The sequence below is a fragment of the Rhea pennata genome, chromosome 22 (genome assembly GCF_028389875.1).
Source record: "Rhea pennata isolate bPtePen1 chromosome 22, bPtePen1.pri, whole genome shotgun sequence".
Lineage (NCBI taxonomy): Eukaryota > Metazoa > Chordata > Aves > Rheiformes > Rheidae > Rhea > Rhea pennata.
The window spans coordinates 2,325,431-2,463,335 of NC_084684.1; the positions used below are offsets into that span (position 1 = coordinate 2,325,431).

At 50.5% G+C, this 137,905-nt stretch overlaps 7 protein-coding genes across 15 annotated transcripts in view; 3 read left to right on the forward strand and 4 right to left on the reverse strand.

The window, feature by feature from the left end:
• The first annotated feature begins 13,325 nt into the window (after positions 1 to 13,325).
• Positions 13,326 to 37,079, forward strand: SLC2A1 (solute carrier family 2 member 1). 2 transcript variants are annotated; one of them, XM_062593701.1, is made up of 10 exons: positions 13,326 to 13,381; positions 23,900 to 23,992; positions 31,252 to 31,412; positions 32,440 to 32,680; positions 33,215 to 33,377; positions 33,462 to 33,649; positions 33,802 to 33,906; positions 34,383 to 34,484; positions 34,814 to 35,017; positions 35,444 to 37,079. In XM_062593701.1, the coding sequence occupies exons 1-10, from the start codon at positions 13,364 to 13,366 to the stop codon at positions 35,639 to 35,641; spliced, it is 1,473 nt and encodes a 490-aa protein (XP_062449685.1). In that variant the 5' UTR covers positions 13,326 to 13,363; the 3' UTR covers positions 35,642 to 37,079. The 2 variants fall into 2 exon arrangements, with proteins under 2 accessions (XP_062449685.1, XP_062449686.1); XM_062593702.1 differs by lacking the exon at positions 13,326 to 13,381 and adding an exon at positions 13,503 to 13,552.
• Positions 37,080 to 39,373: 2,294 nt separating this feature from the next.
• Positions 39,374 to 53,565, reverse strand: ZMYND12 (zinc finger MYND-type containing 12). The gene is made up of 8 exons (XM_062593717.1): positions 53,465 to 53,565; positions 50,990 to 51,131; positions 45,915 to 46,086; positions 44,781 to 44,950; positions 43,275 to 43,397; positions 42,285 to 42,405; positions 41,136 to 41,281; positions 39,374 to 39,792 (listed from the first exon to the last, which is right to left on the reverse strand). Exons 1-8 carry the CDS (start codon positions 53,563 to 53,565, stop codon positions 39,673 to 39,675), a joined length of 1,095 nt encoding a protein of 364 aa, XP_062449701.1. The 3' UTR covers positions 39,374 to 39,672.
• Positions 53,566 to 53,641: 76 nt separating this feature from the next.
• Positions 53,642 to 56,059, forward strand: PPCS (phosphopantothenoylcysteine synthetase). Its single transcript, XM_062593416.1, has 3 exons — positions 53,642 to 54,131; positions 55,105 to 55,208; positions 55,527 to 56,059. The coding sequence occupies exons 1-3, from the start codon at positions 53,642 to 53,644 to the stop codon at positions 55,848 to 55,850; spliced, it is 918 nt and encodes a 305-aa protein (XP_062449400.1). The 3' UTR covers positions 55,851 to 56,059.
• Positions 56,060 to 57,216: 1,157 nt separating this feature from the next.
• Positions 57,217 to 96,615, forward strand: CCDC30 (coiled-coil domain containing 30). Of its 8 annotated transcripts, none has more exons than XM_062593407.1 (26): positions 57,217 to 57,385; positions 58,915 to 59,074; positions 65,381 to 65,571; positions 67,534 to 67,735; positions 70,276 to 70,366; positions 71,264 to 71,417; positions 72,737 to 72,808; positions 73,563 to 73,678; positions 75,080 to 75,187; positions 75,599 to 75,705; positions 76,603 to 76,795; positions 81,430 to 81,531; positions 82,164 to 82,289; positions 84,495 to 84,632; positions 85,817 to 85,968; positions 86,972 to 87,218; positions 88,792 to 88,965; positions 89,354 to 89,563; positions 90,216 to 90,373; positions 91,036 to 91,183; positions 91,780 to 91,901; positions 93,519 to 93,660; positions 93,833 to 93,969; positions 94,294 to 94,408; positions 95,372 to 95,439; positions 96,056 to 96,615. In XM_062593407.1, the coding sequence occupies exons 5-26, from the start codon at positions 70,337 to 70,339 to the stop codon at positions 96,267 to 96,269; spliced, it is 3,033 nt and encodes a 1,010-aa protein (XP_062449391.1). In that variant the 5' UTR covers positions 57,217 to 57,385; positions 58,915 to 59,074; positions 65,381 to 65,571; positions 67,534 to 67,735; positions 70,276 to 70,336; the 3' UTR covers positions 96,270 to 96,615. The 8 variants fall into 8 exon arrangements, with proteins under 8 accessions (XP_062449391.1, XP_062449393.1, XP_062449394.1 ...); XM_062593409.1 differs by having other exon boundaries at positions 57,217 to 57,381; XM_062593410.1 differs by lacking the exon at positions 67,534 to 67,735.
• A 3,324-nt stretch (positions 96,616 to 99,939) lies between these two features.
• Positions 99,940 to 102,840, reverse strand: EFHD2 (EF-hand domain family member D2). The gene is made up of 4 exons (XM_062593417.1): positions 102,620 to 102,840; positions 100,568 to 100,715; positions 100,325 to 100,459; positions 99,940 to 100,238 (listed from the first exon to the last, which is right to left on the reverse strand). Exons 1-4 carry the CDS (start codon positions 102,838 to 102,840, stop codon positions 100,104 to 100,106), a joined length of 639 nt encoding a protein of 212 aa, XP_062449401.1. The 3' UTR covers positions 99,940 to 100,103.
• Positions 102,841 to 103,864: 1,024 nt separating this feature from the next.
• FHAD1 (forkhead associated phosphopeptide binding domain 1) lies at positions 103,865 to 136,070 on the reverse strand. The gene is made up of 29 exons (XM_062593383.1): positions 135,975 to 136,070; positions 135,463 to 135,678; positions 131,637 to 131,907; positions 130,203 to 130,294; positions 129,535 to 129,765; positions 127,637 to 127,760; positions 126,648 to 126,778; positions 125,069 to 125,134; positions 124,462 to 124,566; positions 122,921 to 123,028; positions 120,202 to 120,285; positions 119,141 to 119,293; positions 118,420 to 118,615; positions 116,728 to 116,798; positions 116,269 to 116,406; positions 115,252 to 115,359; positions 114,955 to 115,044; positions 114,498 to 114,723; positions 113,755 to 113,827; positions 112,917 to 113,035; positions 111,935 to 112,094; positions 111,489 to 111,612; positions 109,697 to 109,832; positions 109,325 to 109,452; positions 108,883 to 108,978; positions 107,854 to 108,074; positions 106,400 to 106,565; positions 106,062 to 106,142; positions 103,865 to 104,178 (listed from the first exon to the last, which is right to left on the reverse strand). Exons 1-29 carry the CDS (start codon positions 136,068 to 136,070, stop codon positions 104,095 to 104,097), a joined length of 3,894 nt encoding a protein of 1,297 aa, XP_062449367.1. The 3' UTR covers positions 103,865 to 104,094.
• Positions 136,071 to 137,680: 1,610 nt separating this feature from the next.
• The window catches only part of TMEM51 (transmembrane protein 51), a 2,445-nt gene continuing 2,220 nt past the window's right edge, over positions 137,681 to 137,905 (reverse strand). Inside the window, exon 2 of the mRNA XM_062593523.1 lies at positions 137,681 to 137,905. This exon is cut by the window's right edge and continues 832 nt beyond it. The gene's annotated coding sequence lies outside the window, so the exon portion shown is untranslated.

Consider the following 137,905-nt stretch of genomic DNA (forward strand, 5'->3'; position numbering starts at 1 on the left):
AGCCCCCGTGTCCCCGCTGCCGCCCCACGGTGCCCCCCGGCTCCCCCACGCTCCAGCACTGCTCAGGCGCCGCACGGCAGGGACAGTGCCACCAGCCCCCGTGTCCCCGCTGCCGCCCCACGGTGCCCCCCGGCTCCCCCACGCTCCAGCACTGCTCAGGCGCCGCACGGCAGGGACAGTGCCACCAGCCCCCGTGTCCCCGCTGCCGCCCCGCGCTGGTGGCTGCGCGCCCGTGGGGCCCTCGGCGCGGCGGCCGCGAGGGGGCATCGCCCGCCCGCCGCTGCCGAGCGCGGCCCCTCCCGTCGGGGCCCGGAGCCTTTAACGCCGCTTTCCCCCGTCCCCCCCCCCTTCTTCCCCCCCGCCCCCGGCCCGACTCGCTCCCTCCCACCCGCCTCTTGCCCCCACCGAGGGGGCGGCCCCGGGCGCGGCTGCTCGCCCCAGTTTGAAAACTCCCCGTTCGGGGGGGGGGGGGGGGGACGGCAGGGAAGAGGCGCCGACGGGAGCGGGCGCCGAGGGCGGGCGCTGCCCCTCACCGCGGCGTCGCGCCGGCACCCCAAAATGCCCCCGGCCACCCCAAAACGCGCCGCTGGCTCCGCACGACGGCTCACGCGCGGGGCCGGCTGCGGGCCGAAGCCTCCGCGGCCGCGGGGCCGAAAGCGGGGAGAAACAACCCCAAAATAATAATAATAATAAAATAAACCCCCAAATCGCCCCGCGGGCGGCGAGGCCCCGGCGGGGCCTTCGCGGCGGCCGGGCCGCCGGGGCGTGCGAGCGCCGCGCGCCCCGGGGAGCCGGGCGGGAAGCGCTTTCAAGCCCCGAAGCTCATTGTTCGGCCGCAGCGGGGTTGCCATTGAGCGTCGCAGCACGCCGAGGGCCGGGTTTCCAGCCGGAAATTTCCCGGCCAGACGAAAAAAGGGGAAAAAGCCGGGCTTTCGCACGGATAAGACGGGGCGCCCGTTCCCAGCGAGACAAAGCACGGACGCGGGAACAATGGGGCCGGACGGCTCCCGCCGCGAGCCGGCCGGGAAGGAGGGGGCTCGCGTCCGCCGGCCGAGCCGGGGGGCTCCGGGCGGCCCGCGGCTTTTCCCAGCGTTGCCCCTTTCCCCCCCCCCCCCCGCCAACGGGGGCAAATTCAGCCCCATTCGACGTGGCTCCGACCTCCCCGGCCACCGGCGGTGAGAGCGGATCCTCGTGCAAGCGCATCGCGCTCGGCGTCGCTTTTTCTTATTTCTTTTCTTTTTTCTTTTTTTTTCTGGAGGGGTCTGGATTCGGGTAGTTTTCCAAAGGAAAACACGTGGCCCCCTTCGCCGCGCTTACGCCCGCCTCCCAAATTTGCTCTTCCCGCGTGGGTACCTGGGAAAGAACGGGGCCGCCCGAGGCCCGGCACCCAAAAAGGCCCTTTTTCTGGGGCACCCGAGGCCCGAAACGCTGCGGGGAACCGGGGACACCCTGCAGCATTAAGGAACGCGCCGAATGCTTGAAACTTTGCACCAAAAAGCGCAGCGGCGAGGAAGCCGCGCGGCGCCGCGCCGGGGGCCCCGCGAGCCGCATCGCTCCGGCAATCTCCCCAAATTCGCCATCCCGCCTCCGCTCGCCTCTTCCCCAGCGGAAATTTCAAGTTTCATCCACTTGGTGTCAGCTCTATCTCCCTCTCCGGCTCCGCGGCTTGGCGGCCGCCTGCGACGGGTTGCTTTGGGGCGGGGGGGGACATTAAATTCCTTGCAATTAATTTACCCTTGCCGAGCCGGCGGTAGGCACCTGAAGAGCGATATTCCGGGCTCCCCTCGCACCAGGCCACAAAGCCGCCGTGGGGCAGTGGCGCCTTTGGGGGCCTTGCGGGCGCCGGTTTAGCGCTCACCCCGTCAGGTTGTCTCGATGCGAATAAGCCCTCCCCGGGGGGGTCTGGGGCACACACGGGCCACTTTGTCCTGCGAGGAGGAGTGGAAAGACCGACAGCCCCCGGCGCGCTAACGAGCAGGAGCGCTCCCCTAAATGCAACACGGGGAGCTGCAACGCCAGAATCGCAATGCTGGGAATCGCAATGCTGGGAATCGCACCGCTGGGAATTGCAGCCCTTGGAATGACAACGTTGGAACTGCCACGCTGGAGTTTGCGCTGCTGAGAAACGCAGCGCTGGAAATCGCAACGCTGGGGAACGCAACGCTGGGAGCTGCGACCCTGGGAGCTGCAGCGCTCCAAATCGCAGCGCTGGGAGAGGCGATGCGGGAATTCGCAGGGCTGGGAAATAGCTGCCCTGAGAGTGGCAATGCTGGAAATCGCAGCAGCAGAATGGCAACATCTGGAACTGCAACGCTGGGAATTGCAACGCTGGGAATTGCACCCCTGGGCGTTGCAACCCTGGAACTGCAGAGCCGGGAACTGCAAGCCTGGAAATTGCAACGGTGGAACTGCGGTGCCAGAAATCGCAACACTGGGATTGCAGCGCTGGAACAGCAGCGCTGGCAGCTGCAGTGCCGGGAGCTGCAGTGCCGGGAATTGCGACGCCGGCACTCAGGAGACTTGGGGCAGGGCCACGGGATTCCCTCCACCCCGGGGAGGGGGGGTGGGGGGCGAATTTGGCTCGCGTGTCTTTGCGAGGCCGGGGCGCAGCCTCCGGACCCCGCGTCCTCGTCCCACGCCGGCGGGCGGCCCAGGCCTCCCCCTGCGGCAGCCCCCTACCCCCCCCCGTGGAGACCCTGCAGGGAACGTCGAGTTAATCGGATGCAATCGCAGCGCCGCGATTTCCCGCGCCGGAGGCGGAAGCGGCGACAGCGGAGGGGCCGGGCTGCTCTCCCAGCACCGTTGCGCCCAGCAGCCCTTGCAGTTTTTTTTTTTTCCCCCAAAAAAAGTGAGATTTTTGCAGCCTCGCAGGTGCCGGGCGCGCAGGGCCAGAGGCTACGGAGGCGCCGCGGCCCGCGCCACGAGTTTCGCCGGCCTCTGCAAGCGCAGCGGGGCCCCGCGGCCCCTCGATCACCGCGGCCGGAGGCGCCGCGCGGGGCCCCGCGGCAGCGATCGCCCGACGCCGCGCGAGGGGGGTGGGTTTATTTATTTATTTATTTTTTTTGCACGACCCGGGCGCTGCCGGCCCCTCGCATCCGGCCTCTCTCGATTAAATTATTCTGCCCCGCTGGAGCCGGCCGCGACGGGGCCTTTGATGCCCAAAGCCCGGGGCCGTTCCCAGCACGCCGGCTCCTAATGGGCACTGACAGCTCGGCCGGGCCCGCGGCGGCACCGGCAACCCGCCGGCGCGCCGAGACGGACGCTAATGAGCGCTAACGAGGGCCGCGCTGGGGGCTTCCCCCCCGCCCCACCGTGGGTCTCTGCAGCCCTCGGGGCCGTGCCCCCCGGGAAACAGCCTTTCCGCCCCCCGAAAAAGCCCGGGGAGTAAATCAAAGCTGCTTTTTTAATTGCGGGAGGAGATTCCGGGAGGGAAGGTGGCGCGGCTGGCAGCCCCGGGGCCGAGCGGCGCATTAGGGTTAGGGATGCGTTGGGGATGCATTGGGGATGCACTGGGAATGCATTGGGAATGCGTTGGGGACGCATTGGGAACGCAGTGGGAATGCATTGGAAATGCCTTGGGGATACAATGCATATGCAATGGGAAGGCAATGGGGATGCCTTGGGAATACATCGGGGATGCAATGGGAACGCCTTGGGAATGCATTAGAGATGCAACAAGGAGGCCTTGGGAATGTCTTGGGAATGCATTTGGGATGCAATAAGGATCCATGGAGGATGCATTGGGAATGCTATGAAGATGCAATGGGAATGCATCGGAAATGCACTGGGGATGCAAGGCAGACGCAATGGGAAGGCAGTGGGGATGCCTTGGGAATGCATTGCGGATACAGTGAGGATGCCTTGGGAATGCATTGGGAAGGCAATGGGGATGCAACGAGGATCCACGGAGGATGCTCCTCTTGCGCTGGCCCAGTCCTGCTTCTCTTGGGGCTCTCCCACCCTCCCCTGGGCCCGGCCCGTATTTCGGCCTTGCACTGGGAGACGTAACGCGCCGACCCCCGTCAAAGCCAAACCCGCCTCCCCACGCACCAGGCTGCGGCCCGAGGGGGGGTCCTGTTCGCCCAGTGAGAAATTACGGGGCCTTGCCCCGTGCTGCTTTCCACCCCGACGGAGACCCTCGGCCCTGGAAACCCGGCTCCGGCTGCAGACCCTTGCCTGCTTCCCCGCGGCGGGAAGGGGAAATAGGAAAAACCTTTCCCAGGCTAGAAACTCCCCCAAACTTCCCATCTTTTATTACAACTTGAGCGTGAAAAGAGATCGAGTTTAGTTACACGACGCTTTTCCCTCCTCTTTAACAAGCCAGAGCGGTCCTTGAGGCTGCTTTTGCCGGCAGCTGCAGCTTTTGCAGCCGAGCAGCAAATATCCACGGCGGGATATTTGGGCCGACTCCGCCGGGATGCTTCAAAAGTGCCGAAAAGCGGCCCGGAGAAAGGAAAACGAGCCGCAAGCGCTCCCGGCTCGCGTCTCCGAACGGCGCTGCTCCGTGACCGGGGTTTGCAGCCGCGGGGCCCCGGGGCAGGACGGCGAGGAGCGGAGCCGCCGCTGCCGCCGCCGCCGCCGCCGCCGCCCGGGTTCGTCGCCCCGGCCAGAAACGCGGGCCAAACCAAGCAGCGGAGGGCAGGAAAAATGGACCCCCCGCAGCAAGGTAGTCCGCGATTTATTTACACTGCCGATAAACGAGCAAAATAAACCTCGAGGGGCCGCGGTGAGTCCGAGCGGGGCCGCGCAGCGCCGGGCGCCGCCGCGATTTTCGCTTGGCTGCAAAGGTGCTAAACCCCCCCTCCCAAAAAAAAAAAAAACTCGCCGGGAAGAGCCCGAAAGCGCCGGCCGAAAGCGCCGCGGGTTGTTTCGCCGCGGCGGGCCGGGAGGAGGCCTCGGCGCGGGCTGTCGCTTCGCGTTTTCCGGCCCCGTGAGCCGGCTCGCCTAGCTGAGAGTTTATTATTTTATTTTATTCTTTTCCCCCACCGCCTCCTAAAAGCGATCTCCCCCCCCCCCTCCCCACACCGGTCCGGCCCTGCAAAGGCCTTAAAAAAAAAACAACAAAAAAAAGGATGCGGAGAGCGGACGCCGCCGCCGTTTTCAACCCGGCTCGGGAATCGAACCGGGAAAAAGGGCGAAACCGCGAGCGGGGAACGCGGGAGCGGCGGCGGCGCGGGGCGAAGAGCGGACTCTCTCGCGCCTCGGCCTCGCCGCGAAACGCCCCGACGGGCCCCGCGGGGCGGGTTTTCCCGCTCGGACGTGCCGGCGCGGCGCTTTGAACGCCAATTCAATGGCAGGAAAAGCGGGTTTTTGTCTCGGCGCGGCCTGCGCCCCGCGCCGCGTCCCGTAACCGCCGCCGGCAGGTAGCGGGCCAGAAAAATTGTCAAAATAAACAGGCAGCCGCGAGCACAGGAAACATCTTCCAGGCCTTTTTTTTAAAAAAAAAATATTTTTTTTGCAGGGGGAGCCCGGGAAAGAGCTTGGGGGCTCGGTGCGGCGCCCGGCGCGCTCGGCGCGGGTGCAGCGCCCGGCGCGGCCCGACCCGCGGCCGGCGGGAGCGTCGCCGCCGCCTTCCTCGAGCCTTCGGCTTCCTCTTTCGGTGCCCGAGTTCACGCCAGCCTGGGGGGATCTGGTCGAGGCCTGTAAGTGCCTGAAGCGAGGGCGTCAAGGGGCCGGGGACAAACTCCGGGCGGTTGCTCCATGCGACAGCGCAAGAGCTGCCCGAAGAAACCGGGACACTAACCGGGGCGATGCACTGCCGGGGCAGAGGTGTGCAGTGCCGGGGCAGAGGTGTGCAGTGCGGGGGCAGAGGTGTGCAGTGCGGGGGCAGAGGTGTGCAGTGCCAGGATAGAGGTGTGCAGTGCGGGGGCGGAGGTGTGCAGTGCGGGGACAGAGGTGTGCAGTGCCAGGATAGAGGTGTGCAGTGCGGGGGCAGAGGTGTGCAGTGCCAGGATAGAGGTGTGCAGTGCCGGGGCGGAGGTGTGCAGTGCCAGGATAGAGGTGTGCAGTGCGGGGGCAGAGGTGTGCAGTGCGGGGACAGAGGTGTGCAGTGCCGGGGCGGAGGTGTGCAGTGCCAGGATAGAGATGAGCGACGCCGGGGCAGAGCAGCGCGATGCCGGGGCAGAGATGAGCAACGCCGGGACAGAGATGAGCGACGCCGGGGCAGAGATGAGCGACGCCGGGACAGAGATGAGCGACGCCGGGACAGAGATGAGCGACGCCGGGACAGAGCAGCGCGATGCCGGGACAGAGATGAGCGATGCCGGGACAGAGATGAGCGACGCCGGGACAGAGCAGCGCGATGCCGGGACAGAGATGAGCGATGCCGGGACAGAGATGAGCGACGCCGGGGCAGAGATGAGCGACGCCGGGGCAGAGATGAGCGACGCCGGGACAGAGATGAGCGACGCCGGGACAGAGATGAGCGATGCCGGGACAGAGATGAGCGACGCCGGGGCAGAGATGAGCGATGCCAGGACAGAGCAGCGCGATGCCGGGACAGAGATGAGCGACGCCGGGGCAGAGCAGCGCGATGCTGGGACAGAGCAGCGCGATGCCGGGGCAGAGATGAGCGATGCCGGGGCAGAGCAGCGCGACGCCGGGGCAGAGCAGCGCGATGCCGGGACAGAGATGAGCGATGCCGGGGCAGAGCAGCGCGACGCCGGGGCAGAGCAGCGCGATGCTGGGACAGAGCAGCGCGACGCCGGGACAGAGCAGCGCGACGCCGGGGCAGAGCAGCGCGATGCCGGGGCAGAGATGAGCGACGCCGGGACAGAGATGAGCGACGCCGGGACAGAGCAGCGCGATGCCGGGGCAGAGATGAGCGACGCCGGGACAGAGATGAGCGACGCCGGGACAGAGCAGCGCGATGCCGGGGCAGAGATGAGCGACGCCGGGACAGAGATGAGCGACGCCGGGACAGAGATGAGCGATGCCGGGACAGAGATGAGCGACGCCGGGGCAGAGATGAGCGATGCCAGGACAGAGCAGCGCGATGCCGGGACAGAGATGAGCGACGCCGGGGCAGAGCAGCGCGATGCTGGGACAGAGCAGCGCGATGCCGGGGCAGAGATGAGCGATGCCGGGGCAGAGCAGCGCGACGCCGGGGCAGAGCAGCGCGATGCCGGGACAGAGATGAGCGATGCCGGGGCAGAGCAGCGCGACGCCGGGGCAGAGCAGCGCGATGCTGGGACAGAGCAGCGCGACGCCGGGACAGAGCAGCGCGACGCCGGGGCAGAGCAGCGCGATGCCGGGGCAGAGATGAGCGACGCCGGGACAGAGATGAGCGACGCCGGGACAGAGCAGCGCGATGCCGGGGCAGAGATGAGCGACGCCGGGACAGAGATGAGCGACGCCGGGACAGAGCAGCGCGATGCCGGGGCAGAGATGAGCGACGCCGGGACAGAGATGAGCGACGCCGGGACAGAGCAGCGCGATGCCGGGACAGAGATGAGCGACGCCGGGACAGAGATGAGCGACGCCGGGACAGAGCAGCGCGATGCCGGGACAGAGATGAGCGACGCCGGGACAGAGCAGCGCGACGCCGGGGCAGAGCAGCGCGATGCCGGGGCAGAGATGAGCGATGCCGGGACAGAGCAGCGCGATGCCGGGGCAGAGATGAGCGATGCCGGGACAGAGCAGCGCGACGCCGGGGCAGAGATGAGCGACGCCGGGACAGAGATGAGCGACGCCGGGGCAGAGCAGCGCGATGCTGGGACAGAGATGAGCGATGCCGGGGCAGAGCAGCGCGATGCCGGGACAGAGATGAGCGACGCCGGGGCAGAGATGAGCGACGCCGGGGCAGAGATGAGCGATGCCAGGACAGAGATGAGCGACACCGGGACAGAGCAGCGCGATGCCGGGACAGAGATGAGCGATGCCGGGGCAGAGATGAGCGATGCCGGGACAGAAATGAGCGACGCCGGGACAGAGCAGCGCGACGCCGGGGCAGAGATGAGCGATGCCGGGGCAGAGATGAGCGACGCCGGGACAGAGCAGCGCGATGCCGGGGCAGAGATGAGCGACGCCGGGACAGAGATGAGCGATGCCGGGACAGAGCAGCGTGACGCCGGGGCAGAGATGAGCGACGCCGGGACAGAGCAGCGCGATGCCGGGGCAGAGATGAGCGATGCCGGGACAGAGCAGCGCGATGCCGGGACAGAGATGAGCGACGCCGGGACAGAGATGAGCGATGCCGGGGCAGAGATGAGCGATGCCGGGACAGAGCAGCGCGATGCCGGGGCAGAGATGAGCGACGCCGGGACAGAGCAGCGCGATGCCGCGCCGTGTTTTTCGGAGAAGCGGGCCGAGAAGGGGGCCGACGGAGCGTGCTGGCGGGTCGGCCCCGGCCCCGGCCCCGGCGCCGCGGGGGGCACCGGCCGCTTTGTTCTCGCCGCGCCGGCCCGCAGCGCCCGGGGCGGGAGCCCGGCGGCGGAGCCCTCGGCACAATGCGCATCCCGGCGGCGAGGGCGCGGGAGCCTCCGGCGGCGCTTCCTGCGGGACCGCGCGGAACAAACAGTCGGCGCCCGCGCCGGCCCCGCCGCCTCTCCGGCCGCGGCCTGGAATTTTACTGACCCCGCGGACGCCCCGCGCTGTAATTTTCCGGCCGCTCCGGGGTTTTGCTCGTGGCGGGAAGAGTGGAAAAAAATATTTCAAAAATGCAAGCATCCGAAAAAAAAAAAAAAAGGAAAAAAAGAAACCCCCCCCTTGGAAAGTCTCGCCGAGTCCCGTGATGGCCGGGAATAACATCCGAAAAATGTTAATGCCTGCAGCGAGGGGCCAAAGCCTGCTCAGATTAGAGCGCCTTAGGAAAGGCCTTTCCCGGCGAGGCCGGGCTGTGCCGGCCGCGGATTTCGGGGAAAGGCCTCTGTGCCGCTGCTGCCTCGCGGCCCACGGGTGCATATATACATGTATATACGTATGCAATAATACATGCACGTATATACGTGCCCTCAGCGACGCTCCGGCCCCGATCGGAAACCCTGCCGGGAAGGGGCCGCGGGAAGCATCCTCGTTTTGGGGGAGACCCAGCTTATCCCTGCGTCTTTGGTGTGTTTTTTATTCTCTTTTCCAGGACTTTTTTCCCGAGCCTGATGCGTACAAACCTCAGGCATACAATATGATAGGATTTTGGGGGTGAAAATATGATTTTTTCCCCCCTTTTTTTCCAGCAAAAGAAAATACGCGGTAACTTCCGCAGCCCTAATGCAGCAGAGCCGGTGCAAAACCCTCGCCGGCGCCGCGGCGGGACGACCGCGTTGGGACGCGGTGGAAAATTACCACGGGGCCGAACAAAGAAATCCGGGATCGGCAGCGGGAAGGGAATAAACAGCCGGAGCAGGAAGCCGGGCGAAGGTGGAGGAAGTCTCAGGCTCGGCGAAGGGAAGAGACGGACAAACCTTCGCCGCGGGGGGCTGTGAAAATAGGCGAGCGCGGAGTCCGGCCGCGGCGCCTCCTCTGCCCGGCGCCCGAAGCGCTGCAAAAATTCCCTTTTCTCCGTAAAAAAAAAAAAAAAAAAAAAAAAACGGAGGGCGGCGGGAGGCGACGCGTCCCGGTAGGGAACGGGCACGCTCCCCTTCCCCGCGCCGCCGGAGCGGCTCCCGCCAGCGCTTTCGGGGTGACTTCCGATTTTCCTCTCGGTTTTCCGCCTCGAAAACAGCTCGCCGCATTTTGGAGAAACGCTTGAAAGCGGCACGCGGCCGCGGCGCCCGGCTCCCCGGCACCGCCGGCGCGGCACGAGCAGCGCGAGCGCCGGCCTGCAGCTCCCGCGGGCTTTGCTGACCGGTTTTTCCTTTTGGAAAACGCTTCGTTTTTGCAAAAAGCAAAACGAAGGGAAGGTGAAAAAAAATATATATGTTTTACTTTTTTTTGCAAGCCGGGCAGCTCCCACTCCCGGCCCCTGCTCCTAATAAGCAGCGAATCTCCCTCTGTCTTTGCAATTAATCAGGGCCTCGTTAAAGCTTTTGCTTTAATTGCTCCAGCTCAGCGCCCCGGCAATTTCCCGTGGGTAATTGCTTTAATTGGGAGGCGCAGTGGGCAGAGGCAGCCCTGCTTTGCTGACCGCTCGCCTCCCCGACGGCGCTAATAGCGATATCTGCTATTTCTGGGGAGCCTCTGGCCCAGCCGCCCGTGCAAACCGCAAATAAAGCCTTTAAATCCCCGGGGCCGGCGGGCAGCCTTTAAATCCCCGGTTTTCGACGTCTCGCGCCGCAACGTCGCAGCTCGGCCTCGCGGCCGGCCCTCGCGCCGCAGCAAAACGGGGCAAAACGGGGCTTAACCCGGCTTTTTTTTTTTTTTTTTTTTTTTTTTTTTTTTGGCTTATTTCTGGTCGCTGCGGTGCCAGGGCTCCTCCGGGGCGGCCCCGCGCCGAGCCCCTATCAGCGCGGCCTTCGGCCAAGGCTCAGCGGCCTCGGGCCAGAAAAGCAGCAAAAAAAAAAAAAAAAATAATAATAATAAAAAAAAAGGGGGGGGGGGAAAGGGGAGGCGAACACGGCCGGCGGGTGAGATTTTTTTTCCGCCGCGGCTGATCCGCGCTTGCCGGGTCGCAGCCCCGACTCGAACCCGCCGGCGGGCGGCTCGGAGCCGGGCCGGGTCGGGACGAGCCAGCGAGCTGCCGAGATTGCGGGAGCCGGGCCCAGAGCCGCGCGTCCCCCCCTCTTCCAGCCCGCTGAGTCAGCGCTGCCTGGCACTTTCTTTCTTTCTTTCTTTTTTTTTTTTTTTTTGAGTTTTAAGCAGCTAAATTAGTAGCTCGACCCTTACAACATTTTTTTTTTTTTTACTTTCGGAGGGGCCAAAGTTGGCTTTGCAGAGCGATATTCCCGCCTCTCTCCGCCGCCGCCTGAGCGCGAGAAAATCCCGCCGGCTCCCCAAACACCTGCGCGGGCAACGTGCAAAAAACCCGGCCCTGGGCGATATTATTTTTACCACGCCAGCCCCCAGACCCCAAAGGAATGGCCTAGCAAAATACGCCCTAAATCCCGCCGTAAGCCCGGAGGCGGCGGCTTATCAGCACAAGCGGAGATTATTGCCGCTGCGTGGACAAGCCGCCGCGTTTCCCTGCCATCAGCACTTGCCCATTGTGGCGCGGCCGCCCCGGCGTCTCCAGCCAAACCGCCTTTTATTTGATTTTTTTAATTTATTTATTTTTTTTTTCCCCAGCCCCAAACGCCGATTCATCAGAAGCCGGGTCTTGTCGGCACCCGTTTTTCGAAATTTCCCGCTGCAAAAATGCCAAAAAAGGGCGAGGGAAAAGGGAGGGAGAAAAAAAAAAAAAAAAAAAAGGAAAAAAAAAAAGGAGGTGAAGTTTCCAAGCTGTCCGAGAACCTGCGAACTCTCCCCGTACCTTGTCACCCCCCCCCCCGAACGCGGCTGGACCGCGGCGGGAGTGAGGTGCTCGGATTTATTAAAACACGCAGCTTTGCTCAATTCCCCCCCCCCCGAAATTGCAACTTTAGCAGTGATTTTTTTTTCCCCTTTTTTCTCTCTCTCTCTCTCTCTCTTTCTTTTTTTATTTTTTTTTTTTAGGGAAGGAGCGCGGGATTCCTCCGGGAGCGGGCCGCGGAAAGCCCTTCCCCGCTCTCGGCCTCACCTTCGGCGGCCCGGCGGGAGGCAGGTCGGGGGGCTGGGAGGAGCCGGCGGACGTGCGCGCTCTCACGTCCAGCCCCGCGAAACCCCCCTCGGCGGCCCCTCGCCAGCCACCGCGCGGCCGCTTCGTCCCACTCCTCAAAAGCCAAAAAAAAAAAAAAAAAAAAAAAAAAAAAAAGGGATGTTTCGCCCCGGCTTTGCCCTTTTTCCCGCGCTCTCCGGGCGGGCGCCGCGCGTGCAAGGGCTCAGCGGCCGGCGGGCTTTGCACGGTTGCAAAGTCGCACCGCGCACGCTTTTTGGGGGAAGATTAAAGCCTGGCGCATCAGCGCCGGCCGCGGAGTTTTTTTTTTATTTTATTTTATTTTTTTATTATTCCCCTTGAGTCAGGTAATTTGCCCGGCTGGGCCCGGAGCCGCGCTTTGAAGCTGCTGGCGCCGAGCTCGTCCGCCGGTTGCTGGGACTTTTCTCCTCTCTTCCCCCTGCTTTTTTTGCAGCGCTCTGAGGTTTGCAATAGCTCCCGCCGCCCAAAATTAACATTCAGCTCCGCCGGTTTCGGCTCTGGCCCCTGCAGCGCCCGGGAGCAGCACGCAAGCGCCGTCCCCGGTGCTCCCCGGCGCGCTCCCCCTTTTTTTCGGGAGACGATCCCAGCGCGGCGGGCTGGGGGGGGGGGAGCGGCGGAGACCCCGCCGAGCTGCCGCCCTCCCGCGTGCCAACAGCCCCGGCGGCAGCGCGCAGGCAAGGCACGTGCGCGCACAGGGGCACACGCGCGTGCACACGGGCACACGCAGCGCTGGTAAGCGGCCTGGCAGGATGCTCTCGCACACACGCGTGCGCGTGCATTTGCGTGCAGGGCCCTCTCCCCTCGAAGCAGCCTGGCAGCGAAGCTCCCGCACGCATGCACACGCGCGTGCGTGCACAAGCAGCCCTCACCGCGCCCTTGCAGGGCCTGCACGGACACACACGTGCGCATAGGCACGCACAAGCACACGCAGAGGCTCGAACGCACGCAAACACCCCTTGCCACCGCCATGCAGGGCAGCCCTTGTGCACACGTATGCACACGCCCACACGCACCATGCCACAGCCACACAGGGAAGCTCTTGCATGCATGTACACACACGCACCCACCCACAAACGCCCTTGCTGCAGCCACACGGGGAAGCTCCTGCATGCACACACATGCTGGCACACCCACACCCTTGCCATGCAGGGGAGCTCTCCTTTGCACACACACGCACATGTGCCTCGCCACAGCCACACCAGGGGGCCCTTGCACGCACCCACGCCCGCGAACACCCCTGGCTGCAGCCAAACGCGGGAGTCCGTCCGTGCGTGCACACACACGTGCGCACGCCCCTCGCCGCAGCCCCGCGCCCACACACGCGTGCACACACGCACGCGTGCGCCCGCACCCACGCCCAGGCGTGCCCCCCGCGCACGTGCGCACGCATGCACGCGTGAACACGCGCGCGCGCGCGAAGCCAGGCGCGCGCGAAGCCAGACGCGCGCGCGAAGCCAGACACGCGCGCGAACACACACACACGCACGCGCGCACGCGCTTGCACGCCCGCCCCCCCCCCCCCCCGCTCACCCCGCGGCGGCGCTAGCCCCGCCCCCTCCGCCTCCAGACCCCGCCCCCCGCCGCCGCCGCCGCCCAATGGGCGCCGCCGCCGCCGGCCGCCGCGGCGCAGGCCCCGCCCGCCCGCGCTCATAAGCCCCCTCGTGGGCCGGCGGCGGGCGCCGCGCGCCAGGGCTCCGCTCCGCGCCGCCACGCAGCGCCATGGAGACCGGCAGCAAGGTGAGCGCCGCCGCCGGCCCTGCCCCTGCCGCGCGCCCCGGGCGGCCCCGCGCCGCGCCGCCGCCGCGCGCGCCGCCCTTCCCGCCTCAGCTTCGCCTCAGCGGCGGCGCGGCCGTTAACGGGTGCGGCGGGAGCCGCTCGGCGGCGGAGCCGCTGCCGCGAGGCCCTCGGGTGCGCGGAGCCGAGCGGCCGCGCCCGCGGAGCGGGGGGCGCGGAGCGCGGCGCGGCCCCCGAGCCGGGCGGAGGGCTCGCCTCGCGGCCCGCCGAGAGCTGCCCCTCCCTGGCCGTGGGGAGCGGGGAGGGGGGTCGCTCGGCTCTGCGGCCTCCCCCGGGGAGGGAGGCAGAAAAATCACTTCCCTGCGGAGCCCAGCGCCGGGCGGCGCGTTGTCCCCGCGTAGCTGAAGAATCGCACCGCGGTTGAGCTCGTTGTGGGAGCCCGGGCAACTTCTGGGCTCCGTCGGTGACGGCTCGAAACAAACGTGGGTCCTGCGCGGTGCCCTGGCTGTGGGCAGCGAGAGCCGGGCTGGCTCCCAGCCTGGCTGTGCCGAGCTGCTTTCTGGGTCAACCCCTCTGCTAAGTCGCACTCAGAAATGTTGCTTCAGATTTCTTCCCTTTTTTTCCTGGGTTTGGAATGTGTTTTGGGAGCAGCAGGCTTTTTTTATATTTAATTATATCTATATATCTCCTTTTATATATATATGTCTATATTTAGCTTATTGTAGGCTTGCCATGAGCAGGGTTTTGGGGGTTGCTGGGGGGAAGAGGGGGCTGGCATGTGGGGTAGAGCGCTTGTAAGGTGCGGGATGGGAACGGGAGCCTGGATACGTGACAGCCAGGAGCATGTCAGAGCCGGCGCTGCGGAGAGAGGAATTAGTGAAACTTGCTCTTTTCCTCAACAAAGAAGTCTGGTGCACCGCAGGCCAAACTCAAATCTTGGCTAGGCAAATGGAGGCTTGCAGCGGCCGGCGTTGGAGCTGCGCTGGTTTCCATCTTTAACTGCCCTGTTACATAAATTCAGGTTAGAAATCATTTTGGGGGGGTTTGTTGAAGTGAGTAATTAGTCACTGGAACAGTCTGCCGCTCTGTCATGGGTAATGCTTAATCCAGACTGGATGTTTCCAAAAAGAGCCCTTTTGGTTGGAGCAAGGCATCTGACGGCCCGTGTTACGCGGGAGGTCAGGCTGGACGACCGCAGAGCTCTTTAGGCTGTAAAGTTCAGGAAAAGACCCCTGAGTTGTCTGGGAATGTGGCGGATCAGGGCCCTGAAAGCCGGGACGCGGGCTGGAAGGAGATGGGGGGGTGGGGAGAGGTTTGCTCTCCTGCCCTGCGCAGCTCTGGAGTTAATGGCGAAGCGGCAGCTGCCTGGGTCTCGCTGCCCGGCTTGTCCCAGCTCTTTGCATAAGAAAGTGTTTGAGAGGCTTGCTGGGAAGACTTGTTGTTTAACCGCAGTTGTGAAGCGGAGCTCTTGTCTGTGTCCTCGGTTCACCTCTTTAAAAAATTGTGTGGAAGCCTCATTCTGCCTTGGTGAGTTTCATTTTGCATTGAGGTGCTTCGGTGATGATAATGCCAACACTCGTGGCCCCAAAGCTCGATGTAAGCACTGGCTAATCCTGGCAGTGCTTTTACGAGGCAGGTAGCAACGTATTATCCTCTCCTGCCTAATCTCGGCTGCAAAAAAAGCTCTCCTGCTTCCCCATCTATAAATGTCAGTGGTGTGGCACATGTCATCTGCCCTGCTCAGTGTGCTGGCCAGTCAGAAGTGACTGGCATGTGGCTTTTTAACGGGTACTACTGAGTGATAGTTTACAGAGTAAGTTTTTCCTGGGCTGGGAGCCAGTGCAGACCCTGCGTTAGCTCTGAGCGCTGGCCTGCTCCGCGCTCTCCTTGCCTCCTACGGAGCTGCAGCATTAATTTCTTTGTGTCCCATGTTAGCAGTGAAGCAGGGGACAAACGGACGCACGCGTGACCCGGCTCAACCGCGGCCCGTGCGACACGGGGAACGTGATGCAGCATCTTTCCCGGCAGGACTACATCTCCATTAGGAGGAAGGCTGTCTGCATGTCCTCAGCGTGCCGCCAGCCCCTCCCCGTGCGCGCGTGAGTGTGAGTGACGCTGGGCTGGCGAGTGCCAGCAGGCATGGGATGCCGCGAGGCGGGCGGTGGGGGGCTGCCAGCCTGTGTTTGTCCCCGCGCGGGGCTCTGGCTCCCCGGAATAAGGTGAAAAAGGAAGGATTTGAGCATCTCAAAGCGGGATGGGACCTCCTACGAATGTGCTTTCCTCCATTGGCTGCGGAGGACGAGCCTCCTTGTAGCCGAGACACAAAGAGGGAGCTTGTGCGCTGCCAAGGCCCTGCTTTGCACCAGATGCTTGTTTAAGCTTATCAGGAAGTTGCCCGCTGCCCTATGGCTCATGCAAAGCATTTGGGTTTGAATAGGGAAAAGGATCTGCTTACACCGTGGCTGGCTGCTGGGGAGGATATTGTGCTTATAGAACTGTTTTGTGTTGGAGAGTGGGATTTTTTTTCCCTCCCTTTTCTTGTCCAGCAAAAGGCTCTTGTTTTGCTGGTTTCTCTACCCAGGCAGTGGTTAGCAGTGGTTTCGTCACACAGAACCTTCACGGGAGCCGTCCCACAGCGTGAGCCGGCTGTGAACTCGTGCTGAGGCTGACCTTGCTTGCAGCTCTGGGGTGGGGAGGATTACTCGCATGAGTAAGGATTTGCTCCCTCAGACTTTATTTGCAAAACACCGAGCACGTGTTAGGGTTGAATTCAGCTGAGCCGGCCGGTGCCCCAGCTGCCTACAGAGCCTCGCTGTCTGAAGGCGAGTGGGGCTTGCAGGAAACCTCTGGGGCTGCTGGCAGACCTCATTCCCCACCAGGCAGCTCGCAGACAGAGCCCTGCCGCTTTTAGTGCGTATCCAAGCAAGGCGTGCCACACTCAACAGCAGGTTGTATGCCTTATCTTTATGGCCTGTTCTAATTGTGGATCTTCCTGAAATTCCCTTCTGGGACTTCTAATGAATTACTCACTTCCTTATTCCATGAGGCAGACAACATCCTTAGGAATCCTGTGACACTGGAGGGAAGAAAATGGTTTAAAATGCCCTGATAAGGGCAAACAAAGCGAAGGCATCATAACACAGTCTGTGCTCGGTTGGGGGAATCGGGCTAAACTCGGGTTCCTGAACGTGCTGTTGTGCTGCTGCCTGTGCAACCTAGGCTGAGTCTAGCGTGAGTCAGGCAGGTCCCAGAGGATGCTCTTCGGTATGAGTGGCCATCCTTGTGCATTCGACAGAGGAAGCCGGAAATGGCAAACTGAACTAATCCCTAATGCTAAACTCTCACCCTCGCTTAGAAACTTAACTTTTACTGCGCGTCTAACCAAAGTTACCAAAAGGATGCGGGTCAGATTTGGGCACAGTCACAAGTTCAAAGGTTATCTTGCTACCATGCCTAATACTTTCCTGTAGTGGCAGGGACAGGGGAAAAGGAGGGGGGGGGAAATGCTAGATATTTCTAAATAGGCTATATAGAAGCTCATTTGAAAAAGTAGCTGCTTAAAAGTGAGAAAGGAAAGTGCTTTTTCTAAACTCCAAGGAAAGCTGCTGTTTTCTGTTAAGCTCCGAATGAGGGGTTAAAAAAAACCACAGCTTGCTGCATGGCTTTACAGGGCTTTCCCATGAAAATCAGCCAATGGGATTTGGCTTTTTCCAGCTCACCAGCCTGAGTTCCTTTTTTTTTTTTTTTTTTTTTTTTTCTTTTTTTTTTTTATGGAGTAGTTAAAGCCAAAATACTCCTGGCCTAACTGCAGATCAGGCTCTGCAGTGCACTTGGTGCTTGAAAACAAGAGAGTGGAAGTGAGCGGTAGGAGCTGACTCGCAGAGTGACCCTGGCTGGGCTACTTTTTGTCTAAGGAGACGCTTTCCAAAAGTACGAAGCGAAAGGTTTCTTGTGCTAGTAACTTTGTGTTGCTTTGTCTTTAGCTGGCAGTGTTTCTTAACCTGTGTCTAAAAGTATCTGCCAAAGATTAAGCACATGAATAGGGCTTTTTCTTTATACGTAGACAGCTTGAAGCATGTGAAATATGGAGGCTCAAGTGCTTTTTATGTGGACTTCTAGTAAAATAACTCTTGCAAGATGTTGGAAGTGTATTCCTAGAGCTTAAGGCTTTTACTCCTTGAATTCTTTGGTTAGAGCTTAGTGATGGCTAAATGTCCCCTTTTTTCCTCCCACTCTACCTGGACATCCCAGTGCAAATGCTTAGTCCTCAGCTGTGTCAGTGTTAGCAAGCAAATAACAAACTTGCGTTGGTGAAAACCCCTTGTAAGGAGATGTTACCTCTTGTGATCTTTCTGGAGTAAAGTTCACATTGGGGCGCCAGCCTGAATAATGCATCCGCATCACGGACCGTCGCTGTTCCCTTTCATTAAAAACTCACTGGGCAAACAAGCGGTGTTGTAACGGAGTGTGACTCATACCCACAATATGCTGCTGGTTTGCTCATTGTTTCCTGCGTATTCAAAATGTGTGATAGTTGGGGATCAATTATTAGCATTCCTAAATGTTTCGAACTGGTGTTAACCACTCTGCTCCTGTGTGGCGGTGGTGGAAACGGCAGGGGAGGGGAATGTTCTTAAACAGGGCTAAAATTGCCGGGGTGGGTGGGGTGGGGAACTTTTCTAACACTGCTTTTTCTGGGAGGCTTTCAAACACTGGTTGCTCTTTACATTTCTGGTGTTTTGTGTTTTGGGGGAGCAAAAAAGAGCTATCTTGGGCTCTTTGCAGATTTGTGCAGAATGCCTTGAGAGCCGGAAGAGATTAGAGCCCTGCCAAACAGAGCTCTGTCTCGTGGGTCAGGGGCCTTGGAGGCAGAGTTCTGGAGTATGGGGAATGCGTCTTTGTCTGCCACTTGCTTTTTTTGGAAACTCAAAATTTCTCAGCCTGCTCTTGCTCTGCGTCGCAGGTCTGGGCTGCGAAGCTGGCGGTGCTGATCTTTGTCAGGAGGGCTGAAACTTTAAATGGTGAAGAGGATTTTGGCTGGTTGGAGGGGAGGAGGAAAGCGGAGTCACCATGAGAACAGAAAGTGGCTGGGCACACAGCGGCCTTCCCAGCAGCTTTGAGGCCGAGTTCAAGTCCCCGCAGCCTGTTTGAGGACTGTGGCTCTGAGCGGGTGCTTGTTCTAAGTGGGCATTTTCTTTTCAAGGGCTTCAGATTTGTCAGATGAGCTCAACAAAGCCAAGTGCCAAAACCACCCTGATTTCTTGTGAAGTTGAATTGTTGTGCTTGGGCCAATCCTAATTAATGTCCTTAATTAACAGGGTTGGCTTTATTTCCTGAAGCAGTTCAGGGTCTTGTTGCTGCTCTTCCCTGTGAACTTCCTAATTCCACGGTAATACAGAGGCAGGTGGTTTCTCAGGAGGATTGAGTTCAGCAAGCAGCAGTTATTGCTAGTGAATGTTTCATACTTAAGAATATATCCGTGTGTGTGTATATATATATAAATATATGTCCCTTATATAGTGTCTGTCAGCTCTTGGCTTGGGGTAAGGATCTGCCTCTTCACCTCACTGTGTAGTCAGTCTTCATAACTAATGAGTATTGAATTTAGGTGGGTCTGACACCAGGCCACCAACATGTTTGTCTAAGATGCCTGGGAAGTGAAGTGGGGTTGGAGGTAGCTAGAGAAGCTGTGTCTGTGCGATTTCATCACACTTCCCTCTTTCAGTCCTGTTTTTGGTGATCTAGCTAAAAATAACTGCTAGGGAACCATTAAATGCGTAGTGAAAACAGTGGCGTGGTCCTCACTGCCCATGAGATCGGCCTTGCTTGAGGGAATGATATGTTTGGTTGCTAAACTATGGCTGAATTTCTTACCTGAAATCTTACCCTGTTCGCTGGATTTCTGCCTTGCAGGAGGGATGGCATGCTCTGACGAGAAATATTTGGGTGTGCCAGCCTCCATCTGAAAACAATACTAGGGCCCAGCTGCACTGACTGTACTGTCAGCATTTAATGTTGCGGGGTGGCAGGGAGCTTACGGAGCCCTTTGAAATGACCCATAAAAGGGCTGGGAGCCAGACACAACCTTCACTGCAAAGGGCTGGATTCGTCTGGTTGGGCTGGATTCAGCTCAGCTGAAATTGCCCTCGAGTCCCTGTGACTAGTGTTTCCTTTTGGCTGGTTGCCTCCAAGGGCCTGAAGCCGGCACCAGGAAATACTAAGCCCAGGGGTTTGGATGAGTATTAGATTGCCTGGATCTGGGCTTTACTTTTCACCCAGGACTGAGTCCTGCCTAGCAGCTTGTAGCAGTCCTAGAAGTAGTGGTGTTAGTGGACTGAGAGGCAGGGGGGTGCCTGGTACATGGATTGCTCAGGTGGTACCTGCTGTATTTCAGGATTGGGGTGATGGTGCATGAAGAGGGATGAGGGTACTGAGTCTTGACTCCTTTAAAATGGCCTATCTGCTGCATCAGGGAGCAAATGCAGCCAGCACAGGCAGCTGGGAGGCAGTTGTGAAGGTAGCAGTGCTCGGGTTACATGTCATCCATGTCCTTAAAGTGATACTCTTCCAGGGAACAGCATGTCACAGCTTACCTGCCTGTGGTGTGACCTGGGGGAGCCACGGTGGGAGCTGATGTCTCTGCAGAGGAGGGTGCCTTGAGAAGTCCTGGGGTAGACAGTGCCCAGATCAGCCAGCTCTGACCCTATTCCTGGTGAAGTACGTACCTGGGATGATTATGTAGGATCTGGAGAGCCCTTATTGCAAGAGTGGCTGTGTCAGAATCAAGCTTTCTGCTTTGTAATCCAATGGAGGAATTCCTATTATCAGGAGTTTGAGCTGGACAGCCAGGGCTGGACTTGCCTCCTCTGAGCAGTGGGGAATGTGGCCACAGGGCAGCTGTTCAGGGCTGGGAGGACATGGAGGAGCTGGAGGTCTTTCCCCCCTCTGTAAAGTCAGGATGACTGTTAGGTTACCTCCACATGCTTTAGGAACTTGCCTTCAGTGCACTTTCTAGTGACTGTGCCTCTTTTCCAGCTTTGAGCTTTATTCAACTCGGTCTGTTTCCAAAGGCTCAGATCTGACAGCTTGAAGGCTCTGATCAGGCATTTCACGTCCTACGTAACCCATGCTGGAGAGCTTCACCCTGGGATGCATCTGTGGTCAACTCTTCCTCTTGTGCATTAGGGTGCTGCTGCAGCCCATGGATGGGAAAGGCAGCAAGGATAGATGGTGGAGACATAAAAGAATTTGGCAAGTATCTTACATGTGTGTGTGTTGAATAGTGTGGTTGCCAAAGAAGTGTGGTGTCTCCCTTTGGCTGAGAGGTGAGACCTGGGAGTCCTTCTGCTTGCTGAAGGCTGTTGGGACATGGGGTGTGCTGGGTTCTCATTGTGATATGGGGGAAGCCAGCAGATGCTCTGCTCCAATACTGCTGTATGCTGTGGGAGGCAGACCTCACTAAGGCGTCAAAGTAACTGTTGCTGGTAACATGAGTGTTAGTGGGCATCATGGACAGGGTTTCAAAGCCAGTGAAATCCAGACATCTGGATTTGGCATCTGGCAGTTAAATCATGATTTTTTTTTCCTTCTCTAGGAGGACAGAAGGTAAAGGAAATGAGGGGCCACAGCAAGGGAAGAAAGGTGCTCCTAAGCAAGGAGGCAGAGAAAGTGAGGCAAGAACTGCAGGGAAGGCAGCTGTGGGCAGACAAGGCTGAGATGTGAATGGAAAGAGATGTGCAGCTGGCAAAGGTAGTCATAGGGTCATAGGATTAACATGAATGTGAGTAAAGGACTGCCAGGGTGGTTTTGGGATGGAGAGGAGATGCTTGTACCAGCAAGCAGGAAGCAGTTTGCTCCATGCACAGTGCCTGGAGATAGCCTAGAAGAAAGTGCAGCGGCCAAGGTGAAAGAGGAAGCAAGTCTCTGCAGCACATGGCTTGCGGGTGCTTCCTGGCACCTTGTTGTGGCAAGGAACAGCCGTTCCCAAAAATGAAACGGTGCAGCCAGACTTCTGGTGTTGAGCAGGGTGGGAGAGAGCAGGGCCCTTGCACCAGATCAGGTGCCCATGGCCCCAGAGAAGGCTTTGGCCCCATAACAAGGGAACGCTGTCTAGGCTTTGGCAAAGTGCTTGTGCCGCTTCAGCGAAGTCTCCCTTCCACCAAAACAAGCCTCACTTCCAAGAAAGAGCATCGAGCCCTCAAAGAAGGGGCTTTAATTTCACGTGAATATCCCAAAGCTGATTAACCAAACTTGGGAACATCAAATCCTGGTTCTCAGGGCACCACGGCCAGGCTGAGCAATGGGAAAATCTCCTGCCTGGGATAATTGGGCCATTGACGAAGGTGGCCCAAGTGCTGGCCTGCCCTGACCTTGCTCCGAAACAAGCCTCCAATTGTTGCTTTAGCTTAAGCAGGAGAAAGAGGAGGTGGGCGAGGGCTTGCCAAATAGCCAGAGGCACTGAGGCGTTGTATAAACACGGGGATTTTTGCTTAGTAACTGTGAATTAGGCTCTGACACAAACCTTTGTTGGTGATGACTGAACCATGCTGTCTGGGGCATCTCCACCTTGATGATCGGCAGTGCTGCTAAGCGTGGGCATGCTGGGCTGTGAGGACCCTGAGCTGATGTGCAGTATCCAGCTGGTCCTTCTTGGGATTAATCAGGGAGTTCAGTGCCACAGTGAGGTTCAGCTCCCCTAATGTTCCTGGGGAACACCTTTCCTCTCTCCTTGGTCAACAGGTGGAGTGTTTCCTGTCCAAAGGACAAGGAGGCCAACAAGTGTCTGCAGAAGAGCCTCAGTGTGGCCTGGCAGGAGCACAGAGCCTCCACTGTCCCTGGGGACTCCAGAGAAAGATCAAAGAAGGCAGCACCATGTAAAGTCTCAAACAGCCCCGAGGGCTAGGTGCTGTGTACTGAACAGCCAAATCAAGCAGCCTGAGCGTGGTGGGCTCATGGGGCTGACAGGGCGAGCCGGGGGTATCGCTGGCTCTCTTATCTGCACAACTATCTTGCGTGTAGCCCCCATGATATTCTGGGTCGGTCTGCATGTCACGTGGGGTGCCTTGGGGTTGTTGGATGGGCCGCAGCAGGCCCAGATAAGACTTTGGGCTTGAGTCTGGAGGCAGAAAATTCCTGGAATCTCAAAACAGTTTTATTATACAGGCAGGCTAAATCATGAAAGAAGTGAGTTGTCTTTTTATTTAGCATTCTGCCTATTTGTGCTTGTCTAGCTTGCAGTGTGGCCAGGCCCTGCTCTGACTGGACTGGCACGTTGCAGGTGCTGGCATGATTTTTGGTAAGAAATGTCTTTACCTTTCTGAGTCAGCAGGCAGCCCAGAGCTGCTCCGAGGTTGCTCTTGCTGTTTCCAAATACCTTGGACTTGGGAAGAGGTTGTGTGCCTGTGTGCACAGGTTAAGCCCTTTCATTTAGAAAGGGCACCCTCTAGGCTTCTCTGGGAAGCTGCTTTTCCCAGTGTGACCTTATAGATCACAGCCACCTGTTTTCTAGAGTAGAGTATGCAGCTAAAACATAGGCCAGAGTATTTCTAATCTAGTTTGGAAGAGTCATCTGGTTGTTGTTTGGACCCATTCCTTGCTTGACAAGGCCAACTTTAAAGTTTGGTCAGGTTGCTCAGGGCTCATTGTCCAGTGGTGAAATGGGCCCATGAGGAGTGGCCTCTTGTGGCCATCTGCGTAGATGTGAGGTTAAAGGACCAAATCCAGTTGTCATCAAATTCATTACGGACCCTGTAAGTGCACTGGACTGCTTTCTGAAGTACAAAGTTCTCTTGCTGGGTATCCCTGGGTAGCACAGCATAGGGCTGGCAGATAACTGGCCTGTTTTGAGGGAGTGAATATGAAGATCTGTAGAGGATAAGACACTGAACACCTGATGCTTGAGAGGCAGAGAAAACCCCTCCTCCCCTTTTCTGCTCCCTTGGGGAGAAGGAAAGGAAGCATAATCCTGCCTTAGAGAATTGCTCTCAAAAGACTGAGTATCAGAGGTGGGTAGATACTCAAGTTGCTTGGCCTGTACAGTGTGTAATACCATGGGTCCCTGAGGCTTGTCTAGTACTTAGCCACTCTCCATGGTGGGGTCCCAGGCCTGTGAGGTGGGGAGCAGGCAAGTGTGGGGCCATGCCAGGCTTGTCCCGCTTTCTTCAGAGCAAAGCCAGGTGGCCAATCCATACCTGAACTTTAAAGCCTGGTTTTGGTGGGATTGAGATGATGGGAGATGGTCTAACCTTAGGAAGCTCTGATGAATGCGGGAAGGTGAGGAGTGCTCTGCCTTGTGGACAGGAAGGCCTTTTTGCCCTGGTCCAAGCAGGCTGTTTGCATGATGCATCTCTGGGAGAGGAATTGATGCCCTCTCTGGACGTGGCTGGTGAAAGGATTGGGGAAGCCTGTATATGGCAGATCATGGGCTCCTAAACTGTCTTGGCCAGGAGTAGGGGGAAGTCTTGGGCAGAGGTGGGACAGCCAGGCTCTCAAACCTAACTCTCTTTCCTCTCCCTCCTGCAGATGACAGCTCGCCTGATGCTGGCAGTGGGAGGAGCAGTGCTGGGTTCCCTGCAGTTTGGCTATAACACTGGTGTCATCAATGCCCCACAGAAGGTAAGAGCTAAACGGGATTGCCCACGGCGCCTCGCCGTCCTCCAGGGCCGCTTGTGCAATCATGTGCCTGTTGTCGCAGCAGCAGGCGCAGCACAGCTGGAGCCGCGGGCACCGACACCGCACCACACGCGCTCGCCTGAGTGTGGCAACGTGCGCAGTGTGAAACAGCGCTGATGTCGTGAAGCGTGCTGCTTTCAACATGGCCCCACGCTTGAAAACAAACACACCTACTTCCCACCTCATGCATCCACTATGAGCCTGGCTAAAATAGTACATCCTGTTAGGCAGCTTACTGCCTCTAATGGGATTTGTTAAGGAGTTATTTAGCTCTTGTGTTCCCAGGAGAATTAGTTTCCTCTTTGCTTAGCATTTTACTGAAGAATTCTGGGAATAAATATATATGGTCAAGAAGCCAAGGCTCTCTGGGTGGGATCTGGGTAGCTTTTAACCTCGGCCTTAGCAAAAGATCTCAAAGCTAATTAGGCTCTTAGTCAGCTTGGGGGCAGTGACCTCTCAAATGGGCTGCTGAAGGAGCTGGTTATTTTCCCACATGTGGGTGCAGGCTGGAGCCCTAGTGCATGAGGGCACGCCATGGGAACTGCAGCGCGCTCGGTGCGGCTTTGCAGGGTGAGCAGGCCTGGGAGTGCTTACACACATGGCCTCGGAGATCCTGATAACAGCCCTGGTGGGCTGCCTTAGGGAGGGGCAGATAATTACTGCCCTGGTGGAGGCAACACTCAGGAGGTTCCAAAATACCAGTGAGTTGGGGTTGCCAGGACTGTCCAGCCTCAGTTTGTCCCACCTCAAAGGAAGCGGAGCACACCAAACCCTCTGGGTGCATTGAGCTCGTTCACCTGCTTTCTGCCCCCTGCATTCTCCAGGGTGCAGGTGGCATCAGCTCCAGTTTCCGAGCTGCGGATGGAAGATTACCTGCCTTTCTTCCTGCTCACACCCTCCTGTGCTGCCCTTTTGCAGCTGTGTGGGGATGTTTGGTGAGCCCAGTCATCCTTGACTCAGCAAGAGCAGGGCGGTGGCTGCAAGGACAGGTGAAAGGCAGGACTGGCTCTTGCTTGGGACTGTAAAGCAATGAACAAGGCCCTTTGGAAATCTTGCCTGGGTAACTTGCCACCCCGCAGGACCAGCCACCAAGGGTGCTTTCCTTGCTTGGTGGTACTTTGTGGAAAGAGCCTGACACAGGGGACAGGATCCTCAGGGACTGACAGCAGCTGCTTCCGTGAGGCTCTGGGGTTATCCCAGGGCTTTTCACTAAATTCAGGCCTGGTGAAGGGTGGGCTTAGACCAGTGAGGAAGCTCAAAAAGTTACAAAAGTAACTATCTTTAGTGGGAGAAATTGGGATCTTGCATGGGTCCATGAAGGGAATGCTTAGCTGGTGGTGTGAAGGGGGCAGGAAGGGAGGTGAGAGCACCTGGAGCTATGGGGGGGTGGGGAGAAACATAGGTAGGTGTCAGATTGAGAGGAAGAAAAACAAAAACAAAGGAGGATGGATGGACTTGGACTGTGGGGTTTGGGAAAGGCAAGATGGGGTGACAAAGCCTCAGAAATGACAAGTTCTGGGGGAAGGGGAATGAATAGCAGCAGATACTTGCTGTTTCTTGTACTGTAACTAGCAGGTGCCAGGATGTTCTGGTGACCTGGCATCTGGTAGATACTTGGGAACCTTGAGAAACTTGGGTTCCCCTGAATTGCACAGCCCTTTGAAGTTTAAGACCTGCAGAAGTTGAAGGTTCAGGAACTCTAAGTTGTGCTCATAATGTGCCCTGGGCAAAGCACACCTGCAGGGCTAAGGTGTTGAAAGAAAAACCAGGGTCTAATGGCTGCTGCTCACCTTGAAAGAACTGGCCCTTTCTGGGCTGCGGAGAATTAAAACATCAAACAATTTGGTGCACAATCTCAAATAATTAAAAACACCAAAGTAGAATTCACACCGCAAGAATATTAATCCTGTTACTGTCAGGATCTGCAAATAGACCACAAAATCCCTCAGCGCTGCCGTAATGGACCTGACGGCTGCAGAGAAGGGTGGGCAGCTCTTGTGCGAGGGTGTGAGGAGCGAAGCTTGCCTGGTCGAGCTGTCTGTGGCTGGCAGCCAGCTCTGTAGGGCTTGGCCTAAGATGTGGTAGAGGGGTGCTGTAGGGGATGGCTTCTGCGGGCTGTTCAGGTCCTAGTGGTGCAAGTGTTCGGTCGACAGCGAAGGGCTGTGGGAGGCAAGGCAAAGATCAGAAAGCAGCGTTTGCTGCTCACCCATCCTGAAGACTGCACACAGCAGCAGCGTCTGCTGAAGTAGCAGTGGGCCAGAAGAGTTCTGAAATGCAGCTTTCTGGCATCTCCTCTTTCCCTGCCTCCTGAGCCTTGTGGGGGAACACTCCTGGCAGATACTTGGAGGAACAGGGCCAGGTTGGGTTTTTGGCAAGGAAGGGCTGCACAAAGAGGTCACCTCAATTCAGAAATGAGAGGATCTCACTATTGCAGGAGCCTGGCCTGTTGTGAGCTGCTGGGGCTCTTAAAGGCTGCTGGTGGTTTGTGCTTTGACAGTGCAATGGGAAGCTACCAAGGAGAAGCTGTGACATGTCCACCCAGTGCCCAGCCTCTGCTGGCCTTTCCAAGGGACCTGTTTGGGATGCGGGACAGACCAGGGAAGCTGTCTGGGGTGTTCTCTTATTGCAGGCAGGAAGCAAGGCCCTTCTCTATGTCAGGAGGACACTCCAGCAATGCGAGGGGAGGCAGGATGGATTTTGTCCTGGGTAGTAAGATGTTCTGGGCATGGGAATTAATCTTCTGTGGCTGTGGTGGGTGAGGACTGGAAAAGCTTTGGGGCTTTTAGTGCGGAAAGGGAGCAGGAGGAATTAGTAGCAGAGGGAGGCTGAGGCTATGGAGCTGGTGGGAGGACATGCAGGGGAAAGGAGTAGCCCTCACCCGGTCCTGCACCCAGGGGAGCCCCTGAGCTGGTCTGTGTTTTCCCTGTGCCTGGCCTTTCTCCAGTGCACCCGTGAGATCCTTTCGTGTGCCAGCATCAGTCCGTGCCTGCCCTCCCCGTCCCTTCTCTCGGGGTTTGCACAGAGCACCCTCTGCACACACCATTTCGGGGGAGATGGACTTGATGTGTGTGTCCCCACAGAGCGATTTCCACGTGATACCCACAGCGATGCAAATGCAGCGACGTCTGCTTGCGCCAGCCTCCTATGGCTGGCTGCCATGCAAGCAACCAGCTAAGAAAGCCTCCTTTCTTGCACGCTGACCACCCAATTTGTGGCCCTCTTAATATAGTTCTCCCTACCCTGTGCTGCTGAAACAGCTACCTCTGTTCCTTCTGGGGCGTTAGGAGATCTGAAGTGTGGAGAGAATGGCCTAAAACAAGTGGAAAACTTTTCACTGAACGAAAAAAGGGTGCAAGGGAGAGAAACTAAGGAAAAACAGCCCCTTTAGGATTTTTTTTCCCCTAGTGTGAGGGGCCTCTTATTCTGCAGTTCTCACTTTAAACTCAAGAGTGTTTGATTTCTTTCTCCTTTCCCAAAAATCAGATCACACTGGAGTATTTGTCAGTACTTTTTGTAGAAGAAAATGGGGCCAGGAGGAAGGTGGGGGGGTGGTTTTGTTTGACCCCTTGGGTTTTTTCAATGCAGAGAGGAGGAACAGCAAAACCACAGTTCAGAGCAAGCCAGGCCTTGGCCACGATAAGCTAGCCGGATCTGGGGCATGAACAGTCATTTGGATTTTTTTTCTTTTTCCCCTTCTCTCCTTCCAGGGAGACCTTTGTAGAGAGCTGGAGCTTTTAGGGTAGCTGGGGAGGAGTTTAGTGGGTGCAAAGTGTGGCAGGCTGTGTGTTAACTCCTTGGGACAGTACCTCTGCCTCTTTTTTTCTTGAGATGAGAGCTCAGCTTCCCATCTCGCTGACGGGAGTGTCATGCTTTTCCTGGCAGGATCAGGGTGCTCCATTGCAGGCCTGAGACTCCCTCTGGTCCGAGCTTGGAGTCACGTCACTGTCGCTGCTTCCCTGCAAGGTCTCCTGCGGGGTGGCAGCCTGGGGCTGGGGCTGGCCCTGCTCTGTGACTCAGTGCTTGCAGCAGCTGCTTGAGGAAGCTCAGAAAACCAAACTCGGATCTCGACAGAGACGGTGGCAAAGAGTTTCCAGACCAGCCTCTTGCAATCTAGTTATTTATCGTTCCTTGGAATCAATAAAGCAATGGATTGGGGCCATGAGCGATAACAGAATCCACGTGTACGTGCCGAAATGGGATCAGCAGCAAGCACTGATAAAACTCAGGGCTTTGTATACAGAGCTGTATCCCTTGTTCCTTCCAGCCCCTATTTTTAGTCTGCATGTTGCTGATATTTATTATAGGAATTGTCAATTGTTTGCAACTTGTTAATTCTTGGTGGAGAAGATGGGCCTGTTTCCTTCTCTGTCTGTCTGATATTTTAAATGCTTGCTACCATTAACCCAATGTTTGGCAGAACATCCCCTAACAACGTTTTCATGTGTTTTAGTGATCAGGGCTGTGGGCTTCAGGCTGTTCTCAAGCCTTTTTCCCAGATCAGGAGGTCAAAAAAAAGTCTGTTTCCAAGGAATGCAGCAAGGAGATGGCACCTGTGAGCCCTGCTGGGGTGCAGGCCAGCTTTGCATGATGTGTTAAGGCAGTGGGGTCGTGTGACTGGCACTCCAATGCTACAAATAATTAAAATGCTCTACAGTTATTTGTTTTGGTGACATTAGAACAGGAGCAAAAGCCCAAACATCAAAACCTCGAGGCAAAGCAGGCGGGGATGACCTAGAGACAGACAGACAAAATCATTTAAGCCTTGAAATTCTAATAATTTGGGGGCTTTGTGAAAGCAACAACTCTAGAGGGGAAAAAAAAAACACGTTATTGAAATTTATACTGAAGCACATGATACAAATTGCGTTTCTTGTGCTGCCTCTGCAAGGGGCTCTCACTAATAGCTAATAAAATAAAGTACTAGAAAACTAAAACTGATTGTGCAAACACTTAATTGAGGGCTGTAGCTTCACTTGCATGAGCGACTCTGCTTGCTTCCTGTTCGGTAGTGGAGTGCGTGCAAAGCCATCCAAAACATCGAGATATATAATTTTATATCTAATAAGAGCTTCCCTTGCTTTTATGAGATCTTTGTTCCTTGCAGCCAGAACTGCTTTTCTGTTAACGAGGAAGGTGTGGCTGTATTAGTAATGTTGGGTGCTTTGCAGAGACAGTCCCAGACTTTCTAAAATAGGAGGTTAGACTACTCAACTTGGCTATATTTAAAATTGTGGGGGGAGCAGGGGAAGATGTTTACAGCAGCAGTACCGCAGCTTGGGAGCCAGTAACCCGTCGTCTGCAAGTTCCCCTAAGAGAGGATAGAGCATCAGTCTGGCAGTGCAGCTCTCTAGGAGATCAAAAACAATGATTATAAATACAGCATTAATCACTGAGCCCTTTGCTTATTTGTCTTGGGCACGGGTGAGCGTTGTTTTGGGAAGGGGCCGTTCCTGACCTCTAGCTAACTGGCTTGAAGCTCTTTGCCAAGCTTTGTTCCTTTAAAAGTGTGTACATATATATATAAAAAATTTAGTCCTACTAAGAAAGTAATTTAAAACATGCAGCCATCCTGGATATTAACAGCTACTACTAAATTAAAGCCCTAGCAACATGTACATAGGGAAAAAAGTGTTTTTTTTTTAACTGGGTTTTTGTTTAGTAGGCTTTAAGCTGTGCACCAGAAGCAGTATCGCAGCAAAACACTAGAAATGAAATGAAAGGGACCGTCCAGGCGAGGGGGGTTGCGCTCATCCACTTCAGCTGCCTGGACAACTTTGCTGTCTTCCTTCAGTGTCTCCATCCACCTCCCTTCCAGCACGCTGCCCTGTGCGTTGCTTCTCCTCTGAGGATGGAGACCCAGACCCCCGTGTGGCCCTGCTCACCCCCTCTCCTTCGCTCTGCGTGCCTGTTGCATCCTAGCAGCCCTTGGTGAGCCAGGAGAAGCACGACCTTCCCGCAGCAGAGCAGAGCGGCAGCTTCAGAGGCTTTTTGCCAGTGCAGAGCCTCGGCAGGGTGAGACACCAGAACCTGTCTGGCTGCATTTTCCTGCACATCCCATTGCGTTTCCTCCCAGAGAGGCTCTCTCGGCCCGCTGGTAGCCTGCAGCTGGGTGGCTCCCGTCCAGTGGAAAGCAAAGAGCGCTGGGTTTAATCGGAGCGTGCCTGCAAACCCGGGCTTGCTCTGTGACACATTATCTTGTGACAGAGGAAGAGATGGGCCAAGCCTTGTGGCTGGGGCGACGGGAAACTGCCCGCAGTCTGTAGGTGGCTGGGCTGAGGCCTAGGAATTTGAGGCACGGGTGATGCAGATGAAATCTCAAGCAGAAGCAGCAGAGGAGGCCTTAGCAGTTAGTGGCTAGGTAGAGCTCCTTGCTTTGAAGGCTGTTTTTCTCCACTTTGTTATTAGCCTGAGTGCCAGCAGCAAAGCTGCTTCAGTCCCAGGTGGTCCCAGCATCAAGTGGTTTGTGCTGTGACATCTGCACTGAATCGTAGCTGGATCGCTTCTGCCGGGGTGGAGATGCAGCCCTCTGCGAGGAGGAACAGGATCACAGTGGGATGCGATGAGGTGAGGAACCTCGTTCTGCACTGAAATTGGAAGGGGAATTTCAGCCGGTGGTGTAGGATGCCAGGTTTAGCGCCCAGCCCTTGTGAGCAGCAGCATGAGTGTGGTCTGGGCTGACACAGCAGGCTGCAGAGTCAGAGCTGCAGACCACAAGCGAGCGTGGTATCTGCTCCACTTCAAAAGCAGGCCTGGGCGTAGCTTTGCACCTCTCACCCGGATGAAACCTTTCTTGCAGCACGAGTGAGAAGAGCTGGTCCTGTGATGAGCCTGAGCCTAGGAAAGCCTGCGTTCAGGTGTGCCACAGCCTTCCTGGGCAAACTTTGGCCTGTAACTGTGCTCGGTGGTGTTGGGAGTCTGGTTTGCTGAGGATTATGTTGGTAATCTTGCGTCCAGCATCACGACAGGGGCCTTGTTAGTCCAAAATGCTAAGCCACAAATGCGTCTTTCTAGAAGAAATGCTGCACTTCAGAGGCGTCTACATGGTTGGGGCAGGATGTAAACATGAGAAGAGCTTATCAGTGCAGCATGGCATGGTCTTATCCACAGGAGCTGCTAGCGAGCGTCTCTTAGCGTGAATATGAGGCAGCAGTTAGTGAGTCTCATCCTGTGGTTTGATTCTCCCTGTCCCACCTGCCCTGCAGGTGATTGAAGACTTCTACAACCGCACCTGGTTCTACCGATACGATGAGTCTATCAGCCCCGCTACCCTCACCACGCTCTGGTCCCTCTCCGTCGCTATATTCTCCGTTGGAGGCATGGTTGGATCCTTCTCCGTGGGGCTTTTTGTCAATCGCTTTGGCCGGTAAGTACCAAGCATGTGAGACCTGTGCAGCCCTTCCCTAGTAGCCCAAACCCATGTTGACCCCTCAGGCCACATGAAGCACCGCCTCAGAGCTCTTCCCATGACATAATCACCACAGTTTTCTCCTCAAACAGCTTGGTCACCCCTTCGTGCAGCAGAGCCTGCAGGAGGCAGGAATGGGCTTGGTGGTTCATGCCTTGCCCGTGAGGCCATTCTTCTACCCTCAGTAGCTTGTCACCACCTGCTCTGGGAGCTGGCAAGTTCTCCTTGCCCTGCCTTCTCCAAGGCTTGGCCTGCTGCAGAGCTGAGCCCTTCTTGCCAAGCCAAGTGCTCTGTCCTTTAATAGCTTCTCTGTCGGCCTCTTCCAAGTCTGCTGTTTCAAATTCAGCTCACATCAAAAGCTGTGCTGTGTTTTGGTCCTTAGGGCAACATCTGTTTAACTGTCTTGCTGTCAAAGGGGAGCATCATTCTTCTCTTAATGAACCCTGCCGGCACTTCCATTTCTGAGCTGCATGAAGCCTTGTGTTTGTGCTTTCTGAAGGGCTGTGGAGGCCAGTTGTGAGCCCCATGCAATGCGCAACGCTCGCTGGCTTCAGCTTTGGGTGTTTTTCCACATGGGAAATGTTCTCTAGCTCAGCCTCACAAGGGTACAAACAATAACCGTGTTGGAAGGCCTTTCCTGGGCAGATTTCCATGTGCTTGGTGTTTAAGGGTGACGCCGTTGTCTCCCTGGTGATAATATTCTCCTTTTTGTGCATCACGTAGCTCAGATGAACCAACCAGCTGCCTCCGTTTCACTTGCAGCTTCCCCTGCTGCTCTGTTCCTCACCTTTTACTTCCACTATTGTAGCTCTTGCCAATGCTGTCAGCAGTTGCTTGCAGTCCGTGACTAGGCTTTGGACACCTCCCTCCTGCCAAGAACTGATGTTTGGGTCCATACGGTTAAAGAGCACCGCTCGATAACCCTTGAACTTTGCCGACACCCATGTCCCGTGGTCCTTACCACCTTCCTTCCTTGCCTCCCCAGGCGAAATTCCATGCTGATGTCCAACGCTCTCGCCTTCTTGTCTGCTATCCTCATGGGCTTCTCCAAGATGGCCTACTCCTTCGAGATGCTCATTCTTGGCCGCTTCATCATCGGCCTCTATTCTGGCCTCACCACTGGCTTTGTGCCCATGTACGTGGGTGAGGTGTCACCAACCGCACTGCGGGGTGCCCTGGGAACCTTCCACCAGCTTGGCATCGTCCTGGGCATTCTTATCGCGCAAGTAAGTGCCGCCCGGTGGGCTGTCTGTGCTGGCTGCAGTGCCAGAGAATCGCCTGGAGTTTCCTGTCTTTGCTACTAACGTCGCACCCCTCTGGATCTGCAGAGCCCTCGGGGAGGCAGTCAAAGAGCGCATGAGGCCGTGGGTCTGCAAACAGAAGCGGCACCACGCTCCCGAAGGCGGCGGTGTTTCCCTGGCTCAGGGCTGCCCTAGCGACAAGTGTTGACCTTGCAGCCCGATGTCTTTGGGGCTGAGGTTTAGTGCAGTAACACAGCTTTGCACGTGCTGTGTCTCGGCACAGGTGCTCTGAAGGAATAGATCTCGGCCTCCAGGGGCACAGGAGAGTTGTGTTTGGGATGTGCAGCATCAGGACGTGGCATCCGTAGGGTCACCCAGACACAGTTCGACTCTGTGTCCCTCTGCTAGGTGCTACGAGACCGGGACACCCATGGGTGTCCTAAGCAGTGGGTTTGTTGCACTGAGGAAGGGGGAGAGGAAGGCCTTGTTGCACTCATGTGGCTCAACCCCTTTTCTCAGGTGTTTGGGTTGGACTTAATCATGGGAAATGAATCACTCTGGCCGCTGCTCCTGGGATTCATCTTTGTCCCTGCCCTGCTGCAATGCATCATCTTGCCCTTCGCTCCTGAGAGCCCCCGCTTCCTGCTGATCAACCGCAACGAGGAGAACAAAGCCAAGAGCGGTGAGTTACCCTGTCCCTGAGCTCATCCCACTGCGTACGGGGGCCCTCAACCACACCTAACCTGGCTTCCCGCTCTCCCCTCAGTCCTAAAGAAGCTCCGGGGCACAACGGACGTCAGCAGCGACCTCCAGGAGATGAAGGAGGAGAGCCGGCAGATGATGAGGGAGAAGAAGGTCACTATAATGGAGCTCTTCCGCTCCCCCATGTATCGCCAGCCCATCCTCATCGCAATCGTGCTGCAGCTGTCCCAGCAGCTCTCGGGCATCAATGCGGTGAGTGCGGGGTGGGGAGCGTACGCGGGTCTGGCTGCCTGCTCAGATGCTGTGGGTCATGCTGGGTCCAAGTCAGCATCCCTTCTGCATCCGTGCCAGCCCTGGGCTGTGCCCTAGCCCCTTCCCTCATGGCATACCCCTTCCTTTTGTAGGTTTTCTACTATTCCACCAGCATCTTTGAGAAGTCAGGTGTGGAGCAGCCTGTCTACGCTACCATCGGCTCCGGGGTGGTGAATACAGCTTTCACGGTTGTTTCGGTGAGTCTCAGCTCACCACAGCTGCCCCACTAGCTCTCGTTGCGTTGGCCTAGCTAGAACAAATGTACCCGTGACAGGGCGCCTTGAACACGACCTCAGGATACGGAGCAGCTGCCGGGAGGTGCCGGCTGAAAGCACCGGCAAGGAGGTGTCCTGCTAAATTAATCCCAAATTCAGCCCCTGTCCTCCCCAGACCAGGAGGATGCCCGTGCACCAGTGGCCTGGCACAGCGAGCCTGCTGTGGTCCGTGGGCTGTCCCTGCTGCTGCACCCTCTGCGGTGGAGTTCAGCTGCGAGTTTACACAGCCTGTTGGCGCAGGGCCTTTTGCACGGAGGCTCTGAGCACCTGCAGGCTGGGCTGGCAGGCTCAGGCTGGCGAGCGTGCGAGGCACCCCCAAGGAAAGTGGGTCTTGGGGGGAGAAGAGGGCTTCTCCCCAGGCCGGGGACGTGCTAATGGGGTCTCCTCTGTGTTGACAGCTCTTTGTGGTGGAGCGGGCCGGACGCAGGACCCTTCACCTCATCGGCTTGGCAGGGATGGCGGGGTGTGCAGTGCTCATGACCATTGCCCTGACGCTGCTGGTGAGTGACGGGGGCTGAGGGGCACTCGGGGACGGGGAGGGTTGGTAGAGGGCACTGCCCCTTGCTGTGATTGCTTTCAGGGGAGATTTGGCTGAAGGCTTTTCCTCCTTGCAGGGGTGACGGCATATTGCTGAGTAGTCCCCGCCACCCAGCTCTCTGATGGGATCTCAGAAACTAGTCTCTAATCTGGAGAAACTGTCTCTCCTCATGGCTTCTGCTCGCACCACGCTCTTGCCTGCAGTCTCGTCTTCTGTTCCGGACAGATGCTTCATCCATCCCCAGCTCGGCTGAACAACGCTTACAAACCTTCTCTCTCTTCTCCGTACTAGGACCAAATGGCCTGGATGTCCTACCTCAGCATCGTTGCCATCTTCGGGTTCGTGGCCTTCTTTGAGATCGGTCCAGGCCCCATCCCCTGGTTTATCGTGGCAGAACTGTTCAGCCAAGGTCCTCGTCCTGCTGCCTTCGCGGTCGCCGGGTTGTCTAACTGGACCTCGAACTTCATCGTGGGCATGGGCTTCCAGTACATTGCGGTAATCATCTGCCTGGCTCGCGGGGGGCTCCGGGCCGAGGGAGGATGCGCAGGCAGCCTTAGCCACTGCACCGGCGGCAGCTGGATCGTGCAGCTAGAAGAGATTTGAAGTCCCGAAACCTGGAATGAGAATAGGATTAGGATTTGCTGGGACTTTATTTGAGAAATATCCCTAGGGAAGAGGGTCAAACAAGGATGGGGCAAGATCTGGGAGACTGAAGGAAAACTGTGCCCCGTACCAGGCTAGCCTGATTTTGTAGGCAGCACGTGGGGACGGGACAGGTGCTAGATGGCAGGTCCAAGGTCACAAGGCTGCGGTGCATCGTTTTGTCCCTAAAATTGGTTAGCACACACGGCTGCGCTCCAGCAGACCCGGCCAAACGCGTGGGTTTCGCCGCTCACCGCTTCACCTTCTCTCTCCTTCCAGCAACTCTGCGGCTCCTACGTCTTCATCATCTTCACGGTGCTGCTTGTCCTCTTCTTCGTCTTCACCTACTTCAAGGTGCCAGAGACGAAGGGCCGGACCTTCGACGAGATCGCGTCTGGCTTCCGTCAGGGGGGCGCAAGCCAGAGCGACAAGACCCCGGACGAATTTCACAGCTTGGGTGCCGACTCCCAGGTCTAACCAGCCCGCGGCTCGTCCCGTCTCCTCCGAGCCTCCTAACTTCTCTCCTGAGTGTTTTTAATGCTTGTACAGAAACCAGGAAGGAGGGAGCGGGGGGTCTGGCTCTTGTGCATATGTTCCTTCTCCAGACCTCCCCCACTGGCCGCCTGGTTTATCAGTGACAGACTGACATATTTTTTGCTAGGAATGATTTTAGCTGGTTTTATGTCCAGGATTTCAAAGCCAATAGATTCAGAAGCAATGACTAATGTTTTAAAACCAACCAAGCAGTGTCCTCCAGCCTCAGTGAGCAGGAGGGCAGCTCCCTTTTTAATAAGGTGATAGATTATTTAAGGAGAAATCACATAGAGGAAGTTTTTAAAGCTGGAAACTTTTTAATGTTCTAATCATAGAAAAACAAATCACATAATTTGACTAAGTGTAAAACAACAAAGAGGCGTTTTTTAAGAAAATTTTTAAACAAGTTATTTTTTAAAAGTCTGAGATTTCAACCCCTGCCATGGATTCATGGATCGGGATTCCCTGCCCTCCGGGAGCGGGGGGAGCCTTGGGGCAGAGCGGAGTGGGAAGGGCTGTAGACAGAGGGCCGCTCCTGTGCGGCCGCGGTCGGGCGCTGGACCCGAGTGTGTCCGAGGAGAAGGTTGGAAAGGTCAGGAGTACGGTGGCAGGCCGCAGAGCGCCGCCTCCCTCTGTACAGTCTCCGGCAGCAGCTCCCCGACTTTGCTCGTTGAGGGCTCTGTCTCCGGCCTCGTACGCTTCCTCGCCTGAATTAGCCGTTCTTTTGCCGGCCGCCTGCGCCGGGTGGGCCGAGGCGTCCTACGGGGCGCGGAGCGGCCACCCAGCAGGAGGGCAGGGTGTCTTTTGGGGTGTAACCTTGGCAATATTTGCCTCATCGGTCAATCGTGGCACAAGGCGCTGGCAGACAGGAGCGGGGAGAGACCTCCCTACGGAAAACCCGGTGGCAAACAGCGAAAAGGAAGAGCAGCCCTGGCCTTCCCCGGCGCGACGGCGCCCCGAGAAGCCGAAGCGATACGTTCGCAGGAGCGGCTGACGGCCCCGTGCTACAGAAAACCCACCCGTCGCTATCACGTCAAGTCCCGGACTCACAGAAATTCATCATTTGGATACCTACATTTCCTGCTCTGTGTATAGACTGGAAGATATTTATATATATATATTTTTGTTCAATGGTGTTAATAGTAGACATTAAGTTATAGCGTTTCTGATTGACAAGCAAAGTGCTGTAAATATTCTTGAAGTATATTCACATTGTATAATGTATACAAAAAGGTACAGATACAAGGGTATAGTTTCTATAGCAACTGTAAGAAAGGCTTGTACATGGTTAGGATGACTTTTGTATAGTTAATTACCTGCACTGTAGTTGTATCTATTGCACTGAATTTTAGTCTTTAGTATATTAAAAACAAGAAATACAGTCCTTTTAAAACAAAACTAAGGAAAAAAAAAACCCAAAACACAAAAACTAGCCCTTCTCCCCCGAGTGCATCTGTTAGAGGAGCTAATGGCACACTCCCACAGCCACGTGCAGTTATTTAATAGTGGTTTTTTTTGTATTTATTTGTCTGTTTTTAAAATGGCTGCACTGACCACACTTGAAAGAAAATAAAGATAGGGGGAAAAAAAAAAAAACACCCCGCGACCGAGTCGTCGCACCTCCACGTGCGGCACGGAGAGGCCGAGCGCGCCCGCTTTGTTTGCGTTATGCGGATAACCTGAAAACGGGCGCCAAGAGCGAGGCGCGTGGCGCGGCTGCAGCGACCCACCCCGCCGCGTGGCGGCCGGGAGCCGTTTCGGGGCCCCGGCACCCGCGCTGCCGAGGCTCCCCCGCGAGCTGGCACGCACACATGCGCCCGCGCTTTTAGGGCACGGCCCTGACGCTGCCCTAAAACTTGACTTCAGCCGGCCTGGCGCGGGGCCCGGGCTCTGCCTGCCCGCGGGCTGGGGCGGCCGCCGCGCCGCCCGGCTCCCGCTCCGGCTCCCGCTCCGGCCGAGGGCTCCGCGCGCCCTACGGCGATCGGCCCGGGCGGAAGCGCGGATTAGCGGGCGCCTCGCTGGCCCGGGCGAGCAGGGGCCGAGGATCGTCCTCGCCCGGCTTTCGCCAACGCGCCCGGTTACGAAACGCCGCCGCCGCCGCGAAGCCGTGCCCGCCTCCGGGCGAGCGGTGTTGCCACCTTCTGGCTGCCGCCAAGCTGATTCCAGCCCGGCCTGGAGCCCGTCGGGGCCCCGGCTGCCCCGTTAGGCTTTGATTGCCCCGAGGAGCCCCAGCTGCAACCCTCCCGCCCCGTTTGCTGCGTTCAAGCTCGAGCCCGGGCCCTTGCCCGCTCCTGAGCAACGCCGCGGTGTCGCTGCCTCTGGCCGGGCCAGGGCTGTCTTGCACCTTCTTGCTGTGCTCAGCGCGCCTGGCTTTTTTCCTCCCTCCCTCCTTCTCTTCTCCCCAATTATGGAGTACTAAGAGCTGCAAGTCAGAACACTTTCAGGCAGAGAAATGCTGATTTTGGTCATTTCAGGTGCTTTCTATTCAGTGCAGTATTTCCCCCTGAAGCGTACACACTGGAAGCAGCTGCAGTAGCAGCACGCAGAAGATAGTGCTTGTAAAACCTTTCAAGGCTCCCCAAAATAGTCCTAGTGCAAATTCCGGTAGGACCCGCAACAGGATGCTGAGAAGGGAGCTGAGTGTCTCTGCAGGGGTTTGCCCGGGAGCCCTCTCGCCACCAGCACCGACTCGCCCCTTCCCAGCCCTCGCTCGTCGCCAGCCCTGCTCCCGGAGATGCCCATCTAACTTAAACCACCAAAATGGCAATTTTTTTCTGTGCTCCTCTATGGCTTCAAGTGGCCAGGAGCAGGCGCCCGGTGCTGCGTGGCACTTCCAAGCAGCATGGAGGGATTACACCTGCGCCGCCCGAGCCCGCAGCTCCAAATCCCCCGCCGCGGTGACCCAAATCCTCCGGGCGCTGAGGCCCCGGTGCCGGCGGGCGCCGCGGCCCGCGGAGGAAGGCCGGTCCCCGGGGCTGGTTACCCCGGCCGCAGCGAGGACGAGGGCCTGTGCGGCGTGGAGCGGCCGAGGGCTCCTGCCTGCCGGTGCCCGGCAGAGCTATTCCGCCCTCTGTAATTAAACAGCGGTTGAACTGGAGCGAGTGGCTTTCCCTTCACCAGCAGCATCAATCCCTTCTAATTGCTCAGGTCCCAGCTCAACAAAGCATTTGAATGTGCACTTGACTCCATCCCAATTTAGCAAGGTAATTAAGTGCACTCGTAAATCCTCCTGAGGTAAATGAGACTTAATCGCAGGCTTAAAGCCCAGCTGAATGCAGACCTTAGCAGCAGAGCAAGTTTCCTCTCGCCTCTCTGCACAAGGCCATCACATGCTGCGGGCTCTGAACCGGGTTCACGGCACAGCCTGAGCCTCTCCGGCTGCCTCCAGCTCCCTTCCCCAGCCCTGCATCTGTCTCCCGAATTCCCTTTAGCCCTTCTCCACCTTCACCCCGAGAGTCGTGCGGACCTTCCCCTTGCCCTGGGCGCATAGTCCCGGCGTTGTCCTTGTGGTCCCTCCTGCGTGCAGGTTCCCCCATGAATCTCGGAGCCCCTCAGTGCCCAGAGCTATGAGACTCCTCTAAAGCAGTGCAAAAAGGGGGAGAAAAGCCCTAACAACCCGCTAGCCTGGCCTTAGCTTCTGCACAGACGATGTGAGGACACGGGAGGCTCTTGCGCTTCTTTGTGCTGGCAGGTAGGTAATTATTTATTCACCTTGTGCTGGTTGTTCTTTTGATTCCCCACCTTCACCCTGAGTCATTGCACAACCATCCGCAGTGGCTGACCAGCACAGGAAAATCAACTAAAAGGACCATAAAGTTTAACTTTTCATTAACAGCTTGAGGTGGAAAAGGGACATGTGTAGAAAGACACCAGTAGCAGTAAGGACCTTCAGTTTGTAATGCATTTGCATTGTGTTGTCAGCAATCTAGTTAAATGGATGATCTAGCTAAACACCTACGTCTGGTAGAAATAGCTCATTTTTCGTAAAAAGGCTTGGACTTAATCAATTTTAACAAACGATCAACGGCCTCCAGAGAGTCTTGCTGGGGCAGTTGTTTCACCAGCTCGAAGGCTTTCACCCCCGCTTCCTGCGCCTGAAAAGAAACAGCAAAGACAAAACAACTGTCACGAATCTGACTTTTCTCAATGGGTACTTCAAATATCTGCGGAGGCTCCCTGGAACAGTCACGCTGGAGCATGTCCAGGCTCGCGCAACTCAGCCGCCTGCTTCGGAGGGTGACCTGTGCAAGCGGCTCTAGAGGAGGGAGGAAAGCTGCCAACAGATATCATTAAGGATCCAGTTGTGCAGAAGAGATTACCAACCCCAGCTCCCCCCCGCTGGAGATCATTACTTTCCGTCTGATAAAGCAGTTCGTGCGAGCATTCCCACATCTATCTGGGGAAAAAAACAGCTGCATTGGCTCAGTTTAATAAACTAAATCCCCCATTTCCCTTGGTAACTGTTCCAGTGATTAGACACTCAAAGCTTTGGCTTTTTCCTAATTTGAATTTGTCTACTTGTGTCTTCCAAACAGATTCTTATTCTGACTTTCTCTACTACCATCAAGAGATCATTAGTAATCCATATTTTCACCCTCTAAAAGACAGGCAGAAGAAATTGGAGGTTTTTGAATGCTTAGCCCAGGCAAAGAGGCTTGGCTTCCACCTGGTCACTGCTCAGCAATTTCTCAAAATCAGGTCTAATGCAGAAAATTGGGCTCTCCGAAGCTGGTCACATCTGAAAGTTTTAGCAACAAACACAAATACAGTGGTACAAATCCAAAACTGAACAAGAGAAGCCAATAGACTGGATCTATGTAGCAACACGGTGATGACAGTCTGGCTCACGGTGAGACACGCGCAGGGCCTGTATCTCACTCGCTGCCCAACAGGATCCACCAGGGATGGTGAGCAGAGATCAAGACTGCTCACCTTGGGGTCTATCAGCCCTGGCTGAGCGCAGACCGTGAGCTGGCCTCGTGCAGCACTACCAAGGCAGCTTTGTCCTGGGCTCTCCGGTGCCGCGAGGGAGCTGTCACCTTGGGAGAGGTGCCGGGTCAACGCGGACAGCCGGCTTGCGTTCCTTGTTTCGTGTGGTGGTGCCAGGGCTGAAACCGAGTTAGGGAACCCTCCTGGACCCAACCGACCCGGTGCAAAGCTGCAGAGGTCCAACTGCTTGGAGGTCCAGGCTCCAAGCAGCCTGCCCAAGGACACCCAGGTGGCTTTTGCAAGTGGATGTTCAAGCTGACTGCAAAGTCCTGCTAGCGACAGGCCTGCAGCGCTCACAAAGCCTGTGATTCTGTTTGATAGGGAGCATAAAACATCCCACAGGTTCACTGAGGCAAAGGCTACTTGAGCAAACGTTACTGTATGAATATAAAACGGTGTAATCAACCTTTCACTGAAGACAAAGCAGTTATCACCGGGTGAAACGTACCTTTGATAAATCCATGCTCATGTAATAAAGCATTGCAAGAGAATGCAAAACTTTAGCAGTTTCATCACGCTGTTGCTTTGGTGCCTGTTCTCTGAAATCTAATATTGCATTCAGTGCTTGAATTGCTTCTGCTTGCTGGGCTTCAGCTGCATCAAGAAAGAAATAATTTTGTTGGCTGCATGTGTGTGAGATAATACATTCAAAATTGTCCAATTATCTCTCCTAGACATCAAAAGCCTTTGCACTACAAGCATCAACGTGGTATTCCAGCTCCATGCAAATTCCATATCCATTAACAGATATCTTTTCATCCAGTCAGTAATTGTGTTGATAAGCCTTTAGTAAGGATGTTGAGTCATAACAGCTGCATGAAAAGAGCAGATTTCATATTGCTGTCATGACCGAAGATGGTATCAGGTAGCCCTGTCTTGGTGTGGTTTTTACTGCAGCAACTACTGATGGAGAGAAAGCCATGTCAGGGAATCCACAGAAACATTTTTCTTCTCTGGCAATGCTCTTATCATCACACATGCCAGAAGACAAGCAACATGCTCTAGTCTGACTTTGGTGGAGTGTAGGGCAGTACCATGAGCTCCAGCATATTTCCTAATGCTTCATCCAGTTTCCTTTACATGTCACAAGTGAGAAATTCCCTAGCTCGGCATTTGAGAGTATTTTCCAGGTTAATACACCCAACTACTAGCACGTGGTATCCCATCGTGTCAGACTGCTTCAGAAGATGGAGTTGTAAAGCTGCCTAAGTGAGATGAAATGTCACTTTTGCATAATTAAATGGAGACAAAAAAATGGAAGGTAAATGAGAGTCTTGAAGCAGGATTGAATTCTGAAAGATAAAATCTCCTATCACTAAAATTGCCTGGAGTGCAGTGAAAAGCCACAGGTAAACAAAAAAGGGAAAATACTGCAAGGGTGTGTTTCCATCTGAACACTCCTGTTTCTAAAGTGGCCTCACTTGTTCCACCCAGGATTATCCACTGAGCATCAGTTTCAGAAACACCTGTGACCCCTGATTAAATTTGGTCTACGGAAGCATCAGGGACAAAACAACCCAGTAAAATAAGAGCACTGAGATGTTTGGGCTCTTTCGAGTCCTGCCTGCAAACTCTTCTGCGGAACAGTGCTACTTACTCAGATGATCTTTGCCAACCTCCCTGTCCTCGTCGAACGGGGACGCTTCTGCTTGCGACTTGAGTATTTGCTCCTGTGTTTGAACTGACTTCATGAGGAAGGCATGCCAGATGGCAGTCACCTACCAGGAAGGGAACGGGAATTATTTCGTTTGTATTACCACTGGCTATGGAGCGCCTGGTGCTGCAGGGCATGCTGCTTACAGACCAACAGGCTCCTAACACGACAACCTGGGCACCTGCCGGTCAGCGAGCTGGCTGCCGCCACGCAGGACGCTTCGGGTGGAGATCTGCTGCTCTTCCTGCAGTGGGACTTCTAGCTGGAAGCTTCCTTTGCCACCTGACTATTAATTATCATCGCACTTGAGAAAATTTAACTAACCCTTTAACTAAAAGCAAATTTGGCCGAAGCTTGCAAAGGGAATGGAGGCAGACTGCACAACTGCGAAACCCTTGCTTCTGTAGGAAATCAGGCTAAATGAAAAAGGCTCGTTTTTCAGTTAACTTGCACAATGCAAGTTTAAGTAACTAGGGAGATTAGACAGTTACTTCCCTTGCACGATAATCCCATCCTGACAAGCTCTTACTGGTGGAAATTTTCACTGATACTCAGCTTAAATTTCACATGGTTCCATCACACCCCATTAGTGCTCAGCTACTCTTCCTCGGCTGTGGAAACTCCTGGGCCACCTTTTCTACCTGGGGGACTATCTTTAACCTCTGCCAGGGTATTTGGTAACAAAGCCATTTTTTTAACACAGTTTGGCTGCCCAAATTGGAGACTGCAACTTCAATGACACGTTTTTACCTATCCTGGCTGTAACTCAGAGGAATATTTATCTATGAAAAGTGTTTGAGATTGATGCTAGAAGGAAACACTGACGCTTGATGTGGTCACAGTCATCCTAAAGGCAGTCAGGAACAAGGAAACACTGGAAAGAGCACAAGAAATAAAACTAAGAAATATCAGATGAGCTTTGGCTTTACTAACCTCAGCATAGAGTGAGTTTACTACATCCATTTTGTTCTGGCGAAGGAAAATATCAGCCATGTGGAAATATTCTCCAGCTGTCTGAATGGCACGTGGTCCAAATGCACAACTAGCAAGGTAAATCTGAAATCAGCGTTTTCAGAAATTGCACAAGTTCAGTGTTCATATCAAAACCTGGGAAAATTTTCATTACGGGTTATTATTATAGAGTATTTCTTCTTTTTCTGCACAGGTATAGCATTAGTCATACCTGATTACAGTTGTAAAGTGTGGTACTAAAAAGAAAAGGGATATTTTCTAGTCTCTATGGAGGAATTCACGCCCCAGCCCAGTCCCCCGCTAGCGCTATTCCCTGCTTGCGCAGACCTCCTGATTGTGGCGTGTTACCCCGGTGAATCACGGTCGGGTTCCACCCGTCCTCCTCGCGCCGCGCAGCCCTTACGTCTCGCTTCTTTAAAAGCCGGACCGGCCTCAGCTCCGGGGCTCTCGGGTGGCGCAGCCGGAGCCTTCCCCGTCCCGGAGCCCCAGCGCGGCGTGGGGAGGGCAGCAGGAGCGCCGTGCTGCATTCCAGCTATTCTGAGCTGACGTGTGACTCTCAGCAGATCTGGGACACGCCACCGGAGTTCAAGCGGGTCTTGTGCTGCTCTGGCAGAGACTAGCTGCACTAATAGCAAAAACCTCCTCCCGGAGGCCTTGCCAGGCCCTGCATCCAGGGTACCTAACCAGAATGTCTCCTGATGGGCTTACAGACTAAACCAAGTCAAGGGTGTAGATATTATAACAGAAAAGGTCTAATTCTCCTCTATCACAAGTCAGCGTTTACATCCCCACAAAGCTGTTGTAAAAGGCTGCCACCAAACCCAGCAGCCGCGGACGTTCGTCACTCCGCGCTGGGTAAATTTAGTCTATACGTGATACAGACAAATGGTAAATCGGGGAGGTCATCTCCCTTTGGGGGATTAAATGACAGGCAATGCATCTCAGGAACACAATTGGAAATAACCATTTCCAATTTGATAGACTTCTTTCGCAGCCAAAAAGATTGAATCAGGGAGGCTGTTATTGAACCGGCCATTTAAATAGTTAAATAAACAATTCATTAAATACGAGTTGAAAGAGAATTGCCGCCTAACAGAAAGTATTAAGGAAAATGACAGTCAAAATGAAGTAACTTATCTGCTGAACAAAAGGCAACTATACCAAGTTGTGGTAGAAATGTCTATTCGTCTCAAGACCACAACAAAGCTGATAGATGACTCTACAAGCAGGTGTAGCAAAGGGAAGGTATACACAGCTCAAGGGAATAAAGATGACTGCTAAAACACAACTTTGGATAAGCACAGATACGCAGGTGCCCGAGACCCAGACAATTCTCGTTTTCTTAATGCCTTTACCCTCCCGATACCTAAAATCAATATTACAGATGTGTCTGCTGGGGTTTTCATGGCAATCTGGCACAGCTAAAGGAAGGGAAACCGCACTGCTTCTGCGTTTTAACTGGCTTACGTCATTGGCCAGGTGATACGCAGCCTGCTCGAGGTTTCCTTTAGCGGCATAGAGAAGACCCAGATCCCGATGCAGTTTGTGCTGAATGGCAAGGCTGCAGTCTGGAGTTTTGAGGACAACCCACTGAGCTTGGGAGAGATACGTAGTTGCCTGCATAAGACAGTCAGCACCTGAAACGGCACGTAGAAATAAGCAGGATGCAAGCCGAGAGCATTTTATTTTTAGAAATGTAGAAAACGTTGCCCATTTTCCCATTGTGCTAGCTTGAGAAATCTAGTTTGCGGGTTCCCCACTACTCTGCTGAATGCTCCTTAGTCAAACAAGCGTTCAAAACCTAATTTACAGGCAAATGAGTGTCTAGAGCTACAAGAGAAGGCAAAAACTACTTATCGTCCAATATCACTGAGAAGTGTGTTCAAAACAGTTCTAGTTAGCTACAGTGACTAATGATTTGTGTATTATCATACTTGAATTACTGAGTTTTTTTTCCCTTTCTCCACCCCATTTAAGACAATTCTTGAGACTACTCAATTTTGCTAGAAGAGCATCATGCTTGCTACCGGAATAGTAATGATTTGCAATGATTTCTCCGTCCTTCATGCAGCTGAAAAAAGTGATTCTCCACATGCAGGTTTCTAACTTTTTTTTCCCCTTTTTTTATACAAAGCATACAGCCAAGGAGAAAAAGGAGCACAATCTTTAGGTAGAGCTCACTCTTGTGAACAAGCTGAGGTGTTCCTCTGGCGCAACAACCTCAGAAACGTTTGCCGGTCCCCTGAGATCAAGAGCCCAAACAACCACCCTCGGGAACTTAATGCTTCTGAGAGTCACACGAAGCCACAGAAGCAAAGAGCAGATTTTCAGACTGCTTCTCTTGCGTGATTAGGAAGAGATGGGGAAAAGATTTTCCTCCCGTTGCCTGATCCCTCATCGCTTTCTCAGAGGCGCGCACAAAAAGGTGGGTGACCTCTCAAATCTCTCCGGAATGCCCTTGAGGAAGGGCAGGGTAGAGACACGGTGCAATGTTGAAAGGCAGAGCTTATCCTTTCCTGATAAATGGTAAAAGGAAACCAGAAACCTGACCCCCAGGGAGGTCCTGCCCTTGCCAACGTTGCTATTTAGACCAATACTTACCAATGCAGGCCTCGGCCAAGATGAGATAAGCAGGCACCACATCCACAGAGTATGAGCCATACACGCGAATGCTGAAACGCAGTGCTTGCAAACCTGCAGGTATTGCGTTTCCAGGCTTTCCTTCAAGAATAAACTTCTGGGCTGTGCTATACGCAAGATCGATTATGTGTTTCTACAAGGAAAGATAGTAACGGAACAGAGTGAGCAAAGGATAAGGAAGGATGATAAGCGAGGTCTCTTTTTACATTTCAGCTGTTTGCAAACTGTTAACAGTGACTGTAATTTTAATTGCATCTGTAATTAATGGATGGAAATTAGAACTGTCATATCAGAGCCTGGATTTCATTCCTACCTCTAGTAGGAACAACCTCAGGCAATCTCTTAGATCATGTGATGTTTTAGGAGATGAAGAACCCTTGAAGCCTGTGAAGAAACGGCTAAGTCTGCAGCAATAAAAGCTGTGAAGCACAAAAAATGAGCATCACAAGACCATAGAAAAGATTAGGCAAAGGGGCTACAGCAGGGTTTTGCTGACAGTGATAATGATGACTCAGAGCAGGCAGCAGAGCGTAGCATATGGTTTGCCAAGGTAGTACCCAGCACGGCACATCTCCAGCCGCAAGAGACCTTGTAAGCAAGGAGACTGCTCTTCACTGAGTGCTGCAGCACGATGGCAGGAGATCTGTGTGCATCTGGGACATAGGCATCTTCTTCCCACCCTCTTGTGGCCAGTTCCGGCCTCCAAAGGCTGCTGAGCTCTTGGTACTTTTTGACACAGAGCCTGGAAAGCTGGTCAAAATCAGGAAACCTTAACACAGCACTGTCCTCATGCATCTCCAGTGCCTGAGCTTGGTTTGGTGACCAAGCAGCTTCTGCAACATTTCTGTTTGCTGCCAGAAACCATGATGTTTCCTTCCATACAGTTGCTTTCTGTCTTTTGCTACTGCTAGCAGTGTTTGCCACGCTTAGACTTTTTACCCTCTGCAGCATTTTATCTCTTTATCAGCTCCATAAACACATCTCCACTTGAATGCTTCTTCCTTGCTGGAGCTCTGCTGCGACTGTAGAGGCTGTGTCCCCACAGCACACTGAAGGACACCCACGAAAAGGAGCCAGAATGCTTAGATTCATCTCTTTGCTTTCACTGCAGTTGTTGTAAGTTCTCAACACTTCCATATTAGCTTTTCAAGCTTGGCAGACAGAAGACTGCTCGCAAATTAATTGGGTTGCTGGTGCATCTAGCCATGGTAAGTCAGCAAGGTGCTTTTCTCTTGCTAGGAGGCACAGGCAGGCCTGCGCAGTGAGCGCGTGCAGAACATACCATTTTACCTCTTTGCAGGCTCTGCCTTGGCTGGTGTTTTCCAGCTGTGGCTGAGCGGAGGGCAGAAAAAGCAAACTGAGTGCTTTTAGAGGTCAGTTTATGGCTTTGGCATTTTGGTGGGCTTGAAGTGGTCAGAGAGGCAAAGAATTTACTGTGGGCGAAGCAGCAGCTTGGGGACAGGGAATCTGAAGAAGAGCCTGAGTGCTCCCTGGAGATCCCGGCTGGTCCAGCTAAATGAGAACTGTGCAGAACAGACCTCAAAATAATAGTTCCTGCTGCAACGGGGACAGTCAAGAGCAGGAAAACACAGCCATCATCACCTCCTTAGCTCCTGAACCACCAGGAGATACACGAGGGAATGCCCCAAAACCAAACTGTGCTGCAGGAGCATGTGCTGCTCAGGAGAAAGTCAGCACGTGGTCAAGGCAAAAAGCCTTAAAAGCTATTAATTATCAGGCTGCCTTTTCTATCCTTGCCACTTGCTTTCTGCTGCAGCTGACACCAGCATTGGTAAACGAGCGTCAAACATTGTCATCCGGGGAGGCGTTTGAGGTCAGCATCATTCTCTTTTTATCGCTTTTCAATAGGATCATCGTGGCCTCCCACGATGGGATCTATTTTAAGGCATCTGGAGGGAGAACAAGCTAGTGGTTGGATGCTCTGCACAGCAGAAAGGCAGGAGACAACAGAACCCCCTCGCAGCACTGAACATTTAAGCCTGCATGCTAGTAAGCCTGGGGGGATCAATAGCTTTGACCCCACGCTGTTTTTTTTATCTTGCTTATAGCCCCACCTCCTGCAAACCTGCACCCTTTGGGCTCTTTTCATGTGTGTTGCAATTACAGAGATTTCTCTGAAGATGCCCCCATGCAGTTTTTCCCATTTACGGTTTGAGGAGGCCGAGGACCCCAGCTCTGCTTTAGGCAGGATCAGGGTGTGGGGAGCACACGTGGCATTCATTTACTCACTCGCAGGTACCACCGGCGATGGCACGCTTGAACAAAAGTACGATTTTAAAAGGAAGCCAGGCTTCCAATCAGTTTGACTGTGGGCCCTTTGAGTTAAAACTTGCAAACAGCAGGGCAAGCATTGGTGCTGCAGGACTGCTGTAGCTAGCTGAGGTGTGGATCTTTTCCCATATCCAGGGGCTGCGGTACGCTGATGTCACGTAGGCAGGTGAGGGTATCCTACAAACAGAAACTTGGAGTTTTGTCAGCTCGAAGGTACTGTCTGCAGACATCCCCACAGCTATGTTGACAACAGCAGATTTCTATCAACAAAGCTTTGGAGTACAGACAAGGTATGAAACTCATACCCTCCCTGCTCTTATCTTAATGCACCTTCTCTCAGGCCAAAGGGCATTTTGATGTGCACAAGCTTTCCCGTGTCCTGACTGAGGCTAAAGTTGTGTGTTTTTCAAATAAACACCGGGCAGGAGTTTGAAGTACAACAGAAATGTTCAAGAAATAATAAACCTCTGTGCTGGCTTTGAACAGAAGTTTTTTTTTCTCTGATTGTCAGGAGACTATGTAGCTTTCCCTTAAGCTTCAAAGAAGGCTCACTTTTGTTGGCTCTATGAATAGGAAAATGAAGCCAGCAAGATGGGGCATTTTAAATAATCTCGCCCTCTGCATACTGCTCTTCTGACACTTGTCAGTTAGCCTAGGCTAAACCTTGTCTGCAGCAGTTTCCCTGTACCTTGCTGTACAAACTCAAGGTGGACTTCATTTGTGGGCTAGCACCTGTAATCTTGCTGTGGAAGAAAGCATGTTTCTGCTCTTTTCACATATTGATTTCTCTTGCAAGAGAGAAGGAAGACAAGGTGCCACTCCATGGACTGCAAATTTCTTTTATTTAAATTGTCTGGAAGAGATGAAACTCATAGAATGAATGTAATCAGAGTTGTTAAAAATCCTACATACATCTCTATTAAGGAAAAAAAATCAGAGCCTGCTGCCCATGTTTTTTTCCCCATGAAATCAATCCAAGCCTTGGCTCAAGTTGCAGTTTTGCAGTTGCTATGTGCCAACCTAGGTGCGCACTTCAATCAAAAGGAGAAAGTCTCCTTTTACCTCCTTCCTTACCAGCCCCATGTTCCTACTGCTTCCCTTGTAACCTAATTAAAACAATTATTTCCAGTTGGATTAGTTCCTTGATCTGGTCATCATGTGGTCTTTTGTAATGCATAAGCATAAATCTAGTTCCTAGAAAATCAATAATGTAATAACAGATGCTTTCAACATCAGCATTCAACCTGTTGATAAAGTTTCTTGGAAAAAGGAAAGCCTCAACACTTAAGTATGGGGGGGGGGGGGGAAGTACCACTACTCCAGTAAGACCAATTTAGTTTTGCTTCCTTGTAGATTTTAGAAAATATTAACTGGAACTGCGATGAATTAGGAGCTTTTTTTTTTTTTTTTTTTTTTTTTTGACACTGACTGTGTGTGATGCAATTGCTCCCTCCAGAACAACTGTGCAACCAAGAAGTTCGCTTCTGTCATGAACAAAGCCTCTTTTTCCTATGTTCAGAGTGCCTTTTCAAGTCTCCCAACACTGCAATTATAACCTGCCCTATATGTTCAGATAATGGTCTCTTGCCTTTACATTATTACTGCCACACTCATAGTTTCTAGGAGATATGGTTATAACATCTTATCTGGACTTTTATCAACAATCTTTCGGTTGAAGAATCCTTTCAGTCAGAAAGGATTTTTCAAAAATGAACTCAGTAGTCAGTGCACAGTTCCTATGAAACTTAAATTTGCTACCTAAATTCTATCACAGGCCTTTAATAAGCAGGACCTTTTTCTACGCAGGTTCAATCCCTTTCAGGCCTTTTCTTTCTGCATGCTACCAAGAAGGCCTGCAGCAACCAGCCAGTCACCAAAACACTCCACCTAGCAGAGAAACAATCTTAAAAACAATACAATATATTATTAAATAAGATGTACAATTCAGAAGATTAATGATGTTCTCAGTGGCACTGCTTGATTGTTACTGTCTCACTTTTAGCTGTTGTGTTGTCCTATTGTTCTGTGATGCAAAGGAGTTAGGCAAAGACAGAAAGGTAATTATTTTTATGGGAAAGATCATTCTAGTAGTAGATGTATTAGGGTGGGTTATTTTATTTCATCAGTGTTGTGGAAAGGCAGATTCTGCCACCCCACAAACAAAAAATAAAGAGTTTAAACTTCCCAAGCTGGAAAGGAGCTGAACGTCTGTCCATCCCAGGAGGCCAAAAAGCAGAATACTTAGCAGGAAAGTGTTTAAAGTAGTCCAAGACAATAAAGGGAGGGGGCTTTTTCTTTGCCCTCTCATTTGGGAAAGGAGGATCCCTCTCACTGGTGAAGGAGGGGAGACTCTGTAAGAACCAAAAATCAGCTGGGTCAGAAATGAACTTGACTGATTGCCTTTGCAAGGCTGGAAAAGGTAGCGATCAGGGAGTGCTGCTACCAGGCCAAGGAGGAGGAAGCTCAGGACTTTGAGGCAGGACTGCTAAAAGGCAAGAGGCTTGCAGAGCTGGTGAGAGGATGTTCCCACTCCTTCCCAGACAATGCATGCTAAATATTGGTTTTTATTGCTGAGTTTAGTTTCTTGGTCTTTAAAACAAAATTAAACAAAGTACTGATTAACCAACCAGATGGTTGGTTACCAATACCCAATACCGCATACATCAAAATAAAGGAATAGAAGATCTAATTAAATTTCGCTGGTAGCACTTTGAGGTGGTATTCTTTTTTTTTCTTGTACATACCTGCCTGTTCAGCAGCTGTTCCATGCCATGTTTTCTTTCTTTTTCAGAACTGAAAAAAGGTAAGGGCGTATGGATCGGAATCAGCAGCTGGCATATTCTCTCATGGATGCTAACCCAGTCAGCTTTCTGATGATCTACATCACTAATAAAATAAGGGAAGAATAATAGTTTTGTTTACTTAGAAACGATGCGAAGAAACGTAATTGCCTGTGGTTTTTTTTTCTTCTGGACTTTCACCAAAACATTTACCCACAGCAGCCACCGGTCTATAATTTCTGTTACTTCGTTCCATTACGGAGCAAATAACGCATACTCGATATTCCTAAACAGGAAGACTGTGCTCCCGAGCCAAGTCACAAGAGGGAGCGCGATTCTGCGAGCATGCTAGGGCCCTCCTTAGAAATCAGCGGAGAAAACTCCTGGTAAAGTTTGGTTTCAGCAAATGCCTCACTCTTGGCATTGCAGTATGCAGGGGTAAAAAAACCCACCACCACCACAAACCCTCCCCCCCCCCGCAAATGAAACCAGACCAACCCCAAGCCAGCCTTGTGAAGCTAATGAAATACACTGCTCAGGTATGGCTCCACTGAGCGCGCTGCGCAAGGCAGCCAGGCACCTCCTCGCGCTGCCGCTTTATTGCCGAAGGCGCTAGCACAAGCGAGGAGAAACATCCCCACGCGCGCAGGGCGACGCCGTCGAGCGGGAGCGACTGTTACAGACCCTGCCGCCCTCGCGGCTCCCGTCACGGTGCGCGAAACGCACAGCGAACGGGGAGCCCTGCGAACGGGGAGCCCTGCAGAGCGAACGGGTTTCTCCCAGCAGACGCAGCGCGCCGCGAGGCTTCGCGTTGACGGCCCCGAGCGCGAGGCTGAGGCCGAGCCGCGCTGCAGGGGAGGTGGCTCGGGGCCTCTCCGCAGCTGTGCTTGCTGGGCCCCGTCTGGCGGGCCTCGTCCGTGCTTCCCCTGGGCGTCCTCGGGGCGCCTCGAACGTTGTCCCTGCGCCCCGGGGCTTGTCCCGCTCCCTTGGGGCTCGTCCCCACATGTCGGGGCTCGTCCCTGCACCCCGGGCGCTCATCCCCACACGTCGGGGCTCGTGCCCACACGTCGGGCGCTCGTCCCCGCTCCCCCAGGGCTTGTCCCCACACGTCGGTGCTTGTCCCTGCACCCCGGGCGCTCATCCCCACACGTCGGGGCTCGTTCCCACACATCGGGGCTCGTCCCTGCGCCCCGGGCGCTCGTCCCCGCTCCCCCGGGGCTCGTCCCCACACGTCGGGGCTCGTCCCTGCACCCCGGGCGCTCATCCCCACACGTCGGGGCTCGTTCCCACACATCGGGGCTCGTCCCTGCACGCCGGGCGCTCATCCCCGCTCCCCCGGGGCTCGTCCCCACACGTCGGGGCTCGTCCCTGCACCCCGGGCGCTCATCCCCACATGTCGGGGCTCGTGCCCACATGTCGGGCGCTCGTCCCTGCACGCCGGGTGCTCGTCCCCGCTCCCCCGGGGCTTGTCCCCACACGTCGGGGCTCATCCCTGCGCCCCGGGCGCTCGTCCCCGCTCCCCCGGGGCTTGTCCCCACACGTCGGGGCTCATCCCTGCGCCCCGGGCGCTCGTCCCCGCTCCCCCGGGGCTTGTCCCCACACGTCGGGGCTCATCCCTGCGCCCCGGGCGCTCGTCCCCGCTCACCCGGGGCTTGTCCCCACACGTCGGGGCTCGTCCCTGCACCCCGGGCGCTCGTCCCCGCTCCCCCAGGGCTTGTCCCCACACGTCGGTGCTTGTCCCTGCACCCCGGGCGCTCATCCCCACACGTCGGGGCTCGTTCCCACACATCGGGGCTCGTCCCTGCGCCCCGGGCGCTCGTCCCCGCTCCCTCGGGGCTCGTCCCCACACGTCGGGGCTCGTCCCTGCACCCCGGGCGCTCATCCCCACACGTCGGGGCTCGTTCCCACACATCGGGGCTCGTCCCTGCACGCCGGGCGCTCATCCCCGCTCCCCCGGGGCTCGTCCCCACACGTCGGGGCTCGTCCCTGCACCCCGGGCGCTCATCCCCACATGTCGGGGCTCGTGCCCACATGTCGGGCGCTCGTCCCTGCACGCCGGGTGCTCGTCCCCGCTCCCCCGGGGCTTGTCCCCACACGTCGGGGCTCGTCCCTGCACCCCGGGCGCTCGTCCCCGCTCACCCGGGGCTTGTCCCCACACGTCGGGGCTCGTCCCTGCGCCCCGGGCGCTCGTCCCCGCTCCCCCGGGGCTTGTCCCCACACATCGGGGCTCGTCCCTGCGCCCCGGGCGCTCGTCCCCGCTCCCTCGGGGCTTGTTCCCACATGTCGGGGCTCATGCCCGCTCCCCAGGGGCTTGTCCCCACACATCGGGGCTCACGCCCGCTCCCCCGGGGCTCGTCCCCACACGCCGGCTCGTCCCCGCTCCCTAGGCCACGTCCCCGGCGCCCCGGGGCCCCGCCGCCGCCCGCGGCGGCCGCTCACCAGTAGTAGACGCGGGCGCAGCGGGCGCAGCAGCGCCGCGCCGCCGCCCCGCACAGCTCGCAGCCGCGCCGCCCGCCGCGAGGCCCCGCCGCCGCCGCCATGTCGGGCGGCGCGTTGCCGTGGCGACGCGGCGCTTCCGGCGGAAGGGGCGGGGCGCGGCGCGGCGCGGCGGGCATGATGGCGGCGGCGGCGGCGGGCGGCCCCGCGGCCGAGGCGGCGGAGGGCCGCGTGCGGGCGTGGGCGGCGGCGCAGGCGGCGCGCGGGCGGCGCGTGGCGCTCGTGACGTCGGGCGGGACGCAGGTGCCGCTGGAGGCGCGCGCCGTGCGCTTCCTGGAGAACTTCAGCAGCGGGCGGCGCGGCGCCGCCTCGGCCGAGCGGCTCGTGGGCGCCGGCTACGGCGTCTGCTTCCTGCACCGCGCGCGCTCCGCCTTCCCCTGGGCGCGCGCGCTGCCGCCGCCCGGGCCCGCGCTCCTCGAGGCGCTGCGCCTCACGCCCGGGCCGCCGCCCGGCGTCGCCGCCGCCCCCGCCGCCCTGCCCGCGCTCCTGCCCGCGCTGCGCGCCTACCGCCGCGCCGCCGACGCCGGCGCGCTGCTCGCCCTCGAGTTCACCGGCCTCGCCGAGTACCTGGCGCTGCTGCGCGCCGCCGCCCGCGCCCTCGCGCCCTTCGGTACCGCCGGGGGAGGGGGGCCGCGAGGGGAGGGGGCCTCGGGGGGAGGAGAGGGGAGGGGGCACATGAGGGCAGAGGGCCCCGGGGAGGGGGGCCGCGAGGGGAGGGGAGGGGAGGGGAGGGAGCCCCAGGGTGGGGGAACATGAGGGCAGAGGGCCCCGGGGCGGGGGGGGACGCGAGGGGAGGGGGCCTCGGGGTGGGGGGTCGGGGGGAGGGGAGGGAGCCCCAGGGTGGGGGAACATGAGGGCAGAGGGCCTCAGGGCGGGGGGTTGGGGTGGGGGGGACGCAAGGGGAGGGGACCCCGGGCTGAGGGGTCAGAGGGGGACATGAGGGCAGAGGGCCCCAAGCTGAGGGGCTGGAGGGGGATGCGAGGGGAGGGGGCCCTGGGACGAGGGGACGCGAGGGGAGAGGGCGTGAGGGCAGGGGGACGTGAGGGCAGAGGGCCCCAAGCTGAGGGGTTGGAGGGGGACGCGAGGGGAGAGGGGCCTGGGACAGGGGGACGCGAGGGGAGAGGGCGTGAGGGCAGGGGGACGTGAGGGCAGAGGGCCCCAAGCTGAGGGGTTGGAGGGGGACGCGAGGGGAGAGGGGCCTGGGACGGGGGGACGCGAGGGGAGAGGGCGTGAGGGCAGGGGACCGTGAGGGCAGAGGGCCCCAAGCTGAGGGGTTGGAGGGGGACGCGAGGGGAGAGGGGCCTGGGACGGGGGACGCGAGGGGAGAGGGCGTGAGGGCAGGGGACCGTGAGGGCAGAGGGCCCCAAGCTGAGGGGTTGGAGGGGGACGCGAGGGGAGAGGGGCCTGGGACGGGGGACGCGAGGGGAGAGGGCGTGAGGGCAGAGGGCCCCAAGCTGAGGGGTTGGTGGGGGGCACGAGGGGAGGGTGCCCCAGGGCAGGAGGGCACCCGGCGTGGGGGTGCCGTGCTGCCCCGCCTGGGCCGGCGGCGGTGCCGGTAGCGTCGGCGGTTGCGTTCCTCGCAGGCTCCAGCGTCATGTTCTACCTGGCGGCCGCCGTGTCCGACTTCTACGTCCCCACCTCGGAGATGCCCGAGCACAAGATCCAGTCCTCAGAGGGGTCCCTGCAGGTGAGGCGCCCCGCGGGCTCGCCCCCCCCCCCGACGGGCTCGCCCCCCCCCGGCTCCTGACATCCTGCCTCGTCCAGCGCCTCGGCTGCGGGAGGCCGGGGGCTGGCCGCGGATAAGGCCTGGGAAAGCTGCAGAGATGAGATTGCAGTTGGTTTCATTGCAGTCTGCTGATCTATTTCCAAGATGTACTTGGAACAGTTCCACTATGAAGTGAAGCTGTAAATTCCCTATTCCCTTAATTTTTGCCCTTTTCATGTATTAAAAGGCGTTCTAGAGTTTTTACTGAAACTTTTTTCCTGCTGTCTTCTCCCAATGTAGATCACAATGGAGATGGTGCCAAAAATGCTGTCTCCTCTGGTCAAGGAATGGGCTCCGGAGGCATTTGTTATTTCCTTTAAACTGGAAACGGATCCCTCGATCTTAATTGAAAAATCACGGAAGGCTTTGGAGAAATATCGTCACCAGGTGGTGGTAGCGAATATCCTGGAGTCGCGGAGAACCTCAGTTATTATTGTAACCAAAGACTCTGAAACGCCATTATCTCTTTCTGACGAAGAGATAGCTCAAGGCATGGAGATAGAGGAAAAGATAGTGAGCTACCTTCAAGATCAACATACAGCATTTATAGAGAAGAAATTCTGAGGATCACCTCATTCCAGTTCTGAATGAACAAATGAAATTTTACTAGGGAGGGAGTGGAACTGGAACAGTTCTCTGTCACAGGTAAATAGAATAATACTCACTATGGGAAAAGCTGCCGTCCAAAACTGTATAACTTTTCCATAGCTTCATAATGGTTATTGTGGCTTGCTTTCAAAAAGAAAAATACACTGAAATGAAAACATTCCAAAGGATGATATTTGTTCTAGTTTGTAAAGAAGGAAATAATATATTGCATTATTTTTGTCCCCTAGATGGGAGGACCAGGTGATGGAGAAATGGTATATATGTATGTATATAAAAGATTTTTCTTGAATCTGCCTTTTTGAAAGTTACTTTTTGAAATCCTGGACACGAGGGAAGGAGTTTGCAGAAGAAAGGATGTGTTTTAGTTTGGAGTGGATATACAGAACTGTCAATCAACTGATACTGAAAGTGAATGGGGAAACGAGTGAGTGTGGCAGAAGATGACAGAGAATGAAGTGATAACAGCAAGCAACTTTGGAGAGCATCTGTTGCTCCAAGAAGGATCTTTTGGACCCAACTTTAGCAGCTCTGCTCAGAAGCACAGTTCAGTGCAGAAATGGTAATAGTTACCACTACTGTGATTCTTTTTTGAGCTTCCTCCTCCTGAATATCGATTGGGAATCAGTAACTGTTGTAGGTAGTGCTGGGAAGAAGCTGGCAAGGCTACCATGAGCATTCAAGGAGCTGAGGACTGAGAGGGGAGAAGAGGAATGGTTATGAGAAAAAGGGCAGCAAAATAGGTATTGTAACAGTGTCTTTAAAGCAGCTGTCACACAAAGGTTTCCTTTGCCAGCTGGGGCTTGGAGGTAAGGAGACAGCACTGGGCAGAAGTGGTGGTCTCTGGACGCGGCTCAGGAAACGAGCGCTTGAAGACAGAGCAGCCGATGAGGAGGTGAAGACTGATGAGGTAGCAGCGATCAACCTTGGGAAGAGAACTACATCTTAGCTGTCTGCATGGAGTTAAAATTGGAGCCAGTTAGACCTAGAATCAAGGGCACTGGTTCTCTCAAATGCTGCTTTCATATAATTACTTATTGTGATCATGAGGAACATGTGCTTGGAAGTTGGTTGTGTGCACCATGACAAAAGGATTAAAAAACCCCGACTACTTATTGCAGCTCCACTGTTGTACAACTTGTGTCTATTTATATTCTTCCTTTGGAATTGATTCACTGGAAGTCTGTGAACAAAATGGTAATGCACAATAAATGCAGCTTTCGCACTGTAGTCTCTCCAGGGTGAGTTTGCGCTCTCTTCAAGACCATCAAACTTTCAAGGAGGCAACATCCTGTTGTAATGACAGTGATCACCTGAAAATTACGTGCATTCATAAAATGAGGAAAGCAAACCCAGAAGAAGAAGAGGCTGAGAAGAACATTAGAACAGGCTCAGCAGGCCAGGAAGGAGGGTTGAATGACCAAAGGAATGTGAGCAGTTCGGATGCCGGCAGTGTTAGAGCACTTCTCGTTCTTGGATGCATTTTGCAGTAGGTATGCTTATAGCATTTCTGAGCAGCCACTGCAGATCCGAGGCCATCTGCAGCATGTTTTCTGCAAATGCCAGGCTCTGCTCAGTCGAAGGTCCTTGCTTGCTCACTGCAGTGCTCCTCTTGGAGAAGTACTTGGGTCCTTTTCATACTGTCCTCTCGTGTGTTTGTAAGTCAGCTCTGCAGGACAGAGTCTGCTTTGTGCCTTGCAGTTTCTCCGCTTTGGGTTCATGTGCTTGCTGTTTGCTTTGCATTGGGGAATTCATTGGTCTTGGTGCGCTCTGGGTTTAGAAGAAGAATTGGAAAAATTTTCAGACCTCCTTGCAAGAGAAAAGCTTTGTTTTTAGAGCTCGTTGAAGTCTTTGGATAGGTCCATCCCAAAATCAAGGAATCAGAGTGGACTTAAGCCGCTGGCGTGTGGTGTACAGCGGGAGGAAGACGCACACGAGCAGAACGGGAGCGGCGAGTCCTAAACGCTGTCTTAGCTTCGTGCCCCTGGGCGGCAAACCTCTCTTCGCGCGGAGGCCTGGAGCGACGGGGCTGACCGGGGAGGAGCGGGGGGCAGCAGCGAGTTCCCAGCGCGGGGGTTAACTCTGTGTTAAATCACTGCTGCAGAACACGTTCGCCCTTGTCCTGCACCGGGCCGGTGCTGCGGGATGGGAGGTCCCGGGGGGCGTGGTTTTCCCGCGAGGGGCGTGGCTGTGGGCTGTAGGGAGGCGTGGTTTTCCAGCGAGGGGGCGTGGCGGCGGGCTCGGGGGGCGTGGTTTTCCAGCGAGGGGGCGTGGCTTTGGCCGGCGGCGGCAGGGGCGCGGCGTCGCAGCCAATCCGCGGGCCCGCCCGGCCGGCCGGCGCCTGCGGTTGCCATGACGCCGGGGCGGGGGCGGGGCCCGCGCCTCATGGAGGCGGTAGCGGCGGCCGCCGCGTCGGTGGGTGCCGCGGCGCGGTCCGGTCCGGTCCGGACCGGTCGGAACCGGTCGTGGCTGGGTGGGGAGCGGGACATCGAGCGGCGCCGCGCCGAGGAGACGCGCGAAGTAAGGGCGGCGGCGGCCCTTCACCCTGCCCCGCCGCCCCCAGGCCTGGGTCGCGGCAGCCTCGGCGCCGCGGGGCCTCGGGCCGGGCTCTCCCCGCGCTCGTCCGCGCTCCGCGAAGCCGCTGCGCGGCCTGGCGCTTCCCCGCGGCGCTCGCTGGTGAGGAGAGGTCGCTAGGGAGCAGCGCAGGCGCGCCGCGCCGGTGGGGGAGCGCCGGGGCGGGCTGCTCTGGGCTGTTCCGTAGCCTTTTTAGGTGCCACCTGATGAGTCACTTTTTGGGAGGAAAAAAAAAGACATATGTGAATGGTGCTTTTGTAGCTGTAAGACTTTATCTCTCCCGGCATGTACTCAGTTAAGTAAAAGGCACGAAGAAGTAGCGTTCTGTAAATGCTTGCATTTATCCTGCAAACGCTGAGGAGAGGGGAATTGCGAGCTCACTTGTGCCAGCAACTGGCTGACAAAGCAGCTGTAAGTGCACTCGAGCACATGTTTTCTTTTTTCCCAGGTGGAAAGCTACGTTGGTCATGTCCGTAACTTGTCAGAGGAACAAGATGCTGTCACTACTGAGTGCGAAAGAGAAGATGAACAGCTCAGACTTGAGCTGACACAGCTGCACCTTCAGCGGGGTGATCCTTTCCCTCTTCCCTAAAACACAGCCCAAGCAGGTGTGTTAACAAGTAGTGGTGTACAGGGGTTTGCTTTGTTTTGTTTTTCAAGAAGCTGCAGAGTTTACTGTTATGCTCCTGAGCATAGGCTCTTAATCTCTTTTGCTCTTCAGGGACTAACACCACCAAAGCAAAGCTTATTGCGAACAGTTCCACATTCTCCAGGTTAAACTGGGACCTGGAGGCTAGCAAGGAGCAGAGACATCGTTGTGTACTGATGGGTACTGTAGAACAGTGTTTCTCAAGGAATCCTCTTAGACAAAGGTGCGTAGTATGTTGGTTTGAAGGTAGGCAGAAATATTCATGGAATATTAAAGTGGATCTGTAATTGGCTTGGATATTCTTGTCTGCTTTACTGCCTTTATTCAGTGACCTGGGCAGTTTCTCACTTGGTACGGCAGCAGAGTCAAATGAAGCATCTTCTAGGGGCGTGCTCTTTGAAGAAGAGAATCGACTGTGCTGTTTGTCATTTGCCTTTGGCTTTGGTTTAGACAATGTTCCTGTTTTTTTAGAAAGCACTTTGAAAGCCATTGATAGTCCATGATGGTGGTAGAAAACTTAAAATCTTGTACCATATGCTTATTTTAGTATAGTCATTTTGCTTAAAACAATTATTTAATTCGTGTTTCTCTTTCTACAAATAACTTTCTACAAATAAATTCTGGATTCATGTCCAGTAAGGTAACTTTATTTTGCTATTTTTAGTGCTTGTTTTGTTCTTCCTACTGTTCTGCTGTACTTTGAGTACTGCTCGTAGCACACCGTTACTGTTAACTCTTCTTTTTGTGTTGTGTGTTATCCTGGGCCTGTGATAAAACTGGAGATGATAAAGAAACTGTCCAAACTGTGCTTGCTAAGTGGAATTTTAGTGCAGAAAAAGTGGGACTGCAGGGAAACTGATTGCATTTTTTGAGTCTCTGTCCAGTTCTGGTCAGCCTGCGGGTGTCAGGGAGCAGGTCTGATGGAGTAGCTTTGAAAAGATGGGCGTGCGTAAGCACCATCTGAAAATCTGGTTCTTCTGTGGCATCCCTGGGCAATCACAGCCATTATTCAGTCTTGAAAATGCTAATACACAAGGATTTACAATGAGTAACAACCCTTCCTAGCATTGCTGTGATAGAGAATTTTATTCCTGCATTTTTGTGTCTCCTCATTTTCCCCACGAGGTGGCAGACAAATGACAAAAATGTAATGAAAGTTGGGTTTGCATTTATTTCCTCAGAGTGACTCTGCTCCCTTCAGTATTGTAAGGATTTTGATGGCTGTTGAGCAATAATTAATGCTCAGACTGAAACAGAGATCTATATACTTTTCACCAGTGGGTTCCTAATTGCAAGCAAGCTGTTACTTGCCTGTCATCCCCCTATAGCACTCTGGTGCTATACAGAGTTACAGGACAGCTTTGGGGGGGATTTGTTTTGGAATACTGCTGTCAGACTTTTAAGTCTTCTTATTACCTTATGTGTGGCAGTGGCTGCAGTCCTGTGATATGTCCCAATGGCTTAGCAGTGTGGGCAGTGGTATCCCTGCGTGGATAAAGCCTCATAAAGGGCAAAACTCTGAAGCTATTGCCAGGAGTCGTTGTTTGAACTGCTCCTCTGAAAGGCGGCTTTGGTATGGATGCCCTATAGCGTGTGTTGTACCCTGCCTTCTCCTGGTCTGCCCTCTGTGTTGAGGGATGCTGGCCCCGATGTGTTTTGGGATGTTTGTAGATATCTTCCTCGAGGGGTTGACCTTTGGAAGTCAGCTGCTAGTTGTGGAAGCACTCTGTGAGTGCGACAGTGTTGGCATGCAGTCAATGTTGGTTGTGTAGGGCAACACCTGTGTCCTGGCTGGGCTATTCTGCCTGTACACACCATTGTTTCCCAGAAGAACGAGGCTGTGGGGCTGGCAGAAGGACTAGAATTCCCTTCTTCCAGAAATGAAGATTTGTTTTCTGCTTAGCACATGCACAGCTTCTTTGAGGGAGACTTAAGACTGCTGGTGGAGCAGTTCCTGAGGGCCTGAAAACATGCTTTCTTGTTCGGTGTTTGGAGCAGCTTCGTATTGGAGAGATCAGAGATATCTCTGAAACAAAGATGTCCTGGATTCTGGAGCCGCAGCGTGTGATTACTCCAGAGTGCCTGGATGTCCATGGCTCTGGACAGTCTATGACTCAGCTCCTCATAGTTTGTGGGGGTTGTTCCGTGTTCTCTGAACATTCGTTCTTATATCTGCCATGTTTTTCTCTTCTTTCCCTTTTTTCCTCCCAACTTGTTCTTCTTCCTCCACAAAAAAAGGCTGACCATCTCCGGCTCAGAGCTGCTGTGTTTGCTGATCGATGTGCTTGCACATAGTCCCTCTGGCATCCAGAAATAAAACTTCCTAGCCTATCTCATAAAGCATTAAGTCACCATTGAAGTTGGTGACTTCAATTGCTCTCTTTTCTCTTAGGCTTCTGTGAGGCTTTGGCCTTGCACTGCTCCACGTCTCTAGTGTACCAGTGTTGCCTGTTGCATGACAGCAGGGTTAATGCTGCATCACTTCCTCTGTTCTCAGGGCCTCGGCTTTTCATCAAAGTTTGTGCAAACTGACACAGAAATCCTTCCCGAGTTCTGGGGGGTGTAAGGCAGGCTGAATGTAATGAACTACAAGCTGTTTATCCTCTAGGTCTTATTCTGCCTCTTGTTTTTTGTAGGGCAGCTGGTTATCTTCACCGGGGGAAAGATGGTGCTACAGATCAGGCTTAAAAAGTGGGGTTGGAGAAGGGGGTCTTGTGAAAAGGAAGATGCCAGTTGTCTGGGATTGCTGAGAAAAAAATTGTGTAAGGCAAGTCCAAAGGATCCTGCCCAAGAGTTTTGGGAGGCTTGAAATGATAGAGTTTAGGTGAGTGAGAGCAGTTGATGATGGAGGCTGGTTCAGACGGGTGGTACAGTCGAAGGGCAGGCCTGACCTGAGTGTTGGGGTGCAGGTGGACAGGATCTGTTGTGATCTTGCTTGTAGAGAAAGGTTGGTGACGGCTGGGAATTACAGCTTTGGAGAGTTACGTTTTGGAAAGTGAATGTATTCTGAAAAACCTGTGAAGAGAGAAAATCACTTGAGTCAGCACTCGGTATGGAGTGGGCTCACTGTTCCAAAACCAGTTAAATGGATCAGAAACTGTGCTGATCCTGGGATTGCTATGAGCAATTTGATCTGCTGTTTTTGATAATGAAAAACAAGTTTAAACCTGTACTTCCTGTGTGGAACAGGCCCAGAGAGTTACTGCTGCTCAGCTGAAGGTTAGTAACCAATTCCACTGCAGTAAACCGATTGCCTGCAATCACGTGAATGTATGCTGGGCTTTTAGCTTATAATAAAGGTGAAAATTTAAAGGATTCATGCTCTAGTGTAGCTTGTGCTATCTGCAGAGACCAGCCTCTATTGGTTTTATGTTGAGCTATTGATTGTAGCTGTACCTCATTTGGTCCCTCTGCCCAGTGACGTTTTTCCTTTCCTCGAGGCAGTTCATAATCTGTTTCCAATGGTTCTCATCCAATATGCCTTGATGTTTTTGGAAGGCAAATCAATAACTTGTGCACTGCATTACCAAAAGCTTTTATAAAACCAAATGTAGCAGTAGTAAAATACAATGCTGTTAGGGACTTACCTCTTTTTTTTTTTTTTTTTTTTTTTTTTAAACTGTCTTAGCCGAAGCTAACAGCTGTACTGCTGCTGTACAAGGCAATACAACTTCTCATTGTGGGTATGATGGTATCCGTGAACTCCTTATTTCTGTACGTAAGGGAGAGAACCTTCCTGCCATGATGTGTTTGCAAATATGAAATTTGCCTCCAAAGAAGTGTTAGTGCAGTTAATGCTTGCAAATGGGAATATGTCAGTGCACGGTATAATGTTGTTCATGCAGCGTTGTTTTTCTCAGATAGGTCACCCTGAATATGATAGGGAAGGTGTTTCTGAGATGCTCATAAAACATCAGTGTATTTTTTTACAAGCAGGTAATCTGTGCTGTATGCTGCAGTCTCGTCTTACCTTCTAACACCTTTCTCTCTCTTTAGTCTGGAGAATATGTCTAGATCCCGTCACCCTAAACTCTATTTCTCTGTCTGTTTTGTAGGTTGGGTATAAGGAGAGTACTTGCCAATTAAGATGCAAGTGCTTTATTAGTGTATAAGCAGTTGTATGAATTCAGACCGTTTGTCCCTCTAATCTATTGTCTTGTTTCTGGCCATAAGCAGAGCAGAGGAAGGTGCAAGAACCATATATTACATTGCTTATAGGATTAGGTGAAACCGTAGGAAGACACTACAAGGCAGGTTAGAGGCAAGGTGTTTTTCTCAGTTTAGTATGAACTGTGGGCTCTTCTTAATGCGTAAGGAGCATGTGGCTAGCTATTCTTAAACTGCAAAATGAAATGTTTTGCTCTGCGTCACACAGAAATGCTGCGAGTCAGCCATATTTGACCTCCTCACTGAATGAGCTGCAATTTGTAATCAAAGGTGAAGGCAAACAGGAAACCGCAGGGTGTTTTCCATCCATAGGGCTGGACAGAGCTGATGGCAGAATGCAGAGTGGAAACATGTGATTGATTTGAGCCTTAGGCTTAGGATGAGATTGCACTGAGTCCCCTGTTAAATCCAGGGTATGGAAGCGTGGAGCAAACTTGTCCAGAGCTGTTTATGTATCCTCTGTAAGAATATGAGGACTATTTGCTCTGCCTAACTTCAGATATTTAACTTTAGCTCCCTAAGTGATGACAGAGTATGACTATCCCTCACTCCTCCATATAAAACTCACAATTACCCTTGATTCCTATTTTATGGCACTTGCAAATCTCTATAATCTAGTCTGGGTAGAAATTGGGAGCAGAGTTTGTTGTTTTTCTTTTTAGTCTGAATTAAATTACTGGAGCAAAAGTAGTAAATTGTGAGACTGCTTGGAAATGAGCTGTCTTGACATAGGGAGGTTTTGGAAAGCCCTTTCTTTGCTTAACAAGCTGTTAGATCCAATGCAGGAGTTACTGACATGATCATGAGGGAGACAGAGTGGTCCTTGGTTCTCCCAGCAGTTAAATTCCCAACCATGCAAACAAGGGGCTCTTTTTAAATAACGGATTTGTTATAAGTGATCCTAAGCATTGTGCAAAATAGAATTCAAAGCAAACGGGAAACAGCAGGAATTGTTTTTCTCCTTGGTTCTGAGAAACAACATACTTGGAAGAGTATAAACACTGTTGTATACTCCTTTCAGCTAGGGTGGCAGAGCTAACTGTGGTCACAGACACAACAGTGCCTAGCTATAAACAACTTCTCTTGCAAATGCCATCATGGCTTATTTGCCTTGGAGGTCATTGAGTCTTTAAGTTTTGCTCACTACAGTCTTCTTAGCCATAATTTTGGGGTACATGGTGAAGAAAAAAACTAGCAGTTTTAGTCTATAGGATTTCTGGCTTCTTTAATCCTACAGGAGACCTTTAAACGACTGATCTGCATTACCAGAAGCAGTCCTAAGTCTGGGATTTTAGCCGTTTTTGGAGGAATTGGGTTAGAAACACTATTAAGTGAGTGATTTCTAAAGTTATGTTTTAAGTACTTGGAGTCCCTTTGTGCCCATGGGACTGCCATTCCTCTGACTCCACTTCAGGCCCTTCCTGATTTCTCGCTGTGCGTCCCTACCACATCATGTGAGACATAGCACCCTGACCTCCACCACTGACTGCAAGCAGCACACGAGGCATGCTGTATATCGTTGCTATGCATAGGAAAAAAAAAGATATTCAGGCAGTACCTCCTTTCTGCAATAGTGGTGTTCTGCTTATATGAGTGATGCAGCATTTTGTGTCTCTTTCCAAAGAAAATGCTGTTTTTGCGATTGCCTATTCACCTGTTTGGTTTCTCAATACCTTTTTAAATCTACTGTTTAATTTTCAGAAAGCTGTGTTAAGGGGTAAGAGAGTTGAAGATAAGTAGGTTGGTGAAACTCAGGTGTTGGGTAGAGGAAAATGGTTGTTAGAATTCCACCTCTTGAAGAAAGGCCGGAGGACTTGGACTAGATGCAGTATGTGTTATCGCTTGCCTAGCAGGCAAGGTAGTGGATGTGAGAGGAGACATCAGGGAATAAGGCTGACATAGTGAGTGAGAATGGGGGATAGAAGGAAGCAAGAGGAATAGAAGCAGGAGAAGAGATTAAATGTTTTATGAGTTGTTTGCGACCTCCAAGACGAACTGGGGCTGTTGTAGTGGGGAGTGTTAAGAGGATTAGGGACGCAGATCTGCAAGCGATCGGGCTTCGTTTGTTCATTTGCTCATAGAAAATTTTGTCTTACAGAAGCCCAGCTGAAGGAGGTCGAGGAGATGCTGGAACAGGAAGGCTTGTCTGAAATAGCTCACAGTAATGTCAGTGAACAGATTGCTTATTCACTGGTAGAGAGAGCCACGCTGCTGGGAAAACTGGAGACTGCGGATCAAAAGCTAAATTCGTACAGCTACGTAGACAGGCTGTGTGCAGCACAGCTTCAGGTACCCTCTCTTTTTGCTGCTGAGGCCAACTGTGAAGGTGCACGAGGGAGAAGGATGTCTTTGAGAACTTTTTAATTAAAAATATTTCTATCTATGAGAATGTTGTAGATTCCTAATGCTAAATCACTTTTGTATTAGTTTATACACTCGTGTATTTGCACTTACTTTGCTCCTGTGTCTTGCAGAGGGATAATTAATGGGATTGTTTTTAAGAGAGAAAATGTTGAAGAGTGTGTAATATAGTTCTGAAGATCCTTACTGGGTAATATTCACTTTCTACTAATCCAGCTGTTCTTGACAGTTAAGTATTTAATACTGGATGAGTGAGTTCCCTTGGAAATCATAAACTTAAGAGAAATCCTCCTTAGTCTTTAAGGTGAAGTTAAAATTTTTCATTGTCCAAGTGCTGAGCTAGAAAATAGAAGTTTTAGGCTACTTTCTGATTAGAAAAGGAGTTCAGTGAATACATGTTGCAGCATGACTTAACTGGCAGGTTACAGAACACCATCCATGTCCTGAGACTTTTTGTCTGAAGTTGAGATGAAGAAAGCTAACAAATGTTAGAGAGGCAACAGCTGCTGCACATCAGAGATGCAATTTGTGAGCAATCTCCTCTATAAGAGGAGACTGCCACCTCCCTCCCAGCAAAGACACTGACTTCCAGCTCCTGCTGAATATAGCCATCTCTGGGAACTAGAGCCCGGGAGCTGTTGGGTCTTGTAGGTGTTTCTCCCACAGTGCTGTGCTTGCTGGCCCTGTTGCAGATCACTCAGTCTACCCTTGTGCTGTAGTTGCCTCGTCCTTAATTTAGTTTTGACAGCAATGGCTATCAAATTGCATAGGAGCATAAATCCTGCAAAAAGCAGCCAGCCAGACTTTGTAGGAAAGCCTTCCTGGGAATAGAGAGGACTGGCAGGGTTTGGTGACATCCAAGTCAAAGCTGGCTGGAAGCAAATGGCTAGGACAGCAGGTGGAAGAGTTGTGGTATGGACCTTTTCATTTCTGTCTTGTCTTTCCTCATTACCTTGAACCTTCTGTAGCTGAAAGAAGCTAAATTTCTATTTTTTCATTCTGACAATACTGATTGGAGGTGGAAAGCGTCTTGGCCTTCTCTGGCCAGGTGAAGGAGGGAGGAGACTCAGCAGCCATCTGGAAGCTCAGGTTGTTCTGAGCCACATTGCACCATCTGACCAAAAGCAAAAGGCAGAGTTTCAGAAAAGAGCATAAGAGGAGGGCAAATATTAAGCAGCAGTTTAATGGAATTATTCCCCTTGCTTGTATTGGTGCACAGGACCCAAACTACAGGTGTTATCTTTGTATCTGGTAGTCCTTGATGAATTATTTTTTTTCTTCTGTGAATTTATTTGGTTGCTTTTTGAACCCATGCAGTTTTCTTACATCCTCAACATCTTTTAGCAGGGACTTTCACTGTTCTGCTACTGCTACCTGAAGTTCCTTTGTTTCAAACTGCCATCTCTTGGCTTCAAATGAAGCCAAGTTCTTGTATTAAGAGACAGTGAGTAACTGCCTTTTTCTGACTTCTCTGTGCCACTCCAGATTTTACTGATCTCAGGAGCATCCATTTCAGGCTGGAGAGTCCCAGTCTGCCTGCCTGTTGTCGGGTTTGGTGTCATTCATGATTCATCCAGAGTACAGTAACATTTTCAGACACAAGTATCCAAGTATCTTCCTCAGAATCAAGGAATCTGTTTACTGTGAGGAAGAGAAACTTCACTGATACACTGTGTCCTGCTCCTGGCTAGAAAATATCCCTCTGCAAAGCCAGAATAGTCTGCCTCTGAATGCCTGTCACTTGATACAAATGTTTGCTGCAAATAGACCTTTTTTTTCCCCCCTGAAGAGTTGTAATAGAAACCCCACTGTATTTAAAAAGAGGAAGCAAAGCTGTAACCTTCAAATGAAATGCCTAGTTAACTATGTTGGCTATTGATCATTTACCAGGTACGATCGAATTTGCTCTTCAGTACCTTTGAAGAGTTGGTGCTGAATAAGGGAAATAGGCTAGATCAAATGAAGAAATCACATGCCTGCCGGTCCACCGTTGAATCCAAACCTGCCTAGATGGAGCTCTGCCTTCAGAAGATGCAGCTGATGGGGACTTCTATCTAACAGCCTGGTGGTTAAAGCACTTGCCCAGGAAGGTGTAAGTGCAGATTTCTCATCAATCACTTTATAGGAATTCAACTTACATTTTTCTCTCCCTGAGGAGAGGCCTGTCCTCCCTTGAATCGCTACTGAGCAGCGAAGACAGATGATTCCTGGAGCCAGGAGAGCAAGCAGGCAAGGAGCATGACTGCAAGCAGGGATTAGGGCATGGGGTGGGAATCCTAGCTTCTCCTTTTGCTCTTATTTCTTCTCCTTTGTGCAAAGAACTGCCTTAGGCATAAGTCATTTAAATGATTGAGACAGCAGTACCAGAACAGGCACACCATGACTGAAATCCCTCTCTACCAGGCTAGAGAGTTTTTTTTTTTTTTTTTTTTTGCTTGCTTTTACAGTCTTGTGGATCCCTCTGGCTGCAGATGGGATAGAGTGGAGTCTTCTGCTTCGTGGGTAAATCCTTTAACTGCTCAGCCATCAGTTCCTATCCAGTAAACCAAGTTAAGGTTATGGGAGATGAGTGGGGAGTAGTCCAACCTCTTAATTCTACTGCTTTTACTAGCTTAGCTCTAGCTGGAGAGGAGAGGGAGTACAGAAGCTGGGGTGAAGACTACTGGGGAAGAGGTGGCTGCTGAAAACCGAATACTGTGGTCCTGAGTTGTCCTCTGAAAGGCAGGTAGCCTGCCAGCTCCTTCCTCTGCTAACTGGAGGCAATCAGATCCTGTCGTCGTTCTTAGATGAGCTCTGGGCCATCTAGGCCCTTGCAAGGACATTTCTGTGCATAGTTCTCAGCCCTTCAGATGGGCACTGGCAGCTTGAAGTTCAGCACCATTCATCACTCAGCAGCAAGCAAGCTTTAGGACCAAACATAGATGTGCCTTGTCACTTGTGCACCTCCAGGATAAGTAGCTGCAGGAGCACCTATTTTAGGAATTTAATTTCCTGCTGTCAGTCATGGGGCAGAGGAGTGACAGGAGATGATGTGGGTCTTTCTAAGGAGGTTGATGCATGAAGTCCTCAAGGATGCTCAAATGGTAACAGGATGAAGTTACTAAATTGAAAATGCACAGTTTTAATGAAATAAGTTGAATATATTCCATAGACAAAGAGAATCTGTCTAGAAAAGTAGAACATACTGCCCCCTAACAGAGACCTTGAATGGCAGAGACTTCCTAGATTAGGAGATGCTTTCCAGTGCTCCTCTAATGATCACGCACTATGTTTCTGTAACAAGACTGGTCTTGACTGCTAGGTAAAGTTGCTGCAGCTGTGCTGCGTGGGGGATAGAGCCAAGGCAAAGCCTTCCAAGTAGCAATAATATCTTTTTATGGGCTATCTGTGTGTAAAGAACAATGTGAAGTTTTCTAGATTTTTTTCTAGTGCCTCGCGTCAGAGTCCCTCTGTAGGTGAAGCCCAGCCTGTTAAACACCTGACTTCTATCAACTTTTCATTCTTCTGTTTAGAACAATGAGACTTACTAAAAGAAAATGTATTCTCACATGATCAAAAGAATTATAAGCCTAATGTTCCTAATTTCTAGTCAAGCATAAATTCTCTGCTGTTCTTATTTTCTTCTTGTGTTTTTAAAACTTGGTGAAAGGCAGATATTGGAGATCGATTTTTCAGGAAGACAGTTTCTTTAAAGCAGACTATCCTTCTCCCAGTGATGTCATTTATGTCCGTGTTTGTAATATACGGACTCTGATTAAGCACTCCATTCTTTTGGTTAGTACACTTGTTTTACAGAATCATCAGAGTCATAGCACTGTTAAAGGTTAAAAGGTTAATTGCTCTTCTTACTCTGTTAAGTGGAACTTGTAATCTTTTTTTATATTCAAGTGAATTATTATATGATTGCTTCATTTTTATACCTAGGATCCGAATACTTTCTTGTCTGCTACAGAAATGAATGTAGCTTTTAGCTAGGCTGCTCAAGTGTAATTGATTTTTGATGTGTCCTCACTAATGCAAAGAGCTAGGATACAAACATTCATCTTAGTGTAGTTGCATCCATATTTACATGAAAAAGTGCTTTTTGAAGTCTGGAAGGGAAGCCTTGCATGTATAAGCACATTTCATGGGTCTACAAAATGCTGCAAAATCTTAATGACTCCTCCAACCCTCCTGAGTGTTAGCAAATCCTCAGTGCTGGTTCATGTGCACAGGCTGCAAGGGCTGTAGGAAACTGTTAACTTGGTAAGCACTTCAAAAGAAGCAGAATATGGGGAGGTAACCCAGCATTACTGTGATAGAGCACGTCAAGCATACTCAGCACCCGTACATTTGTTTGTACAGAGCTGAGCCCATAGGCTCTAAAAGGAAGACACTAAGGAGATCATGGTTTTAAGAAAAGCAGTGAACCCCCAGAGTACCCAGTACTAACAGCGTAGCAGGCAGCAGAGGAGTTTTTGTGGGGATTTGGGATCTCTCTGGCTGAAACTTACTCTTTAAATATAAGGTATGGCAACAACCTCTTGCTAATCAAGATGTGTTAAAACTGAAAATGCTGCACATAAGTGTCCAACGATACACGGCAACATGCTTTTCTGTGATGTTGACTTACTAAAATCTCTTTCCATGCAGGGATGAGTTTGATCACATTCATCAGAGGTTAGAAGGTGAACTCCAACAACAGTGTGAATCCATGTGGTATACCAAAGAGACATTGAATAAGGTAATAATACATTTATATGTTTTTTTTGCCTATGATATGACACATAGCTATTATTCTAAACCATGAGTCTATTCTTGAGTATGCTGTGATGTTTTCTTGTTTGTTTTTAGCTGATGGGATGCGAGTCAGCTCTGAATGCAGGCTGTGCAGCCAAGTCAGCCTGTTACTACATGAGTTAAACACTTCTGCTGAGAGCCAGAGTTAACGTCTTACTAACTTTGGGTCAGGGCTGGCTTATAGGCACTCATCTGCGTTTAATTACAGTTACAAAGAAGAGTGGAGGTAGAGTGGATTAAAGTCATGGAGGTGGGAAATAGCTTTAATATCAGCTGAAATTACTTTTCTGCGGTATCTCAGGTCAGTGGGTGAAGCTTCTGGCTCCAGCGCTCTAGGAGCAAGTGCAGGCTGGAAGAGAAGGAGGTTGGCATTGCTAGGCAGGCTTGGAGCTAGCTCTCACAACAGTTGTTAGACTACAAATGCAGACTTGACTTATCCTTGGAGTAAACTGTCACAGGGTGTGGTGGAGCCTTCAGCTTGGGAATCCGCATGTGTTCTTTCTGTCTGGACTCAGGTATTGGCTGTAATTATCCCTTCTGGCCTTCAAATGTATTTGAAGACACACCTTAATTAATAGCATTACCTTAGGGAGCGGAAAACAGAGGAACAGCTGTGGCATGCTGTTGAACACCTACCAGGAGTGCGCTTTGACATGTGTCAGTGGGGAATAGGGTTACCTGCTACATGTCTGTCTTCTGCCTCAGCAGCAGCTTTGTGCTCTCTGTGCTTGTGTTGCCAGTCCTATTGCAGCATGTCAGGAGTAGTGCAGAGGGTCTGGCTGGATCCTGTCACTGGAAGGATTGCCTTGTTTCTGTTGAAGCATTAGTGCTTGTGTTTCAGTCTTGCAGGGCAGAGCTGGAGAGAGAACAAGCACTGCGTGCAAGAATTCAACAAGATCTCAATGAGGCCACCCAGAGACTGCAGATGGCCCACAGAGAGATCCAAAGGCTGACAGACGAGCTGGATGCACAAAGAAAGGAGCAGAGCCAAAAAAGTAAGAGCTTCTTTTCCTACTCTGCACTGCTCCAAGTTAGTAGCCTGTGCTTAGCCTGGCTTTCAGACAAACTACCTGTGCTTCAAGTGAGAATTGCAGGTGTCCTCCACCTCAGACATCTGTGTTCAGCATAAGCCTTGCACTTTACACCCAGGGAAGTTTCCTGTGTCCTCTCTGCTTGTAATGTTAAAAAAAAAAAAAAAAAGTGACAGATCTGAAATGCAGATACAGCCCCTGTTAAAATGATCCCTAAAGCAAGATGCTTCGCTGCTGCCTCCCTTAGGAAATTCTCCCAGTAAAGCACTGTGCTTTGTAGATGCTTGTTATCTGTGTTGATCAAATTGTCCCCGAATCTGTGAGGCAGAATTTCAGTGGAGAACAGCAAGATGTGATGAGGTAACATGCTCCTACCCCATGCTCCTTCGCAGCAAACAACTCACTTAAGGAGTCTGGCACCTATCTGGTCACACTTTATTCTGTGGCATCAGTATCATTCATGATATTGATCCCACATTTTATGCACAACACTCGGACTAGTAACTAAATCTTCTAGGCAGCTCCAGCACCATCATTTACAGCTTTTTAATCAAAGGCTGTGAAATAACTGCAGTGCACAGGTCTGCTTGGTATATTGATTGGTGAACACACGCGTTTGGGGGCATGGAGCGAGAGTTATGTCACAGCTTCCAAACAGTGCTGCTTCTCCAGACTGCAGGCGGGCTGCAGCGTGCGACTTCTCTGAGTGGATCCTAGTCTGCGTGGGGGATCTATGTGGAGCATGCTAGGTTTTTTAAACCTTCATAAATATCAAATGAACATGAGACTTTTCAAACTGTGAGTAAGGGTTTAAGGCTTGATGTGTCTTTGTGCTTTATTCTGCTGGGGGTGACAGTGTGCAGGATTAGTGTTAATAACTTCCCCTGATAAGATATAGCTGCATGCCTTCTCCCTGTGAACTTCAGAGCCAACTGCTGTGTAAATTGATTGGTTTTTCTAATGCAAAACTAAATGCGATCTCTGATCTTTATTAAACTCCATTTAATCAGTGTATGTTGGTTCTATGCTACCTTGTAGCTGCTTGCTTGCATTGAAGAGAAAATATAATACTCCTTTTGAGTGGTTTGTAGCCAAGTTCTTGGGTCTTTGGTGATTAAACATTTTAAATCATGTGCAATGGTCTAACTGTCTGATTTTTTTTTTCCTGATTTTTCCTTCAACTCTGTAAGTAACAGGAATGCATTTAAAACGTTGCTGGAGTTTTGTGTAAAGAAACATACAGATAGTTCTGCTGTGGCAGTTCATCTCTGTTATTCTTGTAGATTCTGCCTCATGGTCAGCCCTGCAAATGCCTGAGAGCTGGGAAGGAGGAGTGAACGAACAGAGAGAGAGTGGTTAAGTAATGTGTTATGGCACTCAGTGATGTTACTTACTAGCAGAGCAGATTCAGATTTTCTTTTTTCCAGGACTTTCTGTAATGAGGAATGGGCTTTTCAGCTGAATGAAGTTCTTGACTTTCATTTTAAATCACAAAACTGAAAATCCAGTATCAAAATCCGTGTTGGAAAGCAGGGCTTTTTTGCCAGCTTGGGACAAAGAAAGTCAATATAGTTTATTTTCCCTGACAAAAAGTCAAATTTATACTGAAAAGGGGGAAAAATAAAGAAAATAAAAAAAAAAAAGTCTTTACTCCTGTTTCCTGATAAGGAAATTTCCCCAAATTGTTCTAATCTGAAGCACGTTCTGCATGTTCACATCAGGTCTGTCCACAATGCTGGTTCTGTCTGGAAGTTAATCCAAAGCGTAGCAAATGTGGGCACTGTGGGTGTTTGGGGGGATTTGAACTTGCATGTGAGCTCGAACACTGAATGAACACGACGAGCTTTAAAGTTTTAAAAAGTAACTGTTCGCATATTTTCAGAACTTATTCTGGCTGTTTGTGAAACCCATACCTAAATATCTGAGGTGAGGCATTTTCCTTGGTCTAGAGGTAACCTCACTCTCTGGAATAGCTACAGAGAGACTATGCAGTGCAATGCAATTTCAGAAACTATATTTATGTGATAGCCTCCCTCTTAGCTTGGTGGAGGCCAGTGGACAAACCGGTATTAAAGCAGCCAGTCAGATGTTTGTCTTGACTATGTCCAGATAGAATTGAGCTGCAGAAGGCCATGGAGCAAAACAGCAGATTGGACAAGGAAATTCTGGCACTGCGAGCCCGAGTTCAAACGCTCGACTTGGAGAGGAAAGCTTTCCTTGATCTGGTAAGTACCCGCCTCCTCGTGACTTGTTTTCCTGGTGGTGCAGTGGCCCCAGTGGGCCCCTGCGTAGCCAACAGTCCTGAGAGATGGATCCTGACATTCAGCCCTGTTCTTTAGTCTGTCCTGCCTCTGTATTTCCTCTTGCTTCTATTGCTTGTGCTCAAATTGAGTATATGTTTTAGGGCTTGCAGGATAGGGTCCTAAAATGCTTGTCTTCCTCTGCCCAGTGTACTGGATCGGCCTGATACTTTCTGTTACTAGCCAGTGTTTGTACATAACTGAGGTGGTAAACAGAGTCAGCAATGTTTCTACCTTTTCTTAAGGATTGTTAATCAAAAAAATGAATTAGGTTATTCCAAAACCCAATACTACTTTTTTAACAATTCTTGATTTATTCTCCTGTTTTGAGGTCAAACTTTTGTTGCTTTTTAATATGGCTACATTGATCTGCTCGGTGATAATAGAACAGAAACTTCTTCATTTTGTGGGAATTTTCTTAAGTGAATGTCATTACTATTAGTTGAATACTTGACATAATAAATTTAGGATTTTATAAATGCAGTGACCTTTGTCAGCAAGACTTAATGAGCTTGTGTATAGTGAATGAATATAACAATTCTGTTTCTGTTCCTAACTCTCAAACTCTTTGTATCAGTCCTTCAGCAGCCTATAATTGGTTATCAACAACCTATAATTACTTATGCTATCCCAGCACAGATAGCTCAGGAGCTCCCTTCCAGTTCTCTTGGATTAAAATTAGTATTTTTAAATGTAAGTGACTATGAGAATACCATGCCTATCTCTAAAGCCGTTACTCCAAAGAGTAGCAAAGATTTACTTTCTTGAGTAGAACGTACTCACATTTGAGGATTTCAAAATTTTAGTATATAGTTTTATTCCTTGACTTTAAAAAAATCTCCAACCTTTAATTGGTAAAATGCTAGAGCATGTTTTATTACAAACCACATGAGATCATCCCCTAGTCTTCTTTTCTGTCCGTAAGTTATGGACAGCAGCATGAGCTGACTGGCCAATTGACCATGATTTAGTGGTTTGCAGGAGAATCCAAAAGCATAAAGATGTTCTAAGAAATAGTGGTTGTGGTCTGTCTTCTCCTCTGCAGTCAGTCCCGTTAGGGAAAGAGAGACGTGTAAATGATCAATAACTGACATAAATAAGGAAAAATTGCATACCCTCTGCAGTGTGGCGTTCCTCTTCTTATTACTCTTTATCTCCCTAAATAGTGTGAGGCCACATGCCTGTAGCTAGCAGACGTGTTCTCTTCAGCTTGAGTAGTTAATAACTCTGCAGTTTTTCTATGGCAGATTTGATGAGAATCTTAATTCTGCAAGATAGCAAGATGAACATCTGCCAAAATTACATGGAACTGTTTTTATTTCATAGGTTGAACAGCTCAAAGAGGAGATTTGCGAGTATCAGAAGAGCGGGAAACAAGGACTTCCATTCCCCACACCAAATGAGACTGAAGAAGTTGCAGTGTGCTTACTGCAGGTATTTTTGAGGGCCTTTTGTTTGCCATTCTACAAGCTAATTGAGCAAAGAGTCCTCATTCTGCGTTTCAGTCCCATGACATAGATGAAGAGGTACAGTTTACAGTGCAGAAATGCTAGTATCTTCCTTTCTACCTATTTGCAAGCGCACCCTGTGCAGCTGGGATGTAGGATTCGTTTGGGGCTTGAAGAATACACTAACGTGCAGTGCACAAAATGCCTTTGTAATTCTCATGGGACTTGGAAGGCTTTGTTCCTACGGGCAGTGGATTAGCTAATGTAGATAGATGTTGCTGATGTATCTTATGTCTTCTAGTTGTCCCATGAGTTTATGACACTTGAGTAGCTTTGGAATCACCTTGTCCTAAGATTTCAGTCTTAAATGTGTGCTAAATTTTCATTTTCTCTTTAGACACAGGGCACAAAGGATGAAGGGAGGGTTGAAGGAGACTACATTCCAGGCCACACTGACTTGGATCAAGACGAGGGATATCAGGATAGCGAAATACTTCATAAAAGGTGACTGATGTAAAAAAATCTTCATCTGTTGTGTTTTTGTAGTGGTTTATCTGGCTTTCTGGGCAGTGGTACTCTGTCTTACAGAGTGCATTTAAGTGTTAGCTTTGTTAATACTCTGCTGCGAGCTCTCTTACTTTGCTCTCAGGTCAGAAAGTTTGCAGATGAAGAAGTCCTGAGTGCGTGCTTAGCCCTGGGTATCAAGAATGCAGGTTTTCCTGCAGCATGTTTTCTGGCACTTTCTCTAGCTTGTTCTTCTAAAAGAATAGTTGTTGGGCTTTTGTGGCTCCCTGTAGATGAATGCATTGTTTTCCAACCTGTCTTGCCCCTGGGAGAGTTTCTTCTGGGTTTGGTTGCTGTCCAGGGGGCATATCAAGACACTCTATTTTCAAGCTTAAAACATCTAAACTGGGATTTTAAGGGAAACGAAAGCTCCATTCTCCTGTGGCCTGCTCAGAGAGCAGCTGCTGCTGAGCCTGTTCTAGTAGGCCCAGAGGAAAAAAAGGGATCTGTTCCCATCCTGCAGTTTCTTTTCCTTTCCGCTGCAGGGTGGGGAAAGGGTCAGTACGAGCCTGTACCTCTCCCACCTCAGGCAGTTCACTTCACCATTGCCTCTCTGCTATTAGCATCCTCCTGCCTGACAGTTCTCTTCTCAAAGCCCCATTTTTTGCCCATGCAGACCCTGTCACCAGTAATTCCCATCCACTGCCACCTAAAGAGCAGGGACCTGCTGCGTGCAAGACTTGAAATCGGCAGGACAGATATGATCCATTCATTATGGTGCTGGGAAACACATTGACTCTTCCTCATCCTGGAGCTTTTCTGGTGATAAGCATTTTGGCTGTGTGTTGATGCATTCACAAAACATAACCTTGATGTTGTGATGTCGGTTTTGTATAGGTGCCGAGAGGTGATTGAAAACATTGAGGGCAGGAATTCGCATCTCCTTCACAAGCTGCAAAAACTGGAGCAGGAGCATGAGGATTTGGTTGAGCGTAATGAAGAGCTGGAATCTATTCTAGGAGATACACAGATCCAGACCAAGCAGGAGAAAGAGCAGTTTGAGAGTGAGGTAGAGGGACTTCACCAGAAAGTAAGTAAGAAATGGAAGAAATACTGTCTGGTTTTGTTTAATTCTAGCTGCTTTTCTGTCCACATTTTGACTGTTAAAATAAAATGACATTTGGCCTAAAGCTGCATGCTGCTTTGTCTAGTTTGATTAGAAATACCAATTCCAGAAAAGAGGGGGGAAAAGGAGGGAAACATTCAGTGATCTGTAAATGGCACTTGCTTGGAATTATAGATCCCTGCAAGACTGCAGCAGCTTTGTCTTTTCCAACTTTTGTGTCCACCCTTGGGTGCTTGAGCAAGCACTGTTAACTAGTTTACTCATGCATCTACAAGAGTGAAATCAGGCAACGCTCCCTTCATGTACAGCCTTTCTGTATGCGTGGGCCACACACCCTTCAGCCTCTTGGCTGAGCTGAAACAAAGCCTCTGTGGTTCATATTTGAATTGCACTATTTTTCTCTGGAGCTATTTCTTCTGGGCTTCTTGCAGCTTGCCAGGCTTGGAAGCTCTTATTTCCCCTCAGAGGCTGTCCTGAGACATCAGTGCTCCTCATAGACTTCACAATCAGTCTCCTTCAAGTGCTGCTTTGCCAGCGTGAATGGGCAGATGTTTCTGCTGCCTATGATGGTTCCTGAAGAGCAAGTTCCAGGGAAGCCCCGAGTCTACCTGGGGCTCAAAGCAGAGGCACGATTGCCTGCAAGAGATTTTCCTGAAGCCCATGAATTCTGCCTTGTCTCTGGCAGGCCCTGGTAAAAGGCCAGGCCTTGATTTCAATCTCTAGTCCCTCTCCAGATGAGTCCTACAGATGAAAACAATCACTGTGGGACAAGGGTGCCCCTTGATCCCAGGAAAGACCCTATTTAAGTGCCCTAGTGACAAAAGATTGCAGTTTTCATTTCCCCCCAACACCGCATTGAAGGGACCTGCCAGCGCATTGTGACAAACAATGAGGCAGTTTTGGGTGCGCAGAATCTGTGCTGCCTGTGGACAGCCCTGCCTGAAAATCCCAAAGTTGAGAGGACAGAGAGTTTTTCTCTTTCGTACTTGTTTTCTCTTACTGCAGCAGCTGCTGTTGAATGGGATGGGCATGGCTGGATATCACCTTTTGAAGAGCTAGGATATGCTCATTTATCTGGAGAAGCTCTGCTCAGTCTTGATCAAGAAGTGATTTTACTAGTCTCTTCATAAACTGTCTCCAACTCTGTCTTGGGCACCCTCAATCCAGGGCTAACTAGATCGTTTCCTGTTGATAAGACAAGGACAGGCTGTTCAGGAGATCCTTTGACTTTTGGAGGCTGATAGAAAGTCTTAGTTATTTCCACAAGTTCCCTCATTCACATGCAACTATCAGGAAGTCTCTGGGAAACTGCAGAGGTGAAACACCAGGGCTCAATTAACCCTGGAAGTGTCAGAGGCTTCCTTGCAAGACTTGCAGATCCATCTCCTTCCATGCTTTCAGCAAGGATTAGGCTGCTGTTGAAGCTTCTCAGCCTAATACTGCCTTTGTCAGAGTGATCTTTAGCCTTAATTTGATTAGGAACTCCCCATTCCATTTAAAGTAGCTTTGTGAGGAGCATCCTATGATCTTATCTATAGAGGAATGTAGGTACAGTCGAGTGCCTGACAGAGTTTAGGTGCTATCTGCTGCTTTGTGACTGCTTGCCTGCCTGCAGGCAGATACTGTCTGCAGCATTTGTGGAGCATCTCTACCAAGGTATATGATCCCTTACAGACAGGCAGGACAGCTGAAGAGGTACCTTTTCCCTTCCAACTTTTAGCCAGAGAGGACAGGAAACCAAAAGCTGATCCTACTAGATGGGTTTCTCCCCAAAAGGCTGGCTGTGAAGGTCTTTACCTTTGGTTGAATGAAGGCTTTGCTGCTTGGCCAAGAGTTTTTCCTTCTTTGGGCTGAGTTGCCCTATTCTTTCTGTCTGTGGCTAAGAGATGCTCTCTGGAGTTACCATGGTCTCAGGCTGCCAGGCAGCAGGACCAGCTAGTAGCATCCCTAGAGGGACTTGGATTTCTGAGTCAAGAAGGAAGCGCGCAAACAGGTTTTTAACTGGGAGCGAATGGTGCTTGGACATGTCCATACGTTTGGTTTTGGGTTAAAAGGTGTTGTACAAAGATGGTACATGTGTAAGGGCATATCCCTTGTGAAAGTTGGAACAGCTACACGTCTTCAAGATGAATTGTTAAAGGAATTCACCTTTTCTTCCTTCGAAGTGGCCTCTGGTTCTGAGGGAAGGTCTCCAATGATGGTGAGACAGGCTGAAGACATGATAAAATAGCTTCTGAAGGATGAGGATCTGGAAGATGTTGTGTTTCTAAGTGTCTAGCTAAGTAGCCAAGAGCAGGCTCTGACCATGATGGGAATGGCAGGAGGTCTGTCCACCATGACTATGCTTTTGTTAAACCAAAGTTCTGTTCAGTCTCACATGAAAATGTTTCCCTTTTTCTCACTAAAATAAAGAGAAGAAAATCACTCCTCTGCAAATGAAGCAAAATGCATTTTCAGTTTGGAGAAGTCCCTTCTATGCTTGGTCTGTTGTTAAACAGATCCATGGGAATGCTACTGTGGGGAATGCAGGGTGAACACTGCAGGGAGCACCAAGTAGCCAAGGAGATGCAAGGCATTCTGGCCGGCATGTGCTTGGCAGCCACTGAAGCTGCGTTTTGCTGGGCACGGAAAAGCGGCACGTAGGACAGCAGAGGAGAGGCAGGCAGGCCACAGGGAAGAGGAGGAGGGTGGATTAAAGCTCGTTAGGATCCAAGGTCTGCTGAGATGGAGGACTGCAAAGCTGCGCACACTATCTCTGAGTGGCTTTTTGGTGCTTTGGATGTCACAGGGGAAGAGCCACATGAAGGCAGGTGCATTGGAGCCCTGAGAAAGCAGCTCTGCTGGGTGTTTGCCAGGCTGCCCTGGGTGAGGAGTGCTTGGAACTCTTTTCTGTTTTGGCATGCCTGCGCAAATCCTGACCCATTAGGCTGCTGACACAGAACGAGGACACCAGAACACAATGCGAGTATTGTTCTGTCTTTGGGTGAGATATATCTGCCCAATTTAAATGCTTAGAAGTTAGTGGCCTGGAGGAAAAAAAAGAGCAAAATGTTAGAATGGCATAGCTGGACATCAAGTTCCTGACTAAAGGTGTTTTTTTTGTGAGGAGTGGATTATTTTGCTCTTGAGATCCCTTCCAACAGCTCCAAAGTCTTTTTGAACCTCCAAGCGATCATTTGGTCATGTACCAGGAATAGAGCGTATTGCCCTCCAGCTCTTCTGTAAGAGACCAGGATGCTTCACCCCACCAAAACAATCTTTGCTCTTATGCCAAAAGCTCAAAAACATATAAGGAAGCCTGTGATTCTGGGGGCCTTGAAATAATTTTCTTTTAGTACCTGGCTTGGTAACACCGTCTGTCATAGAAAACTGTATCATATCAGCTTCCCTCTGCATTAGAGATCATTCCCTGCTGGGAGCTTCAACAGAATCATCTTGTGTCTGAAGCCCATCAGTGAAAGCCAAACTCTCCCTTTTAGGCTTTGTCTGCTCTTTAGTAATCACTTAAGGCAGCCTGGGATTTGGAGAGACATAACAGTTCTTTGATTTTGCACTCCCGTCAGAAAGGAATGAAAAATGACCTCTGAGTACATGCAAAAGAAGAGTGAAAAAAGCAGAAGGCATCTGAGTGCACAGTGGAACAAATGGATGTTGTTATGGGCAGAGCTGAGTAGTTAGTGCCAATACTTGGATTTTTCAGAAGGGTCTGTAGGAACTGTAATCAGGATGGGAAATCAGTGTTTTGAATTCCTTTAAGCCCTGTAAAAATCGAGGACTAATAATTATCTCTACAAGATGCCCCACTCTAGAAAACTGCTCAGGTAGAGGGGCAAAATCAGAGTCCAGCAAAGCACTGAATTCTGCTTTTATCTTTTGACATGGGGAGTATGCAGAGCCCTCAGCTAAGCGACTCATGTCTGCCAAGGAAAGCACAGAGCACAGTGCTTTGCTGGATTGAGTCCAGAGTGCTTGGGGCCTTGCAAGAGGGAGTTGCAGCCTCCTCTGGGCATTGGAGGGACTCGGACAAGCGTGTGGACTGCTTCCAGCATCTGCTTGGACGAGCTCAGTCACGGGGGTGCGGACGCGACTGCCTGAGCATTGTGAGAGTGTGGGAAAGGAGAATGACCCATGTTATAAATCAGAGATGCCTCTACAGTAACAGCAGAGGGACTGATGGGGTCCTCAGCTGCGCCTCTTGGGAGAGCAGCATGTAGAAGACCCATAACTTATTTTACTCTTGAGGTCCCTTCCAACAGCTCCAAAGTCTTCTTGAACCCCCAAGCTATCATTCAGTCATGCAGGAGGAATAGGTCTTTGAATTTCAACTCTATGTCACAACTGATTTCCTAAGTCCTTCCAGAGCTCCTTTTGTGGATTGAGTTCCTTCGTTTTTCTACTTGGCCTTGAACTTTCTTGCACTTTGAAGCAGCAGGCTGAAAGATCTGAGCTGCAGCTAGCTTGCACTGGCAGCTGTCCACATCCCCTCCTACTCCTCACTTCCAAACCTGGGGTTTATTCTGTAACAGCTGTTCAAAGAGCAAATTTAGTAGTAGTTGTGCATAGTGGTTTGTTTTAACTTGTGATTTGTGTATGTTAAGATCACAAGTTTAGAGATGGAGTTACTTGAAGTGCAGAAGAACAAAACTGGGATAAGTGGAGAAGAGCAAGCGTCGACTGATGGAGCACAAGAAATGCGAGAGGTAAGAGGATTTCCCTGGACAATAAATAATCCATTTAGAAACGGGGGTGGAGGGGGGGGGTTCTTCCTTACCTCCTTCTGAGAGTTTGTAGCCCATCAGCTCATGTGAAACAGATGGATGCGCTTCTCTGGAGGAAAGCAGCTAACTAAGCATGTTGACTTGCTTGTGAGGGTGAAGGGTTTACATGTGTGGAGGATTAATTTACCCCTCATGGAGGGAATATAAAGACCTGAAGTTCTACTTGGCTCTTGTTTAGAGAGTTTAGTGAAGTGTGCATAGTGTGTAGGTATGTTTGCCACAGGGCTGATTCCCAACTGTTTTGGGGCTGGTGTTGCTGTCTATTTGTCGCTCGTCAGCCAGACAGCAGTATCTGCCAGGTTTCTTCTGTGGAGAAGGCAGGGCTTGTGGTTGTGAGAGAGAACTTGCCTGCCTATCTTGAGTCAGGTGAAGGCTTCAGGCCTTCAGAGGTGCCCAACCAGGCCTGAGTATAAGGTGCACGAGTCCTGCTGGCAACTTTTGAGAAGCATTTTTCCCACCCTGGTTTTTGTAGAATACCTGTTTTCTACATTTTGTTCCTATTTTGCTAGCTTAACTGATACAGTAAAAGTGGCTGCTAATCTTACTTGTTCCAGATGCTGGAAAGCTGTCAGGAAAAGATAGAAAAGTTGGGAAGTCAACTGGGAGAGCGGAGAGAGCGGAGAAAGCAACTTGCATCTGAACTTGAACTGTTACGAGAAGATCTGAAGGCCGAAAAGAAGGTATGGTGCAGTCAGATGTGTATCAGAGACAGAATGATGCTGTTTTTCCGGGAAGAATGACCTGTGTTTTCCTAGTTTGGGAAGCAAGGAATTTTTCTGATGGCACTGCTCTTCCAGGAGGGTCTGTGTATAGCTCCAGCAATGAGATTCCTTCCAAGAGGCAGTTGCCTATGTGACCGCATGAAACATCCTAAGTTGCCTATGAAAGGTGTTGCTTGACTTCTCTTGACTTATTTCCCTAGTACAGCCGCTTTCAAAGGTTCTTCGGCAGATGATTTTAAATCTAACTGCTTTTATGAAGTTAGAAACAATTCAATTATTTATTTTTCTTTTCAATTAATCTAATAACAGAACAGTAACCCAAACTTGGTAGGCAAAACCTGAGGGCATAGTGGAAGCTTTCAGACTAAATATTTATTACATAGTGATTTGTGATTATAAGAGGCATGAATCATTGATTTGCACATTTTTTCCCAATCCCATAATCCTTAGAAAAGCAAACTGAAATGAATTTACACTTCTGAGAACCTAACATTAGCCTGGTTATTGGAAGGAGCTGGTTTGGAAGAAATTCTGCTCCTATTGCTGATGCTTGTTGATACAAATGAGTTAGGGAATTTCTTCCTGGAGGTGCAACCTTGTATGTGGTACATTACAGTGCAGCCTGAGTGGGGAGGTGGATGCAGTCAGATGAGCCTAGGTCTCCCCTGTCATGTTGTGGCACAGATACTTGGGATATTTCAGTCGAGAGCTACCTGCAGAACAACTTCAGTTATCCATTAGCAATGATTGCTTTTCTGAGGAAGATCAACTGGCTAATTCTGAGTCTGTTTGGCATAAATACTCTTTAATTTTAGTAGTAGTCTTTCCTAACCAGATTATGATGTGATATGTAGTCAAACACCCACAAGTAAGAGAAGTCTATGTGAACAGCTTGCTGAGGATCTCGGTGCTGCTTTTCACTGCATGCCCTAAAGGAATTCAGTCCACTTTACTTGAAGCAGTTTAACTGCTAGATGAAGTTTGGCAGATTTATCTCTGCTAGGAGAGTTGTTGCTGCTACAGTCTTCCAGTGGAGCACTAGAGAGGAGGCAGTATGGGATTCCAGCAAAATTACATGAGGACTGACACAGGCAGAGGCAGAAAAGGTGCCTACTTAGGCTGAAAATCACAGATACGCTGCCTGGATCAGTCAGTCTAGGGAGACCTGAGGATGACTGGTGACGAGAGGATTGCATCTATGTATTAAAAAATCCCACTCTGAGAGGCCTTAAATCAGCCGTGAGTCACATCGCTTCTGTGAATATAAGCTCATGCAACAATAGTCCTGGTATTTTGGCACAACTGTACATATGCTGAGGTCTTGCTGGAGGAACAGTGTCCTCTAGAGGACAAGACTTTTTCGTGCTGTTAGACAACAAATTCACATTGCAAAAGCTCAGGATGCAGGGCTGGCCTTGCCGAAGAGCAGGTTAGGAAGTGGCTAGATTTATCTCTAAGTACACTTATGAAAATAAATTTTCTGGTTTTGGGATAATGGGAAGAGCAGAAGGAGTGTGTCTAACTTTTACTTCCCAGTAGTTCAGTTTACTTGTAATCCAGGGATCTTTTAATCAAAATCATACATCTCTATAAAGTTGGTTGTAATTCAGCCACCATCATTGGCTGATGGTTTTGCTTAAGCTGCAGAGAAGACTATTTTTCCATCAAGGGAATCACAAGGTGAAATCCAGCAGCCTGTGTTAGACTGGACAGCTGTAATAGTCTTTAAAACAGAGAGTTTTGCCTGTATTTGGTAGGATTCCTGAGTCGACAGTTGAGTTCCTTCCCTGTTCCCAGAACAGCTGTGTTGGGGCAAATCATTTACCAGCAGAGTATTGGAGTTTAGCTTGGCATGAAATCATTGGGCTGTCATGACACCTGGAGGTAAGAATTTGAGGTTGTTCATTGTTGTTTTTGTCGGGATGCCAAAAACACATAATAGGCTGGTAACTTGGGCAGTATTTTCTTTCTTGTAAATTGTAATGATGACTGTGTATGTGATGTGCTGTGCCATGAACTGATGCTTTTCAAAGAGCTCTTTGCAATAACTGGAACTTTATTCTTGTTTCTAAGAGATTTCTGGACATCTGAGTGGAGAAAGCTCTTCTAAACTTGTAGTTAGAGGTATATTATATCTGCTAACTCCTGTTGTTTCCCCACCAGGAATTCCCTGACTCAAAATCAGAGCTTACAAGCCATTCTAATGACTTCCAGAGTCTCCAAAGAACATCAGCAAACAGAGATTTCATTAAAGTATACCACGAGAAGCTACAAAAAGATAATGCTTTGTTAGATACAGAGGTGAGAAATGTACAGAAATCACCATCATTCCAGTGTCTGATGCAGACAGCAGCTACTTGTGCATATTGCTCAAAGATAGGAATGCATCTTAGTGTGGCTAAAAAGACCTGGAATTAAAATATTAGTGTTAAAATTACCTCAGGAAGAGTTCTTCCTGAGAACCCTAATTGATTAAAATTCAAGTGCTTTAGGAATGAAAGCAATGCTAGAATTAAAATCATCACTTGGGTTTAGTGGGTTTAACAGCATCTTTCTGTGAGGGATTTGATTTCAGTACTGTTTAGCAGGAGGATATTAGACTAGATTCTGGTTCTGACCCAGTCTAGGAATTCTTGTGTCCCTGTGCACTCTTCCTCCCTTCGTTTCTTGCTCCTTTTATTTTTCTTCCACCCTCTCTTCTTGTCTGAAATTCTGGGTCTGCTGTTGCTGAGCATTATGGCATTAGGTGGTGTTGAAACAGGAGAACAGCTGTCCATACAAAGTGCATTTGGGTGTATTTCACCCTGCGGCCTTTCTTCAATTGAGATACCTCAGCTCTGTGTCCTAAAAGCTGTTTCCTGTTGGATGTTGTCACCTTCCTGTTCTGTATGAGCCTTTTATGTCGTTAAGAAGATGTGTCTGTGTGCAATCACGGTGCCTTATGGAAGATGTAGCATACAGGTCGGAAAGGCTTAACATTCCCAACTGGGGTGGGGCCCATGGATCCAGCACTGTGGGATGTGGCAGTATCATCTGTCCTGACAAGACCAGTCAGGGATTTTTTTTCCCCTGCTTCCATCAAAATCCCTTTCAGCATCCTCGTTAGCATAAAAAAGCATGTTGACATGGGTGGAGGATGCTCTGTGTGTGAGACAGCTGAGTACGTATCGTGTACCCTTACTGGTTTCTCAAGAGTTGCTAGTTTTGTAAAGAGGTAGGACACGTGATGCTGGGAACTACAGATGGGCAGCAGAAGAATGAAATCGAAGAAGTTTGATTTGATGATCGTTTACACGCAGCTGTTTCCAGTGCACAAAATAGGACTTGCATGTATATCTCAGGGTGAAGAACCATGGTGATTGGTGATTTAGCTACAGAATCCCAAGCGTTTTCTTGCTGGAGTCTCCACCAATTGCCTTATACTGCTCAAAAGATTTCCATGAGACCAAAGAAAATCAAAGTCATGGTGTTTTCTGACCTTACAGGTCTCTGAACTCCTACGAGAACAAACTAACAAACTCAAGCAAAAACATGAAGATTCAATTGCAGATGAAAAGGCAGGTGAAGAACTGATGGCTAAAGTAGTATTTTTGGAAGAACGGATCCAAAACTTGAGGGCTGAACAGGAACTGCTCTGGTAAACCTTAACAAGGCCTTTGGTATTTTCTGCACCCTATCTGCTAATTGTCCAGCCTTTTAAAAATCCTCGCAGTGCTGCTTCTGGGAAGAACAGGGATGGTTGCTTTGTGTCCACTTCTATGGCAACAATAATCATCTCTCTATAGAGCTTTTGATGGATAAGCATCTCCCTTAGTCAAATAATGATAAGTTAGGAGTAAATCCCCCCCCCCTTTTTTTTTTATCTGCTCCTAACTGTGTAAGTGTCTTTTGGGAGCATGTTTTTTCTCTTGGAGTGATGCTGTATTTGCACTAATATAGTCCCAAAGAATTCCTGTTGTGGGCTAGGGCACCTTGGGGCTAACAGCTCTGCAAACACGATGAGGAACCAGCTGCCTGCTCCTAGCAGCTGATGATGCACATCCTGATATGGATTTCAGTTGTCCTTTAAGGACAGATGTCAGCAGACGTGGGATATATGTCCCCTTTTCACAGGCAGTGGAAACTTGAAGATAGAGCATCTGTGCTTAGGCTTTCATTAATAAGTAAAAACCTGGATTTAACCCCATATATTTACAGTCAGTTTTCAGTTACCTGGGTAACTGGGTACTGGGTTAAAGTAAAACCCTACTAAGACAGGTGGGCTGGGTTATAAAGGCATATAGTTCAGATCAGGAGATAGGTCAGAGAGACAGCTGAGTGGGAGAGCATAGATTGCTGAGCTGGCACTGGCCTGAGCCTGTATTTCCATGCAGCAAGGCACTGTGCGAGTGCTCCCATGCGCTTGTGAGTGGAACCTAGCTCACATGGACTCCACATTTTTTTATGGATCACTGTCCAGGGGAGATTGACCCTTGCCCAGAACTGCTAGATGCATCTCTGGATGCCATCTGAGGCGTCCAGAGAGCCTTCAGTGTTGTTTTGAACATTTCACTGGACTGTCATATTCCAAGTTTCTCGTTCAGAGAGTGGTTTCTTGTGGGTGTATATAGTTACGTTATCTTTACTATTTCTCCTTCAAGTTCTGAATTACTAGAAAGCAACAAGAAGAGGGAGGAGCTAGAAAAGCAGCTAAAGGAGAGCAATGAAGAAAAAGAGTTGTTACTGGAAGAAATTGCCCAGCTAAAACAAGATACTGTGGCTACATGGGAGCAGCATGACAGCATGGATGAAGATGTTTTGAAGAGGAATCAAGGCATGGTCCATAAAGAGAACAAGTTTCTCTTATCACAGAATTCTGCAGGCAGTTTAGATGGGAGCATTAAACAGGTATGGGCAGCCTCATCTGCACTGTGTTTTTTCACTAATTTAGTGGCAAAACCTAACTAAAAGGTGGCCTGGAAGCCAGTCCTTGCAGTGCTGTACTGTTAGCATACTGACAGAGGTAAGAGGCTGACTGATATCCCGGTGAAAAGTTCTGAGAATGAGCAGTGTCATTGTTTCCTTTCCTTTTGTCATGTTTTTAGATGTAAAAGCTGGACTTGGTATTCCCATAATGGTCTCACTTTTGGTATAGGCAGAAGCAATTCCACTTCCCTTGGTATTCCACTTGGGTATAAGAACAGGATTTTCTGCTCTTATATCCAAATGCTTGAATTTAGCTGACTTGCTGTAGCAGCTCACAGACAGCTGGGTTTTGCCACAGCCTTATGTCCTTGTCTCAGTTACTGCTCTCCAGTTATTCTACTAGGTGGCAGACAATATCTACATTTGATGACACTTCATATAGCTGTGTTTTAAATTCAAGTTGTTCATCTGCCTTGCCATGTGATATAAAAAAAGAAGAGCAGCTATCCCTGCCAAAAGAGAAAGAAATCATGGAGGTATTCAGGACTGGGAATTTGAGGAGAAGCAAGGATTATGTACAGGAATTTGGAAGGCAAGAGAGGACAGAATGGCCTGCAGACAGGAGTGGGAAGAGAAAGAGGATCAGCACCATACCAATACAAAGAAGTGTAAAGTCTTTATAGAAAAATATACTGTCTGCCAAAGCAAGATACGAGATGTAGAGGGGGTGCTGAAAGGGATCCTGATGGAAGCAGGAGAAAAAAAAAATCCCTGATTCCCCCTTCCCCCCAGTAGGGGATTTATTCTGAGAAGAAAGCTTGATCTTCAGTGGATTTCATTTGATCCCAAGAGCAGGGGGTAAAGATGCAAGGTCAGAATGCAGATCAGTAGATGGCTTAAAGTGATGCTGTGAAGAAAGATTTTGATACCCTGCATGTGGGAAGAAGATTGGAGTTTGCACAAAAGGCACTTCCAAGAAGATGGAGGGACTGAAGTGCTATGGAGGCAGAGCTCGATTATTTTCTGAAAGCCAGAAAGACCTGTTTGCCTGTGACAACCAGAGCAGAAGTCAATGGTGTGGGGTGGTCATGTGGCATTGTGCCAGCATGTCTATTCCTATACTGCTGCTGCAATTTCTTCCTTCTGCCTTTGGATATTTCACCTGTGCTTGGTGTCTTAGCAAGGCTCTGGCACAAGACTCTGGACATGGCCAGGAACCAGCTCAGGAATGGGTCTGATTTAAAACAACTTGTGCTGTTTTGCTTTTACTTGTCAGGTTCGTTTTAACAGGGATTTGTTTCCTGATCCAGGTTATTGTATCTTCCTCCTCAACCTCAACAGTTGTATCAGTCCCTCTGAGGGGATGGCCAAGGTGGGGCAGACGGAGCTGCTCAAGTGGGAAGAAGAAGAAATGTTTGCCTGACTGTACCCCTCTTAATTTCCATTAACCCTACTGGTGTACTTTGGCTTTCTTCATCAGTCTCTTAACTGCTGATCTTTATCCTTTCTTGAAGGTAATTTTCCCATCACCTTTGTTACTTCCCTCTTTCTGCAGAGTCTGTCTGAAGAACGATTCCAGCAGCAGGATGAAAAAATGCAGCAACTGCGGCAGGATCTGCGTCGTGTTCAGAACTTGTGCAGCTCAGCTGAGAGGGAGCTTAAATATGAAAGGGAGAAAAACGTTGACTTACAAAAGCAAAATCTCTTGCTCCAGCAGGAATGTACCAAGGTAGGAGCAGAGCAGATAGGAGCGCTTGAGAGAGCATCATTTCATTTTACAAATCATAGGAGGTCTGGGGTGCTGATTTCAACAGGCTTGGGCTCATTTGCACTCTCGTCAGCACTGGTGACTTTCTGAGTCTGTTAATATCTCACTCTCTCCCCAGTGTTTCCAGTTAATTTTTTCAAAAAAAGTTTGACCATACAGTATCTGAGGCTCTCAAGTGTGCTCTGTGGGAATTGCACTGCCTCCAAATAAAATATACTATACTCACTCCCTCTGTTTCTATTTTTCTTTTGCCCAGTGCCTGGTAATCCTATTACCCTTTTCCTGATCAAGACATTTTAGATGCTGTATATTGAAATGCGAGCTTGATTTCTTCTTCTTTCAAACTCAGGTCAAAGCTGAGCTGAAGCAAGCCCGTGCAAAACTTGTGGATGCAACTGAAACGTACTCCTCTCTCTCAGCACAGTGGGAAAAAAGCCAGCAGAAGGTCAAAAAGCTTGAACAAGAGCTCTTAAAGTGCTCGCAGGCTGATACACTGCAAAGTAGCCTGCAAGAGAAACTTTCACAGGAGAAGTCCAAAGTATGCGAAGCACAAAAAAAGGTAACTTGTCAACTTGGAGTAAGTTAACATCAATCACGTTTTTAGCAGTTACGTGCAGCTGTTCTTCACTACAGAAAAGAAGCAGTATCAGTTCATGAACCAGTAGTCTGAAGTGTGTTTTGCTAGTTTGAGATCATTTGGGAGGCTGGCTGAATGTTTCGGGGAAGCATATCTGTTATTAGCAGGAATATAATTAATACAACAGAATGAAAATCTGATACCTCAACTCTTGTCTTTAAAATTCAGTATCCCTGAGTATACTGGTAGCTGGGCTGGCTGGTTTGGGCAGCCTGGGTCACATTCTCACTGCAGACACTTGCTGTTCGTAGCAAACTGGTGAATTACAAAAGCTTATGTTTTCCATGGCATTGATTCTGCCACCTCCCTGCACCATTCACTGGAGTCTTTTGGATCTGAAGTGTACAGGATCAAATTAAGTATAAAAAGGATTGTTGCTAATTCGTGATACAGTATCTGATCTGTTATCTGACAGTCATTGGAAAGATTTTACTTTTAATGGACTTTGCAAAGACACACAGAAATAAGTACTCCTGAACAGAAGCAAGCAAATCTTTCATTTCCAAGACTACTTTGTTTCAATTACTGGCCTATAAATTCAGAAAGCTTAATCTGTGCCCAATTTTGACCCGAGATCTCAAAGCTCCAGCAAAAGCTGAAGGAATCACAACACCAACTCCTTCTGGTAGAGGCCAATGTTTCAGACAAGAAACTCCTGGAGGAGGAATTGAAAGAGGCCCGAGAAAATGAAGCTCGAGTACAGCAGGAACTCCATGAGGAGTGCCTGAAAAGGTACCTAGAGCTGGATATGGACTGTGACATGTGTAGAGGGAAGGTGCATGCCAGCAAATGCCTCTGTGCCAACTTGCCAACTACGTCCTATAGCTGTTAGATGGGCTCCAGGAGTCACTGGCCACTGGTTGTGCCTCCCCCCCCCCTCTTTCTGGCCTACAGGGGCCATGCAGTGACGTACACTGTTGAGCACATGGGCAGATCCCCACAGAATCCTCTTTTTATAAGATTTAAGTGATTTGTTTTGGAAACTTCAACTGCCTCAGAGGGTGCGTGGCCCCTCCTGCCAGCATTATGGTTTGGTTTGGAGATTGTTTACCCTGGAGATGCCAGCAGTGCCCTTTCTTGTGCACCCCCTCATCCTAGGATTTATGTTACCAGATAGAACATGTAGCGTTTGACATCGCGCTGGTACCTAGGGGCATCCAGTAGGTAATGATTTCTTTCTACCCCCGAAGCTGCCCAGTATGAGGCTGTTTTTGGACCACTGCTTTACCCTGGTGTGTGGCCACCTCCAAGTGCGACAGGCTGAGCCTGTCCAACTGTCTCATCACCTCTCCTAACACACAGCCTCAACAAGAGCCAGTCTTGAACCCATGGTAGCAGGTCACGGGCTGGCCTCCATGTCACAGTTTCTCACTGTCACACTGACATGCTTTTAGGAAGCTACTGGAGCAGCAGGTGGAGGAGCTGCGGCAGCAGCTCCAGCACTCACGTGAGACAGAGGCGTCACTGGCCAAGATGCATGTCCAGCTGCAGGCCAAGACTCTGCACGTCCTAGAAGATGAGAGGAAAGCAGACTCGAGCGAGGTGAGTTGCAGCATCCAGGTGAGTCCTCACCACCCAAAGTGATGCTGTGCTAGAGGCTGGCTCCAGAGCAGACTAGTGAGCTCTAGGGAACAGTTTGTGCTGGGAAATGGGACATTCCAGTGTGAAATCTGTGCCTAGGAACTGGTGAACTAGAGTCAAAACGTACCAGGTGCCAAGCCCTTGAGAATTCCACTGGTTTAAACAGGGGCTGCAGAAGAGCATTATCACATCTCTAGTAGGTTTCCTGGGGATGCAGCTTTGAGGGCAGGGAAGAAGACCTACAAGGCACAAGTGGAACAGGCCATCCCCTTTTCTTGCAGAGTACAGAGCTTTTAGCAGGAGAATTTCAGCAGAGTCCACAGTCTGTAAGGCTACATTACCACTGTCTGTCCTGTCGAAGCCTGCTGTCCCCCAGCAGCACAGAAATTCACATTCCTCCAATTTTAATGGGGGGGAGAGGGGGTGGGAGAAGGGAGGGAGAGGCCTTAGTGAGAACACTGGCATTTATGACAGAGAAGCTTTGGAGACCAGACTGAAAGGAGGTGCAGAGCCCCTACAAATATCATGCATGCAAATAAAAAACCATTATTTTTCAGCATCTCCAGTGTCACAAGGAGAATCAGAAGCTTTCAGAGCAACTTTCATTGCTGAAGGAGGAAAATAAAGCCCTTTATGAGGAAGGAGTCCGTCTCCTGAACCAGAAGGATCTGTATGTCAGGTAATGACTGAAGCAGCAGCAGATCTGAAGGAACAAAAACTATCCGGGAGTTGCTCTTGATGTTCCCAGAGGTGATGCTGGATTTAACTATGTCCTAGGTTTTCATGTCTCACCTGCTCAAGACACCTAGCACTGAGAGATCTGCCTTAACCTAACACCTTTGTCTTCAGCTGTGTTGTATATCACACATCTGCTACCACTTTGAATTCTCCTTGACAGCTGATGGTGGTGCAGAGGAGAGAGGGGGTCAAGCATGTGGGTGCTGTTGTCTAAGATCTGGTCCCAGCAGAGTTGCTTCATGGAACTGTTTGTTACTCCCCATGCTCTTTTGATCTAATTTGAAGCAGAGTAGCTTTTTTTTTCCATAAGTTTTGAGCAAACGTGCAAATATCACTAATTTTGGTAGAGGCTTTTCCTTTTTTTGATGTGATTTTTCCCCTCTGCCCGAACTCTCACAATAAAAAGTAGATGAGAGCATTTATTTCCTACCTAAATGAGGCACATTTGAGGAAAAGAGTAAAGATCACAAGTCTCAATAGAGACAAATTTTTAACCCCAACGTGCTGCAGCTATAAGCAGTGCTCACTGAAGTAGCTGTCTCTTTCTGAGACCCACTCTGTTTGCCTGACGTGTGCTGTTCAGGATCCTTCTTAGGCCTCACATCCTTTGCAGTGCCTGCAAAAACTTTGATTTGAAGGACTGCAGCAGTAGCAAGGTGAGGATGGGTAAAGTCTGGGACTTTTCTCGGCAAGTAGGTTGAATTATCCTGGATTCAGCACCCTGGCTCTTTCCCACATGTGATTGTGAGGTTACTGCTTGCCTCTGTGGGAGCCTGTTATTTGAATGTTAACGCAAAGCAGTAAATAAATACAGGAAGAGGTGAGAAGCAAAGATGGAGGAGCGCTGCAGGTCTTGAGGTAGCTGTTAGAAAGATAGGAAATCCAGCCCCTCCTGTATGGGTGCTGCCTTGCCAGCATTCGGGAAAGCACCACGGCTCCCCTCTGCCCGCGTGAGGAAGACGCCGGACGCAAGCCTGGCTGCAGCAGCAAAGGGCTCACTGTCCTGCTCCAAGCTGCAATGGTCAGGCACAGGGCTGGGCATAGCACACCTGAGCAGCCTCCATCCCATGGGTTGCTTTCCTTCATATTCATTTTTTTTCCCTAAGTACTTCCCCAAATAAATAAGCTGCTGCTGTTTATCCTTTTCACACTGCTTCCAATTTTGGTGGCTTCATAGCCTTACTTGGTATTTAGGTATGGAGTGCAGAGCTGAGAAGGGCAAGGCCAAAGGATTTGTAAAGCTGAGAGTCAATTTGGGGAATGCTTTGGGTTATCTTCCCTCAGTCAACTTCTGTTTGATTGATACTGTAACTTAACAGTGTAACCCTCACTACAAAAGAAAAAAAAAAAACACAACAACAAACTGGTCAGACCCAGCTGTGAAAGACAGTCCAGAACATCAATGTACTCACTCTGCCTTTAGCTTCGCTGCCAAAAGGAGTTTAGTAGATTGGTGAGGCTTAGACTGGCAAGCTTGAGTAAGTGCAGGAGACCTCCTGCTTTGTTCTAGACCCGGAACACAAAAGCGTTCTGTGGCCTGATGTTTGTGCCTCCGCAGGAAATACAACGAAATGCAGCTCCGCCACAAAGACAAGATCCGCAGAGCGAAGGAGACGTTTATCCATGAGGTGAAACAAAGGGACAGTAAAATTAAGCAGCTTGAAAGTGAGCTCAGCGAGTCAAAGCTCCAAGTGGAAAAGGTGAGAGAACGTATAACAGGGCTTCCCCCATGAGGGAAGACGGAGGAGCTGCCTACAGCACGTCTGCTGTAGGTGATGATGGTGACCCATTTGGTAAAGCCCTGTAAAATTTACAGAGGCTAGAGAAGAGTGGAGTGTAACTGTGGTTATTTCTTTCTGCATTAATGCTCAGGGGAAGGTGCTGATTGCACAGATCACTGCAGAGAATGAGAAATTACTCCAGGAAAGACGACGGCTCCTCCAGAAGATCTCTGACCAGGAGGAGACCCCTTGGAGCAACAAGTCTACGATTGCCACTCTCCAGAGCAGGTAGGCACTTGCTGATGTCCAGGGTGGGAGGGATACCCTGGGATCCTGCTTCTTCCCATCCATTTTACAGTTTTATGCCCCTCTTTGTCTCTGAAGAAGAAATCCTTGTTCTGTGTGTGTAGGGAAGCCTGAATTGCGCCCATCAGTAGTGCTGTGGCTTTCAAATTGCTGTGGGATGTAATCAGGCCCTTTCCCCAGCAAAGGCTTTGCCGTATGGCTGAGGTCTGTAGAAGCAAAAGGTTTTGAAGGGAAAACACCCCTTCAAAAGCATAGTGTGGCTGGAAGGGAAATAATTTGTGCCTTGTTTGTGTGTGATATGCTCAGAGTGAAGATCCTGGATGAGGAGAGTATGCGACTGCACGAGAGCAAACTCCAGCTCTCTGGCCATGTGCACGCCTCGCAGCGCGCTCTGAGGAGCATCCCCACTCCCAGCGTGGAGGTGAGATGCGGTGAGCGGGGCATGTTCTCAGCAGACGGGTTGCAGGAGCTGGCGTCTCCAGCAAGCAAGGGTTGGTGTCTGTTGCTGCAGCTCAGGTGCCAGAGAAGAGATGAACTGACCCCTCATTCCCCTGGAAATCTGGTGGAGAGGGACAACAAGCACACAGGAGACTTTCACAGCTTTATTGCTGTGTAGGGGCTTTCTGGGAGCTGGCTGCCTTGACCGCAAAGGTTCAACATATCTGCCACACTAGCCAGTCCTCAGAGCTGCTGGGAGATGAGGTTCTTTTTTTAACAAGGGCAGAGATTTCACTTTGGCTCTTTTTAAGTCCAGCAGTTCTTAAAAGACCTCAGTAGTGGGGCCTGGTCTTGTTAAAACTAGCTTTAAAATTAAAAGAATTTAGAACAGTGTGTTGGGAGTTTTAGGTGTGTAAGATAAAACCTCAGAGTAAGCTGACCAGTAACATTGACCGAATTGTACTGGATGATGATATTCGTTACCTAAAAACACAGTTTTGGATTGACAAAATTTTTGCGGGTGGGGAGAAATGGAGAAAAATCCAGGGAAATCCCAAGATTTTGTTTCAAAACTATCCAAATAAAACAGGTAGATTTGGGGTATGTTGGTGCATTTTGAAAATTGGAGGTGCATTTTGAAAATTTTTCTGTTTGGAGATGAACAGTTACATATGAAACTACTGTTCCAGGCTGGGCAGAAACAACTGTTTTTCATTGTGTTCTGTTTTTATCTGGTCTTTTTTTTTTTTTTTTTTTTTTTTTTTTTGACCTGGGCTGCTGTGGGCTTGATTTTCCGTTTAGATTCAGACCCCAAAGGACAAATATTATTAATAGCTCTGTGGAGTTTGGGGGCACTTTGAAGACCAAGATTGTACCTTGAAATTTGGGGGAAATTCAGTGTCAGACATGCGCCTGCTCCTCTGAAAGTCCCTGTTTCTTGTTTTAGGACTTCAAGAGTGTTAACTTCCCTGAACGCCAACCACAGAGTAAGATGTTGCCATCTCCCTGTATCAGGTACTGTGGGGTAAAAGGAGAAGACAGGCAGTTCCTGTCTGCTTGTGGCAAGGGAGAAGCAGGGCATTTTGGTTGTCAAAACAAATGCTGCTCCACATTTTTTTTTTTTAACCCCCAAGAGTCTTTTTTTGTCACGTTACAGGAAAAGCAGTATTAAAAAGATCCTATAAAACTGATGGGATGGTCAGAAAGTTTCCTATTTGTCCAGGGAGTGCCTGAGTGCACTCTCAACGTCTGGTGTAGCCGGGAACACCAGGATCTGAGCCGAAACGGGCAAAAGGCAGTCGAGCACGCTAGTGGGGAAGGCAGAGACTGCAGCTCTGATCTCTGCTTGCCGGAGGCCCAGCCCGACAGCCTGCTCGCAGCCTTGGGTGCTGATGAGTAAACACCAAGGGTAATGGCTAGTCTGTCCCAAGTCAGCATGCTCTGGGGGAGATGGGGGCTGTTAGCTGCTTGCCTGGAGGACGTGTGTCTGAGCCTTAGCCCGAGTGAAATGCATTCACTGGAGCTCTGCGCTGCCTCGCAGAGGTGCTGGGAGGAGCAATGAGGCCGCGCAAGCGGTAGGCAGAGACGGATATGGTTTGCAAAATGGCTTAAGAGAGGAAATTTTTTTCAGCTTCCCGGCACGAGAACTGCCAGACTCCCTCAGCATCCTGAAGGCCACGCAAGACGTCAAGCCTGAAGAAGGGGCTGAAAGCCAGGAGTCCTCCTTTTGCTTATCTCCTTCACAACCTTCGGAGATCGGATACTTAAACGTAGCTTCGCCCGGAGACACCACTGCCTCCCAACTGCAGGAGGAGAGTCAGAGCATCAGCTGTGAGAACTTCTAAACGGGGAAGACCCTTGACAAATATGCACTAGCTGGACTGCAGAGGCTGGGCTTTGGTTGTCTAAGGATGCCAAGGACTGCAGGGGAAAGAACTGCCAAATGACTTATTCAGTGATTTCTGTGATATTTTTCAACTAAATTCTTCAATGGCTATTTTTAACTTTACCCAGCTGTAGGGGTATGTGCGTGTGTGTGTGTGTGATTCCCCCATCCAGCTCAATGGCTGAAATTCATAGATCAGTTAAGTAAAAGTGAAGGGGGGGAGGATGAAGTACATGTTCCACTGAATCCTAATTCCCTGTGCCGTCCAAACTCCCACCTTTGTAAATAAAAACGGGGCAAGTTCACCTACGCATTCTCTGGTCCCCACCACTGCCTGCTGTGTGCCCACTTTTCTCCCTTCCCCTCCATCCACACTCAGAGGCTTGTTGCTCCCCTCTTGGTGCGCTCTTATCTCTTCCCTTTTCCTCTGTGCAAGCTAACGGAGGGGAAGAAAGGGAGTCTGCTTGTAGCTGTGACTGGAGAGAAGCAGTGAGCAAGGTGGAAGGGACTGGGAGCACGCCCAGAAGGAAAATGAAGGAGCGGTGTTGTGCACGGTGGGGAAAGGAGGGGTTCGGTGTTTGGGGAGGGGAGTGGCGTGGACCTGAATGCTCACAAACGGGAACGGAGGATCTACGGGTGCGCTTGGGTGGGAATGGAAGGAATCAGGTCATGGAGAGAAGGGAACGGAGGGGATCTGTGCAAGCGAAGAGGGAAACGGAAGGGCGTAGAGCATTCCCTGTGGGGAAAGGAAGGCACTGACCAGGCGTGGATGGGAGTGGGGATGTGAGCGCTCACGAAGGGGAGCAGAGTTGTGTCCGTGCTGAGGAGAGAATCGAGAAGATGGGAGAGCTCCCAGAGGAGGGTGGAGGGGACCTGAGCGCTCCTGGAGGGGCAGGGTGGCTTCCTCCTTCCGACCAGCCCCGACGTGGTCCATCAGGAGCAGCCAGTGCTGCAGAGCTCAGCCCCCTTGGGGACAGGCACAGCTGCAAGGCATTAGAGGGACATTTGGCCCATGTCCCCCTATTGCCCTCCTTGCATGTCTAGGTCACTTTGGGGCAGATTCTCCACTGCAAATGGGGGAGTTTCAGCTCCCCTGCAGCCGTCAGAAGCAGCGAAGCAGGAGACGCTGGTTTGAGGAGGCAGCAGCCGACGCTCCAGGCAGGCTAGGACAGTCGTTAGCCAGGAGGGAAGCGCGGACACGGCGGCGTCCCCCGCGCGCTGCCTCCCTGCGCTCGAGCGGAGGGGAGGAAGCGCCGAGCTCCCCGTCACCCGCCCGGCACCGCCCGTCTCCGTGCTCCAACAGCAGCGCAACAGAGCCTGCTGCTGCGCTCCGAGCCAGACACCAGGCTGGAGCAGAAGCGGAGGAAAAGACCCGATCCTGGTCAGGTAGGTGGTGAGCGGGCCGAGCTCGGTAAGGGCGAACTCGGAGCCTTCGCGGACGCTCCAAAGCGCAGAGCTTAGAGGCCGACCGCGAGAACGCGTTCCGCAAAGACGCGCGCTCCCCAGGCCGCTGCAGCTCGGTACTTCTAGCTTTGGGGTTGTCGAGTTTATCCTGAAGTCTCTATAAAAGCGTCCTTCCGACTCCTAACTTTTACAGAAGCTCTGGGTTTGTAACGCCAAGCTTTTCCTTTCTTTATAAATCGGAAACTGCACAGATGCACTTTTATATAAAGGTGTATCTTTAAACTTAAGTTTAAATATATATATTTAAAGTGTATGTGCACTTTTAAAAGCGTATTTGCATTTACACGCTCTCTAAACTAGATGTTCTTCCTTTTTTGCACTTTAGAATTTCTTTATGAAATTAGAACTTTGTAAATTAACTTATAAAGTGTATCTACGCTTTCTACATAAATAGCTTTATCACTTAGGCCTTCTTACTTTTAGGTTTGTTCATTTACAACTTTAGAAGCACCTATGTTTAAAAAGTGTATAAATTAATAGCACGCTTCAAACTTTTATATAAAAGATCTTCGAAGTTCTTTGCTTTACATTATATGAATCAGAACTTTATAACCTTAGAACTTTATAACCTTAGAACTTTATAACCTTAGAACTTTATAACCTTAGAACTTTATAACCTTAGAACTTTATAACCTTAGAACTTTATATGTAAAAGTGTATAAAAGGTAGAACCCATACACTTTATAGAGAGAAGTTCGTATACATAAAGTTTAAAACTTAATAGCTGTGTTTCTTTGGACTTTAAATAAACCTAAAAGTTACATAACATAGATACTGTAACTTCTTAGAAGTGTATAAGTTCTTGCAAAAGTTGCATGGAAAAGATACACAGTTTTACATATAAAAGTTGCAATATAAAATATTATATTTTTATTATATACTATTATATATTAATATTTATATTATGGATATTATTGTTTTTTGCAGCATATGGAAGTGCGTAAGCTCGACAGGGTGAAGAGGCGCCTTTTCCAGAGCTCAGGCGGTTTCGCACAAGGACTCCGGACGCGAACGCCCTCCCTCGCGAGTCGCGGCAGCCCCGTCCCGCAGCGGCCGCCGGGCCCGGCCGTGGGGAAGGCGCCGCGGCGAAGGTTACGCACGCGCCCGCTCTCGTAGCTCCGCACGGCTCCACGCACCCTCCCGTCCCGGCCGGCGCCAGCTCCGATCCGCCGGGCTTCCCGCAGGCGAGGTGCCGGCGTCCCGCCGACCGGCTGCGGCGCGGCTCCGCGCCCGACACGAGCCCGGCCAGCGCCGCCGCCGCCGCACGCGCTCCGAGCCCTTCACGCCAACGAGTCGCTTTCCGCCTTCAGACTGTAACGATACTTCTTGAATCTCTATAAAAGCTTTCGCACGACCTGTAAGGCTTTGGCACGACTGCCGCCAAGCTACGTCTCGTTTTACAGCTCTTCTGAGGATACAGGAGAGCCGCGGGACGGAAAGACCTGCCCCGAGGGCCCTCCGCTGACCCCAGTCCTGCGGGCACATGGCACTCTTAGGAAATATAATATTTATTTGGGATTAAAAAAAAAAAACACCCGTACCACTGAGTGGAAGCAGCTTCTGCGAAAAACAACCTCTTTAAATTCATCTGTGTAAACATTTCCTATGGGAAAAGCAGGGGATAACGGACGAAACTAGTTGCTCTAATACTTTCCTTTTGCGCTGACTGCAATACAAAAAAATAAAATAATACAAAATAAAACTTCTCCATCCATCAGTGGCCTTTTCGTACATCTTTTACCAAAATAAACTGTTAAGTCTAAAAGTGACCGAGCAAAACCTTTGCTTGTCCCCTGGAGGAACGAGGAAAGCGCTGGGTCCGCCGAGCGGCGGCACAGGTCCTTATCCAGGCCGCAGAGCGAACGCCCGCGCCGGGGACACGAGCGGCGCCGCTTCGGGCTCGTCCACGCTCACGTCCGCGCGCGGCGGGGACCCCACGAGCACCGGCTGACGCACGGACACCGACGGGCGCCGTGCCCGTCGCCGCCCCCGACACGCCGTGAGCTTAAAAGAGAGGGGGGGAAAAAAAAGAAAAAAAAAGTCACAGCGCATGCAAAACAGAGCGGCGCCCGCGGGGACGCGCGGCGCGAGCGGAGGCGCCTCTGCGCCGGCCGCCCCGGCTCCATCCTGCTGCCCCGGCGCGGAGCTGGCGCAGGAGCGGCGGGATTCGCGCCGGGAGGGACGCTCCGGCGAGGGGCAGCGGGGCGCCGCCACGCCGGACGCCGCGGGGGGACGGGATGTGGCGGGCAGCGCCCGGCTCGGGGCCGCTCCGCTCGGCCGGTGCCGGCGCCCCGGCGCGTCCCCTCCCGGCACCGCTCCGGCGGCCCCGTCACTGCTTGAACGTCGACTGCAGCTCTTTGAACGCCGCTTTCCTCTGCTTCAGCTCCTCCGCCTGCTTCTTCTTCTCCTCCTGCTCAGCCTTGATCTCCTCCTCGAAGCGGCTGGCTTCGTTGATGGCTTGGACCTGCGAACGCCGCCGCGTCAAGCGGGGCCGGGAGGTGGGGGACCCCGCGGCCCCGCCGCTGCGGCCGACGGCTGCGCTCCCCTCACCTTGGCCTCAAAAAAGCTCTTGGCGCCTTTGACGCCCTCGGTGGAGACGTCGATCTCGGAGAGCCTGGCCAGGGCGTGCAGCCCGCTGTCCTCCCGCAGCTCGCCCGCCGCCGCCTTCCGGAAGATCAGGAGGAACTGCGGGAGAGCCCGAGCCGCCGGGTCACAGCTCGGCGCCGCATCCCCCCCACCCCGATCCCAGCGGGGCGTCCCCGCGTGCCCCGGGGCGCTCGCGGCCCCCCTCACCTCCCGAAAGCTGAGCTTGCTGTCCAGGTCCTCGTCCACCTCCCTGATCATGTTCTTCAGCCCCAGGTGCGTCTGCGGCGCTCCCAGCTTCTCCATCATCAGCTTCAGCTCCATGAGGTCGATGAAGCCGTCCTTGCCCGCGTCGTACCTGCGGGAAGCGGCGCCGTCGGAGACGGGGCCCCGCTCGGCCCTGCCGGCTCCGTCCCCCGGCCACCGCGACGGCCCCGGCGCCCGCCCCGGCTCTCCCGCGCCTCCAGCCACGGCCGCCGTCACGGCAAAGCCGGCGATTTGGGGCGACGTCCAAGCCACGGGCGGCACGGGCCGAGCCGCCAGCGGCGCCCGGGAGCGTCTCCGGAGACCTCTTAGCTTTTTCCCTTCGCATCGAGCGCGGCGTTTGGCAGCCGCGGGCCGGGACGCTGCCAAGCGCGCCGCCGGCCTCCACCGCGCCGGCTGGCAGCACGCGCAGCTGCCCGAAGGGTCCCGTTTCCCGCGCGACGTCGCGCCGCCCGCGCTCGCCCCGACCACCATGGCCGACCAGCAGCGCTCGGGGCTCGGCGGCGCCCGCGGCCGGGGCCTTTGGCGCGGCGCAGCCCGCCGGCGCCCGCTGCTCCTTTCGCGGCAGCGAGGCGCGCGCGAGCCTCCGAGCAGACACGTCTGGCACGCACAGCCGGCTCCCTCCGCGCTTCGGCAGCTCCGGCGAGACTCCCACCAGACACCGCTTCCAGCCGCCGCCATCTGCGACGTCTCCGAGCCCGGGGGCTGCCGCCCGCCTCCCCTCGGAGCCGCGCAAACCCGGACCCGGGGCAGAAGCCGGCCGGGAAGCGCCCAGATCCCGCTCCTTCGCCCGAGCTGGCAAACACGAGCGCAGGGAAACCTCCTGAGCAGCGAAGCGACTTTCCCCAAACTGCTCGAGGCGCTTTGCAAACAGCTGGTAGCTGCTGCGGCTTCTCTCCCGTCGGCAGCCTCCCCGCATCGCCTGCCGCCCGCGGCAGCTCGGGCCGCGCTGCCCCGGGAGCCGAGGACGCTTCCCCCAAACGCAGTTCCTCCCGCTGCACGCTCCGTCCCCCCAACGGCAGCCACCCGCTTTTGGCCAAACGCTCCCGAAGCGACTGCCAGCTGCCCCCCCTCCGGCATCGCTTCCCGCCGCTTTGGGGTAGTTGGGCAAAATCCCTGCAGGAAAAGAGGCGCGGAAGGAGGGAAGGGGCTCCCGCTGGCGCCAGCGGCCGTACCCCGGCCCCCGCACCGCGCTTTAGAGGTCACCAACACCGTTTCCACCTTCCCTGGCGCCCCGCTGCGCCCCGGCAGAGCTCTGGGGCTGGAACGGCGCCCCTTTGCCAGCACCGGCCCCACGCGCCCCGCACGGCCGCGCGGCTTTTGCGCAGCAGCGCGGGCTGCCACCCCTGCAGACGCGCTCCGGGCTGCCGCGCTCGCTTGCTCGCTCGCTCCCTCCCTCCCCCGCGTGCAGCCTCGTCCCCCTGCAGCGCACGGGGGTCCCCGAGGTCTCTCCTGCAAGGACCTGGCGGAGGGGACACACGGGGTCCCTCCTGCAAGGAGTCGGGGGAGATGTGGGGGTCCCCCTGCAAGAAACCGGGGTGGGGAGGGAAATGCCCGGGGGGGGGGGTCCCTTCTGCAGGGAGCTGGGGTGGCGGGGCCATGACGAGGGTTTCCTCCTGCAAAAAGTCAGGGGAGCTGTGGGGACCCCCCCTCCTGCAAGGGGCTGGGGGTGAGTCCCTCCTGCCAGGGACCGGGGTGCCGGGGGGGGGGGTCCCTCCTGCCAGAAACAGGGGGTGGGATCCAGGGGGTCCCTCCTGCGAGGAGCTGGGGCGGGGGACGCGACAGGGTCCCTCCTGCAGGAAACCGGGGTGGGGGGGGAGACCCTTGGGGGTCGCTCCTGCAAGAGGAGGGGGCGCCGGGGAGGAGGCGCCGGGGGTCGCTCCTGCCAGGGGAGGGGGCGCCGGGGAGGGGGCGCCGGGGAGCGGGGGGCAGGGGCGCCGGGGGTCGCTCCTGCCAGGGGAGGGGGCGCCGGGGAGCGGGGGGCCCGGCCGCACTCACTGTCGGAAGAGGCGCTCCATGTCGCGGAGCTGCCGCCGGGAGAACTCGCGGAACTCGCCGCCGGGGCTGAACACGCGCCGGCCGCCGCCGCCCGGGGAGCCCGCGCCGGCCGCCGCCCCCGGGAGCCCCGGGACCCCCGGGAGCCCCGGCGCCGCCGCCGCCGCCGCCGCCTCGCCCTCCCGCAGCTGCAGCCGCCGGCCCAGCTCCTCCGCCGCCGCCATGGTGCCCGGATGGCCGCGCCCCGCGCCGCCGCCCCGCGCCGCCCCGCGCCGCCGCCCTGCGGAGCCGCCGCGGAGGGGCCGAGGCGCGGCAGCCCGCACGGCGCCCCGCACGGCGGCCCCCGCAGCGCGCCGGGCGCGCAGGCCATTTCTTCCGCACCCCCCCACCCCGGGCCAAGCAGGTATCTCCCCGGAGCGCAGCGCGGGATCCCAGCGAGCAGGGCTGGGAGGAGGGCGGGAGCTCTAGGAGAAACGTGAAATCGCCTAGCCCCAAACTTCCCGAGAAAGCGCTGCAGGAGCCTCGCTGCGCAGACGGACCGGGCCGGAGCTAAAGGTTAAAATGAAGCAGGCAGACGAGGCCGTGCAACGTCCCCCAAAACAAACGCACGCCGCGCATCTCGGAGGAAAATCGGGCCACGGCACTGCGGAGAGCCCCGCTCAGCTCCGTGGGCCGGCACCTAGGCGAGCGTCCGCGCCGGAGAAGAGGCCGCTCGGGTGGACATCACGGCCACGGAGGGCGTGGTAAACAGGCTAGCAAGAACGAGCCGCTCCGTCAGCGCTGCTTTTAGAGCGCTTTGCCCTATAAATAAAGGTTTGCTCCAGGCAGCTTAGACTCTAAATTATCTCCGGCTGAAAAGATCTGCCGAGGCCTCGGTACAAACTGTTCGGAGCAGCACCGAGGGGGGACGGCTGCAGGGGCGCAGACTGCCCAAACGCCGCCCTCACGCCTCGCCGAGAGCAGCGGCTCCTCGGGAGCGAGACCTGCCTGCAGGGACGGCCGTTACCCCCGAACCTCGGACTGTCGTCCCAGGTCGGGGCTGCCAGCCGCACGACCGCTGTAACAGACCAGCGAGGCGACCGCCGTGCAGCGGCTGGGCTTGGAGGACCCGGGAGACCAAAGGGAGCTGCCGGTGCTCCAAAGCCTCTGCCCAGGCAGGCTTCACCTGCACGAGGCCGTATAAGGGAAATTACAGAATTTACAAAATTGACTGCTTCACACACACACGTTTGTGCTGTATTAACACCCTCTTTTTTTTCATATTCTTCCATAAACAACGGCACACAGTACAGCACAGGTAGTGCAGGAAAATAAAGCCCTATACAATTTACAGACACAGCACTATTCCCGGGACAGTATAAAAGGGGCTCTTCAAAATAGTTGCTCACTTTGCTCCACGCCTAACCCGAACCGTCTCGCATGTGATGACAATTCGTACCACGGCCCTTTGCAAACCGAAGGCCCACGCGGGGCCGTTCCTACGTGCTTGCCATCTTGCACGTTTCTGCCATGCGGTCTTTCATCTTCTGCTTCTCCGAAAGGAAAAACTTCAGGGCTCCAGGCTGCAAAACACAGAGACGTTGTACAGAGCGTTTTCGCATGAGAAGCTGTATGGACTTCACATAGGCTGCAGTCTGCAGGTGAACTTTCTCTTCTCCCTCGTGTTACTAAGTGCCCCAAACCCATCAGCTAGGCGTTTGAGGACAGCTGCCTGGTCTACACTGCCCAAGCACATCTGCATTAGGGGAACCACCTGGGGGGGGGGAGCGCAAGGGGCATCCCTGAAGCTCGCGGTGTGACGAGGCTCTGTCGTTAAGTGGCTTGGGGCACGAGGCTGGAGACACGGGGGAGGCACAGCCGACTCCAGGGGCAGGGAAGCCACTGTGACCCCGCGCCCGTCTGAAAGGAGGCCGTTTACACAGGTGCCAGAACACCTACGTCTTGCCACTGATTTCCTAGAGCTGCCCTGTTTGCCATGGCTAATGTCTACTGCACCACTGCTGCAGTGGCTTTGCTATAGCACGGGCAAGGCTGGCTCACAGGTCCCGCTCACTTCTGGGGAAGTCAGATCACTGTGCGTGTGTTTGGGCTCACTCAGTCCATATGGGAGTGCTGCTTCAGCACTTCATCTGGGATTTACTTCCCCTGCCAGCAAGTTCCCCGGTGCAGAGGGAAAAGCACATGCCACAGCACTCATCACTTCTCCTTGCCAGACCAGTGCCAGGACACCACACTCCCCATGCTACCTTTGCTACCGGGCGCCCACGCGCTCCCACTCTCCCTTGGGGGTGTAGTGTGTTTAATCTCTTGAAGTCTGAGTAGATTAGGTCTGCTGTCTCGCTCGTCAGCTCCCACAGCCCCTTCCGCAAGGCAGTTAATCAGCTTTGTTATACGTGACCTCCTCTTTACAATCCCTACTAACTGATCAGGGCAATCTGGCTCCGCATCCTGCTTCTAAGGCACTCATACACTAATGCAAATAACACACTCTTGCTTGTTTGCCTTGTGTCATTGGGCATGTCAGATATGATTTGTCAAATGCCGTATGTGCGTTAAGCAGCGACAGACATGTAATAGCTGCTACCTCTGTTCACCGACGCGGGTGGCCCGTGCCTGCTGGAGACCTCACCAGCCTGCACGCAGGGTGGTAGCCCTGGCTCCACAAAGCTGATATTAGCAGCCACTGGTCAGCAGCCCGCCTTCCCCATCTGGGAATCTGGCCTGTTGCCCTTTGCTCCCGGGAAAACAGCACCTCAGTGACATACTCTCAATATAAAGTCATGGTCCTTGCAGTGCCTTTAGGAGACAGCCTAAGGCTCCAAGCCAAGGGTATGGCTGTTCAGGACAACTAACTGGACTTCAAAATCATGGTTCTTTCAAAGATGGAGCTGGGTGTTGTATAAAGATTGCAGCTCATCCCATTTCTGTTTACTGCACCATTTCACCAGAATGGAACAGCCACAGGTGGTACATGACACCTGTAAAAATGCACTGGGTGAGCTGCTTATTTTGGTAAGCAAAGAAAAAAAGATGCAGCCTTACTTCTGTTTCTAATACGCATCTTAGGGATCCTGACACCACCCTCCTTTCACCCAGCACGAGCAGGAACAGGAAGCTTATCTGTGCACACATGTGTTAGTCACAGCCCCTTTGCAGACATACGTTGCATAAAGGCAGCTTCTCTGGGTCACATGCTTCCCAAGAGCCGTCAACGCTCTCAAGAATTTTAGGTTGCTTTTGCTCCCGGGTTCTCAGGCAACAACCTTAGTGCTTTGTTTATGAAATGCTACCTGAAGAGATTGTCTTGGGGAGAGCATGCAGTAGAAAACCGTAGGCCTTCATATGAGATGACAGATGTTTCCTTGCAACACTAGACAGCTCGCTTTCTTGCCCCACCTTGCTTGCCTTTCGATGCTTGCAAAGAAGGGCCTGGAGGGTGTCATACCTTCCCGACTCGGCCTTTTTGAGAATGGCCACATCCTGATAAGTCCTTTTCATTTCTCTTCTCCTTGTCCTCGGCAAGACTCTGGACAAAAACAGCAATAATATTACATCTACTTGTATGAATTACCTTAGGCCTCCTAGGAACAGTTGAGCGTTCAGATCATGCCATGCATTTCTCTCTTGCAATCCTACATCATCTGTCAGGCAGCACCTCTCCAAACCCAGTGACTCCTACTGCCAAACACTACTTGGCTATGTACACTTGGACACAAGGATGTTCAGTTAGCAGGGCTGGCAAGTGTCCTCACAGACATTGCTCCCTTGCTCCTACATTCTTACCTTGTGCAGTTTCACTGCTCGGTTGAGTCTTTTCTCCTGATTCAGCTGGACCTGCGTCCTCTCCAGGGCCTCTTTCAGCAGAGCATTCTCTTCTGCTTCCCTATAGACTTCATCTTCTAATTTAATCATCTCTTTCTGGCACGCTTGCAAAGACACTTGGTTCAGCCTGTACAAAACAGAGCGTGGGACTTTTACTCACATCAACACTCCAACTCCTGGCTGAGCTGCGGCTATGAGAAAGTGTTTTCAAGCAGTATACTGCACTTGCAGCCCTTCAAGGAGCCCTAAGCACTACCGAGTTGCACAAATGTGAATCAGACAGTCTAACATCTTGCAAAAAACTGCACATGTTTTAGCAAGCTTTTCCCCTGCTCCAAATCTTTACTCCGTAGAACCTTCTCCTCCTGCCTTTGCAGAGGGTAGTGCCTGAGATAGAGCCTCCGTTCAGGACTTCCCATAATCACACCCAATGAGAGAGACACTCTCACATATGCACACAGTGTGTTGGCTGTGATTCTTTCTGCTTTGTTTCAGAGCAGATCACTGCGTATTCAGATAGCAGAGCGCAGGATTCAAAATACGAGACTTCAGAGGGATTCTAGATGGTTTGTAAGTGTTACTCACTTTGAAATTGCTATAAAAATACTTGCTTATTTAGAACACTGTGGTATATTTAAATAGGCCCAGAAATATCTTTCCAAACCACTTTTTCCGGTTCTGTGGGCAGGAATACTTCAGTGTTCATACAGCAAGCAAAAACAGAGTTTTACACAGGCACGTCAAAGTGTTCCTCCTGGTCTTTACTGGTCTCTGCGGTTTGGTGTTTCCAGCTGCGCTACATGTTTTGCTTTACCACGACAAGCACCACAAGCAATGCATACAGTTCCAAAATGTATATATTACTCCAGTTTATCTGTCCATAAACCTTCAGCGGCTTCGTCACTGATTCTGAGGTAATTATGGGCTCATTACTTCCATCCATTACTATCAAAAGGAACGCCAGATGAGGTCATGCCATTAGAGCATAAAAAGCAGCAGTGTCTGGATGCTTCTTGCTCAAGAGACACATATAGGCCTCCATATCAAGCAAACAGCTTTCTGCCCGTTACCAACCCCACAACACACACATGTAAGCTTGTTGGGCAAACTCGTAGGAAAATCATATTAAGTTTCCTCAGCCCTGTCACTGGTTAAGTGCATGTGGCCCAAGTGCGTGTGGCGCTACTACAGAAAGCTAGGAGGTTCTCCGAGGCCGTTTCCCTGTCTCCACACTCTTATGTCGAGACTGTAACCACAACAAGACCTTTCCTGGGTACACATGAACTTGCACTATATTACCACCGTTAAGGTGTTGCACTGTTCCTTTGTCTAAGCTTCCCTCGGCCTCGCTGTTCAGTGCAGTCAGACCTGCAGCTGTGCCCTTGGCTGGTAACGAGTGTGTGGGCTTTCGGTACCTGAGCTGCTCAGCACTGGACTCATAATCTTTCAGCATTTCTTCTTTTCTTTCCAGCCGACTCTTGAGCTTGCTGATCTTATCGTACAGCAGCTCTAGGTCCTTCTGTCTCTGCAGCCTCACTTCTTCCCTCTCCTCCAGAGAAAGATGTTTCACAGACTGCATTCCTGTCAGCTCTTTCATATTCATCAGCGCTCCCAGAGCACGGATTAAATCAAGGTACTGTAGAAAGAATAGGGAATGAATTATTTACTAGGCCTGCCAATTCTTAATTCAAATAAGATCACACCACTCAGCCATCTGCTTTCATTCTGCTTTAACGTAAGAGATTAAAATGTCGTAAGTAAACTGCTGCATGCACTCCCCTTTGTTTAATTGCTATGCATATTTTCCCCATACAAGCCTTTCTGAGCACTCTTACAGAATCAGCCAGATGGGGGTTCATTCATATCATTGGGCAGATTAATTTGAAGCATTCAGATAGGTAACACACCTGCACAGAAACAAAACCAGCGTCTCGAATAGCTGCTACAACACATGACATCTGTTTTGCAGATGCGAGACTTAGGGATCAGATTTCTAAACAGGACATGCTGTTTTCATTATTTGATTATATTCTGCACATTACCATCAGAAGAGGCCCACTTAAACAGCACAGGCACTTAGCTAGCAATATATACATCCCATGCCATCCACATTTACCAGTCCACAGCCTCTCTCAGATCATTTACCAGATGTGGAAGTCTACAGCATCTTTCCTCAAATACTCTACCAGTCCTTTGAGACTAGCCCTGGCTTCCCAAGGATTTTAAGGGGGAGGGGAAGAAACACAGGCCACTGCAAGTTCTGTGGTCCCAAGACGTCTGGGAAGATGTCTGGAGTTCTTTGTTTCCTTGAACCTGTAGTTCCTCCTTGAAGAACTTCCTGGCATTCCTAGGTCACCCAGATGCCAATCACTTATTGCTGAAATGCATTCGAAAAGGATCAACCAGTACTAAGAACAACTTTAACATGTCTACCACTTACATACCATCTTCTCACTGAAGTCTAATGCATCAGACACTTCCATGTTTGCTGGCTCGTCAACAGCTTCGGGGGAACACCCGTCAGGAAAACTGCTACGAAACTGAAGGGGCAGAGAAAGGTGAACAGAGCACACAGAGATCCTTGCTTCTTACTGAGCTACCTTTAGCCTCCCTTCCACAGGCTAGGAAAACTGCACTAAAAACTCCCATCAAAGTCCATATGCTGCATTTCTGAGCAGTGCTGTGCCAAAGATATTGGGCAAAATACAGCCCCTTAAAGAATAAAGAACCTCTCTGCAAGTATTGCCTTACATTAAACTACATATTACATAGCAGCAGATTTTACACCTCCCCCTCTCCCCACCTGCCTTTTTTACAGTATCTGAAGCCTTGATCTACTTCTTCCCCTGAAACCACAAGCAAAATGAAGCACAACTTTTTCCTTACCTGGCTGGTATTTCTTTTTGGTATTGGCAATGGTAGAAGCTCCTTCCTGAGGCTTGCTTTCTGTACTATTTTCTCTGGTAAGTCTGTCTTTAGAACCACAAGTGGCTCAGGACCCTGGCTGGTAACAGCTGAAGGAATTAAAAAAACAAAAACCAAAAAACAAAAAACCTCACTTTGTAACAGCTGAAGGAATAAAAACCCACACTGTGTAGCAGTTTCCTTAGCACTATGTCCTCCCCAGTCCTGCCAAGCCTGATGCACAACGTGGTTACCTTAAAGCATTTTTCATTTTATTGACTGGGACTAATGGCTAACGTCAGGCACATGGACATCTCTTGCCTTTCTAGGAGAGACAGGTCATGCTGCGCTTACTTGAAGACTGAGCCTTCTCCAGCGTCTTTATTCTTTCACGGAGCTCGGCCAAGCCCTCTTTTTGGCGCTGAATTGTTTCCTCGTGCCTGAGGCCTCTGCATTTTGCACCAAGGTCAGCCAAGTCCAAAGCCAGGTCCTGAAATTAAAAGCTTCGATATTGTTCTGCTCTGCACAAACAGTGAGCGAGCAGCTGCAACACCAGCTTGGAGCTGGTGAATAGGACCTGACGTTCTGCTGCATTTTGGTAGTCACCACCAATGCGCAGTCTTTCCAAAAGCACTGGTCATTTGGGACGCACTGAGGGCACAGCTCTTGTGCTGGCTGATGTCAAAAACACCCACTCCATGGATTTAGGGGATGAGGAAAAGAGCGGCAGAGATCTCTTTCATGCTCTGCATTTGAAGCACAAACACTGATTTACTCTGTGGCCTGCATTCTACAGTGATCTTAAAAATGCTTCTCTTTTGTAATACATCTGGGTACACGCTGACACATTCCAGCAACACCCAGCATACTTCTTTATGACTAACATCCACAGATATAGATCTGGGCAAGCACATTATCAAAACCTGCACACAGCTAATGATAGATGGAAAATGCCACCTTGGGTCTCGTCGTCGTGCTCCTCTGCACTGCTTATGAGAGGCAGTTTCTCCAGTATCTGTGGAATTGGCTGTGCTGTACCTACAGAGCTACATGCTTCCCCACCTCATCTTTATGCAGAAAGGCATGGGTGATACCTCCTGCTCATCATCCAGGCATGAGTCACCATTTGGCCTCAATAAATCCAGTCTTTTTAGCTGGCAGTGTCTGCACTGTTTTGGTACAGGATGTACAATTTCTGCAGTCCCTCCATCTGCTCCTGAAGCCACCTTTGATTTATTCAGATTTCTAAGACAAGGGAATTCAAATGGTGCTCCAATACAAAATGAGAGAACAGTGACCATTTCTTCATTTACTTTATGACAAAATATCCTAATCCTGCACTTCAAATCCTAACTGCTTTTGTATGACCAGTACCTTGGGCATGGATAGCTGAGCAAGACTCACAAAAGGAGGGAAGAGTTACACATTTTTTAAAGCTGTTATCCACCCTAATTGGCAATTATAACACCCACTAACGTGCACAACACTTCACGTTTGCAAAGTACTAAACAAACAGCTAATTGGCCAGCAGAAATGTCTGTGCAGGAGCTGAGACAGCACTGCTACCAGAGCTGTCAGAGGGTTAGCAGTAAAAGTAGAGCTTTCTAAGAAAAGGAAGACCAGTGATCCTACATACCTCTCTGATGCATATTGAACAAGTGACACCTGAGGCTTTGCTGAGCATTGCCCATTCTCACTACAATTAAGAGAAAAACTCTGTACAGGGAACTCTTGGAAGTTGTATTCCAGATACTCACAGAAAAGAGACTCATAAGCAAGACTTTTGAGATTTTTGACCTTCCAGATTTGCTGGCAGCTGTATGACAAGGCAGCACCAGAAATGGGCGAAAATCATCCAAGAAACCTATTTTTAGCCCCCAAACTGAGAACAAGGATATGAGACATAGTCTGCAGGTCACTCCCACTCTTCATTTGCCGGATTTTGACAGGGGGATATTGCTTCTCATATATTCTTGGCCTATGCAGTTGAAATGCGTTATCTACGTGCGCTCTGGCCATCTTGCCCTAGGTTTTGCTTTATAACAACAGCTTCTCTTTCTTCCTTTTTCTTTCTGTTTTTTTCCTCTGTTTCTTCTAATGCCTCTGCAGTTTCCAGAGCTTTCTGGCAATCTCAGTGCAGACTTACCCTTTCAGAGACCTCATTCACTGCTGCAGTGCTAGCCTGCACTTGTGTTTGAGGAAGAGTTTCTAGCTCTTCTGCTGTTTCTTTTGAGGCATCCTTCAGCACTTTCAGGTTTTCTTGGGCTTGCCTGTGCCAAGAGACAAAAACGTCACTAAACACACAATGGTGGATGAAGGTCAACCAAACAGCTTGCCGAGAACAGCAACCTGCATAACTGGATAAATATAAAAGCGTGGGTAGGAACAGATAATGATTTAGTTACAAGCCCATTTGCGTGAGCTCTTCCAAAGTCCTGTTTCAGTTCATATGACACTTCCATAGAGAAAATACCGCTTAGTTAAATTTTTATGCTTTCAAATATGCCCTTTGCTCCAGGGGAGATATCTAACTGAAGTCATCTATTGGGAATCCACAGATCAGCTTTTACAAACCTTTACATCAGCTCATACCTTAACTCTTCAGCTATGGCTTTCAGGTCTTTATCTTTCTTATCCACAAGGTTTGACATCTCAAATAGCTTCTCTCTAAGCATGTTCAATTCACTCTCTTGGCATTTCACACGACTCACGTTCCACTCCAGCTCCACTTTCTGTTTCTCACTGAGCTCTCCTATGGACAGAGAGGTTTCACAGATTACTGATTTTCTCTGCACTTAGGTGCTGGGTATCTGTAAGTCTCAGTAAAATGCGTTTCTGGGATGCATCCCTTTTTCTCAAGGCACCCTCATGATGGCTGTCATCAAGAACTAACCTTTTCCCCATAGTCCCTCACCTTGCTCTTGAGAACTCATGCAGCAGCACCTGATTCCTATGCCATTCCACTAGACCCTGCTTTACTAAAATTCATGGCAAGGCCAATCTCTTTGTGTAGGCATATGCCAGAGTAACCACTTGCTCAAGCAATTTTCTTTCAGATTACAACAGTGGAGGGTTGTCTGGGTTTTCTGACTTACAAGCTTCTAACTGAATACATTACTTGTACACCATGTCCCTACAATCACATGTCACTGTTAGTTGCACAGATAGCCAGCCACCTGCATACATCTGCTTTCAGACTTGGTCTGATTACATTTCTCCGTGGCTGTACCAGGAACTCAAATAAAACCTCCACAAAAGCGCATGTAAGTACACACACACACACACACCAATCTTCAGCTGGACGTCTGCTTACAGTCACCCAGAGTCCCTACTATCGCCTTTATTCATCTTAGCTTCTTGGGTTAGGACCATGCAGAATTTATGTGGCTAAAGGGTACAGGCAGCCTGCTTTGCCGGGAGCTGGATTACAACATTGCTTTAGGAAGGTGACATCAGTTTACCATTATCTGCAAGTATCGTTCTCTTTCCACTAGTACTTAGCCTTGTTATTGCTCAGAAGAGGGACAGGAAGGTTCACACGCCCACTGGAAACCATGCAATATGTTTCACACACCTCTCATGTCCGACATTTGGGCTTTGGTTTCTGCAAGCTCTTTTGTTAATCCAACAATGATAGCCTCTTTGGACAGGATTGTGTTCTGTGCAGCTGCTAATTCTTCTCTGAAATTCATGAGAAAGATAATTGCAAAACCCATGGTTCATTTGAAAGACTCTTCTTACAGAGCCTGCACATGCCTTCTGTAGCTGGATCTCATTATTAATACATATACACTGTTTTTTAAATCACATTTTAGTTGCATGAATTAAGGCCTATGGCATTAGGATTTGCCATCTCTCTCTCTCCCTCTTACTTCAAGCCACCGTGTTAAACCTTAAGGACTGGGCAGCAGATAACTAGCATACTGTTCTGCCTCATGGGCTACTTGACTCACGGGACAAGGCTAAGCACAAGAGTCCCTGGATCTTCCCTAGCTGCTACTGCTGACAAAAGCCTCATCCCACACCAGAGACCTCTGTGGGCTAACAGCATGCAGGTAATAATCACTGTCATGCCAGGATCTACATGTTGGCAGTTGTTTATTTCTCAGGATCTTTGCACCGATGTAAAGCCAAGGGGGAAAAAAAAGATAGCTGCCCTAACCCCCCAAATGCAGATGATTCCATTGGCAGACATATTTCAAGACAAACTCCTTAAAGAGTTTGAAAATATGTTGTTTAGACTGTCTCTGTCTAATAAAGGGACTTCTTTTAACTGTCAGAGACAGAAAAGACCTCAGGGCAAGTTGTAGTAGGCTTTTTGTCTTCCTTAAGCTCTCCTATTGATAACTACTTTTCTCTAAGCCCCTCTAAAATGACCACTATGGGTAAGATCCTCAGCTGCTTACATAAGACAGCCAGGGGACTCTGCATGAGAAACCACTCGTGAAGCACCTGATGAGGACCTGCAGGGATCACTCTGAAATCCTACAGAAAACAATAACAAAAACAGGTTATTTATTCATAACACACAAGCATTTTCAGCCTCCTTGCCTCTACAATGGATTCTGCACCCCACACCAAGGTCTCAGTGCATGTCCCTCTAACAACTGAACTGTGGCTTTCTATGGGGGTCTGTCTTTCTGGGGGCTTCTCTGTTCACATCCAGGAAAGAACAGGCAGGAATATACTGTGAAAAAATATTTGGACTTGCAACCATATCATCTTACATAGGCAAAGCTAGAGTATCTTTTTCTTCACTTCACTTGCTAAGACTGAAGCCATTCTCTTTTGGAAACCCATATCCCAAAGGCTCCAGTTCCAAAAGTGTCTAAAAAGTCCCATGTCCTTCCTTGTTCAGATTCACTTATGCTTAGGCTACTCTCTGTTGCTTTTGAGAGCAAAGGGCCTTTCTCAAATAGGAATGCCCTACCTATGGCCATGGCACACTGGGGAAAGTCGCAGAAGGCAGAGAACAGCATACTCCAACTCAGTCAAAGGCTTCACGGTACGAGCGAGTAATTACTGCATCCAGATAGACCTCCCAATAACATCCAAAGTACTTTTCATAGTGGCAAACAACACACTATCTCTAAATAATTTCACATTACTCAAGAGTGTTCCCCATACACACACATCCCATGCAACCCTCAACTACCTTCTATTTTTTCCAAGAGTGCCATGTTTTCCTCTTCTAAAGTCTTCTGCTCCTGCTTGGCCTCTTGCAGTCTGTCTTCTAGTGCAACAATTGTCTGGGAATGTTGCTTAATTTGTTCTTTATATTCTGCTATTTCTTCCTGAAGTTTCTGCTTCAGTAACTCGTTCTCATCCTGAGTGATCTTCAGCTGTTCATCTTGCATGAGTAACTGCTGCTTTAACATGATCTAGGAACAAGATGTGTGATTTTGCTTGGGCACCTTGGGAGCCAAGACTCGCTCCTACGGGGTCTACCATTAGAGAGAGGCAAGCTCCCATTTTTTAAAGGATCCATAGGGTGGACAGGCTGCAGTCCTGCTCATCAGGAGGGAATGGGGAAACCTCTTTATACAAAACTACATTTATGTCACTATTAAAACTATTAAAAAGTACTAAAACTGCTAGACTATTAACGCTACCTCTCGCTTCCCGGTTTCCTCTAGGTTGTCCATAGCTTCTTGTAGTTTGACATTTACAGCCTCCTGCTCTTTTGACTTCATTTCAATTACCTACATGAGGAAAATACTGGTAACTAAAAAGACAAGCTTATCAGGATCCACATTTCTCTCTTCAAATATGCATCTAAGTGCGTTCAGAAAACACCACAGTCGCCAGACAGCACCTGACCAGACGGGCCATAATGTTACAGGGCATCTTCAGAACAATAGAAACTAACTGTAAACAGTCCTGCTTTCCCTCCTGTGCATTTCACTAACCTCAGTCATACTTCTCAGGTGATTTTCCAAGTCTTGGATCTTCTTCTTTTCTTCATTCACAGATTGCTTGAACTTGTCCTTCTCCTTGGCGATAACACTCTCCAGAATCTGAGAATTAACAGACAACTGCCAACCATTTTGGTAATGATAAAATTGTAAAATAAAGCAAGAGAACTTGGCTCAGATGAGGAAAGCAACCAAGGGAGTTACTGATCTGGAGCAGGGGCATATGATGGATAAAAAGCTTGGCTGGACACAAGACAACTTGATGAGGGAAGGAAAGAGAGCGCAGCGGGAGATGTACAGCAGAGCTGAGGAGAAACCAGTCAGCCGTTCCTTACCTGGATCATGTGAAAACCTGAGGCATGGAAAACACTGTGCCAGAAGGGACTGACAGATGAGCACTCTAGAGCCTGTCTTACAAGACAACTGCAATATGCTGTCCCATCGCAGTATGTTGCTACGATACAGACACAGCAAACTGCTACCTCAGATCTTTAACACAAATATGCCCTGTAGCAGCTCTATTTTCCCAGGACTGAGGGTGACCCAATGAAAATCAGCCATGCAGCAACCTTATCTGCTCCAAAGGGGATATACTTTCCACCCAACACAGACATAAACATAGGTCAGTATGTGGGAGGCTGTTTTCCCCCCAAAAACAATGTTCTGCTTTTATTACTCTAGCAAGGAATCTTGCAAAGGAAGTACCAGCACACGGCTGGCTGGAGGGAGGAAAAAGCTTGTAAGGAAGCAAACCTGCATTTAGCCTCAATTTACTACAGACAACACTATGTCTCATGAAGCTGTCGTACCTGGATGACGCAACCTGCTTCCAGCTTTCGCACATAGACTTACAAGCAGTAATGAATTCAGCCATTATTCATGTGCTCTTGGAAATCTACCTAGACATTTTTGGATTCAGGGGCTGAAGACTTCTTCTTTTCGATAAGCATGACAATCCACATTTTTCCTGCATAAAAGACATATTTCTAAAAAGCAACCACCCTGCCATACCTCTTTGCTTTCCTCCTCCTTTTCCCATATAATTTTATTGATTTTTATCCGTAGGTCTTGTTCATGTTTTACTTTTAGCTTGTTCAAATGCTCTTGTAGCAAAGCATCCTGGGACTCCTGGATTTTGTCTAATTGGGTCTAGAAGGAAATATTAGGTAACACAGTATTAAAGGAAGCACATTAGCAGCAGAACAAGAAAAAGATCTTCTGTGCATTAACAAACAATTCAGATGAGAAATGTACAATTCAATCTTGTAGAAGCAGCAACATGGACAGTAGAAACTCCCGTATCATGTTGACAGTGGGCACTGTGTGTTCCATTCTGCTGCACTTACTGGAGATCTGGAGCTCTCTGCTGCTCTACACATTTATGATTTGGTTTCTTCACTGGCTGTCTTAAGGCTGCCACCATTTTTGGCAGTACAAAGATCCCATACATATATATATGTATATATTTACCTCTAATATTTCAATTCTTTGTGTGGCTTCATGATTATTTTCCAACAATCTCCTGATACAAGCTGATAATCCTGCAAAAGAAATGCAGTATTACTATAGAAGGTTCTTATACAAGCCATTTCTACCTGCCTGAGGTATCCTCATTTCTGGCCGGTTACCTTTTGAAGTTGCAGGACAGGAAAAGGCCTAAGCACATTGCTTGTTGTCTTTCTTTAAAGAATTGTTTCAGCCACAGCTTGGAAAGGGTCCTAAGGGCCAGCTGAGGGCCTCCATAAAATTACCAGCACCCAAGCTACATAGTACGTTTTCATCTGTGGGAGATTACTCAGAATATTCAAATTAACTGTTGACAGAATTGTCAATATTGCTAAGACTTCTCTTGAGGTGAGGCTGACTTTACAAACAACCCAGACTACTGCTCTCACCAGGAGATTTTATTTTAGTATAATGGTACTGTCAAACACTGTTACCCGTATTGCTGTCTCCCTTTTTCCTCTAACCCTGACAATTCTTCAAGAGCAGAGGAAGGATCATTACTCCAGTACATAAAAGTTATTCTTGAGATGTTTCTGGTGCTATCATGACCATGCTGCTAACCACAGTAGTATTTGAATGGTCTCCTCCTGCCACTTCCCCACAGACTGCAAGCCGTCTAGCCACGCTGCTCCTCCCCTCTACTGTGTAACTCCATACACTTTAAAACTGCGGTACACTTTTGACATGTGAGATATGATTCCTCCTCCCACCTTATTGTCAGTGCAATTATTCATCTGCAGTTATTCTCCATAATACAAGTAGTGCATTATATGATGCTTTGACACAGACTTACACTTTCAAAGCTACTTCATTTTCCACACACTCTTCACATTAACTCATTTTCTGCAAATTCTACAGAGCAATTGCTCTGCTCCACAACAGAGGTTGCAAAGGAAAGGAAGACAAAGCACTTCATTACCTTGAGATAATAAGTTAAGATCTCAGACTGCAACAATCAGCAAAGCTAAAATCACTGCCAAGAACTGCCAAGGAAAAAGCCACTTTGAATGAATAACCAGGACGTGAATGGATAAAGTCCATAATATACACAAGGTATTTGAAAGACAAATACCAAAACATACGCTGGATAGTACTGGCTACACAGGGTGACTGGTGTCAGAGAGGCAGTGAGGAAGAATGGCCACTGCCAGAGCAGAATGACATGAAAGGAAAGACCTGCCCCCAGGTCATGCTCTATTACTGTTACAGGCTGAAAAAAACAGCAAAGATATTAGCTACCTGACCATTCTCGCAACTTCCTAAACCTAAGATGCAGAGATGGATCCAGCCTGAAAACCAGGAACCCATTTACATCTCCTTGGAGTGTGTAACCTCACTAACCATGCCCAGACACGAATATGAGAACGAGTGCTCGCTGGTCTGTTTAGGCAATTCCATTGCCTTATCTGCTGCGCTTTATCTGAGGAAGGATGGGGCTGAAATGTGTGAGAGTCTTGTTTCCTGCTGTTACACCACGTCCTCCTCTCACTCGCTCTTCTCAGTTGCCAAAACTGCCTTAGATGGTAGCAAATGTGGGGGCCTGAAATGCCCATGTGATAGCTCCCACTGCACTTTCACCTCTTCCACTTGCTACTCAGGAAAACCCATTTGTAGCAGGTCAGCTAAAGATGAGCAAACACCCGGTGAGACGAGAACCTTTGTCAGAGGAAGGCAGGTCCAGCCCCGCACTCTCTAGGAGCTGCTCCACTCCTTCCATCCAGGCCAGGAGCAGGCGCACGGTTTCAACCACAGCTGTGTGGATTTCCAAGACAAAAGGGTCCACGCACAGTGCCTCAAAGTTACAGAGCTCCCGTCTCAGACTAGCGCTGCAACAAGAGGTCCTCAGGAAAGCCTGAAAAAATCCAGCCGATGAACAAACCAGCTTCCACAATTAGGGGGCTTTTCTGACTTGACAAATAACTCTAAACACCCATAAAAGCACCTAGATTTATCTATTCATGGCACACCTCAGAGCAATGCTTTCTTAGAATATAATGCAGCTACAGTCGTCCATCAGAAAGTGGTTTATATACTACAATGTTCATTCACAGCTGAAGTCTAGCCCTGGGTACAACCATGTGAAAGCTTTGGGAAGACACTTGCATTGAGAAGGTTGATAACTGCTGGAGGAAAGGCCCCTGGCAGGCCCTGCTGGGGATGAGTCAGTACCAGACTGGCTACCAAGCGGCAGACACTTTTTTTCAAACCTTCACTTTTGGGGGACTAAACTTATTGTCATTTATCTGGAGAGCAGAACATTTGCTAGTGCTGGTACACAAGCATATCTTTTCTCTGATCTATCTGTAGGACAGTAACATGCACTGTACCAATGTTATCTCCTCACTGTCAGGTTATAAACAGTATATAAACAACTGACCTGGAGCTCACATAATGACTTCTTGAACATCTCGACATTTTCAGACAATTCCTTTTCCTTAGAGAGCCTAGAACTTATTTCCTCCTGGAAAAGCTTCTCTTTTTCAAGACTTTGTTGGTTTTCTTCAGAGATCTGCCTGATCTTCTCAATTAACTGGCAAAAGTATGGAGAGGAAGTGGACAATAAAGCACTATATTAACCCACATTTTCAGGCAAGGGAAAATCCATTTGCTACACAAGAAAAGGCTGGTTACTTCTAGATTTGTTTTTTTGAGAAACACACACTCAGCTAAAACTGGTGTGTAGCATATATAGTAGTTCTATGCTTTTCTAATGACTTAGGATATTGTTTTTCTGGGTTAGGCATTAAACTTATCCCATGCACCCTACCACCTTGAGGTAGTTCTTCATTATATGCTTCTCATTACATTTCTACATTTTCTCCTCAGGCCCCTTTTCATGTACCTATACTGTAATTGCCAAAGACCTAAAGAAAATTTTTCCATTACTGCCCTCTCAGCTATTCTCTTGAGTGGTTTTAGTCACACACATACACTGAAGCACATGTCCGCACTTCGCTTTAGCACTGTCTAAGCACAACCCTTGGCAGGATCATGGTCCAGTTCACCTTGTACAGTTGTCTAGCTGTACTCTGTAAGGCTGCAAAACGGGCTGGGTCTGTAATCACCTATGGAGAACAAGCCTGAAAAAAACAGGCCCTTCCTCAAGGTCTTGGGCAAACCACTGAGTGAGAGAAATCTAGGGCAACGATTAAAACTACTGGAAAACGTTAGCTATGTCAGACTTGCAGGTGTTTCCCTGTTAAAGCCCAGTGACTCCATCCAAATTTCAGAGGAGAAAAAAAATTAAATTTCCTTCACATTATGGTGAGCTGTCAGGTTCCTGGGATACCTGTGGGATGTCTCAGGATATGAAAGAGTCTAGATGAAGGAGGTATTACCACACAGCGCAGGCCCTGTGGCAGCTCTGCAGCAGCTGACTCCAGCCAAGCTGGGCTTTGGCAGCACTGAGCTGCTCTGGGTTACAGCATCTGCGCTCACCTGCTGATCTGTTACGGACTTCTCCGCAGCTCCTGTTGCTTGTGGAAAACAGACTTGCACCACTTGCTGTTTGAAAGACTCCACCTACAGCAGAGGTTAACACAGGGAAATAAAATCACTGAGAATCAATAAAAACTTTGCTTGTTAAGTCCACACAACCCTACAAAAATCAATTACAAGGGCACTTCAGTGTTGGTGTTACGCTGTTTCATTACCTTATGCTGGTTGGCAGGATCTGAGAGGAGGACAGAAGTAACGAATTAAATTGGGAGACTTTCATGCCCATCATCTCTGACATTGAGGCAGAATGCATACTCTCACCATTGCCTCAGGACATCGCTTGAGTTCACACTCAGTTTTCTGTCACAACAGTTCACAAAACCCCCCTCCTTTTAATACAATGGCTTACATCCCACTGACAGCAAGGCATTGCCATTAATAAAATCAGTTATGTTGGCTCCAGCATGCAAGGTGTAATCACCACTAAGGCTTACATGGCAGGCTCTCAAATTGGCCAGCAAGGTAAATGTGATTCCCAAATGTCTTCTGCTGTCATTCTAATGCTGGGAAAGAATACACTGACATAGGGCAGGTACAGACGACAAACCTAGGCCACACTGCTAGGTACAAAATACCCACACGCAATTCCCTGCAGGCATTTCCCACTTGAACAGAACTACCAAAATAAAAACTGAAAAATGTAATGATTATGGGGAAAGGCCACAGGCAAGCAAAAGGAATCCCAGAGAGGAGCCTCTAGAAAGCTGATATCTAATTCTGCCCTTATTACAGTCAGTTGCAGTCTGGTATATCATCTCACTATAACTGGTGTTGGTCCAACAGTACCAGAGATGGAGAAAAGGTCAAGTGATTCAGGTGACTCTAGGGAGATTCATGTTTCCGCCTGACACCAGAACTACACTGGTTCGATTTCCTTGCCTCTGAGACCCCTAATGGGATACAGCTAATGCATCTGCTTACTCTTCACAATAGATCGAAGCATATGTTAGTGTGCAGCTTTCTGTTCACTGCTCTTGCTTTCACCTCTCTCTGCTTTAGCAAGTGCCCACTCTCCACAGAAGCCGTGGTGGGAGGTGCTAGCTCAACACACAGTGAGCCACCTGCCACCAACCCTTCGCTGTAAGCTGGAGGGAGGGTTGCTGTGGTAGGAGATGATGGGGAATCCTGCCCTTAGACTCCAATCCCATCTGAGGGAGGAGGAAGTTGAGGCAGGGAGCTGGAGGTGGCAGAAAGAGAGAAAGACATCACCAGTGTGGAAGGATAGCCTTGCTTCTGGGGTGGGGAAATAGCTCACCTTGACAGGCAGCACTTCAGGGGAAGCGTGAGACACGGCTAAAGAGCTGGACCCAGGCTACATAACCCAAAGAGCCTGATATTTGTTTATTGTGGGGCTCAGCCAGGGCCCAGGCTAGAGGGAGTGCCTGCAGAACAAGTGAAAATTGGCCAAAGCTCATTGGCCAAACAGTGAGACCTTTTGGACAAGAAGAACTATGGCACCCTGGACTTCTAGTGTCCAGTTATGAGGAGCAAAGGTGTCAAACTACAGTATGTGTTGGCATAAGCTCCTTCTTCAAGGCCTTCCTCTTGCCTGGGCAGTAATCGAGACTGCAAAGGAGAAACAGATTGCTGCACAGTTGCTGAATTCCACACTCAGATGGAGATTTTCAATGGTTGACTCCTATTTCCTCCCGTGAAACAGTCAGGGGCAGGGTGGGGACATTTGAGGATGCCACCTACCGTGTCTTTTCAGTAAGAGATGCTAAGCGCTTCCACTGAGGTTAGCTCAGTACAGTTTGGTTTCACAGAAGGTGCTAGTTCCTCCTTGGCCTCTGACAAACAGCTATCTCTGTACTAACCTACATGATATCATGCAGACCCGCAAGGCAGGAAGTTATCATCTGTAAAAATTGTGGGAGTTTCTGTTCAACACTGTTAACTCTTCATCTATCACTGAACACTTGAGGTTGCCCTGCAGCTTCACAACTCACAAAAGCTATGCTCAATTACCAAACATTTAATCAAACCATTCAAAGCATTTTCTGTCTTTCATCAACTGAATTTTTACTACCAAACCCTGCCAGCAAAGCTGTGTGTTACAGGTTAACACAGGGGAACAACCTTCTTGTGTGAAGCACAGCTTTGTTATGGTGATCTGACAGGACTGTTGGACATAAAGACAAAGAAATCTCGATTTCCTCCTGTGCTGAGTGCCAAAACTTTGTTGTAGTAAACTAGAGGCAAGCACATTTAAAAGCGGTAGAGGCAGCACAACTCTGTAAGAAAAGGTTTTCAGTCAGCAATGGGAATGCTCCAAGGTTGTGTTGCTGCAACAGAGCTTGTCTTTAAATACACCAGGTTATTTTGCAAAGGGCTGCCTCTGCGCTGAATACTATTACATAGACACAGTGGGTTCCAGACTGTGTGACTATGATTACAGAGATAATACTGCATTTCTGTATCATATTAAACTCTCCGCATCTTGTACGATGACTAAACAAATCCTGTTGTAAAAGCCAATACTACGGCACATGACCACAAACTACGACCAGTGCCACAGAGCTTTGTGCTCAGGAGTCAGTATTTCCTTTCAGGAACTCAAGCTCTGAATGCCTTTCCCAGGTATGTTTTTCCCCTGAGAGAAATCGGACTCTCGTATAGCCCGAACTGTAGGATAATCGCATTTCTTTCTCCTCCCTACCTGATCTTTGGTCCGATCCAAATCGGATTTCAGCAGGCGTTCCCTGCGCCCCATCTCCTGTAATTGCTGAGATTTCCTTTCACATGCTTTTTTCAGTTCCTCTTCAGCCTGAAACAATGACAGCATTTGAATATCAAAGCAATACCAGAAAATAAAGCCACAAGCAGTTCTATCCTGATATCCACTGTTCATATCAGACAATTCAAAATATAACTTTGAAGTACCAAGAGACACACATTAGTCCTTTGGCAGGGGGTGCAGTTGAAGCTTTGGACATCTAGCATCAGTTTCCAGCTTGATTTAGGCCCTCGGGACGTCATCCATCCTATACCTTCAAATACACTGTTTGCGTATTTAAGTCTCTGCTACAGGAGTGACCTTTTTCCCTTTAGGTATGTAGCAGACTTAGCACAGTGCTGTCATCTGCCTTAGGGTCTGGATTCCCAAGGGATTTCTGCTCTGCAGATCTCACAGGTGCTTCCTCTGAGTTGCACCGTACCTTGGTGTCTGCAGTTCGCGCCAAACCTTTACATCTGAGGGACCTGCAGAGCCGAATCCTCCCCACCCAAGGGTGTGTGCACCAGGGCAGGGCTGCCCTCTGCTGAATATAATCAGATCTGCTGAAGAGTCAGCTTGACCGCACCAATTCACATATCATAGGGCAGCCCCTTAATGCTGAGGCTCCCTTATCCCAGGCGCTCTGAGCCTCTTGCGCTGGCACGTACGGGCAGCCTAACTGCTGCTGCAGGCACTTGGTTAAATACAGCCGTGGCCACAGCCTGCTGCAGAGCTGTCATCAGCATGCTGTGAACTACATGAAATCGGTACACCATGCTAAATGCAAACATTATTTCCTGTTCAGAGGAATATCTTCTGTTACACGGCCTATAGTGCTACTACAGAAGAGAAAATCTTGTCTGGTAACCAAGTTTAGCACACAGTAAAATGGACTTGCCAGGGGCTAAGGTTAAATGCAGGAACAAAAAGTAGAAAAGTATGAAGGACCTAGTATAACTTGACACATGTTCACACAGGAAATACACCTGCATGGCTAAAGTGCTCTAAGACTCTTTTATCGCCACTTTTATTTTAGGACACTAGGAAAAAATACACACAAAAAATAAAGGAATTAGAAACACTGGTTGTGAACAGAAGCTGCAGGTATCAAACTAGCATCTGCCTCAGCTCTGTTGGCCTGTGGAGGCCAAAAGCAGGAGCAACAGCATAGCCCAGACTGGGGGAGCAACAAAGAGTTTCCTTGGAGGAACTCCAGCCTTGTAAAATGACTGGGAAAAATCCTAACCATCACAGCTTCCCCCCAAAGCAGTGAGGGAAAAAAATGGCTGCCCAGAAATGAATGCAGGATTAGACAGGCCAAACCCAGCCTAGAAGCTGCCTGATGGTCCACCTCACTACGATGACACCAAACAACCCATTCTTTTGCTCCCGTTCAGAAGTTTGTAGCTACGCGCTTCACTTCCCAAGAACCCTCCACTGTCCATTCCAGAGCAGAGAGCAACTATTGCAGCATGGATATTTACCTTTGCTTTTTTGGAAAGTCTGTTTCTGATGGTTTCTTGTTCAGTGCAATACTTCTGTATTTCTCCTTGTAGTCTCTTCAGATGAAGTTCAAGCTCTCCAATGCGCTGCAAGAGTCCCACCAAAGTAGACGGTTTCATTAAAGGAGATCCATATTTCCACTATTGCTTTTCTTGAAGATTTTAACCAGTAAGCAATGCATTTTCCCCATCTGTCACTACACTACACTTGGAAGCTGAAAGGAAATGACTAGTATGATACTTATGAAAAAGATAGGAAGCTGCATTACAGCACTAAGTAGGCCAGCTTCCTGTTTAATTTACCTTGATGTTTTGTTCTGGTCTATATTTACTGCTGTTATAATGACTTTCAAGTGGAATTTAAATCTCACTTCAAACAGAATTCTACTGCATTGTAATGTGAAGTTACAATATTTCCAGGAGTTTACATTCCTGCAGTTCATTATACAAGGTAGGTCCCTTCTATTATAGGAGCCTAGGATTCCAAACAACTTTCTTAAAATGTCTCGTTAATTATTCTCTTGATGATGCATTCTTGCAATTGCTGTTTTCTTCTGTGCTAAATCACCCCAAACAACCAGAAACTCACATTTTGGTAAGCAATTACTTCTCTGTCTCCGAGTTCATGCTTCATCTCCTCTTTAATTCTAGAGCACTAGAATGAACAGCAACCAAGGGGGAAAAAAATCATCAAGCCAGCCAGATACTGCCATTTCTACAGTAAATGTCAACACATACTTCAGTACTGTAGCACAGCTAAACACATGGACACCTAATGGGTGGTGCGGTGCCCTTAACAGGCAATCAAGGCATCGAAAGTACAAAAGCATCAGCACCTCAAACAGCCCTGTGAAATCATAGCCTGGATGAGAGAAGAAAAATCACTTGCAGTGAATATGCTACACAGATAAATTCCTCAGGCCTGAGCACAAATATAATGGGAAGAGGGCAAAAGGAGATGACTGTTTTTGTCGAAATATCCATGGCGTTCTGAGCATTACATTAGCAGGTATTTTCAAGCTAATGTCACGCTTTTCAGCTCTGCATTTTCAAGTAGCAGGGTTGCAGGGAATGAGTCCTATTCCGATTGCCATGAGGGAACAGGTACCTCCCAGAACGCCTGCAGGCAGACTAGCTCCTTCCTCGCTCCAAGCCCTTCCTGCAACCGTGGAGTAGTTTCCATTTGGCCTCCCTGTGGAATCCCCCCAAGGAAACCCTGGGACATGCTCATGGCCTCTACGTGAGTGATGAGCACAGCGACGCGCCGCCAGCCGCAAAGCAGCCTGCTTTTCCCCTCCCACACACAGCGAATCTAGTGCTCTAACCTACAGCATTTACGCAGGTTACAAAGGGCTGATCCTAAGAGAAGCTGGCATTTTCTATAAACTCGTAAGACCCCTCAGCTCTCATTGACTTCCCCAAGTAGGACAGGTTTTCCTGCAGCCATCCAGGGAGCTGCTCAGTGTGGATGATCAGCTGGAAAAAGGCCAGCAGGTACATTTCTGTGACCCCTCCCGGAGCCCAGCAGCCCAGGAGATCTCCTTTGGTGCCTTCCATTACTCAGGAATGGTTGTGAATAACTGAAATATCCTGGATCAGTGCCTAGTCAGCCAGCCAAAATGGAGTGCCCATTTTACACTTATTATGCAGATTATGCAGTTTTGTAAGATTTGTCAGTTGAGCAGGGGGTTGCAAATACACAGCGAAACAATCTGCTAGAAAGGCAGCTTTCTTTAAGAGAAAAGACAGGTTTGGCTGTCGGGATCATCAAAAAGACCAGGTTTCCATGGCTGATAATGGCTCCTTGGAAGGATCTTGGCACAGGTGCTCGGAACATACAAACAGCTACAGTGTTCACAGAAATTCAGGTCACAAAGTACCTGCACTCAGAACAAGGAGAGGGATTCATCTAGGAAAGCAGACACCTCTCTGTGGGCATTTTGCACCATCTGCACACAATCACTATCTCAGTAACACAGCTCAAGCTTCTTGTAACTTCAATTTGTATGCAGCCAGGACCCCAAAGGTACAACTGTCCCTGTCAAATAGCTGTTAAAACAGCTGCTACAGTCCTTTGCATAGAGCAGCATGATCCATTCGATCTTATTTGCCACACTCATCCATATGTGAGACAGTAAATTACAGAGCCCATCATAAGAGATATTAACCTTGGCAGAAACAACTGCTAGTTGATTGTTCTTTTCTCTGTTTTCCTTCTTAATTTTTTCAACCTCCTGACTGAGTTGCTGAATTCTCTGCTCCTTCACAGTAATTTCTCTTTGCAGGCTGGTCACTAGTCCTGTGAAAAACAATTCAGGTGAAAGGATACAAAAGCATTTCCCTACAAAACCCCTCTGGTCACTGACCAGTGATTTTCCGTGTTTTGCAGCAGTCTGACTTGGAAAGCAGATTCAGCTTTTGGCAAGTCACACTGGACATCATTCTGTGACAGTACTATTAACAAGCTCCTCTGGGCTTCAGAGCATATGCTCCCTGGAGAAGGAGCATTTCTCTTGCAGCTCAGTTTCTCTTAGGTTAGTACATTAGGTCTAAAGCTCTGATATTTCCTCCCTGCCAACCACTCTTATTATTGCATCCTTTTAGACAACAGAAACGAAGCAGGGTTTTGTTCATCTGAATGCATTATGAATGCCTATTTGGGAAAAAAAAAAAAAAGCATTTAACATTTTGCGTAAACATTATATTCCTCGGGGCTGATCAATACTGAGATAAGGGCAATGGGAAAAGGCTTGCAGCTTGGGCAGCCTCTGCAGCCATGCGCAGAGCAGCAGGAACTCAGAGCCTGACGATCAGCATGCGAGGATTCCCTGGTGCCACTGCAGGCAACCGAACAATGCCGCTCTGAGTCTAACCTACAATCAGGGTTTATTGGTTTGCTTCTGAACAAAATTCTCTGTCCCATCTCTCCCTGCCTTATGTCCTCATGTTTTCCCTCACTCCCATTGCAGTCACTATATCAGAGACTACCTGCAAGTCCCAAATATCCACAAGAAATAGAAAATGAGGTCAAATTTTTATGAGCCTTTACAAGTCGTTACTTGCCAGGACAGTTTACAAATACTTAGTCATTTTGAAGTGCCACTCCTAAACTAAACTGCTCTAAACTAAGTTACCCCAAATGCCAATGGAAAAATACCTGCAGTCAGAGCTTGATCCCTCTTTAACTTCTCGCTTTCTTTTTTCAGGCTTACAATTTCTAGGTCTCTTTCAGAGAGGGAATGGCTAAAAACTTCGCTTGAGTCTTTCTGGAGGTTGCTGATCTACAAAACACAGAAGAATGTACACCCCACCGGATGCAACTCCAATAAATTTCTGATCTAAGCACAAAGTAAACATTCTCTAAGCTTCAAAAAGAGTGAACTGTTTTCTCCTTTACATTAACTTTTCATACCCTCACTGAAAGTCCCAGTTCTTACAGGATCAAAAGCTGACAGTATTTTAGTAGAAACTCCTCTTTCTACAGGGATCAGATGTTCCTCCTGCTTCTGAAACTTGCTCAACTTAAACACTCAGACAGCAAAGTTCACCTGTGTTTCTCACTGATTCCATGTGGGCAGTGCTGATGGTATTTCTACGCATAACACAAAAGCTACCTGCCTGTTTCAGCCCTTCAAGGTCACAGTCTGACTGGGTTACTCTCTAGTGTCTTTGGCTAATTCTCAGAATTAATTGTTTCCGATAGGATCTTCTTAAAGTCCTTTTGTCTGCTTACATAGAAAACCTAATATAAAAGGCACAGTGAAGCAATGCATCATGCTGTCTGCAATCCTGAGAATATATAGCTCAGGCTGGCTGAAAATGCTAGCACAGTAACAGTCAGAAACGCCTGTAGATTTGTAGCCCTTAAAGTGCATCCATATTTATTTTACAGAAAAGCAGATCTGGAGGTGCTAATAACTCATGTTCGCATTCCCACTGCAACCATGGTTCCTATGTTCCCTGCTGGGTGTCAGGAGCAGGGAAGAATCTGTACAATCTACTTTTGCATATCATCGCCACAAAGACATCCAGGAGAAAGTGAAAATAAACTTCCCACTGCTAAAATCACTGGTTTTGGGAACCTTTTGCAAATCAATTATTGGAGAGCCTAAAAGAGTGAATGTCCTGGTGGAGGAGCCTTTTGTCAGAGGCGGGAAAGCTGTCTGGAAGCTGCAGAGAGCATATCATCTCAGCAGTGTAAGAGGAGAGATGCTGGCAATCCCCCCAGAACTGATCTCTTTTTTTGCCACATGGAACTTGCCTATCAAAAGTTCCTCTTTCTGACACACATTTAGAATGAGCAGAAAGCATTTCACAGCCTCCTTCAGATCTAGTCTGTATCACATATGTGCCAAAACTGGTCTCCTCATCACCATGTCAGGCAGGTTCGGCTTTGCCACCCCATTTCAACATGAGCACCAGATCTGAGGAAGCCTGACTGTCGAAGCGTGTGCATCTTGCATTGGACTGACAGCTTTGATTGACTCTTTTCCCACACTTGAGATATTTAGACGGACTCAGTCCATCAGTCTGTCTCTCAAACATATTTTCTGTTGTCCAATAAATCATGAGTGCATGCTGTAACATATCCCTTGACAAGACAATTATAAGATCTCTCTCCTCTACACAGCCATCTACTTTCACCTGAATACCAAAGAACGTAATTGCCCATGGGACTATAACTCCCCTTTCCAACTCAACTGTTGAGTCAGTTCCTCGGGGAACAGTGGTGAAGGGGAAAGAAGGGGTCATGCAGCCTTATCCAGCATGATCATGCATGCCTTTTTGCCACCACGATTTGGTTTAAACATATTTCCCTTCCTACTGCAGTATTACAGATTCTACCACATAAAAGGGAAATTTAATTACTAGCTTTTGTAAGGGAAACTCATAGAAAGAGCTATCAAATGTATGATTTACATCACCTTATACAAGTTAGAGAATTGAAAAAACAGGGTATTAAACTACACTCCCCAAACCAAGGTGTTAAACTAAAAATTAGTGTACATTAGAGAGATATTTGCAATGGATAATGCCTATTCAAGCACCCAGTACCTGTTCTTTTAAGGCTTTAATCTCTTCTGTTTTTGCTCTCATTTCTCGGTCAAAGGTAAGCAATTTCTGAGTCAGCTCTACGTTGTTTCTAGCAGCAGCCTGAGCCATGGTCTTCTCCATGGTTGCAATTTCATCCTGAAGATTTGTTATCACTGTATCTTTATGCTTCATTTCAGTTTCAAAACCAGAGAGGCGACTGATTTCCTTTTCTAGTCTCAGAAGCTTTTCATCCTGCATGCAGATTACATGTGAGGTCTTGCAGTCTCCAGCTACAGAGACACCAGTGTCTCCAATAATAACTAAAACTACTTATTTTCATAAAACATATGGACAATTTTAGACAAAGATGTTCTTCTATTATTATTATCATACTGCAGACACACTGTGACATTCATACTTTTCAGACACAACCTTTTACCTTCTCACCCTGAATTTCACAGCTGCTAAGTCATCTGATTGCTCAGTTTACCAGATAGTTCTCATTCATGGGAGTAGTCCTATTTGAAGTGAGTCACTGCACACTGATGTGACTCTTGGTCAGACACACTAAAATTTTGCATGGCATTTCTGCTTCCTTTACCTATCAGCCAGAGCATCATTCACAATACAATTCCCTGAGAACAGGATAGTTTCAGTTACCACATCTCTCACACATTCCTCAACATCACCTTTTCCTGAAGAAGGAAATCCATGTTATGAATCCCCACTGAAGGAACTCCTGTTGCACCACTCTGACCATTTCCTGATACATTTGTCAAGACTGAAGGAAAACAAACAAAATTGTACCAAAATTCAGTATGAGAACTAATTCTGATCAGGATTAATTCTTCTTTGATGCCTCTCTCTCACTTCTCTAAAAACAAGGCAACTGCTATTTTACAGCCTATGAGCTCAGCCCACAAATGGAAGAATAACCAAGCATTTTGTACTAAAAAGACACTCAGTAGTGCAAGGGATCTATACAACACAGAGGAGTAGTACATCTCTGGGAAACAAAAAAGCCTCTGAGGCAGACAGACACAGCAGATGAAGACTCCTCTGAACTGGCAACATTGCCCTACCCTGCATAAAGAAACTATAATTTAAAAATGTATAGCATGTGAAGAGTTACATTAAGTAGGATTAACACATGCAGATTCTTTTGGCTCTAGTCCACAAAATCATAAGAGTAAGTGCTAACTTGACGCATGTGCTTCACTCCCATTACCTTTGGGGAATTTCAAGTTATGCACATGCACAGGTACCGCTCTGTATGCTATGCTGCTGTGACTGCATTTTAATGCCTTTGGGTCTGGAACATTGTGTATTTTGGTGGTTTACTAGTGACTTCATATTTTTTATCACTGTTGGCCAAAAAAAAAAGGAAACAGAAAAAAAATGAAAAAGAAAGCAGGAAAATAACCACGCTGTGTATCATGCTATAGCATGCTATATCACAGAAAAATTCTTGTTCTACAAATGTACAATACCACTAGTACATTGTACAGTTTTACAAGTGTACAGTGTGCTACAATTTGCTGATGTGTTAATTCATATATCCAATCCAGTCTTGGTTAATAAATGGTTTTGTTTCTTCGGCGGTATTTGCACCCCCAAAGCCTTTCCTTTGCTCTGCCACTATTGCATATTTTACTTTCTAAAAAAGATATCAGATATGGCTCTACTTTTAAGCTTCCTTACAGAAAGGAGCCAGTAATTGCACATCAAAAGAAGAAAAACACCAGTTCAAACAGGAGACTGCAGTAGGCACATGAGTCATTGGCAAAGATAAAGTCAGTAATCACCGCACAAGGTCACACACAAGGAAAAAGGAAGAGGAAATGTCACCCAGACTAAGGCAACAACATTCCTCATCGCTTGTTAAAGCACATTTCTTAACTTACCCAGCTTACTTGACAAGGAATAAAACCCAACTGCTTGTCACTTGCCAGCACAAATCAAAAATGTTTCTGTTTAGATCACCATAACTCAATGCAAAAGCAGTCGGAGAGGACACAAGGCTACAGACTTCTGGGTAAGCACGGGTGAAAAAGGTCAATCTGCATAGGACCAGCAACTCCTTTAATGCGATATCAAGAATTCCTGCAAACATGAGGAAGCACCTTGCCTCACTGCAAAGGACCTACTAAAAGCATCTGGAGAGAAAGAAGAGGTCACGCTCCTAGTCCAGGCACTCATAGGGCGCTTCCTGAGCGGTGGATGGGGCACACGTCCGGCTGCTCCGGGGGCCCAGCTGCTGTGCATGCTGGCGCAGTGCTGAGACTGGAGCAAGGGGAGGTGGGGAGGAGTTGAAGGAGTATGAAGTTTGGGCTCTGTAACCAGCTGGAGTTGCCCAGGCCATGCCATGCGACGCTTCACTGGTGGATAGGACAGCTGTAGTGGAAAAAGGACATCACGTTAGCAAGAGTTTTAGAAGTTTTCCAGCCCATGTTGCATGCACAATACGTAGTACACACCGCAGCCTCATGTCTGAGCTGAAATATAACAACACTGAATTAACCTGATGTTCTTTCCGACTTCCAGTGTACTTTAAATCATGATGCACTAATGCTTAGATGGAATAGGAGGATATGGGAGAGCTGTTGCTTTTTTTTCTCTCCTCACTCTTTGTCCAGATGTGACTAGCCTAATTTTTTCTGTCACTTGCAAAACTTCTAAGCTTTCTTTTCATGCCTCTCCCGAATCACATACAAACAGTCCTGCAGTTTCAGGACTGTTCCAGTTCTCTGCTGACAAAACAAATAGCATTAAGAATGGAAGTCACTTGGTCCACTGACTTGCTTAAAGTTCAATATATTCTTAAGTGCTTACCAGAACCTACCAGGACCTTCAATTTAAACTGAGTCTTGTTAAGGATTCTGCCAAGTTTAGCAAACGTGCAAACAGTCAGCTTCTCTTCTTCACTCACCAGACTACCACAACTATTTTGGACCTCAAGGTAATTATGAAGACATCATTTCTCTCATAGTAGCACTGCTAATACGTATCAGTGTTACCACACTTTGGGACTCTTCTGGGAACCATGTAAAATACATTGGCGTGCATAATTCTCTTTGTGAATCTGTCATCTTGGTAGACTTTCATTTTGTGACAAAGCATGCAGAGCCATGCTACAAGAAAATGGAAAAGAGAGTTCCCGGTTGTAAACGTCTCAGAATACAGCTACACAGAATACAGCCGTCTCATGGGTCATGGGCAGCTGTATCCTAGACAGCAGAAGGCAGCTCATCTTCATTCCTTTCATTCAATATGCTGTGACAAAGCTGCTCTTTGCCCACCTGGCTGTGATCACATTTATCAGACCTTACACTGTGCTGGTCAGACGTGTAATTAGGACACTATATGCTGCTATGCTTATGAGCCTAGCTTTCAAATAATGCAGAAACAAGCCAACATTAGCATCTTATGCATTAGCCTATATGTTCCAAAATTAAAAAACCTGACCATTATCCTGCAATCTTACCAAAATGGCTCAAGACACTTCAGCATGTAATCCCTGCTACTCCGACACCTTGCTTGTCCCAGCCTGATCTAAGTCCCACCACTTTCCCCATCTCCAGAGGCAACCAGCCCTGCAACAGAAGGATAACTCTACTGTCAGCAAGCCAGCATGCTGCACAGTGCATCTGCAGAGACAGGGCGAGTCCCAGATTTTGAGAGGAAGAAAGCCTGAGCCTGCGTGCTGCACAGTCCATAAACTCTAGGGTTCCCATTAATACATCCCAGCCTCCCCCGAGAGCTGCAGATCTTTCTTGGCAGTCGTTCCCATTCCAGGCAAGGTTAGTTATTGCTCCCCGGACTTCTGCTACTCCACCCACTATCATGCTTTAGTACCATTCCTCTTAAGCACGCTCTGCATGGTTGGAGCTTACTGATTTTCTGAGAAAGGGAGAAAACCACAGTAAGACACTGGCTGTGACTGACCTGCTGCTACCAGGACATCACAGCCCTTTGTTTCTAATGCTACCCTGACCATTCTTGCACAGCTGTTTTTCACCATGGCATTAAGCAGGCCATTCCTGGGCATTTACCTGTGCTCTAAGACACTGCAGCAATATCACTCCTTTACATTTTCTCAGGAGCAAGGAGTTTACAGAGCAAGTCAGGCCATACGTGCAGAGCATTCATTAGCCTTCTCCAGCCTGCAGTAAATACCTGCTGGCGAGGACCCTCCTCCACACACACGTTCTGAGGCTATTGAAATGGGAACTGAGACTCCCTACAGTAAATCTAAGAAAAGACCATCAGCAATAACCAGCACACCCACGTTTGAAATTTAGAGGCATAACCTTAAGCTTTCTCTGAAAACATTGGTCTTTATTAGATCCAGAAGACAAACTTGAGGCTCATGCATCAGGCTGCTGCTTCTATCAAGTGCTTGCTCATTAACCTGTGTGGGTGCCTGTAATATTCAGGGCTTGACAAGAGAAGGGGGGAGGTTTCCAGTCTGCTTTAGAGGTTGTTATACTCTGAAAGCTTCCGATTTATTTTTTCTTTATGGAGTACTGTGCTAACTTAGTTGGATGTTACTCTTCCTTAAAATACTACTATAATGAGAGATAGCTCCCTATATTAAACATCGTAAACCCTTCATGATCTGAAATGTAGGAGTGATTTACTCTCTGCAGTCAGCAGTGTCAGGCTTCAAAGCTATTATATCAAAGGAGGATCATAAAGCCCAAAGCAATAAAAAGGAACCAATTGTGCTTTTCCTGTGTCACTGTACATAACTGCTTTTTTTGTGGCTACAGTACATATATACTTTCTGAAATTAAAACATTCAGTATTCTAGTGGGAAAAAACTTTATCTAAATAGCATTGGCAGTCTAACTACACTGGCTTGTAAAATGCAGAAATGTGTATTTTTTTCTCTTGGCCTAACCATTCTGGAGACATTTGGATTCACAATGTCAGCTTACTAAGCCAGGCTACTTCCTGAGACATCCAAAACCCTTATCTGGATGCACTGCCTTATTCAAGGGAAGTTTTGTTTGTACATAAATTGTGCAAAGAGCGAGCTCTGAGACTCCCATTACTAGGCACTCTATATTGACAGCTTTCCAGGACTTTTTATAGGTTCCTCAAGATCTATAGCGATAAAAACAGTAAAGGATTTCATCTATCCAATATAATAACCCAAAAGCTTGGTGATCTCAGCTGTTATCCCATGACAGTTATTTTTCCATAGACATGAGATTTCCATGATGTTTTATTAAATTCTTTCCATGTTTGCGATTGCTTTGGATCTATACTGTACTCAAAAGTCAGGCGGTGGTATTCTGGCCTTGCTGGGTAGAACAACACTGTATCCCTGTGATGGTACCACTGCCAAGTAAAGCACCAATAATAGCTTTATGTTTTTGTTTGATCTTAAACAAAACTTCTCTGTTGCTTTTACTAATTAGCCTTCTTAAGAAAAGTAACTGGGGGGGTTACTGTGAGGGCAACTGAGCACTGGAACAGGTTACCCAGAGGGGTTGTGGAGTCCCCTTCTTTGGAGACACTCAAAAGCCGCCCGGGCGCAATCTAGGTGACCCTGCTTGAGCAGCGCGGTGGGACTAGATGATCTCCAGAGGTCCCTGCCAACCTCAACCCTTCCGTGAGATTCGGTGTGAAATGGAAACGCAGGTAAAGGACATCTTCCAGTTTGGCTACCTTGTACTTGGAAGCACCGCAGAACCATGCATGCTTGTACAGTTTCCCACATCTCGCATTTCCTCACGCCCCGCATTTGGAAACCTGTTCCATGCTTTTTCCTTTAATCCACTGAAATGCCTCAGTTTCTTCAGCAGAGGGAGCTCAAGCTTTTTTTCTTTTTTAATTTAATTTATATATTTTTTTCTTTTCCCCTCCCCGCTTGCTTCTCCCAAGGCCGCAGGAAAGCTTGCTCCCTGGGGAAGCAGCCCCGAGAGACGGGGTCCTTCTCACCTGCGGGCCGCCGCCGCCGTCCACCACCACCAGCTCGAAGGCCGGGCCCTGGGGCCCGAAGCGCAGGACGTCCCCGGCGCGCACGCTCACCGCCGCGCTCTGCACGTGGCAGTCGTTAACGAAGGTGCCGCGGGCGGCGCTGAGGTCCTGAAGGACGAAGCCGGCTCCCGGGCCGGCGAATTCGAGCACCGCGTGGCGATCCTCCACACCTGCGGACTGGGGCAGGAGGCCGGCTGCGGCGCGGCGCCGGGAAGCCAGCCGGGCTTCGTCGCGACCGCCGGCTCCGCGGCAGCCCGCGGCCCCGCTAGCTCTGCGTGCGGATTGAACCGCTCGGGCTTTTCAGCCAGCCGAACGCGCCATCCCGCCTGCATCCAAAGCGCAGCCTTGCCCCTAACGGGAGAGCAGGCGGCCAGCACAGCAAGAACCCTTCTCTCCCTCCAGTTTTCGGCGGGTTTTACACCCAGCCTGCGCGTCTGCCCTGGGACAACCCGGCTTGCGGGCGCGGCGGTTACCTCCAGAACGACGTCTGCCTCTCTGCTTCTCCCGACGGTGGTTGTCCGTGGCTTGAGTGGAAAGCACTCCTCCGAACTTTTCAGGAAGGCTCTCATCGTCCCGCCGGCTCGCCCGAGCCTGGAAACGGCGGCGGTTCAGCGGCGGCGCGTGCCCCGCGCGCCCCGGCGGTGCCGGAGGTCGCCCGGCGCCGCGGCCGCCATTTCGCGGCGTCCGTCCCCCATCCGCCCGCCCTCGCCGCCCGGCGTCGCCGCGGCAACCGGGCGGCCATGGCGGCCGCTCCACACACACACACACACACACACACACACCCCCACGCACGCTCACCCTGGCCGCACGCCGCTTTTACCCTCAGAAGCTCATTTTGAGCAACCTACCCTATATTTATCCTCATTATTTTTTTTAAGTTAACACCCGCCACGCTCCCTCTGTGGCGCACGTAAGGGCTCCGCGCGTGCCCCGAGCTGCCCACAGACATCAACTGCCTTCCAGAGACGCAAGGATATACATCCAATCTTAAATTTATAGCAGGGGGAGCGAGGCAAACGCAGTCAGATTTCCCCGGCATAAGCACGGATAAATATTAGGTGAATTATCTCGAGCGTGGGCTGAGCGCGTCTCCCGCTACGCGCGCGCGCGGGGCACGTTTGCGCTCTAGCTGCAGCGGGCACGGGCCGTTTCGCTGTGCTGGTTTTTTTATACACAGCGTTTTTACAGCGCTTTTCACAGAGATGCCCGGGAAGCAGCCCGCTCCCCCCAGCGCCTTGCACCGCGCGGCAGAGCCGGGCCCGGGGCAGCGTGTCGCCCAGCGCCGGCTCCCTACGCGGCCAGCGAAACCGCTGAGATAGGACTTCACGTACGCCTGCTTATCCTAGAAAATTTTAAGATCCGGTATTTTGAACAGGGTCGTACCCTGAGGAAGGACTGGCCAGGAATTAAGGAACTAAGATACTTGTTTCCCTCTTAGAGGCACATGCACCCTGGAGAAAACTTCCAAGAAGCTCCAAGGCCCTAAACAAAAGCAACAAAAACAATGAGGCAAAAAAAAACCCCCTCATTCTGACCCACCTTTACTATTTTTTCCTTTATTTGATTAAGGAAGTCCTTTATTAAATGCTGTTGTTTCACCCCTCTGAGATCACGGTGCAAAGCGAAATTCCTCTCATTAAAATAATGGAAACAGTGAGGCAGAATAGAAAATAAATCAATAACTAAAGAAAGTACTATAAATGTTTGGACCGGCCTCTCTTCCCTGCCTTTGGTTTGGTACCTTTTACTGCCCGTAGCTCGAGCCAAGCTCTCGAACAGAGGCCCGCGGCTGCCGACGGCGCCCTACGGCCCGGCGCTTGCCAAGCCGCGTAGCAACGGATCTGCTGTTCGCACCAGCGCTTGGGATCGGTGTCCGAAGACAACTCCTGGCGGTGCCGCAGGAGCCAGCACGGCAGCAGGCTCAAAGCCCCGCACCTGACACATCCACACCAACACAAACCACCTCCGTACTGACGTGCCGGAGGCAGAGAGCAGACCGGCCACGTGTAGCAGGCATCTGCAACGGGTTCAGGAGAGACTCCGCTCCACGTCCGCACCTTGGCATTCACACCCCACAAGGGAAAACGTGGCCACGGGTGCTTTGCGGTCCTTACAGCTCTGCTAGAAGCCCAGGGAGCAGCACCCACCGTAAAGCACCCGACCAATTTTGCCCTGCTCCTGCTTAAAGCCGGCGAGAACGGCGAGCTACGCGCAAGCGCGCGCACACACACACAAACACAACGTACAAAATATTCATTTAGAAAAGGTCTGCTTGCGCAGCATATCCAACAGGAGTTTAAACCAGAACATCTCGAAGGCCTTTTGGCAGAGGTACACTAACATAGTCGCCAACCCACTGAATTTATCGGCTTGCCTCAAACGGACTGTCCCTTCGTATCGGGGC

Bases quoted from the DNA above. Each gene is read 5' to 3' on its own strand.
- SLC2A1 (XM_062593701.1), top strand. The intron at 33,378-33,461 runs GTGAGTTACCCT...CTCTCCCCTCAG, and splicing joins GGAGAACAAAGCCAAGAGCG to TCCTAAAGAAGCTCCGGGGC. The intron at 33,907-34,382 runs GTGAGTCTCAGC...CTGTGTTGACAG, and splicing joins CAGCTTTCACGGTTGTTTCG to CTCTTTGTGGTGGAGCGGGC.
- ZMYND12 (XM_062593717.1), bottom strand. From the start codon at position 53,565: ATGGCGGCGGCGGCGGGGCCTCGCGGCGGGCGGCGCGGCTGCGAGCTG. The intron at 44,951-45,914 runs GTAAGTATTGGT...GTGCCGTTTCAG, and splicing joins CTTGGCCGAGGCCTGCATTG to GTGCTGACTGTCTTATGCAG. The intron at 43,398-44,780 runs GTAAGCCAGTTA...CGCTGATTTCAG, and splicing joins CGTATCACCTGGCCAATGAC to ATTTACCTTGCTAGTTGTGC.
- PPCS (XM_062593416.1), top strand. From the start codon at position 53,642: ATGGCGGCGGCGGCGGCGGGCGGCCCCGCGGCCGAGGCGGCGGAGGGC. The intron at 54,132-55,104 runs GTACCGCCGGGG...CGTTCCTCGCAG, and splicing joins CCGCGCCCTCGCGCCCTTCG to GCTCCAGCGTCATGTTCTAC. The intron at 55,209-55,526 runs GTGAGGCGCCCC...CTCCCAATGTAG, and splicing joins CCTCAGAGGGGTCCCTGCAG to ATCACAATGGAGATGGTGCC.
- CCDC30 (XM_062593407.1), top strand. From the start codon at position 70,337: ATGTGGTATACCAAAGAGACATTGAATAAG. The intron at 85,969-86,971 runs GTAAACCTTAAC...TTCTCCTTCAAG, and splicing joins GCTGAACAGGAACTGCTCTG to TTCTGAATTACTAGAAAGCA. The intron at 91,902-93,518 runs GTAATGACTGAA...GTGCCTCCGCAG, and splicing joins CAGAAGGATCTGTATGTCAG to GAAATACAACGAAATGCAGC.
- EFHD2 (XM_062593417.1), bottom strand. From the start codon at position 102,840: ATGGCGGCGGCGGAGGAGCTGGGCCGGCGGCTGCAGCTGCGGGAGGGC. The intron at 100,716-102,619 runs GTGAGTGCGGCC...CGCTTCCCGCAG, and splicing joins ATGGAGCGCCTCTTCCGACA to GTACGACGCGGGCAAGGACG. The intron at 100,460-100,567 runs GTGAGGGGGGCC...GCTCTCCCGCAG, and splicing joins GCAAGCTCAGCTTTCGGGAG to TTCCTCCTGATCTTCCGGAA.
- FHAD1 (XM_062593383.1), bottom strand. From the start codon at position 136,070: ATGAGAGCCTTCCTGAAAAGTTCGGAGGAGTGCTTTCCACTCAAGCCA. The intron at 116,407-116,727 runs GTAAATATATAC...ATTTCCTTCTAG, and splicing joins AAAGAATTGAAATATTAGAG to ACCCAATTAGACAAAATCCA. The intron at 109,833-111,488 runs GTAAGTCTGCAC...TTTTAATTTCAG, and splicing joins TGAATGAGGTCTCTGAAAGG to GACCTGGCTTTGGACTTGGC.